Source organism: Saccopteryx leptura, chromosome 2 (genome assembly GCF_036850995.1).
Source record: "Saccopteryx leptura isolate mSacLep1 chromosome 2, mSacLep1_pri_phased_curated, whole genome shotgun sequence".
NCBI lineage: Eukaryota > Metazoa > Chordata > Mammalia > Chiroptera > Emballonuridae > Saccopteryx > Saccopteryx leptura.
In genome coordinates this window covers 276,974,292-277,077,685 of record NC_089504.1, presented here as the reverse complement: position 1 = coordinate 277,077,685, position 103,394 = coordinate 276,974,292, and the positions used below count along the sequence as shown (strand labels likewise).

The window sequence follows — 103,394 nt, the reverse complement described above, 5'->3', positions numbered from 1 at the left end:
TTCCGAAGTTGGAAACGGGGAGGCAGTCAGACAGACTCCCACATGCGCCCGACTGGGATCCACCTGGCATGCCCACCAGGGGGCGATGCTCTGCCCATCTGGGGCGTTGCTCTGTTATAACCAGAGCCATTCTAGCGCCTGAGACAGAGGCCACAGTGCCATCCTCAGCACCTGGGCCAACTTTGCTCCAATGGAGCCTTGGCTGCGGGAGGGGAAGAGAGAGACAGAGAAGAAGGAGAGGGGACGGGGTGGAGAAGCAGATGGGCACTTCTCCTGTGTGCCCTGGCCGGGAATTGAACCTGGGACTCCTGCACGCCAGGCCGACGCTCTACCACTGAGCCAACCGGCCAGGGCCAGCAAGAATTTTTAAACACATGCAATATTTGACTATTTAGTCAGGGTCACTGACCTCTTTTCCCTTAGATTGTCAAATGAAAAAGTGCCAACAGGTGGCGCAGTGGATAAAGTGTCCACCTAGAATGCTGAAGTGGCTGGTTCGAAACCCCAGGCTTGCTCAGTCAAGCTCCATAGGACGAGCAACTACCAGTTGATGATGCTTCCTATTTCTCTCCCACCCTGCTTCTGTCTCTCCTGTCTCTAAAATCAATAAATCTTCTTTTTTAAAGGTTATCTTTAAAAAAATGACAACAGTCAACCCAACAATGGCTATCTATATGGTGTGAATGAATCAAAATTATACCTATTTTTGTCAGACCGGCAAAAAATATCTTTTGGTGTGCCAATAATTTTTTAAAATTTATTAATTTTAATTTATTGTGTTAACATGAATTCAAGTGTCCCACTCAATATAATTCCCTCACCCCACCACCTTGTCCCCCATTGCCCGCCCCTACCCCCTTCCCTTTGGGATTTGCTGTCTTGTTATCTGTATCTCTGTGTTATGTATCTATAATTTCACTAATCCCTTTACCTTCTCTGATCCCATTTCCTCATCCCCCTTCCCTTTGACAGTTGTCCCTCTAGTTCCTGTGACCCTGCCTCTGCCTCTATTCCATTCCTCAGTTCACTTTTGTTCATTAGATTCCACATATAAGTTAGACCATATGATATTTGTCTTTTTCTGCCTGGCTTATTTCACTTAGCATAATAATCTCCAGGTCCATCCATGCCATCACAAAAGGTAAGATTTCCTTCTTTTTCACAGCCATGTAGTGTTCCATTGTGTAGATGTACCACAGCTTTTAAAACCACTCGTCCACTGACGGACACTTGGGCTATTTCCAGATCTTGGCTATTGCAAACAATGCTACCATAAACATGGGAATGAATATCTTCTTTTGAATCAGTGGTTTGGTATTCTTAGGATATATTCCTAGAAGTGGGATAGCTGGATCAAAGGCAGTTGTTCCATTTTTAATTTTTTGAGGAAACTCCATACTGTTTTCTACCATAGCTGCACAAGTCTGCATTCCCACCAGCAGTGCAGGAGGGTTCCCTTTTCTCCACATCTTCGCCAGCACTTATTCTGTGGTGATTTGTTAATGAGCGCCATTCAGACAGGTGTGAGGTGGTATCTCATTGTGGTTTTAATTTGCATTTCTCTGATGATTAATGACGTTGAACATTTTTTCATATGCCTATTAACCATCTGTATGTCCTCTTTGGAGAAGTGTTTTTTCAGTTCTTTTTCCCATTTTTAAATTGGATTGTTTACCTTCGTGGTGTTGAGTTTTAGAAGTTTTTTATAAATTTTGGTTATTAATCCCTTATCAGACATATTGGCAAATATATTCTCCCATTGTGTGGGTTGTCTTTTAATTTTGTTCATGGTGTCTTGCTGTGCAAAAGCTTTTTAGTTTGATATAGTTACATTTGTTCATCCTGTCCTTTATTTCACTTGCCTGTGAATATATATCAGCAAAGATACTGCTACGAGAGATATCAAGAGTTTACTGCCTATGTTTTCTTCCAAGATGTTTATTGTTTCAGACTTACATTTAAGTCTTTTATTCATTTTTTAATTTTTTGGTATAGTGTAAGTTGGTGGTCTAGTTTCATTTTCTTGCAAGCACCTGTCCAATTTTCCCAACACCATTTGTTGAAGAGACTGTCTTTACTCCATTGTATGCTCTTACCTCCTTTGTCAAATATCAATTGACCATAAAGGTGTAGGTTTATCAATATTTCTGGGTTCTCTGTTCTGTTCCATTGATCTATATGCCTGTTCTTATGCCAGTACCAAGCTGTTTTGATTACTATGGCCTTGTAGTATAACTTGATATCAGGAAGTGTGATACCTCCCACTTTGTTCTTCATTTTCAAGATTACTGAGGCTATTTGTGTTCTTTTTTGGTTGCATATACTACATATTTGGAATATTTGGTCTATATCTTTGAAGTATGCCATTGGTATTTGAATAGGAACTGCACTGAATATATAGATTGCTTTGGGTAATATAGACATTTTAATGATATTTATTCTTCCTAACCATGAGCACGGTATATGCTTTCACTTGTTTGTATCTTTCTTGATTTCTTTTTTTAATGTCTTATAATTTTCTGAGTATAAGTCTTTTACCTCCTTGCTTAAATGTACTCCTAGGTACTTTATTGTTTTTTGTTGCAATAGTGAAGGGGATTGTTTCCTTAATTTCTCTTTCAGACAGTTTATTGTTGGTGTATAAAAATGCTTCTGATTTCTGAATATTAATTTTATATCCAGCCATCTTGCCAAATTCATTTATCAGGTCTAGTAGTTTTTTGACTGAGACTTGAGGGTTTTCTATGTACAGTATCGTGTCATCAGCAAATAATGATAGTTTTACTTCTTCTTTTCCAACTTGGATACCTTTTATTTCTTCTTCTTGTCTGATTGCTGTGGCTAAGACTTCCAGAATTATGTTGAATAAGAGTGGTGAAAGGGGGCACCCCTGCCTTGTTCCTGATCTCAAGTAGATTGCTTTTAATTTTTGTCCATTGAGTATGATGCCAGCTGTCAGTTTGTCATAGATGGCCTTTATCATGTTGAGGTATGTTCCCTGTATTCCCACTATGCTGAGGGTTTTGATCATGAATGGGTGCTGGATTTTATCAAATGCTTTTTCTGCATCTATTGAAATTATCATGTGGTTTTTCTCCTTCCTTTTGTTTATGTGATGAATAACATTGATAGATTTGCGAACATTTTACCAGCCTTGCCTCCCCAGAATAAATCCCACTTGATCACAATGTATGACTTTTCATGTATTGCTGGATCCAGTTTGCTAATATTTTGTTGAAAATTTTAGCATCTATGTTCATCAGGGATATTGGTTTATAGTTTTCTTTCTTTGTAGTGTCTTTACCTGGTTTTGGAATGAGGATAATGCTTGCCTCATAAAAAGAGCTTGGAAGTCTTCCTTCCTCTTGAATTTTTTGTAATAGTGTGAGAAGGATAGGTGTTAGTTCTTTGAATGTTTGGTAAAATTCACCTGTGAAGCCATCTGGCTCAGGACTTTTGTTTGTTGGGAGTTTTTGATGACTGTTTCCATTTCATTTGTTGTAATCGGTCTGTTTAGGTTTTCTGATTCTTCTAGATTGAGTCTTGAAAGATTGTTTCTAGGAATTTATACATTTCACCTAGGTTGTCCAATTTTTTGGCATACAGATCTTCATAGTATTTTCTTACAATCTTTTGTATTTCTGCAGTGTCAGTTGTTACTTCTTTTTCATTTCTAATTTTATTTAGTTGAGTCCTTTCTCTTTTTTTCTTGATGAGTCTGATTAAAAGTTTGTCAATCTTGTTTACCTTTTCAAAGAACCAGCTGTTGATTTCATTGATCTTTTGTATTGTTTTATTGGCCTCTATGTTATTTATTTCCACTCTGATCTTTATTATTTCCTTTCTTCTACTTCAGTGGTAGTCAACCTGGTCCCTACCGCCCACTAGTGGGTGTTCCAGCTTTCATGGTGGTCAGTAGCAGAGCAACCAAAGTATAAATAAAAAGATAGATTTAACTATAGTAAGTTGTTTTATAAAGATTTATTCTGACAAACTTAGTGAAAATCCAACATAAAGTACTTGGTAAGTAATTATTATTATATGCTTTAACTTGCTGTAACTCTGCTTTATAAATTTTATAAAGTAAAGTTCCTTCCCTACTTTATAAATCACCATTACTGTGGAACCAGTGGGCGGTTAGAGAATTTTACTACTAACAGAGATACAAAATTGGGTTATAGGTATAAAAAGGTTGACTACTCCTGTTCTACTTCCTCTGGGCTTTATTTGTTGTTTTTTTTTCCAGTTCTGTTAGTTGGAGGGTTAAGTTGTTTATTTGAGCTTTTTCTTGCTTCTTAAGGTATGCCTGTAATGCTATGAACTTCCCTCTCAAAACTGCTTTTGCTGTGTCCCATAAATTTTGAGTTTTTGTATGTTCATTTTCATTTGTTTCAAGGAAATATTTTATTTCTTCCTTGATTGTGATGTTAACCCATTTGTTATTTAATAACATGCTATGTAGCCTCCAAGTGTTTGAATGTTTTTCAGTTTTTCTATTATAGTTGATTTCTAGTTTTATGTCATTGTGATCAAAGAAGATGCTTGATATGATTTCAATCTTCTTAAATTCATTGAGACTTGTTTTGTGTCCTAACATGTGGTCTATCCTAGAGAATGAACCATGAGCACTTGAAAAGAATGTATATTTTGCTGCTTTGGAGTGAAAGGTTCTGAAGATACCTATTAAACCCAGTTGATCTAGTGTGTCATTTAGGTGGCTGTTTCTTTGTAAATTTTCTGTCTGGAGAATCTATCTATTGATGTTAGTGGTGTATTAAAATCTCCTACTGTTATAGTATTGCTGTTGATCTCGTCCTTTATGTCCATCAAAATCTGCTTTATATATTTAGGTGCACCTATATTAGGTGCATAAATATTTACAATGGTTATATCTTTCTGTTGGATTGCTCCCTTTATCATTATATAGTGACCTTTTTTATCCCTTACTATAGCTTTTGTTTTAAAGTCTATTTTGTCAGATATAAGCATTGCTACCCCAGCTTTTTTTATTTTCATTTCCATTTGCATGAAATACTTTTTTCCATCCCTTCACTTTCAGTCTATATGTATCTTTTTTTCTGAGGTGGGTCTCTTGTTGACAGCATATGTACAGGTCCTGTTTTCTTATCCATGCAACTACCCTATGTCTTTTGATTGGAGCATTTAATCCATTTACACTTAAGGTTATTATTGACATATACTTATTTATTGCCATTTTATTCTTTAAATCTACAATCCTCTTTTTCTAGATTTTTTTCCCCTTTGCTCTTTTTACAGCAGGCCCCTTAACATTTCTTGCAGTACTGATTTGATTGTAATGAATTCCTTGAGGCTGTTTTTTTTTGTCTGGGAAGCTTTATTTCTCCTTTAATTTTAAATGATAGCCTTGCTGGATAAAGAAGACTTGGTTTTAGGTTCTTGTTTTGCATCACTTTGAATATTTCCTGACAATCCTTCTGGCATCAAGTGTTTCTGTTGAGAAATCAGATGTCATCCTTATGGGGGCTCCTCTGTAGGTAATTAACTGCTTTTCTCTTGCAGCTTTTAATATTCTTTCTTTGTCTCTTAACTTTGGCACTTTAATTATGATGTATCTTGATGTAGGCTTCCTTGGGTTCCTCTTTAATGGGACACTCTGTGCTTCTTGAACTTGTGTGACCTTTTTCTTCATCAATTTGTGGAAGTTTTCAGCTATAACTTCTTCAAACAGGTTCTCTATCCTTGTTCGGGTCTCTTCTTCAGGAACCCCTATGATGTGTATGTTGTTTCTCTTCATGTTATCACAGAGCTCTCTTAGAGTTTCCTCAGATTTTTTGAGCCTCTTTTCTTTTTGCTGCTCTGCTTCCATGTTTTTGTTTATCTTGTCCTCTAAATCACTGATTTGATCGATCCTCTGCTTCATCCAGCCTGCTAATGATTCCTTCTAGCTCAGTCTTCATTTCTGATATTGTATTTGTCATTTCTGTTTTTTTTTTTCTGAAGTTGGAAACGGGGAGGCAGTCAGACAGACTCCCGTATGCGCCTGTCACCCAGCACCTCCACCCGGGGGCAATGCTCTGCTCATCTGGGGCATCACTCTGTTGCAACCAGAGCCATTCTAGCGCCTGAGGCAGAGGCCACAGAGCCATCCTCAGAGCTCAGGCCAACTTTGCTCCAATGGAGCCTCAGCTGTGGGAGGGGAAGAGAGAGACAGAGAGGAAGGAGAAGGGGAGGGGTGGAGAAGCAGATGGGCACCTCTCCTTGCTATAGGCTACCTGTGTGCAGCTTCTATATTTTTCGCTGTTTGTGTCTGTGTTTTCTGTGCCTGGGTACTATGGGAGGGGCCAACCTTTGTATAAGGATCAGCTTCCTCCTGCTTAGAGGTGACAGTAGCACCGTATAAGCCCCAAGCTCCATAAGATTTGTCCACACTTTTCAGCTGCTTCTCCTCTTGCAGCTGCCTGGTCTTCCCACAGAGTCTTCTGTAGTAAGATTGTAGTGTGGGCTCAGACTGGCCTCACCCATTCAACCCCTCCACAGATTGCACACTTGGTGGGTTAGAGTGTGCCGATAATTTTTGTAATTCATAATGTGTGCCACGAGATGAAAAAGGTTGAAAGTTAATCATGAGATGGCAGAAGTTCGTTTTTTTTCCATGTTCCAGGAGTGTGCTTACTTCTCATCTTCTGTTTTGTGGTTGGAAAAATCCAGCCATAACCTGTGACATAAAGGTTCTGCTTCTGTCCCATAGGGGCTCTGCAAGAGGGGCATCTGGCCTGGGCCCTCTTTCCTGGGGGAAATGTGACTAGAATAGCCAACTTTATTCCTAGGTGTTTTAAGGGGGTTTGGGACAGACAGCTAGCCAATGTCATTATATTTTACTTTTCAGAACACTTAATCTGTTAATAATGGGGCTTATTGTGGGATCAAAAAGCAAGACAAAACAAAAGATTAAATAAAAATTTCACAGGGAAGCATTTGGGATCTGGAGTAGCTGGTCGTGTTGAAACACCTTCTGTTTTGCTTAATTCCTAACTGGGCCTAATGAAGTTAAATGCTAAATTTCAGGTAGCAGCTGATGAATGGTTCTAAGCTTTCCTGACTAACAGAATACTCCTACCACTTTAGTGAATCATGGAAAACTCTTTCTCGTTTATTTTTAATCATTTCTCTGTTGTCGATCATTTGATGTCATCAACACAGAAGTTGGAAAGGTGACAGTGATTGTTCCAGACTGCGCCTGAATGCCTCTTCTCCTTGGCGAGCTGAGGATAAGTACTTATCCTATGAACCCAGTGGAATTGCCAGAACACGTTTTCCCCAGCTTCCATCTCGCCAGAGGTGACCTGTCTGTAGAGTGCTAGAACAGAGCACTGCAGACAGCTGTCATGTGAACAATGCGGGTCTTCTGAATGAGGAGAGAGATAGGCCAGGGCATGACAAAACTTAACATTTTTCATATCCTCTTTTTAACTTGTGCCACTTTCATCTTCAACCTGTGCTTCCTAAAGCCTAAGATTTTACAGCCCTCTTTTTTTTTCTTTTGTATTTTTCTGAAGTTGGAAACAGGGAGGCAGTCAGACAGACTCCCGCATGTGCCCGACCGGGATCCACCCGGCATGCCCACCAGGGGGCGATGCTCTGCCCATCTGGGGCGTCGCTCTGCCGCAATCGGAGCCATTCTAGCGCCTGAGGCAGAGGCCACAGAGCCATCCTCAGCGCCCGGGCAAACTGCTCCAATGGAGCCTTGGCTGCGGGAGGGGAAGAGAGAGACAGAGAGGAAGGAGAGGGGGAGAGGTGGAGAAGCAGATGGGCGCTTCTCCTGTGTGCTCTGGCTGGGAATCGAACCCAGGACTTCCACACGCCAGGCCGACGCTCTACCACTGAGCTAAACAGCCAGGGCCCTAAAGCCTAAGCTTTTAAAACAATTTACTTCCGAACCTGACCTCAACCAAATTAGGGGTAATCCTTTCCAAGTGTCTGTCAAATTGTGCCTGCTAATTTCAGTGGGAACTTTTTAAGAGTCACAGTGAACTCATCCATGTAAGGACTGAAAACTCTCTGGTCCCTGAATCCATAACCCCTGAGATAAGCCAGAGCCACAAATATACTGTCTAGACTTTGAGGGAGAGGATATGATTCTTAATATAGCACACCAACCACTAAGTCAGGCCTAGATGCTCAATTATTCTATAACAGGAGAAGCCAGCCTGTTGACTAGAAAGAGTCTCACCTCTTCAGCTACCACACAAATAAACTAAAAGGGAAGGACTGCCCCAAATCAGGCCAGATGGTGACCTGTGGCTCTCTCAGCTCCGGATGTCAACCTAAAGCATCAGTTTTGAATCATCTTGGTATCATGGGATTCTCTCATTGTTCATTTGAATCTGCTGACATGCTTCCTCTGGAAAGTGCAGTTTGGCATGGATGAGTCAGTGTTTGTTTATTTTGGGGTGTTTGTTCTTTTATAAAAGTAAGGATGAAATGCTTTGAGCATCTTTCAGCATCTCATAATTGTTTCAAAACCGAAGCTGAGAACTTTCCCAGCTGGCCCTGAGCGCTATGCTCTGAAGTGTTCCCAACGTGGTGGCTGAGTAGCACTCAGCAGGCAGTGTTAGGGCTGTGCTACAGGTACGTCCTCCCTGAACTCGATGACAGTAAAGAAAATGTTTGAAAAAGAAAATGCGGGGACGGGAGGAGGAGCAGGATGAGAAACAGCCTTCCACAGACGCCATCTGTCATATCCTCTCTGTTCCAGCGTAGGTGTGAAAAGGGAGCTGGGAACACGTGTGGCACTCGGATGGCCACCCTCCCGGGACCCACGACTCTCAGCTCCCTCATCAGGAGCTTTACACATTTACTGGGGCACAAGGTTTGCTTCAGGATGAAGCCTTGCAAGCAGCATTAAGAAATAGAGCTAATTTGGAATTTGGGAAGTTGTGCTGCTTTTCTTGGGCCCAGGCAGAGGCGGATTTAACGGCAGGTGCGTACCCTGGCCCCGACTTCTGAAGGGCCCCGCAAAACCCCAACTTTACACTTTTTCTAATGATACCAAGTTTGGTTTCACATGTGCAATTTTAACATTAATAGTACATAATATCTTTTATTTACTTAAAAATATGGTTAACATGTATTTTTATTTTCCCTCTCTCTTTTTTTAAGGGGCCCAATATTTTCTTTTGCACCCGGGGCCTCAGTTGACCTTAATCTGCCTCTGGGCCCAGGCCTTGGCCCATGGGATAATTTAAAGTGGTCCTGGCCACACACCTTGGTTGGTTGAGCCTCGTTCTGACACGCAAAGGTTGCGGGTTTGATCTCCGGTCGGGGCACATACGGCAGTGAATAGATGTTTCTGTCTCTTCCTCTTTCTCGAAAATCAATAAATAAAAAAGGATTTTTTTTAAAAAAGCATATTATTTAAAAAAAAAGCCAGAGGGAACTGAGCAAATGAAGGAAAGTGAAACAATGTTCTTAGGGGCCCTTAGGCAACTTAGCTTCTGCCTACTTCTGATCTGGCCCTGAGCCATCACTGCCCTGGCAACAGGAGCTAAATGGGCAGTGAACTGAAGGACTGTGTCCTGTTTTGAACAGGCTTCTGTCTGATGGCTGCCTGGCTGCAAGCTAGAAAAGAGCCTTCCCATACTCCTGAAGCAGCTGTGTGTTAGAGACTAGCAGCTAGAGAAGCCACATAGGCTGGGTGGGATTTAAAGAGCATCAGCACAGTACACCCCAAACCAAGACACGCCCATGGCTATTGCACATTTAGGGGGGAAAAAAAACTACTGGAACTTAGGAAAGGCAGTGAAATGATGAAGAGGGCCATAGGTATGTGGTCTGGTGCTTTTTAAATCCAGGATATTAAAAGGAATTTCTGTCCAGAAGCAGAACTCTGAAAAGTGACTGCAGCTAGATCGCACTGATAAGATCTGATGTTGGCCTTTCTGTAGCATGAGCCTGGTCGTAAGTCAGTGTTGTTTTGCAGAGACTGCCCAGCCTGCCTTTGCCTCTGGCTGCCAACCAGCTCCTGATGAGGAGCAGACCCAGGATGCCCAGTCTGAACCAATGCGGAGGATTCTCTGTCATTCCTAGGGTGGAGCCCTGGACCAGCCACACTCACCTCTGTCCTTCTGACGCATGTCCACGCAGGCCTTTGTCGGGGCATTTATTCTTTCAACAGTGACACTGAGCAACTACTGTGTGAAAAAAATCACTCTGGTGGCATTTGTCAGGAATAGGGAGCATTGACAGCAGTCAGACCATATGCTCAGAATTTGACAAAAATGCAGGCAGTGGGCTTAGAGAAAACAAGTTATCTACACTCAGTTCAGTTTGGGTTTTAAAATTTAAACACACCTGCAAGTGAGTGGGGATGGAAGGGGAGGTAGTTTCAGGAGAGAATGTTCTGAGTCTCTGAGGTTCACGTTCTGAGCTGGAGGAGCAGGAGAAAGATGGCGGAGCTGAGAGCTGAGGCAGACGTGCTGGATTCTAGAGAACTTGGCTCTTGAGGCCCTCAGCCGGGCCTGGGAGATGAGATGGGACCCCCTGGCGTTTCTCTGACGTGATTTCAGGTTAGGGGGTTGACTTCTGGGGTTCCCTCCTCAAACATCAATTCTGTCCCAAATAAGCCATCCAGAGCAACTGCTGGGAGGAGGGAAGCGGGCACCAGGCTTCCCTACCTTTCTGCTCTCTCTCCCTTTCTTCCCTCAATAGAGCCGGCTTGCATTGCTGTTTCCTGGTGGATAAATCAACATTGTTTATTTCTGTCCCATCATCAAACCTAGTCTGAGCCCAAGACTGAGGCAATTACATGGATGGATTCAGGAACTTCATCCCTGAGATCTTTTCCTACCATTTTTGAGCAGCTGTCCCATGCTGTCCTGGTTCTGTCCTCTCCCGGTCAACCCTCTCCCTTCAAGGGTCCCTTTCCTCTCTTTGGAATCCAAAGTCACTAGTCACTATCTACTTCAAAATGCCCGAAAGCTATTCAGGTAAAGCAGGGGGGTGGGGGGAGTCAAGGGGAGGGGTTGACCACACAGGTGCTTCCCCATCCTGCTGAAGGAACCAGGCCTCTTCCTGCAGGGACAACTGTTTCCTAACTGCTGACACACACACACACACACACACACACACACACACACACACACACACACACACACACACACACACACCCCTGCCTAGCCCAACCTGGCCCCCTCAGGCAGCTGCAGTTCAAAGAGAGAGTAATCCCTCAGTTCTTTATTTGTTCCTGGCCTTAAATTCTAGACACCCAGAGGAGAAAGGTGCAGTTTAGCCGGGAAAGCCTGAGTGGGGCGGAGGCTGGAGGAGGAGGCAAGGCTGAGATTTCTCAGAGCAGAGAGTCACGGGGTGTAAAGTCAGCAACCCAGCAAGGCAGGGAACCTCTGCCAGAGCCTCCTGCACTGCACCCCCAACCCCAACTGCACATTCTGCAGGGCTCCCCCAGGGGGCAGTGCTCCAGGCAATCCAAAGATGAATAAGACATGTCCTTGCTCCAAAATGTAATGAGGTGAAACATTGAAATACAATAGGATACATATTATTATAGTAGACATGACTACATGCCCTAGGAGTCCAAAAACACCAAGATGAAAGGAGGGGGTGGAGGATAGCAAAGGATGTTTGTGGTGACTGTCCCTCTCCTTCACTAGCACGACCAGCTCCCCCCACCCCCCATTATGGACAATGCCTCCTGCCTCAGGGCTCTGGAAAGAATGGTGCCCAGGCTCTTCCCAACTGAGAAAGTGGGCGACGAAGACCCAACCTGGAGACAACAAACACCTTTGCCCCGTCAGTTAGTGGCAGAGCCAAGGTTTGCAGCCAAAAAAAAAAAAGTGCCCCAATTAATACCCCCCACCTAATGCAGGGGGGAGTTATTTTTACTTACAGGGTTGGGAAAGGGGCAAAGGCTGAGGCTGGGGCAATTCAGTGGCGCCAGCTGAGGCTTAAATACAATGAGAAAGCCCCGCCCTGGCAGCTCTGCCCGCAGAAAAGCAGTAGGAAATAAATAGCGCTGTGTGCCCTGCCTGGAGGGCTGGCCTGCATATATCTGCCTGGACAGAAGCCAGTCACATGAGCCCAGGATGGTTAAAAAGAGCGCTCTCGTAATCTCCCAGCTCAAGTGTCTCACCTGGCATGGGGAGCTGCATGGGCAAGGGCGCCAGCTCTTCTGTATGGGGCCTGGACGGAGAGGGAGGAGCTGTGGGAAGGGCAATCCGGGCCAGGGAGGGAGCCAGCCAGTCGGACTTTCCCCCAGGAAAAGCGATCAGTTACCAGGTCCTGGCACTGGGAAAGGGTGACTGGTGAGGCAGTGTGGCCAGAAAAGTTGAAGGAAGAAAGAGCTTGGCAAAAATTCCATGACCAAGTCTTAATTTGGCCAGAGCCATTGTTTCCAGTCCGCCCCCTTCCCCCTGCTCTTGGACGCGCACGCATGCATGCATGTGGGCGCGCAAAAACACACCACTGTATAGCTTTTCTGTCTCAGAGCTTTTCTTTCTTTCTTTTTTTTTTTTCATTTTTCCGAAGCTGGAAACGGGGAGGCAGTCAGACTCCCGCATGCGCCCGACCGGGATCCACCCAGCACGCCCACCAGGGGGCGATGCTTTGCCCCTCTGGGGCGTCCTGAGCCATTCCGGCGCCTGAGGCAGAGGCCACAGAGCCATCCCCAGCGCCCAGGCCAGCTTTGCTCCAATGGAGCCTCTCTGTGGGAGGGAAAGAGAGAGACAGAGAGGAAGGAGAGGGGGAGGGGTGGAGAAGCAAATGGGTGCCTCTCCTGTGTGCCCTGGCCGGAATCGAACCCAGGACTCCTGCACGCCAGGCCGACACTCTACCGCTGAGCCAACCAGCCAGGGCCTCTCAGAGCTTTTCTTTCTCAGGAGCTCTACCCCTCCACCCCTCCAAGCTCAGAACGTCAGTATCTGCCTCCCTCCTGCAATCGGCCTGACCCCTCTGTCTTCTCCTACCCAGCTGTTTCCTGTGATTCAGGGCAGTGGCTGCTGCTTCTCTCTAGGTCTCAGTTTCCCCTCAGGAAGCATATTCCAGATCTGACACGTGGAGTCCTCCAGGCAATCTAGGGCAGCAGACAGAAGCTCCTGGGAGGAGGGTTTTTACTCTGGAACTAATCTTCCTATTGAAGTTCCAGAACGAGGTGAAACGACTCGGCAAGCTGAAGATCTCTTTCAGATCTGAGTTCCCTGGTGTGTTGGGGAACTTTGGGCCAAGAAGCTCATTTGCTCAGATCCTCCTGGTGGGAAAACGTCAGGTGTTTTAGGGCTGGGAGCGTGCAATGCCGAGAGCACCTGTCCACTGCAGTGGGGTGGCTGGTAGCAGCTCTGAGGATCAGGAGGAGTCAGGGACTTGCTCTCTGCAGGATGACACGATGGTACGGAATGGGGGTGGGGGAGAGAACAGGCGCTGTTGTAGGCCCCCAAGGAGCCTGGACTCAAGGAACCTGAACTAAGGAGGTTACTGTGGGGTGGGAAGGCCAGGCACATTCAGCAGTGCTGGCCATTAATGGTGGTTGATGGTTTAAGGGAGGAATTGATGTCTCTCTAAAAAGAAACCCCAAGACAAAACCACTCCATATTTGTACATCTAAGTGGTCTAGGAAAACACTAAATATATTGAGGAGCAGGATCATTTGTGATCCCACGAGCTTTTGTGGAACTCCAAACTCTATGGAAATTACTTCTGAGGTCGACAATGAAGGCCCATTTTCTTCGATTGGAAAATTTAAGAAATTGGAGGGGACTGGGACACATGCCAAGCATCTGAATTCCTGAAATTCAACCATCAATGTTGAGCAGGCATTTGAGAACCCTGACAGATGCAGCACTGGACTTTGGGGTCAAAAAGGTTCCCATGGATACTGTGTTTGATCCAGAATGGAGTAACTGGGGAATATCTGATGAAACCATATACAAAACGTGGGCGGAGTTACAGGAAACCATTAAGGGACAGTGATGCCCACCGGAAGAGCCACATGGGGCAAGGGTAAGGAGTGGTTGGTGCAACGTTAGCGGGCATGGCTGTGGGTGAGCTGTAGGAGAGGCTGCCCCTTGGAAACTGTGGCCTTCAGTGGAGGAAGCAGGCACTGCCAACCCCTGGCCAGTGGAGGAACCCAGGAGATAAATATGCTGCTGTCTCCTTTACGCCTGCGCCTCCCATGGGCCGTACCTAGCCAAAAGCCAGAAGACAAAAGAGTCTGGCTGATACAGTCTGGAAGGCCAGCCTCCTGGGGCGCAGGGCACCGTAGAGAAGGGTGGGCTGTGGATCCAGGGTAGCAGAGTATGTACAACACAGTCTCTGTGATCCTAAGCAGGCAATTTATCAGCATCAGTAAAATTTTTTTTGAGTACAAAACATGCATCATCATTGTGTTATCCACCAAGGATAAAACTGCAAGGAGCTGACACTCTAGCTGAGAAGACAGGAGCAGGAGTGTTCAGGGAAGCCTTCCTGGAAGAAGTAGGAATGTGAGATGGAGCTGGGAGTACAGGTGAGAAAAGGACTGTGCTTTCATTCACTGGAGCAAAATGCCACTAGATCTAGCAACTAGATCTACCAGAAGGTCATGTTTCAGGTCAAGCCCAGAGATTTTGCATATAGCCATGGCCAAAAACACCCATCTGACTGTAGCCGACTCCGCACATTACTTTTTACCTCACCCGGGAGAATCAATTGCCAAACTGCCCATATCCTCTTTTGAGATCAGGTTTCTTCAAGCAATTCATCAATAAAAACTCACTGGACTTCCTGCTGGGGATTCAGACTATCTGAATGATTAAACAAATTCTATACTCTCAAGGACTCAGTATTTTACATAGAACAGACATGTTAAAAATTATAACAAGCTGTTTGGTAGGAGGTGTTCTGGAGGTATGATAAAAGTTCTAGGGCACGGCAGAAAGTGATTAATTCCTAGAAGTGTTATAAAGGAACCTCTAGGTTTTTTTAAACATTACCTTGGAGAGGTAATGTTTGCAGTGCAAATCCATGAATGAGTAGAATTTGCCAGGCAGAGGGGGGAATTCCTGGGGGAGGATGTGAAATGTGTGGAAGGGGACGTGAACAATTCCAAGTGTCTAGAGTACAGGATGGCAGGAGCTAAACCTGGTGAGAAAGGTTTGGGCCACTTTAAAGGGACACTATAGGCCCATTTAAGGAGTTTTTCAGTTGAGAAGAGAATGGAGCAAAGAATGTTTTAATAAAGGGTAGTAACAAAACTTTCCTTTTGAAAAGAAAGTAATTTTCTTGGGACAAAACAGTATTTCTTCAAATGCAAGTAATAGACTCTGAGATTGGGATCTGTCCCTCTGCTCCCATCCCTGTACTCTCCCCCCCCCCCCCCCATCTTTCTCCAGAGAACAGTTCTTATTTCCAAACTGGCTGCTCTGACTTTGCCGCAAGTAACAAGGTGGAATAAAGGAGTTTGTTTCTTCTTCTAGGATGATGTGGGTTGAGACCACCCAGGAGGATATTTCCCTTTCAGTTTTTACCCCATTCCCAAATCTGACAACCCGGAGAATGGGATAGAACCTTAAGTGGACCAGCCAGCCTATGGGACTGAGGACCTGTCAATCCTAGAATAACCAACCAACCCAGAGCTTCTCAGTCTCCCTGGGGTTCTTTCCAAACTTTGTGGCTATTCCTCCAGGTCTTCACTAAAAAACACCAAAAATAGGCCAGCGCCTTTCAGTTTAATTAGCCATTCCTCCAAGGACACCAGATGGAATGAAGCAAAGACAGGTGCATTGGGGGCAAGGGGGGTGGGAGTAGATTCTAAACGGGGTTGTCTCATGAGCCTCATCTCCACTAAGGGTACCTCTTAGAGCGAAGGGGTTCCAGTCTCGGAGCTCCCAGGCCATGGCTCTAACTGTTGCTCTCAGGCATGGTCTCTGAGGTGGCCAGAAGGATGGAAGCAGGTACCAGGACTTCTGGGCAGGAGGAGAAACCTCTTCTCCCTCCACAGGGCCTAATGCACAATCACCAGGGTGGGGTGGAGATGGGCTATCTGCCCTCACCTGGCTCCTGGCTCTGGGGCTGTGGGCAGCCAGCAGCCCACATTGACAGCCTTGTGACAGCAGCCAAGAGAGGTGCTAGAATCTATTTCTAGAGCTCTTTAAGAGTCAGGGAAACAGCCAGCTGCCTGGGACCCGATGATCCCTGCAGTGCCTTCCTTATCTACAGTGGAGTAACATTTGCTAAGTAAATGCAGGCAGCACTTGGGCAAGGCAGTACTAAAATGATTCTAATGGCCCTGGCTGGTTAGTTCAGTCTCTTAGAGTGTTGTCCCAAAATAACAAGGTTGTGGGTTCGATCACTGGTCAGGGCGAGCAACCAATGAATGCACAACTAAATGGAACAACAAATGAATGCTTCCCTCTCTCTCTTCCTTCCTCTTTTCCTCTATATCTCTCTATAATCAATCAATAAATACATTTTAAAAATAAATAAAATGACCCTTATGGCCTTAGGGGTCTCTTACCCTTAGCAAGTACCTTCTCAGGGCTGTAGAAAGACCACCGATGTGGAGCAACTGCCCCCTCTGGTGGTTAATATGGGGATAAAGTTACACGGGCAGCTGCTTCACCCCCTACCTTACTCAATGACAGCGTCTACCCCAAAGCTCCAAAAAAGAGATGACTGTGAGTCCTGGCTTCTGGCTTCCTTCCTTTTCTCCTGATTGCAGCTATGGTCCTCAGTCAGGAGCTTCTTTCAATTTATGGATTGACACGTTACAATGGAAAAAGCGCTGGAGCTATGCGGTGAATAGGAAGGACCCTGGTTTCAATGAGAACACCGAGTCATTTCTCCTTTTTTGTTCCATGGAGGAAAATAAACTACCTGCTTGAATATCTTCATTCAGGCCTAGCTGTTTCCATATATGTATCAAACATGGAGATGATAGAGTCCGCTGTCTGTCTCAGTGTTGTAGGTGGGCCGTCCCTGACTTGGAAGGGGAGTGTCTGTATGTGCGGGGGAGGGGGGGGAGTGGGGGCACTTCCTGGCCCTGGGCCCCAGTTACTCTCATTGGTCAGTTTGCCTTCACTGTCAGAAGTCGCATCACTGTCACTCAGGCCTGGACCTGAAACCCCTCTCCCCCCTCACCCCCACCCCCCAATGGCTCAGCCCCTCAGGACTGCCAGGCCCCTTCCATCTTGGTCAGAAAGGGAAGTCATCTTTTCCAGCTGCCCAGGCTGACTGCCAGGGAAGATCAGGGTAACCTAGTGCTTGTGGGGCTCAGGCTGGGACCCATTTTCTTGTTGTTGTTGTTGGCAATTAACCGTCTTTTTCATTTACATTTATTTTTAGACACCTTCCTGGCAATTCCTTTTATGTACACTCTGACTCTATCAGACACTGGATTCTGCCGGTGGAAAATGAGTCATGAGAATAAATTCTTGTTCTTCTTTGAGTAAACAATTCAAATATGATCTTTCCACAGGTGAATGGATCCTATCCTTCCTTCCTTTCTTATTTTTCTTCCTTCCTTCCTTTTCTCATTCCTTCCTTTCTTTTTTGTATTAATAGCCTAAAACTAGAATGAACTGAGTTGTAAAAATGGTCCAAATGGTCAATTCTTTGGATAGGTGTACATTTGGGAATAACGTTGTATGGAGTGTTGCAAAATTGTTTTCAAGAATTTATTCTGCTAAGTGTACCTTAAAACTTTTTTTTTTTATTGTGGTAGGATGTATATAATATGATATATACCATGTTAGCCATTTTAAAATGTATAATTTTGTGGCATTAAGGCATATTCACAAGTTATGCAACAATCGCCACCATCCATCTCCAGAACGTTTCACCATCCCCAACAACAAAAAAAGCCTTGTATTGGGCCTATGGTATTTTCAGGACCTCGAGAGAGACTGCTGGAGTCCATTTTGACCCTGGATTTCTTTCTGGCTCTCCCTTCTGATCTCCCTAACCTGGGCAGAAGGGAGCTGTGGCTGTCTTGGTTTTCTACAGTTGCTGAATTCTGTAGCCAGAAAGGACCTTTAGAGGTCCTTTGAATACCCCTCTACAAAGCAGTCACAGCTAATCCATAGCCTAGTTTTGTGCTTGATGTATAATAAGCATTCAGTTAAGATATGTTTAATGAATGGACGAATCTGGACAGATAGATCACTATTCTTTTTTGGGTTTTTAGAAAATTTTTTTAAGTATCCATTTGAAAAATTTTTTAGTTTATTCATTTTTAGAGAGAGAGGAGAGAGAGAGAAATAGTGAAAGAGGGAGGAGAAGCAGGAAGCATCAACTCCCACATGTGCCTCTATCAGACAAGTCCAGAGTTTTGAACCGGCGACCTCAGCTTTTGAGGTCGATGCTTTATCCACTGCACCACCACAGGTCAGGCTAGATCACTATTCTTGTGAAAAGGATAGTCATGGTCATAGAGAGGTGACAAGGTATATGCTCTGGGGTCAGAAAAATCTGAGTTCAAGTTCTGGCTCTGTCCCTTACTATAGATTTGGCAGGTTTTTCTTTGTTAGCCACAGAATGGAAACAACAATTCTCACCTTCTAGTGTAAAGCCTTGAATGAGGCAATGTGTGTGAGGTATACCTTCGAGTGGCAGAGATTCAGTTATGCTAGTTCTCGCTCGCTTCCACCTACAGGAGAATCTCACAGATGCATCTCTAGGAAGTATTTGCTCCTTTTTGACTCCAGTTTCCTTTTCCATTGGCTCCTTTTTTTTTTTTTTTTTTTTTTTTTTTTGGTCCAATCCTAAGAAAGAGAATCTTTCCCATTGTCTGAATTCTGACCTTGGCCTTTTAAAGTTGGGATTCTAATACAGAAAAAATGTGAAAGGGAAATGTTACTTTGCCTTTGTCTGAAATTGAGCCTTCCTAATTTTATTTATTGAATGTGGTTGTTGTGATTTGTTTATTAATATTCTATGTCCTCTTCCTCCTTTCCTTCCTCCATCCAATACACAATCACCCACACAGGCCAGTTCTCTCATTTTCTAAACTAAACTAAACTAAACTAAACTAAACTAAACTAACTAGACTAAACTAAACTAAACTAAACTCTCTTGTCTTTTACTATTTCAAAATCCAAGAATTTGGCTATATTCGCCTGGGCCAGAGGACACAGGACTTACTATGGACATTCAGGTTTTAATAGTAACCTGGTCCTATCAATCATTCTCCACAATGCCTCTTCCACCTACTTGTTTATTCCAATTACTGGGTACATTTAGTTTCAACAACAAATTCTAAGATACAGCCATGGAGTAAATAATTTGTAGAAATCTATGGGCTGTGGGCCCTGGCCGGTTGGCTCAGTGGTAGAGCGTTGGCCTGGCGTGCAGGAGTCCCGGGTTCGATTCCTGGCCAGGGCACACAGGAGAGGCGCCCGTCTGCTTCTCCACCCCTTCCCCTCTCCTTCCTCTCTGTCTCTCTCTCCCCCTCCCGCAGCCAAGGCTCCATTGGAGCAAAGATGGCCCCGGCACTGGGGATGGCTCCGTGGCCTCTGCCTCAGGCACTAGAGTGGCTCTGGTCGCCACAGAGCGACGCCCGGGATGGGCAGAGCATCGCCCCTTGGTGGGCGTGCAGGGTGGATCCAGGTCGGGCGCATGCGAGACTCTGTCTAACTGCCTCCCCGTTTCCAGCTTCAGAAAAATACAAAAAAAAAAAAAGAGAAAGAAATCTATGGGCTGAGATCTATGGGCTATATGACTCTGTCTATGATGTTAAATAGTTGGAAAAGTTAAAACCCAAAGAAAAATCATTTCAAATCAATGTGTATTTACTGGGCATGTGTATATTCAAGGATCTGGGGGCAACACAGACTTACCAAATCTAGAATCTGATAATAGCCTGACCTGTGGTGGCACAGTGGATAGAGCATTGACTCAGAACACTGAGGTCACTGGTTCAAAGCCTCAAGATTGCTAGTTCTGAGTGCAGGCTTGTCAGCATGGAGTCACTGGCTTGAGTAGGGGAATTGTCTACACGCTCCCTAAGCCCACCAGTTTGAGCCATAAGGTCGCTGGCATGAAAAGCCTAGGGTTGCTGGCTTGAGCCAGCATCAGCCAGGTCAAGGCATGGACAAGAAACAATCAATGCACAATTAAAATGAAAACAATTATGAGTTGATGCTTCTCTTTTTCCCTTCTTGTCTTTCTTTCTCTCTCAAAAGAAATAAATAAAATAAAACCCGATAATAAAACTTTTAAAGCAATATTTTAGAATACTCTCTTCATTAATTTCTCTGTCACCATTCATCCCCTCTTCTAGCTAACCTACTCAACACTTACAGATTAAACTTCTAAAAATAGTGCTCACTATTTTTAGGGACCAAGACGAGCCCCATGTGCTATACTAGGGCGTTTGGCCCATTTCTCTAGGCTCGGAAGCTATTAAAATTTTTTAAAGGTCTGGAATAATATAATGAGATTTGCATTAAAAAATTATTGGGGCAATATTGGGAGAATGGTTTGGGAAAAGGAAGACCAGAAACCAGTTAGGAGCCTGTGCCATAATTCAAATGAAATATGGTGGGTGCCTAAATCAGGGCAATGGCATGGGAATGGAGAGGAGGGAAACAGAGTGGGGGATGGGATGGGATGAACAGGAATCAGTCATTGATTATTGGCGATGAGAGACAGTGAGGAATCGAGGGTGACTGCTAACATCAGTCTTTGGCAACTTGACAGATAGTGAGTGGTACCTTCTCTGAGCAGTAGAATGAAGCAGTGTGTATGTGTGTGTGTATTGAAATCAGTTCTGTAGATGATGAATTTAAGGTGTCTGGGAATACTTAGTAATGGAAGTCCACTAAGGGTATGGATTCAAGAGAAATATTTGGGCTGGGCTTGTAGATTTGGAGGTCATAGGTGTAGATAACTCTCTTTTTTTTTTTTTTAAGTGAGAGGAGGGGAGTTAGAGAGACAGACTCCTGCATGTGCCCTGACCAGGATCCACCTGGCAACCCCATCTGGGACCGATGCTCGACTCAACTGAACTATCCTCAGCGTCTGGGGTTATGCTCAAACCAACCAAGCCACTGGCTGTGAGAGGAGAAATGAGAGAGAAAGGGGAAGAAAGAGAGGCAGATGGTTGCTTTTCATGTGTGCCCCGACCAGGGATTGAACCTGAGACATCCACATGCCAGGCCAACCTCTATCTACTGAGTCAACCGGTCAGGTCCAGGTGTAGATAATTCTTTAGCTGGTAGTTGAAACCTGGGAAGTAGAATGGTTAAAAATGACAATCAAAGAATGGGCCCTAAGAAGCCCTAACATTTTGGGGACAGGCAGATGGGAAGAACCATTGCGGGCAACTGAGAAGTAGGCAGGGATGTAGAAGTAGAATTCAGGCTGTGGTGCCCTGAGAACAAGGTAGTAAGGAGTTTTGAGGAAAAAGGAATGATTCAAAATGTCACACCCAGCAGAGAGATCTAACCGAGGGAGTGAGCTAAAGCAGGAAGGAATGGAGAACTGGACTATATTGCCCCCAGACTCCTCGAATAAACACATGTCCAATAAACGTGAATTGATTTGAAATTGAAGTGTATTACTTTTCTTTGGGTTTTAATTTTTTTCAACTACTTAACATGATAGACAGAGTCATACATTCAGTAAAGTTGGGGAGTGATGAGGAGGTGAAGTCGTGGAGGCCGACAGTGTGGTCTTATGGCTCTGGCGGATTTCCCAGGGAACGGGACAGGCAAGTGTCGAGAGAGGCAGGACCGAGGGCCAGGGGTACTGAAACATGCTATAAAATTGGGGAAGGAGTAAGTTGAGTGGGAGTGGGACATGGTGTCAGTTACCTACTCAAAAACCATTGGCTTCTTTTTTTTTCCCCACCCCAGGGGACAAATCCCGAGAAGTCCATTCCTTTGTCTCATGATTGGTTTTGGTTAGACCTATGACCCACTTATGGTCAATGAGGCATGAGAGGAAGTGTGCTGAGTGAGGTTCTCTGGGAACTATGTTTCCCTTGATAAATAAGATAGTCGCAAGAGAAAATAAGCCCTTAGAATTTCAAAATTTCCTTGTATTCTTTGGTTTTCTCTTGCCTTTTTCTTTGCTGTGTTGAACCACGTTGTCTGGGGGTGTGAAGCTTAGAGCTGTCAGTCTCCCTGTGACAGTGAAGGAAGGGATAAGCCAAACTGGACAGTGAGGTCCAGCCTGTTAAGGAGGCAAAGCATGAAGATGGCAAGACCTGGATCCTTGATGGTACCTGATAACTTTGTTGAGCTGCCAGACAACCTGAGATCACCTCCCTTCAGTCTTATAAAACTATTAGCTTCTTTATGGTCTAAGTCACTGCAAGTTCCCAGCTGAATGCATCCTCGCTGACACGGGCGGTTGTCATATTCTAGTCCCGAGGTAATTTAGGTTGGTCTTAAAATGAGATTAGAGTGCCACAAAGACTTTTAAAAATGACGAGGTCAAGCAGTTTTGATTGGGGCTTCTTTCCTAAAGTAGCAGTCAAGACCATCCCTCCGAAACAATCCTCAGCTGCTGGATACTTTGTGATGGGCACTGAAAATTATGGAAGCCAGGCCACTCTGCCTTTCCAGAGTCAGGCCACATAAGCCCACATCTTCAGTTCCGAGCAAGAAACAAGCAATCGGCCTTCTCCACAGCTTTTCCCTGTTACCGCTCCTTGTCCATCTGGGGGCAGACAGGTCCTCCTGTCTTTCCAATTGTCTGTATTTTGATTGTAACAGGAGACAGGACTTAAGATGTCATTCTTTCTTCTGAAATTTTGACAGAAGAGCGTGTTCTCCTCATCGAGACCCCCCGAAGCTGAGCTGTAATAGAGACTCCCCGAGGCTTGGCTGAAGGAGGAGGAGAGGTGTGCCATGGCAGCGTCCTAGGGGTACCCAGGAAGCAAGCCTGCTCTTCTCAGCTGCTGAGGGATGCCCAGGAGACAGGGAGTAGAGAACCCACCTGGAGAGATGCACAACCCAGGGGAGAGAAAGTCCTAAAAACGAACTGATAAAAACCTAACGGTATTAAGCGAAATGAAGGACAGATTGGAAACTGTGGGGGTTGGAAGCCAGGAATCTAGTTAGGCAGTTACTGGAATATTCTCGGTGAGAGAAAACTAGGGCAGTAGCGAGGGAGATGGAAAAGAGGGCAGGATACAGGAGGCCTCGCTGAGATAGAATCAGCACGAACTGCCAGCCAGGTAGATGTGGGATGGGAGGGCAGGGCTGAATGAAAGGGCAGGTCTCATAATACAGCGCTGGGAGAGATCTTAAAAACCATCTAGATCAACTCGGAAAAGCTAACTTTTCTTTAGCTGTGGAGCACATGCTTCACCCACGCCACGCACACATGCCCAATGTGTTTGGGGTGAGATGCGTTTTCTCCGTTCCCTTTCCTTGTCAAGGAGTTGGGCACCCACCAGGTAAACGAAGAGACCATAGTTCTGTGTGAGGATTTGGGAGGTTCCATGCAGGGCTAGCTCACGGACTTGTGACTGAAGTCACACAGAGACCTGAACGTACAGGACTCCGTGCTTGGTTCTATGCTCTGCTTGAAATTCTAGTAATTTCTGAACAAGGAGCTCTGCATTTTCATTTTGCAGTGGGTCCTGCAAATTATGGAGCGGGTCCCGGGGCAGTTGCTGCTGGGAAGAGAGGCGAGGTCAGTGGCTAAATAACCCAGTCCTTCTGTAGGCCTCGAAATGCTAAGACAGGGTCAAAATGAGTATGCATGATAATGTCGGAGGAGCAGGAGCCTATCTCACAGGGTTGCTGCGAGTATTAAATGAACAAATATATGTAAAGTGCTTAGAACAGTGTCTGGCACATACAGAATACCGTGTCAGCATTTGATATTATTTTATTCCCTCCTTGCACTGATTCAACACCTGACAGCCTGAGGTTGATTATTCACAGGATCGCAGTTAACTTCTCATGTTCACATTTTTAACCCGACGTTTACCATCCAGCCCCACGCTTATGCTTGTACTCCAGGGAAAAAAGATCCAACAACAATAAATAGCCCAAGAAATAAATGTGTGAGATCACATCCTCTCATCCTCGGTGTAGCTTCAGGGTGTGTCTCTGTAGTATGTGTGTATCTTTGTTTGTGTCTGAGAGGAAGGTTCTCTTTTTCTTTTTTAACTCAATTATTTAGGGTCTCTCCCCTGTGGTTTTAGTTTTTTCTTTACCTGACTTTTTTTGTTCGTATAGCCCTCCCTCCCCTCTTCTCCTCAGGTCCCCAAGGGAAGGGCAGGATCTAAAGGGAGACTGTCACTATTGTCATCAGGATAATGGCTCCCTCTGTCACTTCCCTTCTCTCCCCATCTAAGTGCCTAGAGCCTGTGAAGCGCTCACCTTTGTCCTTTGAGTACCGCTCTTCACTGGCGGTTTAAAGAATGAAAATACTGGCTTGACATCTCCATTCCATGAACCCTTGGTCCTGATCAAAGTCTGAAGGCTGCTCCTCCTACCCCTCTTCATCTCTCATGTTGCCAACACTTTCTCAGTAAGAGTGAACTCCGCATATTGTCCTAGGGTTTCAAGTCTGCAGGGACTGTATTTTTTTTTCTTAGCAGAAATAGTTGTGGTTTTTCCCAACAACTTCGCAAGTTCCCCATACAGCTGGAAAGTCCCTTCTTGGTTACAACTCTTAAAAGTGGCGGAAGAAGCCTAGCCTGGTCCTATCTTTCCTGCGAACCCGCTGTGTGACTCTAGGAAATTAGCTTAAACTCTCTGGGCCTCAGATCAAAAGGCCTTTCTTTGTTGGGGCAGATTGGAGGATGGAAAGGTCTTGGGGGTATTTATTTTTGGAGGACCTTGGGGGAAGAGATATATACAAACATCCCTACGGTGAGAATAGCCATTTGGGGGAAACTACCAACCCATTTAGATTCTTCCTCTTGGAAAAAAATAGGAGGTTAATAATTTCCATTGTTAATTCCTATCCCCCACCGTCACCTGCACGCCTGTCTCCTCCCCCAGCTGTTGACTGATAGAGAAGATAAACTGTATTCTCCCCCTCCCACTTACACACACTTACACACACACTTCTGGGAGGCCCTAGATAAATAGGAGGCAAAGGCAAGGATGTGGAATTATTATTATCATGATGATGATTACTATGCTTTCAACATGAGAAACAGGAAGTGAAACTGACTAAAATACCCAGTGATAAATGCCTGGCCCCATCTCCTCAGCCAGACCTAAAGGCAAAGAAGCCAGCCAAAGTAAATCCATGTGTGCATGTGTGTGTGTGTGTGTGTGTGTGTGTGGTGTGTTTTACAAGGAGTGTCTTTAAGTAAGTTGTTTCCAGGACTTGAGATCTTTCAACCTTATTCTAATGCCAGGCTTCCTCCTTCATGTGATATTCTCAGGTTCCTTTCTTACTACTTCCTTCCCCATTTCCTAGAGAGCTTCCCACCGCTGTCGGAAGATGTTAAAAGACTAGACTAGTCCAGTGATGAATTTGTTCTTCTATACACGCCTTATCGGCCGAGGCCGGCTCTGAGCCCTCCGCCTTCTCTGCAGTCCGTTTTGCCCCCACAGCGGAGACATTCCCTGGGGCAGAGGCCTTCTTCCTTCTCCCTTCTGGGGCGCCTGTGTTCTCTTCTGCCTGGCTGCCTGACGCTCCATCTGCTTGGCTGATTATTCGCATCCTTTGTCTTTTTCAGGAATCGATTATGGATAAGTGGTAGTCAGCAAACAGGGCAGCAGGGCCAAGGTAATTAACCCATGCTGACATTTCCATTTGCAGCACGGCCGCCTCTGAAAACTCTGAGAAGCAGTGAAGTGACCTGATTTTCATAGTACCTTGTTAGCTCAACTTCCCAGGAAGGAGAGAGCAGACAGCTGTGTGGGGAGAAAATGAACTAAGCTGGTGTTTCAGAAATACCTCTGCATTTGCACAATGTTCTAAAAACCCAAAACGGACAGAAGAGGCAAAGCCGTCAAGGAGAGATAGCAAAGAGAGACAGAGCGGGAGGTCTGGCTCTTGTTCTGGTCCCTGGGCCCATGCTTTTTTTTATGACTTTCATACTGGGATCTTGAGCCAAATTAATAGATTACTGGAATTTTGGTTTGGGCAAAGCATAAGCATCTTAGTCTCATTGTGATTTTTTTCTCAGCCTAGAATAGGGGTCTAGTGAAGCCCACCTGGAGGTTGGGGTAGGGAGGAGGTCACAGCAGTATGATTGATAGAAGAAGAAAGACTCTAAGAGAGAGGCTATCCTGAGCTGCAGCAGCTGCCTGTCTTTGGGTGGTCCTTCCCAGCTGGCCCTGCTCCCTGTTCAGGAGAGCATGGTGCCTGAGAAGACAGTGTTGGGTCCTAGCTTCCTGAATTCAAATCCCCACTCCAGTCCTTACTTTGTTTTTTTTTTTTTTGTATTTTCCGAAGCTGGAAACGGGGAGAGACAGTCAGACAGACTTCCGCATGCGCCCGAGACCGGGATCCACCCGGCACGCCCACCAGGGGACGACGCTCTGCCCACCAGGGGGCGATGCTCTGCCCCTCTGGGGCGTCGCTCTATTGCAACCAGAGCCACTCTAGCGCCTGGGGCAGAGGCCAAAGAGCCATCCCCAGCGCCCGGGCCATCTTTGCTCCAATGGAGCCTCGCTGCGGGAGGGAAGAGAGAGACAGAGAGGAAGGAGAGGGGGAGGGGTGGAGAAGCAAATGGGCGCCTCTCCTGTGTGCCCTGGCCGGGAATCGAACCTGGGACCCCTCGCACGCCAGGCCGATGCTCTACCACTGAGCCAACCAGCCAGGGTTCAGTCCTTACTTTGAATCACTTAAGTTCACACTGGGCCTCAGTTTCTTTATCTGGGCTGCTGGAAAGATATTAGTAACATCTACCATGTAGCGTTGTCATGAGGATTGACTGAGTTAACACATGGAAAGGACTTAGAACCATGTCAGAAACATAATAGGCACTCAATTAATGGGAGCTATTATTATGATTTTTATTTGTCTTTCTCTGTGTGCCATTCACCATCTTTCATTCCATCTATTCAACTACACTATGTGTCATGTGCTGTGCAGGCATTAGGTAAGTCACTGGACAAAGTTTGCAGAACGTAACCCAGAGGCTTCACTCCCTGCCCAGGTTTCTCTTATTTCTTAACACAGGGTAGAGCACATGAGAATCCAGTTCTTCCTGGTTCCTGGGGCTGTTCCTGGCCTGTTCTTCATTTGCTTTTCTGCTTTTCTCTTCTTTTTTTCCCCAGCTCTCTAGGAAGGTGGGCCCCAGGTATGCTGGGAGTCCCGCCAGGTCCTGACCCGACCCTACTGGTCCTGGCGAGGGAGCCTGGGGGGGGGGGCAGGGTCCCGGAAGCCTGCTGCTCTTCCCACTCAGCACCTCTCCCTTCCGAGGCGCTGGGCTCCTCTACACGCTCTCTGGGGAAGCTGGAGGAAGGCCACTAGGCTCCGTAATAACCACACTTCGTAGTAAACAAGAACCAGATTCCTGGGGAGTGACGTGGGCGAGAGCTCTGAGCTCCGAGGCCGACGCAGCTGTGATTACACCAGTACTTGAAGAAACAGCTCTGCTCAGCCCTGACCTGTCGAGGGAAAGCCAGGGGAAGGCTGCCCACGCGTCGCTCCGTGTTACCTTTCCAGCATTCTCTGCTGGGATTACAAAGGCCTGTGCACCAAACGGCTCTGCAGACACAAGCGAGCAGCTAGCTGGTCAGCCCCAGCTTCGGCTCCTGGTTCACACTCACAACCAGGGAGCATCTGCCCCCATCTCTCCCTTTTAGGGTTTATCCTACTGTCTTCCTACTCGTGGATCTAGTTCCCACCCCTGGCTGTCATCCCCCACTCCCCATCGCTCATGAGCAATTGCAGCTTCCTTCACCAGTGCCAGCAGAAGTGTCACACTCCTGGGAGGACACCTGGATCCCAGGCACCCAAGACGGAAGGCTGAACCGGAGGTCGGCACTGGCCCACGGGCTGTCCCAGCTCCGACTTGGCGTGGTGTGGCTGGTCCGGGGCTTTCCTCTTACCGGCATGACTCCAGAGTTTAGGATCTGCTATCCTGGGACTTAGGCCAAACCCAATCTCTGCGAGTTTCTAGGTGAAAGGTTGGACTGGCTGGGATACCTCTGGAAGGACACATGAGAAACTGGGCGGAGAGCTGGGTGGTTAGGGGTTAGGGTGGGAGGGAACAGTTCACTGTATCTCCTTTTGGACTATTGCATTTTGTACCATGTGAATGTATTAAAAGTTCAAAAAATAATAATTTTGTTACTTTGTGAATCTCCTATATAGTACCTTAAATATAGAGGAGTCCTTTGCCTCTCTCCTTACAGTAGAAGGGACAGTGAGACATCTGCATTAGGGAGACCTCATTTGGGCCCAGAATCCAGCTTAGAAGAGGCTGTCAGAGGCAGATGGCTACTCAGGACTGAGATGTGCCCAGTGTCTGAATGACTCAGAATCTTGCGCTAGAAAGGGATGCAATGGTGAGTGCGACGGCTCAGGAGGAGTAGGGCGGATCTGCTGCCCTCTGTGGTCCCTCGAACCTGGAGGCCAGGACTCTCCCATCAATGGACGAGAGCCCTGCCGCATCTCCCCCCCACCACACACACTGAGGAGGTCAACAGGGGCAGGCCACTTGGGCACTTGGGAGCCAACAGGAAGGAAATGAGCCAGGATCAGCACACTGGGGACCCAGTGCCTTCCCTGGAACGTGTCAGAAGCTGCCTTCACTCTTCAGGCATTGTGTTTAAGTCTTCAGTACCTTTGTTTCTTTACAAGCATTTCTCTCTTTTTTGTTCTAAATTCTTACATTTATAGACTATGTTTGCCAGGCACTTTCACATACATTACCAATAGCTCCCTATTGCCCAACATCCAAAGTCTTAGTGGAATTTCTAGTCCTTAAATCTGTCCCTTGTCTCACATCTCGACACTTTTTCTTACACAGTCTACGTTCCTGCACATGCTGACCACCTGCTGCTTCTAAACAGGCTGTGCAATTTCTCAGCTCTCACTATTCCATTGTTTTCTTTCTCCTGTGCGGTTTTCTTCTCCTGTCTGCATGCAGAGTTCTTACTTATCTTTAGATGCCTAGGCTGAATGTCACCTCTTTAGTGAGAACTGGACTCTGGATGAATCTCTCTTGTCTATGAGGCCTGGAGCACCATGCTTATACCTATCAGGGTTACACCCATAGGATGGCTACTACCAAAATCAACAAACCAAAAAACCTGGAAATAACAAGTGTTAGCTAAAATGTGGAGAAATTGGGACCTGGTGGGGATGTAGATGATGCAGCTGCTATGGAAAACAGCATGGTAGTTCTTTAAAAAATTAAGCATAGAATTACCACATGATCTCACTTATGGGTATATACCCCAAAGAATTGAAAGCAGGGACTCAACAGATATCTGTATGCCCATGTTCATAATAGTGTTATTTATAACTGCCAAAGGGTGGAAACAAATAAAATGTCTATCGAGGAAATAATGGGTAAACAAAAAGTGCACACACAGTGCAATATCCATACAATACACCCTTCAACAAAGAAGTAAAAATTTTTTTGATTTTAAGTGAGAGGAGAGGAGATAGAGAGACAGACTCCCACATGTACCCCCACCCGGATCCACCCAGCAACCACTGTCTGGGGCCGATGCTCCAATCAGCCAAGCCACTGGATAGAGAAGGGGGAGAGGAAGGGGAAGAGAAGCAGATGTCGCTTCTCATGTTTGCCCTGACCGGGAATCAAACCCAAGAAGTTCGCACTCCTGGCCGGTGCTCTATCCACGGAGCAAACCAGCCAGGCAGAAGTAAATTCTGACACCTGCTACAACATAGACAAACCTTGAAGACATTATAGTTTCCTAGGGGAGTCCAATTTATAAAGACAGGATATAGAATGGCGGTCGCCAGGGGCTGGAGGGGTGGTGGAGGTTGAGTGGGAGTTACTGTGTAATGGGGACAGAGTATCAGTTTAGCAAGATGAAAAAATTGGCTGGAGATAGATGGTGGCAATGACTGCTCAACAGTGTGACTGTGCTTAATGCCACTGAACTGTACATTTAAAAATGGTTAAAAAGACATGTGTTATGTTATCTCTATACATAACCATTTATATGTATAACTTTTCAAGGCACTCAAGCCCAGGGGGCCTCAGGTGTTTCCACCCCCCCGGCACAACACTTGGCACTACTGGTGCTGAAGTCCATGTTTGTTGATATAAAAGGGGACAGAGTTGATGGCGGGGGAGCCTGTGCCCGTCTCAGACTGGCCCACATGCCGACTTCTCTCTCTCAGCACATCCACTTTCCCCCATACTACTCCTCTGCTGGAGGGCTGGCTCTCCACGTCTACCCAGCACTGTGGATTGACTCCTCCCCAGCATCACTGAGTAAGCTTCCAGAATGGCAGGGACTTGCCTGCAACATGTGCTATATGGGTCACACCAAAGGGAGAACTTCCTCTTGTGGTATAGTGAGGCCCTGCAAGTTCTGAGAGTCTCGAGTTTTTAAGGTCACACACCTACCAGTCTATATGATGATGTAGGTGTGGTCTTTGAAGGAAGCAGAGAGACCAGGTGATTTGCATAGATCCTTTTCCTCTCTATAATATTACAGTTTGCATAAGCCAATGAGAGATGTGTGTGTGTGTGTGTGTGTGTGTGTGTGTGTGTGGGAGAGGACTATTAGCTCCTGCCTCTGTCATGGAATGAACAAACACAAAAAATGTAGTATATACCACATATATCTTCTATATTTAGGTCTTTCCCTCAAAAGCTTATGCATGCTAGGACTCCAAAGTTATTAATGCTAAAATAATTTCAGTTATTTCCTTTAACTCTCTTAGAGGGAGAGTCTTTGGAATCTGAGTAAGTTGCAGGTCACAGACTGTGCCTCCTTCTCCTGAGCCATGTACACAGGCTGGGCTGGCTTTGTACAAGAGCGTTTAGGAACATGGACTCTGTCTGACATGTGTGGGAAAAGCCAGAGTCTGAATTCTGGCTCGTCTCACGCTAGTGTGATGACTTTGGCCAGTCATGTAACCTTTCTGAGCCAGAGTGTTTCAATGATCCAAACAGCAGAAATAATAGTACTTGAGTATACTGAAGATGATTGGTATGAAAGTACCTACAGTATAATAACAGTTCACATTTATAGAGGCCAGTTACTATGTATCTTTAACAGTTCAAACTGTTGCATGTGTATGTAATCTAGGGAGAACCATCGCCCCCTTCATTATAGAAAGAGAACACTGAAGTGCAGTTAAACAATGGTAAGTGGTGGAGGTGGAATTTGAACTCAAGATTTGATTTCACCATGTTTTGCAGCTTCAAAATTATATTCTAATATGAAGCTATTTATCATTATATCTTTATGGAATCACTACCCATTCCACACAAGCACTCTACACACACACACACACACACACACACACACACACACACACACACACACACCTTTTTTCTACCTTTCCCACCGTCCCAGTTCTATTTGCTTATCTTAAGTGATGGAAGGAAAAAAGTCCAGGGGTCACCAGGTCATCAGGCAAAAACCAAATAGTTGACACATCATGGTTGTGTTCCTGGAGGCAAATCCCCTTTTTCTTTTTCCCTTCTCCAATTCACTCTCCAGGCTGAATATTCATCTGAGTTGCAATTGACATGGCAGAGATAAGCTACACTGGAGGGGCAAAGCTTTTAAGCAGGAACTACAGCCTTGGGCCAGCTTGAATATGGTGGGATATTGACTTCTTTTCCCTCTATTTCCCATAGTAAGCCACAGCATTTATAATTATGCATGTTATAGTTCTAATTAGTCCCATGTGTAGTCCCTTTGGACCACGTTAAGTCTGTTGATGAGCTGAAGCAAGATTTCTGTCCCCCTTCGGGTACTTCCTTCTTTCTCTTTCCATTCCCGTTCTTGCCCACTGCTCCAGCTGCTCCCCGCTGTGGCAGTGAACTGTCAGGTACAGAAAGGGCATTGAGGGTTGGGGAGCAGAGCACTTGTCTGTGCAGTGCATTGCTCAGAGCACCTGAGTTGGGTAGAATTTCTTCCTATGGATCAGACTTTAGAACTTTCAGAGATTTCAGAAATTTTTGTGACCAATGACTCTTATGTAGCTGTCATTCTTGTTTCAGAGAATTTCTCATTTTATGCAAGAATTATTAGTCTATGACATGAAGACTGCTTCTCTCTTCCTGGCCTGACGTCATCTTTCTTTCCAAAGGTGAATTTTCAGTGGCCAGAGCTTTCTTGTTCTCTTAGCATTATTTTGTCTGTTGCACATGCGTGCATGTCCAACAGTCTATGCATGAGCCTATCTCATCAAGGGGGGATCTTTTGAAAATTTCCAAGTAGTTCACACAGTAGATTTCTACCCTCTGTCATTCATTTATACTGTTGCTTCGTAGTAAAATAGAAAATTTTCACTTCCTGATGTGAAGTCAGAAAGGGGAAAACTTGGAGAAAAGAGATTGTTATGGATTCATGATTTCTCCTATCCTATAGTATAACCCAGATGTGCAAATTAACACGGGCTTATATTTGAATATTAAAAGAAACTGGGATGCGGGGGATTTAAACTTTTTCTAAAAATGAAAGTATTGCTCATAGAACTTTAAGCCATTCCTGCACAGAAATAGCACATATTATATTTCTGACATTAAGAAGAATATGTGAGTATATGTATGCTCTGGATTCAAAGTGGGGGGCATAACCATGGACTTTGGTTCACAAAAGACCTGGATTCTGACCTTTACCAGCTGTCTTACCCTAGGAAAATTATTTAATTTCTCTAGAAATCACTTTTATTATTTATAAAATAGAGAAACATGGATAACAGTGCATACTCCATGAGTCTGTGCAATAGTTAGGATAAAGTTTGGCTGTGAATGATAGAAAACAGAACATCAGTTACTACAATAAGAAGGATAATTATTTCTCTTTCGTAAAAGTCTGGGAAAGTGGTTTAGGGCAGAAAAGATGAATCCACCCTCCCTAGAAATAGGCTCCTTTCCTTCTTTAGCTCTGTCATCCTCAACTTGTGGCCTCCACTTCCTGAACCAAGATAGCTGCTCAAGCTCCAGCTATTAAATTTTCATTCCAGCCAGAAGGAAAGAGAAAAAAAAGTTGAAGAAAGACTTATCTCTTCCCTTCAACTACTTTCATTTACAAGTTATTAGCTCAAACTTAATCTCATGAGCACAGCCAGATGTAATGGAGGCTGGGAAGAATAATTTTTATGCCAGGTTGTCATATGCATAGCTAAATATTAGAGGTTCTTTACCATTAAAGAGGGGGAAATGGGTATTGGCCCAAACAACTAACAATCTGCCACAAATCTTCTGAGGCTTAAATGAGACAATGCAGATGGAGGGCTGAGCACAGTGTTGGCCACAGAGTAAGCACTCAGTGGTCATTGTCGTCATCATCATCATCATCATCATCATGACAAGATGGAGAACACTTTGAAACTATGACAAGCTCTTCCCCTATTTGAGCCTCATCTTGCTGATTAAGTCACATTTATCTATCTTCCTTTTTTTTTTTTCCCAGAGAGAGAGAGAGGGATAGACAGGGACAGACAGACAGGAATGGAGAGAGATGAGAAGCATCAATCATTAGTTTTTCATTGCGCGTTGCAACACCTTAGTTGTTCATTGATTGCTTTCTCATATGTGCCTTGACTGCGGGCCTTCAGCAGACTGAGTAACCCCTTGCTGGAGCTAGCAACCTTGGGTTCAAGCTGGTGAGCTTTTTGCTCAAACCAGATGAGTCCATGCTCAATGAGTCTAGTTAGATGTATGATATTGTTAAAGTCTAGTTTTAATTTTGGGCAGTGGATTTGTAGATGCTTCTTGTATTATTCAAAATAACTAGTAATCAAATAAAAGCAGAGATACATGGGCCAATGAATGATGAGGGTGTGTCATAAATCAAGGGTTATAATTAATCCAATATTATGTACTTGAGGTCTTTAAATTGTCTTTGTATGTACAATACTGTATGACATATGTGTTCACGTGTGAATAATAGACAAAAATAGGACTTTCTATTTTCATAGGCTTTTAACTTTTAAAGGGCTTCTGTATGTTCAGAACTATTTCATTACAGATGGTTGAATTTGATGTTGCAGAACTTTGGACTTCTGTGTCCTAAGGGAAAACATTTTATTTTATCCTTACAATAGCTCTCTATAAGGTAGGCAAGATAAATGTAATTATCACTGTTTTACAGATGAGAAAGAGGGAACTGAGAGGGCAGGGGCCTTTCGTGAGGTTATACAGCTAGTTAGTACTGGTGTGGAGGGATGAAACTTAAGACTCTGCATCTCTTGTCTAGTGTTTCTTCCTTTAGCCCATTTCACTCCCCAGTTATTCATCCATTAAGCATTTATTCTGTGTCTATTACATGTCAGTAACATTGTGCTTGGGTTTATATATGTGTATGTTTGCAGGGTGTTGTGTGCAGTTTATATAATCTCTATATACTGTGCACAAGCTCTTAAAAGTCCTTGTGTGACCCCAGGCCTAATCGGCCCATGTAACTTCAGGAGGAATCCCCAGTTGAGGTTTCAGCTGTCTTGTTATTCCTAAGTCACTGGGCTTCAGCGCTCTTCCAGAGCCCCAGTGAGGTAGGCAGGCAGCTTTGCTATCAGGGACAGATCCCCAGGCAGTGGGCACAGAGCAGAGGAGCGAGCCAGCAATGCCTCAATAATGATAACATTGAGTGTTTCATGATAATTTATGGTTTATGAAGAGTTCTTATAAACACCATCTCATTTAATCCTCACTCAGCCCTGAAAATAGATTTTATAATTTTTCTCATTTTCTTCAGGTACCAAGAGAGGATAAATGGCTTAAGGTGAGTCAATTTGAGGACAGACTTGAATTCAGGTCATTTGTCTCTAAATTCTGTTCTCTCTCCATGATGCCTGGCTACTTCTGAAAAGGCAAAAAGAGCTGATTGTCTTTCTAACCTTGGGAGAGAAGCAGGTGACAGCTCAGTGTCAAGCAGTAGGAAGCTGGCAGTGACCCTCTGCAGAGGAAAAAGGATCAAACTCAGAGGTCTGAGCAGTTCAGACCCTGGACCTCCTATCAGTTGAGGAAGACACTGAGCAGTTAGAGCTCTCCATGCCCCGCCCCCATCCCTGCATCCTTATCTCAGTCTGTGGGTATCTCCCCTGTGTGCCTGGGAGGTGACAACACTACTATAGCCCGGGAGAGGAAAGGTGTCTTTCAATCTCTGAGGCCTCTGGCAGTCTCTCTGCCTTTGAAGGGTCAACGGTTTGGGGAACTGCTAACCACATCCATCCTCTACCACAGGAGGAAGCTCTGGTTCCTGCTGCCAGAGGTGAGTCCCTCTGCCTTGTCTCCCAGACCTGTGTCTATGCCATCTCTACCCATCTGTCTTCTTCCCCACATATTAATGCCACTCACCACCATAAGGCTGAGCATGGCACTTCGTACTCAATCAGTGTGCACACTGAATTAACTCTGCTTGAATAAAGCAAGTATTTGTGTTCAGGTGTCGGGAACCTTTTTGGCTGAGAGAGCCATGAACGCCACTTATTTTAAAATGTAATTCTGTGAGAGCCATACAACGACCCGTGTATGTTACGCATTATCCAATAAAAATTTGATGTTGTCCCGGAGGACAGCTGTGATTGGCTCCAGCCACCTGCAACCATGAACATGAGCGGTAGGAAATGAATGGATTGTAATATATGAGAATGTTTTATATTTTTAACATTATGATTTTTTTTTTTTATTAAAGATTTGTCTGCGAGCCAGATGCAGCCATCAAAGGAGCCACATCTGGCTCGCGAGCATACGTTCCCAAGCCCTGTGTTAGAGGAATCATGTCTACCTTGGCCCATGGAGTGAGCCCTGCCCATCCTGGGAAGGGATGTGCTGGAAAAGTAACTTCCGACTTTCATTCCACCCTCACTCCTTACCTGCCCTGCCTCAGTCCCCAAGGGTCCCTAGCCTGGCGATATTCCCTTTTCTCCTTCCTAAACTGGGTCTCCTTGGACAAGTGGGCTCTGTAGTGTTGGGGGGATATATTAGGGGCCATGTGTGTCTGTAGGTCATGCCCCATTCTTCAGTTTGGTCTTATCAGTAATTAAGATGAGGTTTGTATTCACCTGTCTGGTTCCTTTGTCTTATTTCTCAACCGTTCTACTGGTCAGAGCGGGGACATAGGTCAGCAGGGATGTATTTAATGATCATCCTTAATCCCCCGTCAGAAATGTGTATAGACACCTTCTGGCAGCTTATATTTATGGCCACTCCAGTCTCTTCCTCTGATGTAGGTACAGCTAGATTCTTAGTATCTTCCTTGGAGACATAAGGCTAACCTGGACTGGAACTCTGCTTCTTCAAATATACCCACTTCTACTTATGGTTGTAGGTTCAGGGTCTAACTTTCCCACATGGGAAATCAGAACCTATTCACCAGACCTTCCCATTTGCTACACTGTCTACTTCTCTCCGCATCCCTATGAAAAGGTATCGCTCTTCTTCCACGGAAAGAGCGCAGTGGCTTGCTCAGGATCACACGGCCTTGGTAAAGGCTCCCCGAATTTAGGCTGTCTGAATGTCCTTTTCCCGCTCTGTATCCTTTTTTAAAGCGAATTTAGGTGGAAAAAAAAAATGTTCAAAGGTTTAATTACTAAATTGTTCAAAGTTATGCAAGTCTTTACGGAAAAACAAATTTATGGGAAAAGAAATGCCTAAGTCAGAGTTAATATTTGCTTCACATGTATTCCTACGATGAATGACCTCTAGATTCAGCCCAACACTGTGGTCCCATTCAACCCATATTTCTTACTCATTCTTCTCTCTTTCAAAATACATTCCTATCTCCCAATTGGCTGCTGCTTAAAGCCAGACAGTTGGAGAAAAGTGGATTTTCTATCTGAACTATGTAGCTACTTTCATACGCTTTTCCCTTCCCTTTTTTGTGGTCCTGATTAATTAAGGACTAGGATTTCTCGGTCCCCACTCCCTGTCCCTAAACCCCCAGCCTCCAGCCCCACTCGCCACGCTCTGGAGGCTTCGAGTCCTTCCCTTTAAGGCCAGCCAGCCCCTCCTCCACACCACGCCTCCCCCGCCCCGCCCTCCTCCCAAGCCCTGCCCCCTCCGACCCTCCCCTTTAAGGACCGGCCCCGGACGCAGACGAGGCTGTGACGCGGCCGCCGGCCCCCGGGCTGAGTAGTTTGTCGCGCGGCCGCTTCCCCCCCGGCTGGGCCCCCGCGGTCCCGCGTTCCACCGAGCGCCAGGCCCCCGGGGGGAGGGTGGGAGGGAGGGAGCAGGGCCGGTGGGCGCCAGCGGCGCACGGCGGGACCCACGGAGCCTCGCGACCCGCTGAGCCTGGAGCCGGGCCCTGCCGGGGAAGCCGGCTCCAGCCCGGAGCAAACTTCGTCGCCGGGCGGGGGGTGGCGGGGACCCCGTCCGGAGCCGGAGGAGGGGGCGGCCGGGGGCCCTCCCGCCTCTGCTCCCGCATCTCCCGGCACCATGCTGTCCAACTCCCAGGGCCAGACCCCGCCGGTGCTGTTCCCCAATCCGCCGCCGCCGCCGCCGCCGCCGCAGCCCCCTGCCCCGTCCCAGCCGCCGCCGCAGCCCCCGCAGCAGTTTCCCCAGTTCCATGTCAAGTCGAGCCTGCAGATCAAGAAGAACGCCATCATCGACGACTACAAGGTCACCACCCAGGTCCTGGGGCTGGGCATCAACGGGAAAGTTTTGCAGATCTTCAACAAGAGGACCCAGGAAAAATTCGCCCTAAAAGTAGGTTTGGGGGCCTTGGGAGGGGAGGTCGGACAGAGGGGAGCTCCCAGGGAGGACGCCCGGCGCCCTGGAGCGCCCGGAGCGCACAATCGCTCGGCGTGACCGCGCCGATTCTTCCTGGGACGGAGTCCCGGCCGCGGCTGGGCGGTGGGTCCGGGTGCGGAGGGTGCCAAGTGCGCAGCAGGGGCGGGGGCAGCGGGAAGGTCAGGTCTGAGCTGACCACGCCGCCTAGACCGCGTTTCCGGTCACCTCGGGTGTGAGTGGCCGGGACTCGAGAGGACTCGTGAGGACTCTGCCATTTTGGGGTTTGAGCGGGATCCAGCCAAGTCTGAACGGTTGGCTTCGGGACCACTTCTGCTAATTTCACCGCGTCTCGAGGAAGTGATTTTCCGAGGTTGTGGTTCCCCATCCTCTCCTCCCTCCTTCCTTTCTTTCTGCGGGCACAAAAGGCCCATTACTCATTGAGCTGGTTGGTCCGTTGGTTTGGAGAAGTCGGATCTCAGAGGTTTATTTAGGCTCACTCCTTATTTGGGAGCCGGAATGTGTGATTTCACTTCCCTGGGCCTCGCGAGTGCGGCGGGGCCGCCTAGGCGCGCGCGGGCCGGGGAGGTAGGTGCAAAGCTGGGGATTCCGCGGGGCCACCGCCCCCACCCTTCACCCCGGGGTAGGAGGTATTGTTTTGATCTGAGAGCTGGCGCCCTCCTACTTTCCGTGCCTGTGAGGCTCCATATGGGAGGCCAGGAGGCTCCGGCGCGGCGTCTGCTGTTTCCATAGCGTCATTGATCTTTGTAAACCGGGTCTGGAAACCACGCTTGGCCCCGTACTGATTCCTTATATCCGAAGTGGCCACCTGCGTCCTGGGTATAGACAGTGGGAGGGAGCATAATCTTTGAATTGGGGAAACCCAGCCTTCTATTTGTTTATTTTTATTTTTGGGGTGTGTGTGTAGTAGGGGGAGAATAGAAATTTCAGTGAGACTATCTACTTCAGAAGTTAAACAGAATGGACTTGGAGGCCTGATGAGATGGATGAGTCCCCAGTGCAGTGGACTCCAGTATTCCCAGTCACTAAAAAGGTTTTCCCCTCAGAGGATTTTCAGATCAAACCGCATCTCTAAAAGGTGACACATCACGCCTATTTCCCTTGGGGTGTCTTAATGATTGGAGGAGGAAATTACTTCCTGTGTTATATTTCTCTCTTCCTCCTCAACCCCCACTGCTTGCTGTATTTTAGCTGTTAATACAAAACTCAGATAGATAGACTGTTGGAATATATAATTAGATAAACATATACTCTCTTATGTACTTCAGGGTTGTAGAGGACACAAACGTGCAATTTCCAGATTTTAGGCCTCTATAAATAATTTTTTCTTGCTGCTTTCATTATCCCTCTTGGGGGAGATCTTTCATCTAGCCCCAAAACTGTCAAATTTCTTTGGTTTCCACTCTAAAGTATTGCTGTGGGCTTTTGATTGTTGTTTAGGTTTAGTGTTGGACTGTTGGAGAAGGAATATTTCAGTATCTTGAACACTTGAATCCTTTTTTGTTCCTTAGACCACTCTTTCCACACTCATAACTGGGGACTGAGAGAGGGAAGTGGTCAGACCATGGCTCTGACCTTGGGGAGTAGAATTGAGTGAATACTGTTTGACCACAGTTAACCTGTATTATTGAGGAAGTGACAGACATTTCTTTCCAGGAGATTTTTCTCTTGCCTCTGAGATGCCATCTGCCTTCACGCATCTGCAGTTTGGGGACACTGGTTGCTCATTTTCTTGGAAAGTTGGAACATGGTATAAAGACTTTAGAACAAAAGCTCTCAATTTCTGCTCCTTATTCTATCTAATAGGTACACAAAACCACCCTCTAAAATGCTTTTGGATGGCAATTAAGATTTCTGTTGTAATTACTAGGAAAGAGATTTGGCTGTTTCCCCCTTTGAATAGTTCTGAAAGGGAAAATTCGGCAGTATTTCAAATAACACTCAGAGTTTATCCATGTCAGGTTAGAAGTGGATGACAATTGAAGTCAGAGTCTGTTTTGACAGGCAGTCTGCTCCCAGATCTTGTAAGTTGACTCAACTCTTAAATTGTAGATTTCCCACACATCTTTGTGTAAAAACTTAATAATAGAGGGAGAAAGAAGGGATGAGGCATTCAGAGGCTGACAGCAGTGTCAACAGCACTTCCATATCCAAATATTGGCTAACACATAATTACAGCTGGGGGGGGAATCTGGTTCAAAGAATCCTGTTCCAAACATACACCAAAGAGCTAGATCTTGCATCTTGATTAACTGAACCTTAAGTGCTGAGTAGTGAAGTGATTTTCAAAACCAGAGGTGTTTTGATTATAAAGCAAGGGAGGCAGGTGGGGTGGGGCAGGAAGGATCTCCCGATGGAGAAGGTGTGAAAAGGAAAAGGGGAAGCCCTCCACCCTCCACCATGTGTCATGCCGTTCCTGGGGCTTTGGGGCAGAGAGGGAAGCCGCGAGTGGAGTTCTGATGCCTGCTGTTCCACAGCTCTGATGCTGTTCCACAGCTCTGACAGTTGATGGGAGGTGGTGACTGCCTAGATGCCCTACTCCCTGTTTGTGGCCTGTGACCTCTTAGCCTTGTTAAGTGAAATCAGTGCTTAAAGTAATGGTCTCAACTTGCCCGCCCTGCTGCTTTTCTACCTTCATCTGAGAGATCTAACATGTAATGCTTTTGGTGGGTGCTATGACGTCACTTCACCATCTCTCCTGGCTCCTTCTCCTGAGTTCTGAGTCATCCTCATACTTCAGAGTTAGAAGGGACTGTAGAGGTCATCTCATCTAACCTCCTCATTTTGCAGATGAGAAAAGTAAGGCCTAGAGCAAAGACTTGCTTAAGGCCACATAACCACACACTTGGCAGAGGCAGGATTAAAACCCAGTACACCTGACTCCCTGGGTCTCAGGCCTCTTCACACTTGGTAACTGCAGTGTCATCAGCAGGCTGGTACCTGGGATGGACTGCTCCTGTAGAATCCCTCAAGCCCCACAAGGAGCTGCACTGTCACCACAGGCCCTCCTTGGCTGTGGCAAGGGGGTGCTGGGTGGACGTTTATCACCTCCTCAGCAGTTGGAGGGGCAGCATATAAACCAGCTCAGCAGCTCCGTGAGTTTTGAATCTATGGTATCAAGTGTTTTTTTCCTCCCCCTTTTAGGGGATGTTTGATAGAAATCTTATTTGTTATTATTATTTTTTGTATAGGAATATAGGAAGTCTATTAACTATTTCTTTGATACGGATGCCCAGTCTCAACCCACTTGAGTAGTAATTGGCTGTATCCCCCGTGGGGTGCTTCAGCTGCTCTTGCTTCACGGTGTCCTGGTGACTCGTAGGTATTAGCTGAACAAATTTAATTAAAGCTGGCATCGCTGCCCCTCTCTGCTGTGTGACTCTGATTAGGTGAAATGTTACTGCTTTAAAAAAATATAGAATGTTGTCATAACTTATCTCTGTTTATCTTTCCATTGTGTGGATTAGAGAAAGGTCCTGTGGTTTCTCCTTTTCTTTCTCCAGTGGTCCTTCCTACCCAGATCATGCAGCACCCTGCACTGTGGCTTCCTTTGATATTGTGCAGGGGAGCAGATTGGAACCGCTCCTGGCTGGTCTGGATACTGGTAGAGCGAGCACTAGAGCTCCTCCCTACATGCATTCTATTTAAATTAAAATCAATTAAATTAAGCCAAATTAAAATTTAAAAATCCGTTGCTAGCCACATTTGAAGTGTTCAGTAGCTAGATATGGCTAGTGGCTACTGAACTGAAAAGTGCAGAAGAACATTGTCATCCTTGTAGGAAGTTCCACTGGACTTTGCTGTTCTAAGGACTAGATCGTGTGTTTGGGAACAGAGGAGCTTTGAAGCAGGGAAATCTGTGAGGATCGATGGAGCTGAGAGCAGCTCATTGCTGGGCGTCTGAGGAATGAACAGATCTTCAGGAGGTGAAGGAGATGTTGGCCCCGAGAGCAGGAGATCGGGTTGGTGGGGAGCCGGTGGGGCTGGTGGCTCAGAATTGAACCAGAGCCATCTTTGTATTAAAATAAAAGCAGGTTTTAAAGTGTTTGGGGGTCATGAAGTAAGTGAACAGGATGTAATAAAGAAAGGTTGTAAATTGCTGAGGTTGGCTTATGGTTTTTTGAGGGAAGGTGTCAGAGACCCTGTCTCTCCTGGGCCTCTGGCCCCTGCAGACCACAGCAGGCCTTTGGCATCCACTGAGGCAGGATCAAAGCCAGTTGGCTCATGTTCCTTTTTCACTTGTGAATTCTGGGCTTTGATAGAGCTTGAAAATAATCTCTAGCTAAGATCTGGGATCAGTGGCTTACTGAGGTGGGGGGTGGAGGAGAGCAGCCCCAGGCTCGGGACCAGATGCCGGTGGGTATCTGGGAAGTGAAGGGGTTCCTCTTCAGGAGGATGAAGGTATTGGTGTCCATGATCAGTATGTTTTGACTGCTTGGGATCCTAGAAGTTGGGCCATCCTCAGTGATGACTTTACTAAAGCAGGTGCAGGGGATTCAGGGTGAGGCCTGGAGGAGCCAAGCTTCGGGACTGCTGTAGGCAAACTTAATTCCTGGCCAGGTCCTGGGGTTGGGGGAGGGAGCCAAACCTCCTGTCACTCACTTGCTGTGGCTTCTGTGCCAGGAGGAATGTCAGCCACAGTGGGGAAGGACAGGGCACGGGCATCTGCTTCTAAGCCCTTTTCCATTTCCCAGGTGGCCCTCTCCCGCTCTGATCCAGGATTCTCCCCTGTGGTTTGATGTCTGTGGCACAGCATTCATACTTTCCTGTTCTCTCTCCTCTACTTCAGGCCCTTCCAAGGATCATGTGGGCTCTGTTTTCCTCCTTCCTATATTGCATCTTTCCAGGTGTCCCAGAGGGAGGTGGATGGGCAGGGCAGAATTTTCTGTGTTTATTTGAAGGGGCTGTACCTGCTCTTGGTAATGATTTAAGGCCCTGTGGTAAAGGGGCCCATATCTCACAGCAACTTGGAGCTGACCATACTCTCCTGTCATCTTTCGTGACTCCTTCCATCTCACTGAGGAAAAAGCTGGGTCAGTCCAGGAGGGTTGAGTGGTGTGTCCGGGGTCTTACCTTGGGTCAGCATAAGAGCCATGCCTTGGGACTCGCTTCCCCTGGCACCTCCTCTTGATCTGGATTTCTTTGATTTTTTTAATTGCTAAAGGTAGTATTACTGGGATTGTTGAAGACAGTGCTAAACTGAGCTCCACTAACTGGTCACAAGGATCTCTCTACATAGGTCACCTTATAAATGGGGACACTGGTAAAAAGAAGGGACCACACCACTGTGGCAGCTTGATGTATATCAGGTATGTAATCCAAATCAGATTTTCTAGTCTTTAGGGGAATACTGATGTTTTGCATTTTAACATACGTATGTATAGGGATATCTAGAGATGAGCCCAGTGCGATGGGTTTTATGTTAGACTAGAAAGAAAGAAAAAAGGTCTAGTCTTTGTGCCTTGCTAGTTAATTGTGTGACCTTGAACAGGTCAGTTAAACTCTCCAGGCCTCAGTGCACACACCAGAGTGTCAGGCCATTGTGGCTCCTTGAGCAGTGGCAGTGTGGGGCAGTGACAGACTACCCCGGAAGCGAGAGGCACGGGCGAGCAGGCTAGCTGGCTGACTTGCTTCATGTGTCCTTCAGCAGTCCCGGGCGGGCATGGATGCCTTTTTCTTAGACTTAATGCTGGGCTCCAGGGCAGTCTGTGTCCAGTTGATTATCATCACTGACCAGCTGGCAAAGGGACCCATCCCTTGCAGTGTGAACACATGGAAAGTGTTTCAGTTAGCAGAGAGCATGTAGCCAGACAGTGAGCATGGCTGACTCTATGGGGTGTGAGTCTACTATCCTTGAAATCAGAAGTCTCTCAGTGCAGTTGTGGCTCAAGGCGGAGATGGGGAATTCCTTAACTTCCCATCTGAAACTTTTTTCCCCATCTGAAGTGATGGGACCAAACACGGCTCCTGGTGTTGGTGATGCAGGCTGTACCCTGCACCTGGGCACCTGGGTGAGCAAGTGAGTGAGGGTTGCAATCTACGGTCCAGTTGTCAACTGTCCACTGTCCAGTTGTCAGGCTTTGTCATGGTGTGTGGCTGTGTCCATCCACATGGGTGTCTCTTCTGTTTCACTCAAAAGTACAGCATGGGCTAGTGCCTGTTCTCAAGTGGGAATTGGAGACTGATTCCCAGAGCTGATGGGGAAATTAGGATTTATGTTTTGGTACTGCTTCTTTCCTGTAGGACTGGGTACGAGGGATATCAGGAGTCTGAAGAAGAAAGAGGAGAGGGGGATGCCCCATGATGTGTTCTCTTCTCTTCTTACCCCTCCAAGGCTAATGCAGTAGTTTCAGCCCTGGAGCTTTGGACTGTTGGGTCCCGTGTGCCAGGCCATCAGGTTTGGCTGTTGGAAGAAGAGACACAGTGGAAAGGGGGTAAGGTTTTGCTCAGCCACTGGGGGGGGGTCTTTATTCTCTGATCCAGGAAACACCTTCGTGTATCATCATGCCATCCAGCGGGTGGTAGAGGCTGAGACACAGCCTTAAGGTCAGTGCCTGTCTTCTGTAGCTGACATTCCCTCCAAGCCCAGCCAGGCTATGTGTTTATTCCTGAGCTGTCCCAGGGTCAGAAGAAAGGGCATCTTACTCTTATGGGACGTTTCCAGGCATCTCCGTGGCTAGTGTCCCACTGGGGCTTGTCTGGAGGTAAAGAGCCATGACAGAGGCGTGAACTTCATGGACACCATTGGAAGCCTCCGAGAAGATGAGGGGAGCGAAGGGAACTGTTCTGACTGCTTGGCTTTTCTGTATGAAGATTTTTCTTTTGAACCTGAAGCAAAGGAGAAATCTTACCAATCCCTGGCAAGGGAGGGGCCTAAGAAGAGACCTGCCCACAATACACCTGCCAGCTCTTCCACGCTCCTGCTCGTACAGACTCCATACCTCTACGCCCCCTGCCCCTCACCAGGCAGATGACTGAGTTGGTCACTTTGCTGCCATTTTGATTATCCATATTGTTCTGAGGCTGTCAGCCCACACTGGGCATTTGAAACCTGGTCTCCTGCCCAGGGTCCAGGACTGTTACTCAGCCCCTCTATCCCAACAGCTAAAAATAAACCTGCCACTGAAGCAGCCTCCCCTCACTGCCAGGCCTGGTGTCTGTCCCAGGTCTCCCTGCCACATTGCTGAGCTCTTTCACTCGTGCCCTCCCCACTTGCCCCGTGGCTTCCAGCCTCAGCTTGGTAAGGAGGTTGGGGACCAGTTCGCTTTCTGGGTGCTGGGAGCGAGCCGTGGCTGGTGTTTGTCCAGGTAGCAAGCTGTCTGTGCACAAAGGCCCTGGGGCGCTGCCTTGCTTATTCCCGACTAGGGGAAGGGGGAGAGGAGGGGAGGGGAGCAGGTTCATTGTAGTTCATTAGACTTTCGTCTGTGCTTGCCTGCAGCTCTGGCTTCCTCCAGGCTCCACCTGAAAGCAGGCCTCCCTGCCAGAAGGGGTGCAGGGTGGGGAGGAGCGCTGCCTGTGGCTGTCCCAGACCCTCACCCCGGCTGCCCTGAGCCTGAACGTGCTACCTTCCCTAGGACTCCTGCCTGTCGCTAAGCAATACTCTCCCCCTCGGCAGCATGGGCTTTGGGTTACCACATTCACAAGTGTGACCTCATCTCCTCTGGCTTCCAAGAATAACTGGGCCCTGGCTTCCTGAGTTAGGCCATGGCCCCTTGGGCCCTCCCAGCTCAGCCACCTGCAGGGGTCACAGGGTGTCTCACTTGCCTCCTGATGGGGGGGGGGCACGGTAGGGAGATTGGTGATCTGTGTCCATTGAAGTCCATCAAGGTGACCCCTTCTCTGTGGACCTGGAGAAGGAAGTGAGGAAAGGGGCTCAGGTAGCTGGGACACCTGCTCAACTGATGGATTCTGGACAGAGTATTTTTTTTCGTTTGACTTTGGCATTCTCTCCTTTCTGATTTTTCTAGTACTTGGACAAGTGTTGGTACTAACCATAGCACGGATAGGAAGGGTCCTGTGACGAAGGTTAGGATGGGAGACGGGGAGTGTAGGAAGAGTAATAGAAGCCATGGTAGGACTTAGGAGGCCCTTCGCCTTCAGCTGAAGTTACATACCTAGATCGTGTCTTTTTTTTTCCTTTTTGTTGAATTTATTGGAGTGACACTGGTTAATGAAACCCTACAGGTTTCAGGTGCACAGTTCTGTAGCACATCATCTGTACACTGCACTGTGTTCACCACCTCAAGTCAAGTCTCTGTCCATCACCATTTACCCCCTCCATCCCCTGCTCCACACCCCCTTCCTTCCCTTGGGCAGTCACCACACTGCTGGCATGCCCATGGCCGGACCACGGCTCCCGGTCTGCCTTCTCCTGTCTGTCCTTTCCTCCGCAGGGAGAGGTTTCATCTGTCAAGGCCCATTGGCCTCTGGAGGGGAGGAGTTGGGTGTAAATTGCTAAGAGTTTATTTTTAACTCTGACAGAAGGAGCCCCTGTCCTTGGGTAGCCGAGCTCTGCCCTTCTCTCCCTCCCACAGGCCTCCTTCCCTGGCCTCTGCCATTCTTAGAGAAAGGCTGGGAGGAGTCTAAAGGCCAGGCTTCACAGGAGCTGCTGGGGAGGGAAGCCTCTCTTGGTGCAGAATCCGCAGGTTGCTCTGCATGCCTGACTTCTGCAGAGCTCGGGGTCATGGGGGCTGGGAAGTGAGAGGGTCCCTTGTGCATTTGAGGCCATGTGTGGAACTTAGAGCATTCTAGGAATGCAGGTGGACTGGTGAAGAGACTGTGTCTTGGAGCTTGGAGCTCTCCGCTCTACTGTGTTGATGAGGGCAGCAAGGGGTCATCTTGTATCTTTCATCCAGCCTCTCTCCCTACAGGCACCCAGATCTCCTAAAGACAAAAGGCCACAGGGACTAAATGAGCATGCGTAGTAATACGCTTTATAAATGCTTATGTGTATAGAAATGCCAGAGTTTTATTATTCCCTCTGGCTGCCAGGCTCACAAGCATCATAATCTTTCTACAGAGCTTGTGGGATTCCCAGGGACTTCATATCCTCATGTTCCCTACCCCTGGCTTCCTCTTAGGGAGGAAGAAGAGGGCATGGATGCCCTTTTGCATGTTGTCCTGATTTCGTGCAATTAATTGTTTTGATTACCTTGCCTTAGATATTTTCAAAAGAGCGTAAAATTGGCTTTGAAGAGTAATTTGAGAAAGAAGAATAGAGAATGGGGGGCAGTAGAAACACACAGCAGGCTCTGAGAGCCTCAGCCATGGAGGGAAGGTTTGGGCCCTCAGTTCATTGGAGTGCATGGAGGATTAGTTTGCTGAAAGCCCAGCACTGACCATGGAGCTTCTCAGTTTGAACCCTTCGGTGGATCCCTTTGCTTGCAGAATACAGGAGATTTCCAGGTCCTTCCCTGAGCTGACCTTGGTCTTTTTTTTTTTTTTTTAAATGCATGCTATGTTTCAGTTAAGTGGCTTTTCTATCCTGTTTTCTAACAGGACTCTGCTTTCCTAGCCCCCCACCGTTGCATGGTATGCATCCCATCTGTCTCTCTGTAGCTTCTTTACCTCTGTGCCCCACCGCTGTCTGCACCTGCCTATTCTGCCCTGTACAAATGCTGCTGCTTTCATGAAGCCTTCCACGCCAGAAGCTGGTCCCATCTCTCCCTGTCCAACTTGTCAAGGCACTGGTACCTTTTAATCAACATTTTATTTATTTATTTATTATTTATTTATTTTTAAAGGATTTTTTTTGTTTGTTTGTTCATTTTTAGAGAGGAGAGAGAGGGGGAGACAGAGAGACAGAGAAGAGAGAAGGGGGGAGGAGCTGGAAGCATCAACTCCCATATGTGCCTTGACCAGGGAAGCCCAGGGTTTCGAACCTGCGACCTCAGCATTTCCAGGTCGATGCTTTATCCACTGCGCCACCACAGGTCAGGCCTATTATTTATTTTTTAAAAAAGATTTTATTTATTGATTTTAGAGAGAGGAGAGAGAGAGAAAGGGGTAGGAAGGAGCAGGAAGCATCAACTCGTTGTTTTCCGTATGTGCCTTGACCAGGCAAGCCCAGAGTTTCAGACCAGAGCAGCATTCCAGGTTGATGTGTTATCCTCTGTGCCACCACAGGTCAGGCTTATTCCACATTGTTTTTTTTTTTTGTTTTTTTTTTTTAAGTGAGAAGAGGGGAGATAGAGAGATAGGCTCCCGCATGTGCCCTAACTGGGATCCACCTGGCAACTCCTGTCTGGGCCCATCAACCTATCCTCAGTGCCTGAGGCCAACGGTCAGACCAATCAAGCCTCTGGCTGCAGGAGGGGAAGAAGAAGGGGAGGAAAGCAGATGGTTGCTTCTCCTGTGTGCCTTGACCGGGGATTGAACCTGGAATGTTTGCATTCTGGGCCGCAGCTCTATCCACTGAGCCAACAAGCCAGGGCTTATTCCACATTTTTTTTTTGTTTTTAACAGAGACAGAGATCCAGAGAAAGGGATAGATAGGGACATACAGATAGGAACGAAGAGAGATGAGAAGCATCAATCATTAGTTTTTTGTTGCGACACCTTAGTTGTTCATTGATTGCTTTCTCATTTGTGCCTTGACCACTGGCCTTCAGCAGACCGAGTAACCCCTTGCTCGAGCCAGCGACCTTGGGTTCAAGCTGGTGAGCTTTGTTCAAACCAGATGAGCCTGTGCTCAAGCTGGCGACCTCGGGGTCTTGAACCTGGGTCCTCCACATCCCAGTTCGACGCTCTATCCACTGCACCACCGCCTGGTCAGGCTTATTCCACATTTTAAATGTCTTCTGCATGTGCTAGGTGACATTATTTAGATATTTAGGATTCTAGGTTCTTTGAATATCTGCATCTTCATCACTTTTGTATCCTCTTATTTCCATATAGTTACTATATGCCTTATTAAATTCATAGAGTACTTTGCATGTTTATATACAAAGTGTATAAATGGCATTGTATATTTATACCTAGCTGCCTAGTATAGGTGTGATAACTGACCAATAGTGGATTCTCCCTACATAATTGACGATCCTCGGGGTTGAGGGGGAGGTTCTGGAAGAAGGACAATATTGGGCTGGTCTCTGCGATTGGCTCAGGTGTATATGAAGATTCCCCCTAAGTGTCTATCCCTGTATTCCTCCTGTCTGCTAAAAAGCCATTCTCAGAAGAGTCTTCTGGACATTTCTTCCCTCCACCCACTTGGATCTGCTGACTCAAGCTGGCACCTGTTTCTGCTAACGGAGTTCTCGTTCTCGTAAGGGCTTGACCACAGTTTCCCATTGATGCCTCTTCTCCTTCTCCTCCCTGTTCCAGAGCCCCTCCTTTTCCTGTTCTTCTATGGAGACGACCCTTCTGCCTCTCTGAAAACTGACTGAGGGAGGGCCAGATGCGGAACTTGCTCACTTTCCTACAGCTCTTGGCATCTTCTAGTGTTAGCTCCAACACAGCAGAAACATGGATGCAGTCCAAGGTGCTCTATCTGCTGGTCTTTCTCCTGTGTGTTGCAAGAGGACCAGCATTGCACACCAAGTTGCCGGGATTGATGTCAGAGGTTTGAACCTCATGGGGCCACTTAACTCCGTGCTATAGATTTCCAGGGGAAACAAAACTGAGAAACCTGGCTGGCTGCATGGTTCTCAGCAAGTCCTAGAACCTGTCTGGGCCTCACTCAGTTTCCTCATTTGTAAATGAAAGGGTTTCAACTTGATCTGGAAGGACTCCAAATCGAAGGGCTTTCTTCATTTATTGTTGCAACCCAGTACTTGGAAAACAACCAGATGTTGGGAAAGAGGTGGTCAGTCTGCCCAGGTTCCAGGGAGCCTGGGGATGGGGTGCCATCCTCTCTGTCCTCACTGTCTGCAGGCCACTGTGCTTTCACCCGCCTCCTGGTTGTAGTATTTTTATTCATTCATCCATTCAAGCAATGTTTACAAACATTTATTCTCCTCCTTGCCTGCCCTTTTTCTTTCCTGCTGACTGACCAGCGGTTGGTTGGGAGGCTCAAACAGCGGGCGAATGCTCCCTACATAATTAAGGATCCTCAGGGTTGAGGGGGAGGTTCTGGGAGAAGGGCAAGATTGGGCTGGTCTCTGCGACTGGCCTAGGTGTATATGAAGGTCCCCCTAAGTGTCTGTCCCTGTATTCCTCCTGTCTGCTAAAAAGCCATTTTCAGAAGTTGCTGAGAGGGTGACTAGTCAGGTCTATCTGCTTGGGCCCCTTTAATGCCTCTACTATATTAGATGAGAGGAATTTTGAATAATGAGGGTTTATCTCAAGCAGCTTAGACTAGACCCCTGCATTTCTAAGCAGGATTTGCCTTAAGATGCTTTCTATCTCTTTAAGATCCAAAGCAATTTATTACTTAAGAAATCAATTAGTAGAGCCAAGACTGACTCCTACAGCCTCCCTAAGGATAGACCAGATCAGCAGGTTGACTTTGATACTTATAACTATTTCCTGTCTTCTACCTCATTCAGATCACTGTTGAAAGTTTAGCAACACTGTGAAGATTTCCTAGGTTAATAACAAGTCTTTTTATAAGATTTTATTTATTGATTTTACAGAGAGAGGAGAGAGGGGTTGGATGAGAAGCATCAACTCATAGCTGATTCACTTTAGTTGTTCATTGCTTGCTTGTTGTATGTGCCTTGACTGAGGGGCAAGCCCAGGTTTTGAGCCTGCAACCTTAGTATTCCAGGTCAATGCTCTATCCACTGTTCCACCGCAGGCCAAGCTAATAACAAGTCTTTATTGAGCAGATACTATGTATCAGACATTGTGTTAGGTGTTTTAGTTACACTCTTGCTAATCCTTACAAAAATACTGCAAAGGAAAAATCCTCATTTTACAGAAGAGGAAACATGTTCAAACACGTTCAGAATAATTCCTCATTAGCAATTATATACTGAGTGCCTACTAAGTGCTAAGTATTATTTTAGGCTCTGGGGATACATTGTATAAACCAGATCAGAAGAACAAAACAAAACAGAACCTTGCCTGCATGGAGCTTATGTTCTAGCAGAGGGAGACAGACAGAACATAGTCAATGATGTGATACAGCTTATTGGATGGTGATAGGTATAAAGAAGATAAAGCAGAGATGAAGGCCCTGGAATACTGGGAGTGTGTGTGAGTGTGTGTGTGTGTGTGTGTGCGCGCGCGCACGTGCCCACGCTGTTGACATTTTATTTATTTTTATTTTTTTGTATTTTTCTGAAGCTGGAAACGGGGAGAGACAGTCAGACAGACTCCCGCATGCGCCCGACTGGGATCCACCCGGCACGCCCACCAGGGGGCGACGCTCTGCCCCTCCAGGGCGTCGCTCCATTGCGACCAGAGCCACTCCAGCGCCTGGGGCAGAGGCCAAGGAGCCATCCCCAGCGCCCGGCCATCCTTGCTCCTGTGGAGCCTTAGCTGTGGGAGGGGAAGAGAGAAACAGAGAGGAAGGAGAGGGGGAGGGATGGAGAAGCAGATGGGCTCTTCTCCTGTGTGCCCTGGCTGGGAATCGAACCTGGGACTTCTGCACGCCAGGCCGACGCTCTGCCACCGAGCCAACCGGCCAGGGCCATCTGTTGACATTTTAAGTAGGGGCTCAGGGAGGGCTTTGCTACAAAAGTGACATTTGAGTGAGCCTTGGAACTATTTGGAGGGGGAGGGGCAGCAAGCAGACAGAAGAGCAAGTATAGAGCCCTGAGGCTATTACTGTGGGCCTGTCTAATTCTAAAACCCGGGCTCCTTACAGCTTGCATTACTGCCTCTCTAATAGTTCTGTGACGGTGCTATAAGTCAGTGTTTAGTTGACCTAGCAATTTATGTTTTATTATCAAATATTTATGGCATGCTTATTATGTGCAAATTGCTACAATGATAAGATGTAGGCCCTGCCTTTGGGAACTTACCATTTAGAGGAGGAGTGCACACCTCTATGTGTATAAAGAATGAAAGAAATGAAAAATGCCTCCTCAGTCTGGCTTATGCCTTCACATATATTTCCACTTGGCATGCTGACAGGAAGTACAGCAGGACCTCGAATAATAATGTCATTTTATTATAACATTGATGAGATACTGCTGTAGGAACTTAACCCTTGTTTCTATCACTTAGCCTATGGTAAAATTGGTTTCATTATCCATTGTTTTACTTAAAAGTCACAGATCTTACCTAGAACATTAAGTGAGGACTTACTGTACCTCTCTGACAGGCAGGCCAGGTGGTCTGATTCTGGTTTTACACACGAAGAGAGAAATGATGGAGTCAGAAGCAGAGTGGCCACAAAGGAGTCTGGGGCATGAGATGGGCTCCCTAAGGCTAGGACCACTTTTGTGACACTTCATGGCCTCACCCCTATGACACACCCAGGACACTGTGCAGACAAAAGTCTGGCTGACAGAGGATGTCATGCAGTGTACATTCTGTGTGGCTTCTGTGTGGCTGAGAGGGAAAGAGACAATGTCTCCCCGTGGATCTTTCCTGTAATAGGAAATGCTGGGGTGGGGTGTTGCCTGACCATCGTATAGAGTGGGGGCGGGTAATGAAAAGGAAATGGCCAGGCGGACGCGTGGCAGAATGATGTTTATCCTCGTCTGGGCCCTCCCAGGGCTCCTCTCTGGCTCTGAGGAATCACTCCTTCGTGTGCTCAGCCTCCCAGGTGGAAGAGTGGCAGGCGGCAGGCAGGGTGGGGGCTCTGCCTCTCAGAGCTGGGCGAGCAGAAGTGGGGGCTCAGGATGGAGCTGACTGCCCGTTAGTACAGAGGGGAAAGTGAAGCAATGGGTTGGTTGGGTCTGTTTTTTCCTGAGCGTGTGCTGTGACAAAGGAAGTTGCAACATGTTTTTTTGTTCTTTCTTCTTTTTATAGAGCAAGAAGGGGGGAAATCATCTTCCAGTAAACTTCAGAAAAAGAATCTAGTGTTTGATGGACGGCATCGCTCCTCTCCACCACAGTGCTTTTTGTCTGTAGTTTTTGTTTCGTCCTTCCTCCTTCATGCATACCTGGTGTCCTTCTTCTCTGCGGGACTAAGCTACCTCTCCAGAGAGAAGGTGTCCATAACCTGGGCTGAGGGAGCCTCGAGAAAGTCTGTTGTCCTCCAGGCTAGAGACAGGCTGTACCAGCGCCTGCCTGGGAGGTGGCAGGTGGCCGCTCCTTACAGCGAAACGGTAAAAGCTGTTTGAATAGACAGGTGGCTCCAGACACCCACCTGGCCTCACTGGCTGCTGTGTTGGTCTGTGTTCATTTGGCAACCCAGACACTTTCTGGTAGACACTTCAGAGCACGTGTCTTGGCAGATGCTGGGAAAAGGGGCCTGATCTGTGGGAGGCAGAAATCCAGGCTGGAGACCACACATGCTCATCTGGAGTCCTTGGTCAGGTTTGAATTTGGCCTTTGTGCTCTACCTGGGCAGGGATCCAGTTGTGTTTGGAAGTGTTTGGATGATATATTTTCCTGATGAAAACTTTTGAGGTCTGGAAAAGTAGTGAAACTGATTTATTTATTTATTTATTTATTGGTGAGATTCATTTCCTCTCTTGGGTTTCTGTTCCCCAGTACGGCCAAACACTCCAGTACAGACCTGCTTTGAGCCCTTAGCTTTAGGCCATAGAGGACGAGCTCACCCGAGAGTGAGGTTGGCTTGCTCTGAAGAAGCTGCCAGGTGGCTGACGGCTGCCTCTGTCCTGGTGGTAACTGCTGTGCTGGGCAGAGCAGGGCAAAGTCCTCGGAGAGGAGAGGTCTTTCTCAGGCTCCTTGTTCTCAGGACCTGTTTTCTCTGGTACAGCCGAAACAGAGCACCTCCTTTCTGGCTGTTTTCTCTAAATTTCATCTCCCTGTCGTTGGCCGGCAGGTCCAGGCTGGAGATGAGCTTCAGGCGGCACTGGTGGTGGGAATGGAGTCTGAATTTGCTCATTTGACTGGATTCCACAGTGATACGAAGTCTCTTTCACAGGAAGCTGTGCTGGTCAATATGCTAGTGGCTAGTTACATGTGGCTACATAAATTTAAATAAAGAAAATAGAAACTTAGTTCTTCTGGAGCACTAGCCACTTTTCAAATGCCCAGTCGTCACCATTTTGGGCCACGCAGACAGAGAACAAGCCGCCATCATAGAAGGTTCTTCAGATAGGGCCGAACTGAGAAGTAATCATTCTACACACTGGTGAAGGTTTAGCTGAGCTGGAAGGGGTTTGGTGGAAGAGCCAGGGGGTGGGGGCAGTTGAGGTCTAGGCCAGATGGTAAAGAGAAGGAAATCATGTAGACGGGACCTTCAGTAGTATTTATTTTGTCTTGTTTAGGGCTACATCCTAGCAAATGCTCATCTAGCCCAGTGACTTCCAAACCAAGTTGATTATAGGAATCACCTTGGGAAACATTTGAAAGTATAGATTCCTGGGCCCCACTCTTTGTATGTTATTGAGTTCAAGACTCTACAGGAATGGTATTCAGGAATGTATGTTTTTATCTGATTAATTACCTGGGGTTGGCCACCACTGATCTATGGAACTGATGCTTAAATTCTTCCAGTGATGGAGAGCTTAGTCCTTTTCAGAACTTACTATTAAAAAAAAATGTCTCTTGTCAAAGTTCTGTGTTTACCAAAATCCAAATTTGGTTTATTGCATTTGTTATAGCGCTTAATGCTAGTTGAGTGTTCCAGACCCTCACAGAACACACCTGTTCTCTCTTCTGCAGGTGCTTGAGCACAGCTGTGGTATGCTCCCCTGCCTCCCAATGTCATGGCACATTTTCAGAGTATATGGCCTGCCAAGGGATGCAGGGCTGTGACACCATTCCCAGGTGCTTCTGGTCGTCAGGTTTGCCGAGACATCTCGGTGGCCCCTGACAGTGGGGTCCCAAGGTTGTCGATCTGGTACCTTCCACTTTTCCGTGTGCTGCTTCCTGAGCAAGAGTTTCTGGTGCTCTTCATGATTAACACTGGTTTTTCGAGGATGCTGGTCTGGTTTTCTTCAGAGGCATTGAGAGGCTTAGCTATCGTTCTTGGTCAGATAGGACCACAAACACCACTTCTGTTTAGAGAACTTAGTAGTCTCCCCTCGCCTCCAGCGTAAGGCGCAAACTAAGCCTGGTATTTAAATAAGCTGGCTTTGACCTTCCATTGCACCTCTGCCCCCATCACCCACGAACACTCAGCCTGCCAGGAGCTGGCTTCTTCCCACTCAGCAGTGCGTGCTTAGGCTTCCCCAGCTTCTTGGGGGGCTTCCACTTGTCCATCCTTTTGTATGCTGGTAAATTGCACATGCCCTTCAAGGCTTAGATTTCACCCACCCCCACCCCCAATTCTAGTCAGAAGAACTACCTTTTTTACACAGGTGGTAGTTAATACTAGCTCTGTGACAGCCACGAATTTGAATTATTGTCATCCCCATGTTTTCCTCTGCTAGACTCTGAGCTCCTTGAGGACAAGGACTGTGCCTTGTTGGTAGCTCCCAGTGCAAGCACAGTACTGGCTGCTTAGCTGAGGTGCATTGCAGTACATACCCACAGAAGTGCGTAGTGTCTTGCTTGTCTTGGTTTGGATTCTTATTTTATTTTAATTATTTTTAATTTATTAAATGAAAGGCAGGGAAGGACACAGACTCCCACATGTGCCCTGACCATGATCTACCCTGCAAGCCCTCTACAAATCATTGCTCTGCCCATCTGGAGCCACTGTTCTGTTGCTTGGCAACCAAGCTATTTTAGTGCCTGAGGCAAGACCATGGAGCCATCCTTAGTGCCCAGGTGGCCAACTGGCTTGAGCCATGGCTGTAGGAGGGAAAGAGAGAGAGGGAGAAAAGGGGAAGGGATGGAGAAGCAGATGGTCACTTCTCCTGTGTGCCCTGATTGGGAATTGAACCCAGATATCCACAATGCTGGGCTGACACTCTAGGAAGGGCCTTGGATCCCCTTCTTAGCACCAGCATTGTATCCACAGTGGCCTCAGCCTCATCAGCTCTGATGAGAAAGTGAGGAGAAAAGTGCCATTTAGCAGCTGATAATTAACAAACAGAGCCTGGAGCCTTGGCTGCCTTGGAGGCAAACTGGTATTTAAACAATGAAGTTTTTAAAATCAAGAATTAAATTGTCAGCTTTGGAAGGAGCTACATGCAAACAAACCCCCCCTCCTTTTAAAGGAGAAACGTAGGATAATGAGTGAAGCCCAAGAATTCTCTCTGGCCCTTGGTTTGGGGGGGGGGAGGCGCGAGGAGGAAGAGGCCTGGGTAGATGGGGAGCTGGCTGGAGCCTTGAAAGGGACTTTTATGTTTCTCTCTCTGGAGTAGGGCCTGGATGCTTGGGGAGTGGGGAGCGGGCTTCAGTAGAAAGTGCTGTCAATTTTCCCTTTCATTCCCAGTTTCTATAGGTCTGTGACTATTTTTGCCAGGTAGACAAGAAGAGAAATTTAGCAAAATAGGGTAGGAATAAACTCTGGGCTTTTTCCTATGGTGATAAAGCGCACATATTTGTGTTTGGTGATAAATAGAGATGATTCAGTACTGCTTAGTGGTATGTCATCTTTTTTTCTGGTGTTGCAGGTGGGGGGGTGTTGGAGGGGAGAGCTGACATTAGGGCCTCTTCCCTTCCTAGGTCAGAAGTGGAGCATGAGGAGTTCCCCAGCCTCTTGATGGTGCCCAGATACTAACCACAATCTCCATCTCTGCTGAAGGTGTTCTAAGAAATCTGTATGCATGCCAGGAACAGTCTGGGGCTTCAGAGCAGGGCAGCTGCTCAGTAGGCAAGGGCTTCCTGTGTGAGGGCTGGGGGACATGAGAGTGCCCTGCCACCTCTCACGGGGGCGCGGGGGCACCTGCCTCTGTGCTCACAGAGGTCAGTGGGAGACACTTTCTCAGAGTCTGCTTTATTCTGAATGAAGCAGAAAGCCCAGGTAGGAAAAGAGGCTGCTGCAGGGGTTTTCCCCACGTGCCCCGGGGTACACAGCCTCTGTTTTTCTAACCCGAAGTAAAGGTGTGTCTGAGAAAGTTGTTTTTTTGTGTTTTGTTTGTTTGTTTGTTTTTTTCAGTGGGAGAGGACTCCTATCAGATCTAAGAGTCGATCTGAGATAGTTTAAATATGAAAACGCTGGACTTTCTGGGAAATGTTGATGATTAATACCATGTCTGAGTGTCATTGTTATCTGTCCCTTGGCATCTGGCACTGATGGGAGGTGGGTTGGGTGAGAACCCTTGCTGGTCAACCTTGGTCAGCCTGCTATTTCTTTTAGGTTTCTCTGTTGGAATTAGTGGTATTGGTCCTGAGCTCACCCCGACCTTATGTGACTCTTATGGTGGTGACCTCTCACTGACCACAGCTATGTACAATACATTGGCTGTGGTCGCCCAGTTACCCTTATAGCCAAATGCAAAACAGTTGGGGAAGTCTAGGGGGAGACTTGATGAGGGAATAAAACCAGCTGGCTCCTCTGGGGCTGAACCCTTGTCCCTGGTGACATAGCACAGGTGATTCACAGCCAAGGCTGGCTTGAATGTGTGCAGAGGTTCAGTCTCTTTGGTGAAGTTCCTGGTCCTTGAGGAAGCTTCATCATCATTTGAATTAAATGGTGAGGATACCGCAAGTGTGTGTGTGCGCTCATTCATCTGTTCATTCATCTGTTCACTGGAAGCTGAATGAGGGGGGAATGGTATTTCTTAAATGCTCCAAATGATGGAAGAGCTCTGTACTGGGACTGGGTAAACATAGAGGAAAGAGCCACTCATTTCTTGACTCTACAGTCTTGGAATGTATTGGTAGAATGCCAGTTCTGAGATGCTCTGTGATCAGATGAATCTGGAAAATATTCTGCAGTGCACATTAACATTTTAAAGGCTCTGAGAAGTTCTGTAGTAAGAGAATCTATTTTACTTTCTAAACCTAGTGTTTCTGGCATTTATAGGACTCCTTTTTTACTTATCACTTATTAACATCCTACAGAATATATCTGAGAAATTGTACTATAGTCTCCCTGCTCTGGAAGAACTTTCCAGTGGTTCAGAGAAGAATTCACCTGACTCTAGGTCAACACAGGTTTGAGAGGCTTAAAAGAGAGGGGTGTGTGTGTGTGTGTGTGTGTGTGTGTGTGTGTGTGTGTGTGAGTGAATGAATGCTGGGGGTGTGGCAAAGAAGGGCCCCTGGCAGGTGGCTTCTATTGAAGTTGGCCCTGTCTGTATCCCTGCTGGCTTTGTGCTTCTACAGAAGGCTTTTGTCCTGGCTTGAACATACTGAATAGCAGCTACATCTGTCATGCTTGGGAAGCTGCAGTTTGAAGCGTAGGGGGTGAACAAGCAGTGAGCAGGCTCCCCTGCTTGAGGCCCTAGCTACTGAGAGCTCCCCAGTGTCAGAGAAGCGAGGGACTGGTGATCCCAGGGCAGCTGCTTGCTAATCCTGGAAGTGGACAGGAGCAAGATTTAGCTCTTTCATCTCTCTGCATTCTCCTGTCCGATAGGAGGAGGTTGTGTTGAACCTGGAGGTGGCAGCTAGGAAAAAACAGGTGGGCTGGGTGTTTTCTCCCCTCTCCGCCAACCAAAGGGCATCTGGTGGACTAGGGTGGAAAGGCACGTGGCTTTTCCTCACTCACAGAGTGGAGATGAAGTAATTTTGGATTAAATTTAAGGAAGAGTTCAGAATTGTGATGTGGGTTTACTAAAGTTTGTGCAGTTTTAAAATTCGAGAGTTCTGGGTAGAATTGTTTCCAGGCCATTGGTGATGGGAGGTGGGTATGAATGAATGATTGGTCTCCCAGATGGCCAGCTCCCTGAGAAAGTCAAGGTTCCACTGTGTTCTTCATTTGTAGAAAACCCAGGCTCAGGCCCAGGGAATCCCCGAGCCTGTTGCTGGCCTCAGTACCCTCCCAGTACAGCTTTGTCAGGAAGCCATGGTGACTAATTTTATTTTTTAGGTGGGAGGAGGGGAGATAATGAAGCAGATTCCTGCATGTGCCCCGACTGGGATCCACCTGGGATCCACTTCCATCTGGGGCCAATGCTTGAGTACTGAACTATTTCTAGCACCTGAGACTGATGTGCTCCAATGGAGCTATCCTCAGTGCCCATGGCCACACTCAGACCAATTGAGCCACTGGCTGTGGGAGGTTAAGAGGGAGAGAAAGACAAGGGGAGGAGAAACAGATGGTTGCTTCTGCTGTGTTCCCTGACTGGTAATCAAACCCAGGATGTCCGTAGGCCCGGCTGACGCTCTACCCACTGAGCAACCGGCCTGGGCTGCCATGATGATTTCTAAGGAAATTGGCAACTGGGGAACAAATGAGAATGTGGGTGGGAATCAGCCACTCTTGCTGGGGATCAGACACTTCCAGTGTGTGTAGACCTCAGTGTCATTAAGACAGGCCCAGGATTTCCTACCTTTGTATGTGTATAGGTATGTATATTTTTTAATGCTGCTTTTCCTCTTTTTACCTTTCCAATGGGAGGGGAGTTAGCCTGTCGCTCAGGACCTAGGGTGAGGTGTCTGTCACCTCCTAGCTCCTCTGGCCTTCTCCTACCTTTCCTCAGCCACACGCACAGCCACAGCAGCTCTTGTCACTCAGATGGAGAGGAGCACACCCAAACCCTCTGCTTGTTGCCCAGGTTAGTAGAAAGGGCCGATGCTGTCCTTCAGTTCTGCCTGAGCAGGAAGTCTGGGTGGACCAGGCTTTGGGAAGCAGAAATATTAGCTGCTGCTGCCAACTGGAGCTGTGATTGCAGACTCCCGGGCTCCAGCGGCTCTGACCCCTGAGGACTTGCTGTGGCCCCAGGGGGGCAGGAGTCCTTGCCAGGAAGCTCTGAGTTCACTGAGATGGGTGTTGGGTAAGGGTGGAGGAGGACTGGGGAGTACAGGAGGAGTAGGGATGACTCCCTCCTTTCCCCATCAGCGGGATGCATCACCACTGCTGGGAATGCACTCAGGCCACTTGTAGACAAGTTGGTCATTATGATGGAAATTCTTCCTTCCTCCAGGGTGGGGCTCTACCTAGTCAAAAGAACCTTTACATGTACTCTTTCCAGGTCCTGGCAGTGCGACGAGGCCATTCACCTGCCGCCCCCCTCAAGGCTAGAAGGCAGTGTCTGAAACCCTGTCCTGTGGCCTCTCCCTGGTGCTTTCTTCACTTCTCAGTGGTGCGCGGTGGGCATGGAGTGGGGAGGGCTGGCACTGCGCACCTCACCTTCCTCCCCCCACACATCCTAGCCTTGTTGGGTCTCCATTTCCTGTCGTGGCTGCACTTGCAGTTGTGGCACATCTGGACCTAGATAGGGGGTCCTGTTGTCCTGCCTTATGAGGATCCCAGATTTCCTCTAGGTGACTGGCCATGGTTATTCCAGGGGAGGGATGGGATTTCCCCTCCCCAGGAACTCCAGAGTTCCTCCACGCTCCTGAGCTCCCATTTCTGAGTCTTGACCTCTAAGCATCTGGTCTAACCCCCACCCCCGCCCCTACCTCCCAGGAGAATAGTGGGAAGGAAGTTCTGCCAGAGGTTGTGTTTGGTTTGTGAAGTAACAGTCTTTGTTTTAGAGACACACACCTATTCCTTTCCCCTTTACGATCAGAGGACAGGAGCACTAGACTCTTGAGTGGGTAAGGCAGAGAAAGAAGGGACGGTTATAGTTACTGATCTAGGAGGGGTCCCCAGAACTTTTCTGAGGAATCTGTTGGTCTACTCAGTACCCTGGGTTTTAGACCTTACTTTGTCACTAAGTAGCTGTGGAACCTTGGCAAACATCTTACACTCTCTGTACCTTAGTTTCCATGTGCCTAAAATGAGAATCATGTTGGATCCACCTAGCCTGTAACTTTAAAGGTCATCTTATACACAGTATGGCTATAGGATATATAGAAACTAAATGTCTATTTTTTTAGAAAGAAAGGGAAAGAGAGACAGGAAGAGAGAGAGGAGGAGGAGAGAGAGAAGCATCAACTTATCATTGCTTCACTTTAGTTGTGCATTGATTGCTTCTTGTATGCGCTTTGACTAGGGATCAGATTGGTGACTGCTCAAGCTTAGCCAGTGACCCCTTGTTCAAGCCAATGACCTTGGGCTCAAGCCAGTGACCTTAGCTTCAGGCCAGCGACCTTGGGATTGTGCCAATGATCCTATGCTCAAGCTGGTGATCCTGCACTCAATCAGGGAGTCCATACTCAAGTTGGCAACTTTGGGTTTTAAAACAGTGATCTCACTGTTCTGGGTTGATGCTCTATCCACTGCAGCACCACTGGTCAGGCTAAACAAATTTTTAAATCAAACTGAGGTAGCATTGGTTAATAACATAATTTTCACTCTCCCTTAGTCCATTCCTCCCTGGTTACCACCATTGTGTTGTCTGGATCTATGAATGTGTTTTTGAAAACTAAACAAATCTCAAGGTTATATTACGTACCCAAGGAGAGAGAATGATGTCAAAGAATTTCAAGCTGGAAGAAACCTTAGACCTCAGGTAGGCTTAGACATATGCTAGATTTTCCAGAGGAGAAGACAGTGAAAGTGACTTGTCTACAGGTGCTCAGCAAGTTAACTGTAGAATGGGGACTGAAACCGGGTTGGCCAGCTTTCTGGCACATCCTTCTTTCACTTGGTAAACTCCACGATGTGTGTCTCTAGAGAGCTAGAGAGTAGATAGGTCAGACCACAGAAATTCCGACCGTCTTGTGTGCAGTTCAGTTTAAATTATCCATGCCATTGGATGTGGGGAAAGGAGAGATAGTAGAGTAGGTAATCTAGAAAGTATTGAAATTGGACTTTTCAGAATATCAGAGCATCTTTTTTTTCTCTCTAGCAAATGTATCTCCTTAATTCTCTTGGGCTTTCATAATGTTCTGTGTCCCAGAAACCTGCTGTGTGTTGAGGGGGGAGGTGCTCCTGCTCATTGATTCAGTGTTTGCTGCACTGATCTGCAAAGTGGGTAATCCATGTGCAGACAGTTGAGAGCTAGCTGTACCCAGTCCCTTTCTTTGAAGACATATTGACATAACAGCAAGCTCTGTGCCTTTTGTGTGGAGGAAATTAGAGCTTGCTGAAGCTGTAATTGCATCTTGCATCCTTTGGCTCTTGTCTAGAAACATGGTTTGCACAGATGCAGTGAGTAGTAGACTGTCAGAGCTGGAAAGCACTTTAAGCTGGTCCCTTTAGTCCAGGGGAAGGTATGGAGGCCAGAGAGGGGCAGAGACTTGTCCTGGATGCAGAGTAGGATAGTGATGGAGCTGGTCTTGTGAGAACAAGAACTACCACAGCAAAGGTCTAAGCACCAGCCTCATGTAGGCTCCATCCTGGCGAAGACCACCTGTCCCGAGTTTAGCCAGGCCTTATGCAGTTCTGCCCTGGAGAGGTGGTGTATTGGCTGAAACAGTCCCTCTTCTTCCTCTTGCTCTCCTCCCCCATGACTTCCCAGCCACCTCTTTTCCTGTGCTCCCTACTGGCTGTTACTTCTCCCCTCCTCCCCCTTTTTATGATGAAACACATCAGATGTGCAGCAAACTTGAAAGGATTGTTCAGTGAACGCCCATCTACCCAACCACCGAGATTCTACCATTAGCCCTTTCCTCTCCTTGCTTTGGCATGTCTTTCTCTGTCTTTCCGTCTCTACCCATTCATCAGCATATCTTATTGTGGGTGTGCATTTCATAGTAAGTTGCAGGCATCAGTACACTTCACTGCTAAACATTTTGGTGTGCATAGGTATTAATTAGAGTTTAATATTTGTTTTTTTTTTTCTCTTTTGGAGGCTGCAAATTTATAGTTTTAATAAAAGCAAATGAAATCTTTGGCCAGCAGGTTACAGAGTAGCAAGTACAGTCAATCTTTTTTATGTAATATACATATATTTCTGGGCATATAGGCAAAGAAAAGAGTTTAATATTTGTTCATACATTTACTTATTCTTTTGTAAAATTTAGATAAAGTGAAGTGCTCATATTAAAGTGCATCATTTTATGAGTTTTGATAAATGCTTCCATCTGTGCAACACGAACCTCTGTCAAGACGTAGAACAAACATTTTTATTACTCTTATAAGTTTCCCTTTTGCTCCTCCCTAGACAGTCACAGTTCTGGTGCTTTTTTCACCACAGATTAGTTTGACCTGTTCTGGAATGTCATAAATTGAATAATCAGTATGAACTCTCTATAAAAGGGTCATCCACATGGTTCCCTGTATTGGTAGTGTGTTTCTTTTTATACTGAGTAGTATTATCTTATATGAATGTGATATAATTTTCTTGTTTATTTTCCTGTTGATGGACATTTGGAGTATTTCCAATGTTTTGCCTATCATGAATAAAGCTGCTATGGACATTCTTGCACAAGTCTCTGTGTACATCATGTTTTCATTTCTCTTGGGTCAGTACCTAGGAGTGGGATTGCTGGGGCAAAGGAGATTGTGATTTCTTGTTCCTGACTCTCTGCCCTGCTACCCTCTCATATTCTGCGCCCAGGATTGTATAAGAGGGTGACTTATTGCTCATCTAGATTACTCTCTAACTCAGCGTAGGAGTCCCTGGGGAACTGACCTGACCGTCTCTGCTGGGCTGTTTCCAGTAATAGGGAACTTGCTACCTTGCAGGCCCCTACTCTTGTGGGACAGCTCCTTGTAATTTCTACCTTGGAGAACCACATAGGACAAGTCTAAGTTAGCTCTCTTCTTCGTGACAGCCCTGTAGAATGTCAGGACTGTTATTACATCTTGTTCCTGAATTACTTCTGCAGGGTTTTTCTTCTTTGGGTTCATTGTCTTAGTTGATTGAACCCTTTCTCCTGTGACATGTTTCTCAGCCCTTCTACATCCTGGTCATCATCCTTTGGAATTTTTCAAATGTGTTGCCCAGAAGTAAGCACTGGATTCTAGATGTGGTCTGAGAGGAGAGTGTGGTTGGGTCTGGATCCTGTCTTGATCTAGGAACTTGATCTGCCAGTGAGCTGAAGGTGATGTGAACGTTTGGCAGCCACATCATGACATTAGTGAGCTAATGTTTGTAAAAAAAAAAAAAAAAAAAAGAAAATGCCACAAATCTAAGCTGGTATTAGGATACTCATTCATCTTGAAGTTATCTAGAGCCTCTGATATTAACAGCATTTATTGCATTAATTAATAAATAATGGCGATATTATTTATTTCTACTTGCCATGCTCTCACTTAATCTTTGCCATTACCTTATGAGGAAGGCAGTATTAAAAAATAAGTTAATAAGCCCTGGCCAGTTGGCTCAGTGGTAGAGTGTTGGCCTGGCATGTGGATGTCCTAGGTTTGATTCCATCTGCTTCTCCATCCCTCCCCCAGCCTCCCCTTCTATCTCTATCTCTCTCTCTTCCCCTCCCACAGCCATGGCCCAATTGGTTTGAATGCATTGGCCAGGCACTGAGGATGGCTCAGTTGCTGAGGATGCTAAGTTGTGAGCATGGCCCCAAGTGGGCAGAGCATTGACCCCAGATAGGATCCTGCCAGGTGGATCCTGGTTGAGGCACATGCCTCCTCTTACTTGGAAGAGAAGAAGAAAAAGAACTTAATAAGTCCAACCTATGGTGGCACAGTGGATAAAGTGTCAATCTGGAATGGTGAGGTCACCGGTTCGAAACCTGGGCTTGCTCTGCCAAGGCACATGTGAGAAGCAGCTACTATGAGTTGATGCTTCCCACTCCAACCCCCCTTTCTCTCTCTCTCCATCTCTCTCTGAAAGGAATCAATAAATAAAACTTTAAAATAACTTAATAAAAACTATTTGGTTTAAAACAGGGTTTATGAACTTTAGCACTATTGACATTTTGGACAAGAGAATTCTTTGCTGTGGGGGGTTGTCTTGTACCTCTTACGAATTAGCAGCACCCTACCCAACAGATCCTAGTTAAACCCTCTCTAGGCTCCCCAAGTTACGACAGTCAAAAATATCTCCAGACATTTTCCAGTGTTCCCTTTGGGAAAAGTCATTCCAGGCCGAGAACATTCCTACGGTGTAGAACTTAGTCATTGAAGAAACTTTAAATAACATAGCTCTTCCCAAAAGTTAGCTACTGTTACTTGTTAGTGTATATACTTGTGTATTGTGTCCTTTGTACAGACAGTCCTTGCTCTCCATGGTTCCAATATGCATGAATTTCAATCACCATGGTTTAGTTGAATAACACCAGGCCCCCAACATCATGGCTCAAATTCCAGTTGCTGTGGTGTATTAACTCTGATTGATTTCATGGAGTACAAACTTTTCCACTAACTCTTTAGTCCACAAATCACCATGTATATAACACAGGCTCATTATGACCAGTGACCATTCATGTTCCTTCTTTCAGAGTCTGTCTGTGGGTCACTGCCCACCTGTTGTTGGGTTCACATATAGAGAGGAAAGGGTGTTGCCTCCTTGTCTCCTAAAGATAAACTCATGTGACGTTTTATAAAAATAGATAATCAAAAGAGGGAATGGGCTAACAAAGATGAAATTTTGGACAAAGAAATGAAAAGTGGTAATACTGGAAGTGAAATCTGAGCTGAGCACAAACGGCATGATAGAATAAATAACTGATTGTAGGAATGTTGACACTGCCGCCATTCAAGACTACGTACACAGCCAGAGGACCTCAGCGAGGGTGAACTCATTGACAGAAGTGGTTGTGACGAAAATGATGAAGTACTTTCAGAGGAAGTGACACGGGGGAAAACTTCACATTGAGGGCACTTTGAAGGTTGTTTTGCAACATTGAAAGTGCAAAGGATGAAATGTTGGAAACTGATTCAAACTTAGAAAGGAGTCTGACAGTTTTTAGAAGCATGGAAAAGATGCTTGATCTACCTCATCTGTGACAAGGCAGGCCCTGTTCAAACTGCTTTGGATAACATTTTTACAAAGAAAGCACTCATTCTCAGTGTCTGATTTTTTTTTTATTACAGTGTACCAAGTAAATACTAGTTTTACTATTTTTTTTTTATTTCTTTCTATTTACAACTGACAGAGTTTTTATGTTTTGGCAAAAATTTCTCAAGATCATGGAATAATCTTACGTTTGGTCATTGATGATTAAGATTGCTTTGCATAGTCATTTCTGTTTCCATGTTCCTGTGCAAAGCAAAGACTTTTTAAAATTTTTTTAATTTTTATTTATTCATTTTTTAGAGAAGAGAGAGAGAGAGAAGGGGGGGAGGAGCAGGAAGCATCAACTCTCATATGTGCCTTGACCAGGCAAGCCCAGGGTTTTGAACTGGCGACCTCAGCATTCCAGGTCGATGCTTTATCCACTGTGCCACCACAAATCAGGCCAGCAAAGACTTTTTATATTCACAAAAGTTGGGGTAAATATACACACATGGCCCTGGCCGGTTGGCTCAGTGGTAGAGCGTCGGCCTGGCGTGTGGAAGTCCCAAGTTCGATTCCCGGCCAGGGCACACAGGAGAGGCGCCCATCTGCTTCTCCACCCCTCCCCTCTCCTTCCTCTCTGTCTCTCTCTTCCCCTCCCGCAGCCGAGGCTCCACTGGAGCAAAAGATGGCCCGGGCGCTGGGGATGGCTCTGTGGCCTCTGCCTCAGGCGCTAGAGTGGCTCTGGTCACGACAGAGTGACGCCCCAGATAGGCAGAGCATCGCCCCCTGGTGGGCATGCCGGGTAGATCCCGGTCGGGCGCATGCGGGAGTCTGTCTGACTGCCTCCCTGTTTCCAGCTTCAGAAAAATACAAAAAAAAAAAAAAATAAATATACACACACACACACACACACACACACACACACACACACACACACACTTCTTTTGCTTTTTCAAAACGTACAAAAATGCAATCAGACTACATGTATCAATCTGCATCTTGCTTTTTTCATGGAAGAATATCTTTTTTGGATAAATTTTCATCTCAGTATATAGCTAGATCTATGTCATTCTCTTTTTCTTTTTCTCTTTTTAGAGAGAGAGAACAAGAGAGAAGGACAGACAGACAGGAAGGGAGAGAGATGAGAAGCATCAACCCATATAGTTGCAGCACCTTAGTTATTCATTGATTGCTTTCTCACATGTGCCTTGACTGGGGGCTCCAGCCAAACCAGTGACACCTTGCTCAAGCCAGTGACCTTGGGCTCAAGCCAATGACCTTGGGTTTCAAGCCATTGACCTTTGGGCTCAAGCCAGCGACCATGGGGTCATGTCTATGATCCTGCATTTAAACCAGCGATCCTGTGCTCAAGCTCGTGACCTTAGGGTCTCGAACTTGGGTCCTCAGCATCCTAGGCTGATGCTCTGTCTACTGTGTCACTGCCTGGTCAGGCTTTCTTATTCTTCTTGATGATTACTTACTATTTTATGTATCATTATGGATGTGCCATAATTAATTTGGCCAGTTTTCTAGTAGTGGACATTTGGTTTATCTTTTCCTTTCCCATTTGAAAGAATGCGGAAGTGAGTATCTCTGACAGGTACTATCATTAGCCCTATTTAATGCATGAAGACAATGATGAGAGAGTAAAATTACTGCCTAAAGTCAGGCAGTTATTAAGCTTAGAGCTGGCATTTGAACTTGAGATAGTCTGATTCCAAGGCCCTTGCTTTTAACCACCATGCTTTACAGCTTCTCTTTTCTTTTCACAACAAAACAGCAGCTAAAAATAATAGTAGAGTTTATTGAGCTAGACACAATTCTACTTGCAAGTATGTATATTATCATTATTATATTAACTAAAAAATAACCCTAGGAGTAGATACTGTTATCTCTATATTATACTGAAAGGAACTGGAGGTCTAAGAAGGTTAGGAAACTTGAGGGTCCCACAATGAGTTAAATGGAGGGCCTGCGACTCACCTGGGCAGCCTGGCTTCAGAACCTTTGTTCCCACTCATTGTGTGATATGGGTCTGACTGGAGAAAGGTCTCTTTCATCACCAGCTATTGTGGATGATCTTTTTGAACCCTAACACATGACTTTGTTTTGGGTTAGTTTTAGCCCATGATTTCACTTAATGTAGTCTTTTAAAAATCTTAGCACACTTCCAGTGTTTTAGTCACTTGAAAAGTTGATTAGCTTGCTGTCCACTCTGTCTTCAGCCAACTTTTTGGTAAGATACTAGGCAAAGCCAAAGGTGGCATTGTCACTGGAGATGTTCTCTGGGTTTACCCAACAAACAAATATTGAGTACATCCAAAATGGCATGGATTGGGTTTAGGATTTAAAATCAAATGGTGAACAAGACATGGTCCTGCCTCCAAGAGGCACAGTCTATACAGTATGGGGAGGAACCATTTTATAAATAAACTAGTGAGTGCTGAAGTAAGAGTTCAACAGAGTCTTGAGGGAATAGAGAGGACAGATAGGCTGATTCTGTCTGGAAGTCATCAGGGAGGCTTCACAGAGAAGGTGTCATTGTACTGGTTCTTGAAGGATGCAGAGACATTGCTCATTTGAAGACACTGAAATTCAGTGTGCCTTAAGTAGAGCAGATGTATTGAAAGGTGAGGGTAGAGATTTTATGGGTAGGCGCTAAGAAAGACCAAGGTAAGGCATTTGGATCAGACACTAGACATGTTTTAGAAAGAAAATGTCCTGCTCAGGTTTGCCTTTTGGTGGTTGGCTCAGGATATATTGGAAGAGATTGAGTATCGTCTACGAACCAGTTAGAAAGCACACAGAGCAAAGGGAACCAAGCAAGTGGCTCAGTCTGGGAAAAGGAAGGTGGATCTGTGAGACCTGTCCAAGACAAAATCAGATTGCCTCGGTGGCTGAGGGAGGGAGAGAGGCTGAGGATGAGTAATCAAGATTTATATGAGAAGCCTGGCTGGATGGTGATGTCATTGTCATTAACTGAGACTGGGAGCAAGTGAGAGGGAGCAGTGAGTGCAGTTTGGTGCCTGTTCAGCCTGTCCTAGATCTATTAAATAACACTTAATTATAGGTCATTTATAGCAATTGCAGGTATTATCGAAATGCTTCGTCATTGTACCCCCTCTTTCTTTGTCATCCCAAAGGTCTAGCAGGAGATTTTGTATACTTTTTATAGAAGTCAAAGCCCCATGTATCTGAGTGTTTATAATTTAGTAACCTTGCTACAAAAATGGTAATCAGACAAGTTTCGGGGCTTCTCAGGGAATGTAGGCTGGGTTGTGATGGTCCAATTTGTGATCTGTCCTAGAACTTTGCCAGAGACGACAGATATGAAGTTGAGCTGTCCTTATTAACAATTCTGTTTACATATTGTTTCCCTTTCGTTGACTAAACTGTGATGTCCTAGAATGCCCAAGTGTTTAGTCTGGTGCCCGGAGCACAGTGGGTGCTGACAGAATGTGTACTGCCAAAAAGCAAGGCGTTGCCCATCTCAGAACCAACGGTGGTTCTGGAATTGCCTTTGATTCTTCTAAGATTCACCTCTTTTAACTCAGTCATCCTCGGGTGATTATACACTGGCTCTTGGTCTCACTTGGACTTCAGGTTTCCCTTGAGTGTACGTGTACGTGGAAGCTTGTTCCAGTCTGAAGAGCATTCTCCTTCATAGTTACGATGGAACATATTGGCGATGAGCATTCCCCCACGTCTGTTAGTTTTGTAGATCACAGCCTCTGTCGCCATGAGGAGCCCACTTCCTCCCTGGTTCTTCTTACAGCTTTGCATTTAGGTCTAAGACCCGCTTCTGGTAGTTCTTGCATTTTTACAAGCTCTGCTCATTTTGTTTCATGAGCCACTGTCTCTGGCTCTGTCCTGGTTATGGGCAGTTGCTTGTGTCTTTGGACACATCCTTGAATATCTGAGCTCATCAGAGCTGTGTGTACTGTGGCCTTACCATTTGTGACTGTCTGCTCTGGTTTCTTTTTTGGGGTTATTGTGTTTTAAGATGATCGCAATCCACTTGTTAAAGATTTAGGCATATTCTTAAAAAATGCATTCCCTTTTGAGATTCTGCTCATACTCATCCTTTGGATCAACATCTAAATATTGGTTTTCTGGAAGTCTAGGCTGAACAATTGTTTATGTTCCCTGGTGTTTTTCTTTCCTTCTTTGAACTCTCAAATGACAAGGTTATTTTCTCGTGTGTTATTCTTGTTATTGGCTTTGCTAACCAATGTTTTGTGTGTGTGTTTGAAACATAATTTACTAGACTTTGCTCCCTGGTTGGAATTGTGTTTTGGGTTGTAGTTCCCCTTGCATCTTCGGCTGTGTGCAAGACAAGAATTTATCAGGTGCCCTGCTCTAAGCAAAAGCCTGACATCTGGTCCCTCAGATGTCCTCATGTTCACGTGGGGTGACTTGAGCTGTCTCGTGTTAGGGCCATTTTTGCTCACTGTGTAGGGAAGAGTGGTTTATATCTTCTGCCTAACCAAGTATTCTCCCGCATGTTACTGCATATGGTTCTTTATCCCTCTTTCCTCACTCGGCTGCCCTCCACTCTCAGGCGAGTGCAGTTGTTGTCGGGGCGGTGTGTATGTGTGGTGTTCGTGTGTATACACTTGACTTATACAACCCTTCTTATGCTTTCTCTCTCACCTCCTACTAGATCTGTTGATGAAGGAATACTTGCCAAGAATTTTATTCCTTAAATAGGGGTGGTGGAAATGAGATAGCATTTGTCATTTCCAATTAAAAATTTTGAATTTGCTTTGTCGGTTGTACGGGGTCAAATTGATGGAGGGTGTCTAGGCCGGAAGCAGTGTTCCTGACCCCCTCTGTCTTCTTTTCTCTTGGTAATTTCTCCATCTCTGTGGATTTTCAAAAGGTATACCTAGATACTACAAAGAACATGACATTTTTCTTCCTACCACTCAGATTTTAGCTTAAAGGCAGCTTGGAGAGTCTATATGTTTCCTGCCTAACCCATCTACCTCGTGTCCTAGGGGAAGATGCCTTGTATTCTGTTGTAGGCCACGGTCTGCAGTGTTGTTTGTTCGACAGTCTGCCCTTTTAATCTTCTGCACTAAGCTCTGTGCTGGGCTGACGGATGCAGAGATAACTGGGGTAGAGACCTGTGAACAGAGCGGGGAGGGGAGATACTTAGGAGCAACAAGACAGGGCGATGCAAACCAATGTTAGCAGCTCAGGCTTTTGCAAAGCCTCCTTTGTAGTGGAAAACAAACAAACAAAAAATGATCTTGCAGTTTGGAGTCTGAACTGGGTCTGAGTCTTGGCGCTATTGCTTTCCAGCATGTGGCCTTGGGCAGGTTATTTCCCTGGGCCTTGGTGGTCACACCTGTGAATGGTGTCAGCGGTTGACGCTATTTCAGAGAGCTCTGAGAGGCTTACATGCAGCTCGTGTCTATATATAAAGTGCACCTGACACATGTTGGTACAGTATATGTGAAGATTCCTCTTTCTCTTTCGAAGTCGTGATCAGTTGCTAGAACAGAAATAGCTGTGTCCCGCAGTCTTTCGGTTTCCTCTCCCAGGCTCTGGAGTGCCTGGCGCCCACTGTGTGCGGTGGTCACGGCCATAGAAGTAGAAACGGCCAGTAGTGGTGCTTTCAGGCCTCGGCCTGCTTTTTCTCATATTTGGTCACACTGTCCAGGAAGATGGCAGGCCTTCGCATCCGCTGAGCTGCCCTCGTACTGCGATGTGCACCAGGCCCTTCTTCCTGTGGCCAGTGCGGGATTTCCCATCAGCTCGTTGCCTTCTCTTGCAGGAAGGTTGGCTTGCTTTGGGGCACACCTGTCACTGTCCACCAGGGGCCCAATCAAGACCCGAGGCAAACTGCACTGTAGAATGTAAACTCCTTGACTTAATTACAAAGAAATATATGTAGATGGGAAATAATTTAAACAGTAGAAAGATGTAAAATAAAGGGAAAAGGGGAAAAAAATACAGTCTTCTCTCTGGTACCTACAGTACCCTACTGGTTAATACTTGTTAACATTTTTGGGGGCAATTCCTCTAGAAAACTTTTAAGTATCCACAAGTCCATTATAGCTTCTCCCCTGTGCCCTAAAAATACGAACAAAACAACGACAACAAAAGCACCCAAATGGGGTTACGTTTTACATTCTGTTCGATATTTAATTTTTGGAAATTTAAAACACCAAAAAGGAAATTGTCAGCTATCTTAGCACTATTTATAATTAATCACTAGTTAACCTTTTGGCGTGGTTGCCTGTTTTTCTGACTGTACTTTTAAAAGTATGTAATGTGAATGCAGTTCCATCTAAAACGATCAGAATGTTAGTGTGAAGCTGAAGTGTCATCCTGCTCTTCGCCTGTCCTGGTACTGCCACCCGCTCTCCCCACGGCGGGGGTGTGGCCGCCTCGCTCTTAGGAGGCTCTGCAGGGTCTGGTGTGCGCCCTTGCTGCCATTTGTCCACCTGCTCCTCGGGGGCAGGTGTTTAGGTTGTTACCAGGTTCTTGTTTGTTTGTTTTTGCCATTACAATGATTTAGGAATGCACTTGAAAGGTGATTTTCTAGTTGCTGGGTCCAAGTTTGCACATTTATAATTTTGATAGCTATGACCAAATTCCTCTAGAAAATATACCAGTTTATATCCCTGCTGATTATGTGAGAGAGTGCTTCTTCCTCCTCAATTCTTTGCATAAACCCAAGAATTTTATTTTGTTATGTTTTTGGTCAAACATTGAAAAAATTTTGCCATTCTGATAAAGTTGTCATCATTGTTTTTATAAACATTTCTCTTTTAATGAGTTGCATCAAATATCTACCATTTGGCCATTTGTTTGTCTTCATCTGTGAACTGCTTGTTCTTATTCTTCGCTCATTTTTATATTGTATTGTTAATATTTTGCAGTTGATTTGCCAGAGTTAAGTTAGTCTTTCATCCATCATGTGTTGCAAATGTTTAAAAAATATTATCATTTTACAGTGTAACTTTTAAGGCCCTTACTTTCCGTTGGGCCTTGGTCCTCTGTGACTGTCCCCCGCAGGTCCTGAAGATGAAGGGTGGGGACCACAGGAAAGGTTGTTCTCATCTTCTGGGCTATGTGGCATGGTTGTTGTATGGCTTTGGAACTGGACTTCTTGTAAGCTTTAGCTTCGTTTTGGCTGGGGATTCTTTCCTCATTGCGTGAATGGAAGTCGGTAACAAGTAGAGGCTCTTACCTCCCAACACAATGTTGGGGACGTGTGCGCCAACACGAGGGACCCCGATGATGAGCTTCTGTGTATTCATTACAGTGACCTTCTAAGATTAAAAAAATCTGCACGTGAGATTTCTGTTTAGGTCAGTTTGTAGGGGAGGACCATCTATTGCTCTTCACTGAGCTTTGTGGAGCTTCTGGAGTGGGGGTATACTCCCCCCACCATAGATGTGGAAGAAAATCATCATTTCAACCAAGGCTGATCTGTCATCTCTATGTCCCTGAGCTGGGCTAAATGAAGAGAGGCGTGTGACATGTCTCCCCACCTCTCAGCAGGCAGCTCTCTGTGTCTGGGGAGGAGAGTCCCCTCACCACCAGTGCTGATTGTGTGGCGGCTCCCTAGTTACTTCCTCTGCAGCACAAATCACAACGCAGTTAACAATGAAGAAGAAAACTTGTTTATTGTGTACCTCGTGCATTAGAATGTAAGTCCCATGGGTGTGCAGGCCTTACTTGTCACGTTCTCTGGAATATAACCCAGCACCTTCCAAACCGGCATGTGGCACGTGCTGGATGCTCCAGGTTTTTGCTGAGTGATGTCATTCTGGGGACGTGAGATGAAGTTCTGCCCTTGCTGTACATCTTCTCCCCGCGGCCCTCCCTGGCTCCAGACTCAGGGATGGAGGCTTGGATGGACCCTGCAGAGATAATCAGTGATGTAAGGATGTTCTGTCTGGTCCTGCAGCCTCATGACCTCCTCACACACCCCCTTTTCACTAGTACAGGGCTCTGGGAGGGCCCAGTTCTTCACGTTGCAGCCTGAAAAGTGAGGGTCAAAGGTCAGACATGGATGCCTCAGTCCTAGCTGGGGATCTCGGGCCAAGAACGATTGAACAGCTGCACTATGGTTCTCCTTATCTTCCCCCCAGGCATGACCTGCTTTCTTGCTTGAGACTCCAAGACTCTAGGTCCATGGGGTGGCTGAGTCGCCTGGCAGAGCTGCCTGGAGTCCCGAGCTGCTGCTCCCTGGCCATACTGGGTATGGATGGCAGCCTCCGGTTAAAATTTGAAGAGCTAAGCTTCTTTGCCTTTTTAAAAAGTACATATGCTAATTATAAATCACCTAGAAAATAAAGATAGAATAATAGAATATAGATATAATAGAATAATAGATATCATTACTATTAACATTTTACTGAGTCTGAATGCCCTCCCTGTTACAGATATATACATTATGTGTGTATATATCTGTGTGTATAGCTATATACACACAGATATAAATAAATATACATGTAGAACTGTACAGTATATAAGACTCTGTAACTTGCTTTTCCACTCACTATTAGATACTTTCTGAAAAATGAATTTAAGGAAACTACATATTGGGGTTTGTGTTGCAAAAGAAAGAATAGACAGTGACATGATGGTGACTGATCCATTTCCAATCAATATTTTACTGAAACATCATTTTAAAGACAGTAAATTGTTTAGATCAGGGATAGTCAACCTTTTTATACCTACCGCCCACTTTTGTATCTCTGTTAGTAGTAAAATTTTCTAACTGCCCACCGGTTCCACAGTCATGGTGATTTATAAAGTAGGGAAGTAACTTTACTTTATAAAATTTATAAAGCAGAGTTACAGCAAGTTAAAGCATGTAATAATAATTACTTACCAAGTACTTTATGCCAGATTTTTGCTAAGTTTGTCAGAATAAATCTTTATAAAACAACTTACTATAGTTAAATCTTTTTATTTATACTTTGGTTGCTCCGCTACCGCCCACCATGAAAGCTGGAACGCCCACTAGTGGGCGGTAGGGACCAGGTGGACTACCACTGGTTTAGATGAATCTTTTGCTGTTCCTGGGCACTCAACTTGTTAGCCATTTCTGGTTAAAGTAATCAACTGTTGGCTCCATCTATGATTAGTAGTACCTTAGGGTAAAATTCTAAAGGAATTTCAGAGCGTTTGCACTTTAAGGCATATGTACATTATCAGCCCCCACTGTGGCTGTTGGTACCACCATCCTGGGCTGATTTTGTGCCCTTTGCCTTGCTGTGGGTGGTGGAGAAGAGGCTTTAGGAGCAGTGAGAATGGGCTGATATTCCAGCCCTGTCTCGGACAACTGGCTGAAAGGCCTTGAACTAATTGTGTGATTTCTCTGAGCCTGAGTTTTGTTATTTATAAAGTAGGATGCTTCCTCCTGGTGTGAGTGTGAGGATGGGTATGAGGGTCCCGCATTCCAACTACTTAGCGCCCAGGGCAGCCCCAGCCCTGGGTGTGGTGCAGGTTGGAGTGCGGAGGTAACCTTCTGCGGAAAGGGCAGAGCCTGTCTTGTTTAACAAGGAGCACTGCACACCAGACAACACAGCGCCTGATTCAGACTTGCATCACTCTTGGCACTAGGTCAGTCTTGAGAAGGGATGACTTCCTCTCTCATACTTTGCAGCCCGCCTCCAGCTGTCTAGGTTAGGTGGTGTAGGGAGGGAGCTGAAGAGAGAAATCAGGGCGGGGATGCCAAAGCCTGCCTCCATCCCAGTGTTCTGGGTCCTCCCTGCGCCCAGTGCCAACACCTTAAATGAGATGGGCAGGAGTGGGGGTCTAGCTTCCCCCCAATGAGACTCTTAACACTGAATGGGGGGTGGTTGGGAGGCAGAACAATCCTAGCAAACACTAATGCTGTGCTTACTATGTGCCAAGTACCACTCTTAGCAATTTACATAATGTGCACGTGTTAATTTAATATAGATAGGTACTATTATTATCCTATTTAACAGATAGAGAACTGAGGCAGAAAGGGATTAAAAACTTCCTGGCATGTGGTGGTGGAGCTTGTGAAGGGGATCTCCCTGGGGGCCTGGCTTGTTCCTTCCTGTCTTTCTATCTGCTTTGCTAGGCTGTGGTTCTACCCTTTTGTCTGGCTGGGCTAGGCTTGGGATGCTGACTACTCTCCAGTCTTTCCATGTGAGCCCATGATGGAAGATTGGTGGGGGAGATGAATGGGACCATGCCCCCTGCCTCCAGGTTCCAACAGAGATGGAGGGGCAAGGATCAGTATTTTGCAAGAGCTCCCACATCTCCATTATAGCCACCCTCACCCGAGAGGCCCCCGCAGGCCGTGGACTCTGCGGCCTGGTCCCTGGCCGCCGGCACGCTGGTCGGTGTGCTTGCCTGTGTGTTGCATTGCAGTCTAACACAGCCAGCACAAGCAGCCGTCTTTGCTACAGTGCAGGAGAATTTCAGATACAAACTTGGAGGGAGGAGGGAAGTCACAGTATCCGTTCCAGGCTTAGTTTGGGCTTAAAATATTTTACAGTCCCTTCCAGGCATTCCTTGCCTAAGAGCCGGTGTTGCTTTTTAGTGGGAAGATGCTTCCTTCCTTCAGATTCAAGCCCTCAGAGCTGTAGTCCTGAGCCTTTTTGTTCCTCTGCCCTCTTCTGTCCTCTTCTGTCCCTGTCCATGCCAAAGAGATGGAACCCTTCCTAGGTGTGACTCTTGGCTTCTGAAGGAACCTGCTACCACAACCATGCTGGTTGCCCCCGGCAACACCTTGGGAATCCTGTTTTCTCTCCCAGTCTCCTCTGGCGTGGAGCTCAGGCACCTCCCCCTGCTGTTCTTTACTTAGCCCTGTACTCCAGATTAGCACATTCTTCATTTCCCCTCTCCCAGCTCTGCACGCCACAGCTGTCTACAAAGCCTCTTTGGCTCTTCCTGGCTCTGCCCCATGACGTCAGCCAGCCTGCCCTCCTGACTGATTTGAAGGTCTTGCTTTTATTGCTTGCGTCAGTTTTCATATCCATTCAGGGACTTCTGATAAACATGTGCCTGGATGTCTATTACCAGTCTTCCTGGGAAATGTTTATTACATTTCTCTTACAGTTGAAACATACCACTCTTTCCAAATGACTTATTTGTTAAATTAAATCCAGTTTTACAGATGAGGAAACCCTTTTCAGGAATGTAGATTCCCTGAGACAGGCTGGGAAGCACAGAACTGGGATGCAGACTGTGTGATTCCCACGTCCAGGTGCAACATGCTCGGCCCATCTGGCTCTAGCAGTGTGATGGGCCCTGTGAGCCTGGCGGTGGAATGTGAGCCCAGGCTTTGACTGCAATTCTCTTTTGCCCGGTGCCACACACTCTGACGTGTCTAAGGCAGAAAGAACAGAACTCTTGAGTGTGTGCTTGGATTTCAGGAGGGGCGAAGAGTTGTGCACTTGTGTTTGGGCCTTGGTGCTTCTTCCTTAGCGCAGCTCTGGTGGGTTAGAGCTTGGAGCTGGTTCGCAGGCAGTGGTCACCAGGATACTGACAGAAACCCAGCCTACAGTCCTGATGCTGGCTTGCGCTTGGTGTATCACATACTCCAGCCGCAACACAGAACGATGGAGAGGCCCCATACTGTGGCAGTTCTTCTGGTTTGGTGAAGAGCACCTGTCTGATAACAAGGCACTCTTAGAAGTCTTATTTCCATTAGATGCTCACAATGACTCTAGGAGGGAAGGCCCAGGAAGGCAGTGGTGGGATTCAAATAAATTAACCCTTTGAGTAGTATGAATGTTCATGTAAGTCCTCGTGCCTCCTGACCATCCTGATTACAAAAATTTTTATTGTAAAAATGTGTAAGGCAACATTAAAAAATGGCAAATGTATGTTCTTCTTGTTTTCCTAAATTGGTTATCAAACAAACATGATTTTAAGTTAATAAAATTGTAACTGGAACTAATTTCATTTTTTGGAAAAAAACTCCTGGGGGTCAGCAAGCATGAAAAAAACTCACTACTCAAAGGGTTAACAACCAACCGGTTCTCTGCACTAATGTCCACTTTAAGTATAAAAGAATGATATACCTAAAGGTAGTTTATTATTTCATGCACTTAATGCTTAAATAAGAACAATAAAAGAAGTACACAAAAGTAGATTATAAGGAAGAATTTTAAAATAATGAAAAAATATTAAGTAATACCTGACAAAAACAATAAAACTGTTATGTAAGATATTTCCATATTGCTTCTTGATTGGTGTCCTCACTTGCAATTTTTTTCACCTGTGGACGGAATGAACATTACTACGGGCACTTATAATATGCTGTTGTGCAGATGAATGTTAAAAAGGAGTGAGGAATGTAAATTTGTGATTTCCACATTGGGCAGCTGCCGAGGCGCCCACCTTAGAGAGAGCTCTGATTGCAAGTGCCACTTTAACAATCGGTCTGCTGAACTCAACAAAAAATTAGGTATCGGTTCTGCCAAATCGGTGCAAACCGGCTGAATCCCACCGCTGCAGGTTGGTAATATCCTCCTAAGGTATAGATGCAAAACAGACATAGAAAGGTGAAGACCTCATCAAGGTCATGTAACCAGAAATTGATCCATGACCTCATGTTGCCGCTGAGTAAATTTGACAACTGTTTCTTATTCTCCAGGCCTCAGTTTCTATGTGCCTGTAGGGGGCGATAGAGGTCTTTCTTGTTTGCTCTTGAACTTAACCAGTCTTACAGCACACTATCTTAGTGGGTCATAATTATGTTCTATGTCTACCTTCCTAGTGCGCCCTCCACCCCCAGCCTGAGTTCATTCAGACCAAGGCTTTTCTATCTGGTCTTCATATCCAGCGCAATATGCGGCCCATAGGAGGAGCTCAATACAAGCTGGTGGAATTAAATTACACACGTATGAAATCAACCAATGACTCCTCCTACTTACTTCTCATAGAGTTTACGGAAGGAAAATAAACGTTTTTTCTGGTCCATCCAAATGAATGAAGTTGAGAGTGGCAGGACCCAGGACCTGTGCAGTGTCTGCACTCGGCCAGTAGGTGGCAGTGTTACCCCACAGAGACCTTGCCTTTTGCCTGCTTGGTTAGGAGACTGAATTAACTGGGCAACTGTTTGGGGGATGCCTCTGTAAAGTTGGTATGAGAGTGACAAGTCTTGGCCTCATCCCTTCTCTAAAAACTGCCTGGCGTGTAGTGAAAAAGTCCAACAGTCCTGGGTTCCAACCCTGACTCTGCCTTTCCCCGAATCTGGGCCTGGGACACACTAGCTCTCTAAGCCTGTTTCCTCATCCTGTAAAATAGCAATTGCTGTAAAATTTAAAAAGGTTGAGCATGTCACAGACCATAACATAAATGAGTGCTAGTTTTATTGTTGGGAATTCCTGTGTTTACTTTTTATTGCCCTTTGTAATCGGTGCCATCTTGGCCATCTGATCTTACTTACCAAGCTTCACACGCTTCCCAGCAGTTCTCTTAGTAAACACCCACTCACACCAGCTCCGCTCCCCTTAGTCAACCCCGAGTCCGAGTTCGCTGTTTCCCCACCTGTCAGCCTTCCCTTCTGCCTGCCCACTTCCGTCTCAGCCCACTGCACCCCTCACACCTAAGCCCTCTGAATGCCCAAAGCATTTGGGCTATAAACTCCACAGCACCAGTAATGACTTCCCACAGAGTTGGTAAGTCTGTGAGGGTCCTTTTCTTAATTAACTTGGCATCTGTGTTGTGCACTTAGCAGACATTCTGTAATGAACACACACCAGGCACTCTGCTAGGCATTTTGCAAAATTCTTTCATTTAATTATGGTAACAGTTTTCCTCCCTTTTACAAAGGGATGTATCAGAATGCTTTTTGGCTGTTACCAAAAAGAGGTCACGAGGTACCTGTGCTGATGTCAGTAAGGAGCTAGGCAGTTGCCACCTCCTGCTTGCCTTCTTCAGTCCGTTGGTTCGTCCTCTTAGGCACACCTTTTCTTATAAAGTTTTGGATCTCCACTCTCCTTAGACACCTCTCCATTATTGAATTGGTTTTCCTCAGTCTGTCTTTCTCCTCCTGCTTCCTTCACTCCTCTCTTTCTTTGCTCAGCTGCTGCCTGCCTTCTAGAATAGACTTTGTCTTTAGCTCGATAGACTGTCGAGGGCCCAAGGGGTCGTACTGAGGTTTTTATTTGAGCAGGTAATGGAGGTATAAAAGTGCCAAGTCAGGATTTAGGAGAAGGAGCTGCCAGGGAAAATGCTTGGTATAGGGCCAGTGATCGTGGGGAGTGTCTGGTGCATCGGTGAGGGTGTCCTTAGGCACGTGGGCCAGGCCTTGGAAGAGGCCCTGTGGGGCAGCAGCCGGCCGCCCCCCTCCAGAGACAGCACAGCCATTCAGGAGCCTGCCTGTCGCGCAGATGCTGCAGGACTGCCCCAAGGCCCGGCGCGAGGTGGAGCTGCACTGGCGGGCCTCGCAGTGCCCACACATCGTGCGCATCGTGGACGTCTACGAGAACCTGTACGCGGGGCGGAAGTGCCTGCTCATCGTCATGGAGTGGTGAGCACCTTGCTGGTTCTGTTCCTGCTCCAGCCTCCCTCTCCCTGCCCAGGCCCCTCATGTCTTTCCTGAGGGTGGCCCAGATGTGCCCTGAAGTTTAAAATGTGAATGTTTGATTTTGGGGGGTGGGGGATAGTGGAGAGTGAGGGTGGGGTGTTGTGTTCCCCAGATCTAACTGTGGCTTTGTTTCAGTTTGGATGGTGGAGAGCTCTTTAGCCGAATCCAGGACCGAGGAGACCAAGCGTTCACGGAAAGAGGTAGAAAGGGTCTGTTGTGGCACAGGCCTTGGGCAGGCAGGGACGTGGCGTTTCTGAAGGGACCCTCTGCAGCACCTCCCTCTGTGGAAGGTGCCGAGGCTGGCTGCCTCCTCCAGCTCGCTGCCAGCACTGTCATTCTCAGCTGAGCCGTGGTGACTCTCTGAGTCTTGGTTTCTGCGGTGGGTGGTGGAGGGTGGGAGCCTTAGGCAGCATTGGGGTGGGGGCTGATGTATTGATACAGCTTGTGACTTTCTTTCCCTGTCCTTTGCAGAAGCTTCAGAAATCATGAAGAGCATTGGTGAGGCCATTCAGTATTTGCACTCAATCAACATTGCTCATCGGGATGTCAAGGTACCAGCTCTTCATCATGCACGCCATGCTCCCCCCAACTCAGGTGCTGCAGAGGGCTCTGAGATCATAGTGACCCTCGGAAAGGTTGCCAGAGTCATGCTGCCTCCTTGCTGCCTGGTTCTTGAGGGCAAAGTGGGGCAGGGTGCCATCTCGTGCTCTGTGGGGCCTGCCCTCTCTGGGCAAACCCCAAACCCAGTGGGGAAGCCTCTGTGGCCACACTCAGCCCTGTGGTCCTCCACTCGGCACTGCACAGTCACACCTTTGCTTTCTCTGCCTTGTGGTGTACATCGTTGGCTCTCCACATGAGTCTCTTCTCTCCAAGCACACTGTGCGCTCCCTCGAAAGGCAGGGGGCTGGTCGTACACAGCTGGTGGCATGCAGATCATGGGGTGAGACAAACGGCCTTTGATGGAGAAAGGAAGGAAGTCCTCTTTACCCTTGGGTTCCTGATAGCCCCTCACAGCAGGGGCTATTTCTCTGTCTCTTTTTCCATAGCCTGAGAATCTTTTATACACCTCCAAGAGGCCTAATGCCATTTTGAAACTCACTGATTTTGGCTTTGCCAAGGAAACCACCAGCCACAACTCGTTGACCACTCCTTGTTATACGCCGTACTATGTGGGTAAGTCGGGCGGAGGCCCGGGGCCCACCCCTCCCCAGGGCTTTTCTCAGTCCCTCCTCTTCTGGTCTTGGAGCCACAGGCGCGAGGAGAGTCGTGTCCCCCGGCCCTTCCTGGTGCCGGTCCAGGCGTGACCCGACCTGAAGTAGGGCTCGTCAGAGTTAAGCTGGGATGGAGGCATCATCGGGGACTAGCGGCCTGAGATGGCGGGCTGGGCTTTGTGCCCCTTTCCCAGGGGAGTTGTTGTCTCTGTCGGGTTCCAGTGGTACCTGGCACACAGCCCCAGCTGACTGGCGCAGGACAGGCTCGCAAATGTGTCTTGTCAAAATTAAATGGACATCATGAGTCTGAAAGACTTGCCAAGAATTATTTTATTTTAAGATTCTAGTCCTAGGCTCTACGCGGAGGAAGGCCTTTGCTCTCCGTCATCCAACGCCAGGGCTGGGTTATGGCTGTTCCCCTCCTGCCCCAGCTGTGGTCCCACCATGCTGGGCTGAGGGACTGGGGTGGGAGCGTCATCCACAGAAAGACTCGGGTGGGTCACAGTGTCTGAGGGCCAGGCCCACCCACACTGACCTTGGTTTGCAGCTCCAGAAGTGCTGGGCCCAGAGAAGTATGACAAGTCCTGTGATATGTGGTCCTTGGGTGTCATCATGTACATCCTGTGAGTGTGTCAGGGAGGGCCTCGGAGGGGCTGGGGAGGGAGGGGCCGGGCCGGGCTGGGCCAGAGGTGGGAGGAGTCCTGTACCTCCCTGGGGAAGAGGAAGGGGCAAAGGTTAGCATTTCCCTTCTGGATGGGGGGCTTCCCTGGAATCTCTTACATGTCCCCTTCTCTCAATGCTTAGTGGCTTCTGATAGCTAAGTGATGGGTACAAACTAGCTAATGGACAGTGTGGTTTAGGTACTTGGTATGTAGGAATCCTGGGCCCTGTCCTTACTTTTGATAATGTGCCCGAATCAATGTGTCCCAGTTTCTGTGACCTTTACAAGAAGTCTGTTTCTCGCCTTATTCCTGGTGCAGGGCCCCTAAATAATGCCAGCTCTGTCCCTTTCTTCCTGCTTCCCCTTGGCTCAGGCTGTGTGGGTATCCACCCTTCTATTCCAACCATGGCCTTGCCATCTCTCCGGGCATGAAGAGTCGCATCCGAATGGGCCAGTATGAATTTCCCAACCCAGAATGGTCAGAAGTTTCAGAGGAAGGTAAGGAGCCCAGGTGTGCATGTGCGTGCGTGCACACACACGTATGTGTGGGCATCCGTGTCATGTGGGTGGCGTAGCTGGGGGTCTGCCCACACGAGCTGGGTATGTCCTGACTGTGTGGGGGGCCTGGCGTGGGGCCGTGCAGGGTCCATCAGGCGGGTCACCTGCAGTGACCCTCAGGGCAGATCCTTGAGCAGCCTGCCCCATGCGACACCCCTGGTTCCTCCCTGAAAACTGTGGGAAGGCATAAGAGAGGGATAGTGGTCCCTGAGCTGTCTTTGTCCCCTGCGTCACCCCCCAGTGAAGATGCTCATCCGGAACCTGCTGAAAACGGAGCCCACTCAGAGAATGACCATCACGGAGTTTATGAACCACCCCTGGATCATGGTGAGAGAGACCTGGGGCCTTGGGGACTGTCCCTTGGGACGAGGGCTTAGCCAGGACTCTGCCCTGCTCAGACTTTCACTTGTACCTTCCCCTCCCCCCAGCAATCAACAAAGGTCCCTCAGACCCCTCTGCACACCAGCCGGGTCCTGAAGGAGGACAAGGAGCGGTGGGAGGATGTCAAGGTGAGGACGCGCTGGCTGAGAGGGGCCGGCCGTGCGGGAGGACTTGGGTTTGCATTCTCCCACCCTGGTGATGTGCGATACGGTGAGAACAGGGACTCTGAACCACTTCTTTTCTTTTTCTTTTTTCTTTTTTTTTTTTTACAGAGACAGAGCAAGAGTCAGAGAGAGGGAGAGGGATAGACAGGGACAGACAGACAGGAATGGAGAGAGATGAGAAGCATCAATCATTAGTTTTTCGCTGCAACAGCTTAGTTGTTCATTGATTGCTTTCTCATATGTGCCTTGACCATGGGGCTACAGCAGAGCGAGTAACCCCTTGCTCGAGCCAGGGATCTTGGGTCCAAGCTGGTGAGCTTTGCTCAAACCAGTTGAGCCCGCACTCAAGCTGGCGACCTCGGGGTCTCGTACCTGGGTCCTCCACATCTCAGTCTGACGCTCTGTCCACTGTGCCACTGCCAGGTCAGGCCTGACCCACTTCTTATTCCAGTCTAAACTCGGTTTGGCTGTTCCCTACAAGCTCTTATTCCCTGGGTCTCTAAAAGGACCCAAGAGGCCATCTGGTACTATCTTCTGATTTTGCAGATGAGGAAACTGAGGCCCAGAGAGGGGAATGACCTGTTCAAGGTCATGTAGCTCAAGACTGGCTGGGGCAGACCAGAACCCAGGTCTCCTGACTCCTCGGCCAGTGTTCTTCCTGCCTTCCTGCGGGGTCATTGGAGGGTTTTTGGAGAGCGGCGGCAGCAGTGGTGACTCAGTGGGCCCAGTGCAGGGGTGAGGCGGCTGTCGGTCCTGGACGCACTGACCAGCCCGCTCCTTCTATTCGCTCGCCCTCATCCTGCCTTTACTTATGCCTGTCGCCTCCCCTCCCCCAGGAGGAGATGACCAGTGCCTTGGCCACAATGCGTGTTGACTACGAGCAGATCAAGATAAAAAAGATTGAAGACGCCTCCAACCCTCTGCTTCTGAAGAGGCGGAAGAAAGCTCGGGCTCTGGAGGCTGCGACCCTCGCCCACTGAGCCGCTTGGCCCTTCTCCAGTGGGGGTCAAGCAATAACTCTCAACCTGAATATATTTTTTAAATGAAGAGACAGAACTGTCCACTGCTGCCTCCCCTCCTCCTCGGCTGCACAGAGCCTGGAGCCTTGTGAGGGGCTGAATTCTGCCTTTGGTTCTGGCCACCCCAGAGAGGGAGGGGCTGGGAGGTCTAAGGGCATGCAGAGAAGGGAGCAAGATGCTCTTGAACCTGTGCTCATTTTGCAGTTTTATCAGTAATTTGACTTAGAATTTTTATGAAACTTCTTTTATTGTTCTTCCCCCCTCCTCTTTCCCCCTAGCCCCTTCCTCTTGTTAAAGGGTATTTGTGGAAACTGGTATGGGGAATGTCCCTGTGTCGCCCCATGCTCCCTCCCCATCTCCCCACTACAGTCTGAGCTCCCACTGGCTGCTGTGTTCAGGGCTCAGGCCATGGAGGGCTTTGGCCAGGATGCCACCCACCTCTCTGCTGGATCCCTCAGACATCACCAGTGTGCCAGACGGATAGGAGTGAGTGTGATCGTGTGTGTGCCTGTGCATGTGTGCCTGGGACTGCGCATTTGTGGGCCGCGGGAGGCAGGGCTGCATAGGGAGGGCCCTGCTGTCACTCAAGAGCCTCCTCCCTCCTTAGGCCCGCCCTGCCTTTGTTGGGCCCGCCCTCCCTGTGTTGGGCCCGCCTCTGAGCCGGTCCCTCCTCGGCCTGTCTCTGATAGCTGGTTCCCCGAGGTGGACAGGAGCAACTTAGGCACTGGCATGAAATCAGGAAGACTGGACCGTCCACCCTAGGACCATTGCTCCCATCTAGTGCTGGTCCTGGTCCTCAGAGGTGCTGATCCAGGGAGGAACCTCTGCTTCCCCTTCCTGCCATTAATCCATTCTTGTTCATTTTTCTTACATTTTTAGCCATTTCTCAGCAGGCCTCTCAGCTCACGTGGGTGAGCCTGGGCAGTTTATAAGTGACACAAGCTGCCTTTTGCCTTGGGCCCCGGGGTGTTGGCCAGTTCCCCTGTACAGGGCAAAGGCAGCACCACTTTTGTGGTCCTCCCACATGTTGCCGTTGTGTGGCCTAGTGGGTAAGTGGGGGGTCTTCACACCAAAGATGTCCCGACTGCCCCTTCCCCATTAGCCACGTCACTCCCACCCAAACAACTTGGCTTCATGTGTCCAGACCGGTTAGGGGTGGGTGGGGAAGGCCCTCCCCCAGTATTACTGAGGAGCCGCATGGGGTCCTCGGTGCCACAGTCCCTTTGGAGCAGGGGTAGGTGGGTGGGGGTGGCAGGAATACTTCAGTTTTCATCTCCCTCAGGACAGGGTGGTTGGGGGGCACCCAGGGTCTCCTCTATCATGGGGGAAGGGCTTGGAGTGCCTGCAGCGCCTCCCCTGTCCAACGGTGTGTCTAGCACTCAGATTGTTGTAAACTTGTTTTGTATGAGCGAAATTGTCTTTACTAAACAGATTTAATAGTTGAAAGGATTTCTTTCTCTTCTTTCATGGGGCTCAGCCCTTCTCTCTCACCTCTCCTCTTCCCAGATGTGGAGGGTGGTTCTGTGTGTCAGGAGGGCAGAGGCTGGGTGTGCTTGGAGGGGAGAGAGGGGGAGGGGACAGGAGGAGAGGAGAGGGGAGGGCACTGGCGGGAAGGAAGAGGGGACAGGAGGGGACAAGAGGAGAAAAGGGCCTCCTGGGCGAGCAGCAGGCAGCGCCTGCCCTGCTGAGGGCCCGGCCAGGTGTGTCTGGTGTCGGGGTACTAATGCGGCTCTCTTTTGCGGCAGGGTGGAGGAGGTGTCAGCGAGGGCTGGGGAACCCATGCTTTTGCCAAATATTGAATCAGGAGCCGGGTTGCTTCTTGGCATATGATTATTTCACCTGCTTAGCCACAGCCAGAGACTGGCACCCTCAGCCTGGCTGGGCACCTGGTGTGCAGGTCTAGGGAGAACTGGGTGGTGGTGATTTGGTTCAAATCCTGGGGAAGAAACCAGGGGAGCAGGTTGGTGTAGTTTCTGAACATTCCAGGAGGGGGCAGTTGGGGTCAGACAGAAACCAAAAATACATCAGAGCTAGAAGAGGCCTCAGTGTTCATGTGACCCATTCTTCAATCCACAGATAAAAAGACTGAGGCCCAGAGTGGGATGTTTGAGATCACACAATGACTTGGTTTGTGGTAGGGCCAATAGTAGAAATTGGTCTTCTGGCCCCACTCCTCGCCCTCCATTCAGACAGTAAAATAGTGCACCCTAGATAAGCTCACATCTTCTCCCGTGATCCTCAGAGCTGTCCGTGGAGAAAGGTGAGGCAGCCTGGTTAGCGGAATGTGCTGGAGGTCACACATACACAGCTAACTGGTTTGGATTACAACTCAGGGTCTTAAAGCCTGAGGAACCTCCGTCCTCAGACTGTGTCTCCTGCCTGGAGGCGAGGTCTCGTTAGGCCCTCAGTCATCGGCCGGGTCACGCCCCCTCCATTGAGGCTCGTGGGCACCGGCAGCGTGGTCCCTGCATAACTCCTGAAAGGATAGCTGTGGTTTTGAGTCCTATCTCGAAATCTACTCCTCACTCTAGAAACCACTGCTAAAATGAACCAGTATAAGGTTTTGCCTTTAGAGAAACCGTTACGTTGTCCGAGCTTATGAAGGTGTCAGCAGTGCTAAGAACCTGGCGGAGAGGGACTCAGGTGGTAGGAAGGGGCTTGGTGAAAGGGGACAAAGCGGTTGTCAGCACTTTGCTCTCTGGGGAGGCTGTGCTAGTTTTCTATTGCTGTCATAATAAAGTTCATGACTTAAAACAGCACAATTAAAAAAAAATTATTGATTGATTTTAGTGAGAGAGAGACAGGAACATTGACTTGTTCCTGTATGTGCCCTGACCAGGGATCGAACTGGCAACTCTATGCTTCAGGACGATGCTCCTACCATCTGAGCTATCCAGCTAGGGTAAAACAGAATAAATTTAGTATCCGACAGCTCTGTAGGCCAGAGATCTGACAGGGTCTAATGGGGCTAAAATCCAGGTCCCAGCAGAGCTGCATTCCTCCTGCAGGCTCCAGGAGAGTCTGTTCCTTTCCCAGCTTTCCCATCATTCCTTGTCTGATGGCCCTCTTCCTCCGTCCTCAGAGCCAGCAACAGCACATCTCTCTGCCCCTTCTGTTACCACCTCTCTGGCCTAACCAGGAAGGAGTCTCCACTCCCAAGGACTCATGTGCGTAGGTTGGGCCTACCCAGCTAATCCAGGGGGGTCTTAACCTTGATCTCATCGGCAGACTCCCTTTTGCTATGTGAGGTAGCATGTTCACAGGTCCAGAGGCTGGGATGTGGGTATGCAAGGACCACTGCTCTGCTGCAGAGGCCTGATTACAGCCTTCTCACCCTCTTGCCCCCTACACTGATGCCATGTTTTGTTTCCTCCTCTGGGTGAGCCCAGCTCAGGACACTGTTGTAGCCAGTGAGCATGGGCCTGGAGTTGGCATTCAGGGAAGATGGCCGGGGTGAAGGACCAAGAGGGGCCCATCTGGGTGAATGGGGTCTTACCATGCCTTCCCCCTCCCCATGCCCTGACCTTGCACGCTGGCCTGGCCCAGTGATACCCTCCCTGTCTCGAGGGGAACTTAACCTCCTGCTGCTCACCTCCCAGATGGATTGATCACGGAACTTTTGAGCCTAAAGACAGATGCTGACTTGTGTGGGTGCAGGGGCTACAGGATATGATTCTTGAACACCCTTAAGTGGTGTGAAATGTAAAGAGAGCTTAAGGACTCTCATGGGTGCTTCCAGCTAACCTGGGAGGAGACAGCCTCAGAGAAGATGGCGGCTTTCTCAAGACCTCCCCATTAAGCAGAGGTGAATCTGACTTGGATCTGCTTCCAAGTTTAGAGCTCCTTGAAGAAACACCCTGAAGTCCTCTTGATGAGGAAGGGTGGGGGAAGGGCAGAGACAGACTGGATTCTTCTCCAAGTCCAGTTTCCTTTTCTATGAAATGGGGGTGACATTCTTATACCTTGTGAAGAATTCAAGGAGGGGATTTAAATTCTTTGTAAGGTACCAGGTGTCAGGTGGCCTTGATCACTATTAAGAGTCCCACCCTCAGGTGGGCTGGCCTGCCCAGAGGGCGCAGGGAGCCCCAGGTGTGGAATGGGGCCAGCTGTCTAGGCTGGGTCTGTGCTCCTGCCCTCATATTGAGGGCCTGTCTCTGAGCCTTGGGGTGAGTTGGCAGTTGGGTTGGTAAACAATAACAGTAAATTTGGAGTTTTCCTTTGACTAGGTTAGCGACAGGAAATGCGGAGGGCTGTGAATGAGGAGGTCTGTCTACTCAGGGTGTGAAGGAAATTCAGTTATTCAAGGGAGGCTGGTGGGGCCGGGGAAAGTTTTGTGAACAAACCTGCTGGGCACTCACCAGATGGGCCAGAGTAGGCATGCAGGAGGCCTGGGGTGGGGGGAACCTCTGAGCCAGCAGCCTTGGAAATACAGCCCCTCCCTGGCTCATTCTCCTGAAATGTAGGGTCTCTGCCACCCCACAGGGAGTATGGCCAAAGGTGGGAGCAGCCACTCATTTGGAAGGGACACCAGGCTCCAGCTCTGGGTGGCCTTTTGGTGAATTCATCTACTTCTCTTCCTGCATTCAACCAGTCAGAGCAGTGTGAGGAGACCACCCAACAAATGCATCTCTGTGCCTTGGAAGAGACAGTCAAGTGTGGACCTGGTTCCTGTCAGGCCCGGCGCCTGCTGGGTTCTTCCTCAGCAACATACAAAACACGTGTGCAGCCATGAGAGGCCTTGTCTTGGCCTTTCTCTGTACCCACAGGGTGGAGACACTTTGTGGTCTGAATTGACCCTTGAAACTGCTCCAGACAGTGAGAGGGTGCCATCCGAGCCCAGGGGGCCCCCGGCAGCCTCTCAGGACCTAGAGGTTTTGGCACTGGAGAGACGAGTGAGGTCAAAAGAAGTGCGCCCTGGGTTCTCGTTTGATGGACAAAGCCCTCATGTCCATGCTTTGCTGGGGATGATATCTGTCCTCCCCACACCCAGGTGCATGAGGATTCAACTCAGTCACATCAGGTTTTTGAGAGGCTCAGAGGTGGGAAGCACTATTGGTGGATGTGCAATGACGGGCAGATGCCCCGAGGCCACCCTTCCAGCAGGGTCAGTGCTGTGGCCCCGGCCGAGCGGCTCTCTCAGACTTTCCTCACTCCAAGGGAAAAGATGCCAGGGTCTCATTCAGCTCATCTTGTCCACCTACTATGGGCAACACCCAGCGCCCAGGACATTGGGGTGGTGACATAGCATGACAGAAGGCAGGGAGAAGACCCTTTCATAACCAGACAGAGCCAGCGTTGGTGGTGCAGAAGGCAGAGACCCAGGAGTGCCTCCTGAGGACCCTCGCACTGGCACCAGGACAGTTCTGATGGTGGAAAATGAGGGAACAATGTGGTGGAGATTTTCTCACCAGGGCTGGCATCTTCCTCTCAGTCTTGTCACCCCAGCTGTCTTCTGGTCTGAACCTCTGTCTGCCCTCTCTTCAGCTTGACCTCTGAGTCCAACAGCTGTCTGCAGGAAGTCTGATTTACCCCCTGTGGCTGTCCTCCATTTTGTCTGCTCATTTTTCTCTTTCTAACCTCGCCAACTGGATTCCCCTCGTTCACCATGTTTGCTTCCCCCAAACCAGAGAATTTGGGAACTCAGGGATTTCCTCACTTACTGTTCAGTTCATAATTTTTTCAAGAAGCCTTATGAAGTTCTACCTTAAGTTTCAATCATGTTTAGTTATACCTTTTACAAATCATTGTAGAAAAGGACATTATGTGAAATTGGAAGGGCGTCCTTCTAGAAAACTGGGATGAATGGTTGTCAAGGGCTTCTTGGCTCCCCTCCTCCCTGAGTGTTGCTAAAAAGCCGGAGCGCTCAGCCCTGTCCACGGTCCTCACACCAGTTTCTTAAACACAAAGCCCTTGGGAACTTCTCTGTTACAAATACACATTTTTTTTGTTGTTGTATTTTTTCTGAAGTGAGATGCGGGGAGGCAGAGAGACTCCCACCTGTGCCCAGCTGGGATCCACCCAGCAAGCCCACCAGGGGGTGGTGCTCTGCCCATCTGGGGTGCTGCTCCATTGCAACTGGAGCCATTCTAGTGCCTGAAGTGGAGGCCAAGCAGCCACCCTCAGTGCCCGGGGCCAGCTCTGCTCCAGTGGATCCTTGGCTGCAGGAGGGGAAGAGAGAGACATAGAGAAAGGAGAGGGGGAAAGGTGGAGAAGCAGATGGGCGCTTCTCCTGTGTGCCATGGCCGGGAATTGGACTCGGGACTTCCACACGCCGGACCGACGCTCTTCTGCTGAGCCAACTGGCCAGGGCCTAAATACATATTTTAATGTACTCAAGTTTCCACCATTTTTATTTTTTGTACACCAACATCTCAAACCTGGGGTGACCTTGGAAGGTACATCCATCCACTTGACAGAACAGTTATCTCCAAAGGAAGTCTCTGCCCAAAGTCTCTGGCCAAGGAGTCGGGCCTTTGGGATTCCAGGTGGGTCTGCAGGGGGTCTGGTGCTGCTGAGAGGCCCTGGAACCTGTGAGCTGCAGAACTGCCATGCAAATGCACTTGTTTGTATAATTTTCTTCCTCTAAGTGACACTGAAGTTTCCTACCCCATCCAACACCCCTGCCAGGATTTGCAAGTGAAATACTGGGACTGGCTTTCCCCCTCTGCCACCTCCCTCCCTTCTCAGGTCCTCTTCTTCTCCCAGGTTTGTTTCTGTCCCTCAGACTGTGTGACCAAATTTTGGTCTTAACCTCTCTGATCCTAGGGGAGCAGTATTCCTGGGACCCCATGATGCAAAGTGTTTGCAATGGCTATGCAAATGAGCCCCTAGTCTGGGTGGATCTGGCCTGAGCCCAGGCCTCTCACTAACCCACGCCATTGTGTGGTCTGAGACCGAGTGAAACGTGATCTTGGTCCTTCCTCAATTCTGGTAGCTTCTTGGTGCTTCCTCCCTCAGGCTAGGGGGCCTCAAGTTTCAGAATGAGCTGAGTTCTCCAGCCCATTTTTTCTGATTTAGAGACCTATGGTTCACCATTTGGAGGTTTGCTTTTCAAAGAAATCTCATCCGAGTGATCCAGACCTTGGTTAGCTGTGGCTGGAGCCTGCGGTGCATGGAGAACTGGTGTTTATAGTAAGATCTCGAGGGGACTATGGGTTTCGGGCACACGGCGGTCTCCTTTCCTGGGCAGAAACCTGTTCTAAGGAAAAGGCCCTCATAGTGAGACTCTGGTCTTATCTCTCACCCCAGGCCCTCATAGTGAGACTCTGGTCTTATCTCTCACCCCATCACTCACTCACAAGGGGATCAGAACAGGCCATTGTCTGAGCTGGTCTGCAAAAAAGAGGAAGAGAAAAGAGAGAAACCCAGTCTGGTCTGATCTGATTGCAGGTTCTGAAAACCTGCTCACTGCCTGCTGGGTGGTAAATGCGTCTGAAGAACAATTGCCACAAGTGATTTCATTAACTCAAACATCAAAGCAATCACATACACATGATTATATATGCACACAGGTGAAATGTGAAAATTCTTCGTAACATCGCCCAACTATACCAGCTCCCAGAGTGACTTCTTTTAACAGCTTGATTTGATTTTATCCAGATGTACAAAATTTTTCTATTAATTTATCTACATGCATATATGCTTGTAAATAGGTGGAAAATATCTTTGAAGATTATAACAACTATAAGTGGAATCATTAGGCCTGTCATTCTGCAACTAGCTTTTTAAAAAAGTTGTGAAATACACATAAAACTAACCATCTTAATAATCATTTTTTAAATTTATTTATTTATTTATTTATTTATTTATTTTTTGTATTTTTCTGAAGCTGGAAACAGGGAGAGACAGTCAGACAGACTCCTGCATGTGCAACCGGGATCCACCCGGCACGCCCACCAGGGGGCGTCGCTCTGTCGTGACCAGAGCCACTCTAGCGCCTGGGGCAGAGGCCAAGGAGCCATCCCCAGCGCCCGGGCCATCTTTGCTCCAATGGAGCCTTGGCTGTGGGAGGGGAAGAGAGAGACAGAGAGGAAGGAGGGGGGGAGGGGTGGAGAAGCAGATGGGCGCCTCTCCTGTGTGCCCTGGCCGGAAATCGAACCCGGGACTTCTGTATGCCAGACTGACGCTCTGCCACTGAGTCAACCGGCCAGGGCCAATAATCATTTTTAAATGTAGAGTTCAGTAATGTCATGTATATTCATATTGTTGAACAATCAATCTCCAGAATTTTTTCTTACTTGGTAATCAACATGCAACTTGCTTTTTAGACAGAGCATATCTTAGTGAGTGTTCATGACAGGACCCAGAACCATCATATCTTTTTTTATTTAATAGCATATCTTTTTTTTTATTTAACAGCTGCGGAGTATTCCACAGTATGGATGCACCATGATTTATTTAATTATCTGCTATGGATAGATGTTTCATTTATTTCTTATATTTTTACAGTTAGACTTAATGTTGTAAGCACCTTGTACACTCTCTTTGTGCGCACGTGTAAGGATTTCTGTAGAAAAGGTTCCTAGAGGTGGAATAGTTAGATCAAAGAGTAATACAGTTTAGATTTTGGTAGGCAGGCACTGCCCAAAAGACAGTTTCCATTTATGAATGAATGCACGTTGCATATTGTTTTCTGAATGAGGTTCGTGAAAGGACTGCTGTCAGCAGTGGGGCAATCTGGGGATAGAATAAGAGGACATTTGAAGCACTTCCCCAAACTGATAAATACACCCTTGGTAGCATCGTGGGCGACTGGAAAAAATCAGATCTGGAGGGGGAAAGGGGATTCCTTCAACCTCTCCCCGTGTCAGCAGCTCTGCTCACCAAATTATGGTTATTTGCATCTATTTTGGGTGTGTAGGCAGAATGGTTGAAGGACAAATAGACTGAGCCTTCCTTGTTCAGCCTCCTCCTGGTTTCTGATCCTGAGCAGGTTACCTGACCCACTTCTCGCCCTGGGAAGTGAGAACCCTGGTGGGAGCCCCAAGAAGGTGACAGTGTGCCAGTGACTTAGGCGTGAGGCACACGTGGGTGCTGGAAGAGGTCCCGAGTGAGTGGGAGGTCGCTGGGGAGGCACCCCCTCTGATTAGGGAGATTGGGGAAAGAAAGGCACACGGCGGAAGAGGTGGCTCTGACTCAGGGTCCTAGGTGTTGTGGGACATGTAGGTTTTTTTCTTACCACACAAACGCTCAACCACATCCCCCTCCAAAACCCTTTATGGGATGCGATGCTGTGCCCAGCCCTCTGCGGATCACTGAGTCTCAGGAATCAGGCTTGTAATGTAGCGCTCAATAGCTCAGGTGCGCACTGCACAGGAGAAAGCTTTGAGTTGTATTAAACTTGGGTTCAAACTATGGGCAGGTGACTTGACCTCTCTGAGCCTGAGTTTATCAGCCAGTGCAATAGGCATAATAATTGTGGAACCCCCAAGTCCTTAATTATAACTCAATTATTTAGTATAATAAATCATTATAATGTAAATATAACTAGTTCTAATAAATATATGTAATTATATTATAATTTTATTATATGATTTGTTATTCAATTGATGAATATTAATGATATTTAGGATGTTAGTTATTAATTATGAGAAGGTGCCTTGCAGACCTCCAATCCCAGCATATTGTCCCAGGGCTCCAGCTGCCATGCTCTGAAGTCCATTGCTGCATCTGCATGAGGCCACTTCTCTCTTCTAGTGAGGGGCACAGCTGGACGCTAAGGCATGTGGGCTCCTGGGGAAACCAGGACTCTAGTGACGGCCAACTTTGGAGGGAGGATTCCCTGCCAATTCTGTTAACCTTCCTGAGGCTGCACAGTAGTCTAGCAAACTTGCACTCCCATCCTCTTTCCTCTCGGTGGGGGTTGGGCACGGTCTAGCGGCTCCCCCACCCAGCCCCCACCCGACCTGACTTCCTCCCTGTATTCTTTCGTAAAGGCATTTCTCCTAATAAGACCCTTGCATGTCATTTTGGCATATGCTCCTCAGAGGACCCAGACTAGCATAACATCTTCTACCTCTTAGAGTTGTGAAGAACAAACAAAAAAATCATATGAAAGCTTGTACTTAATGCCTGGCCTCTAGTGAGCTCTTATGATTGTATGTCCGGGAAGCTATTGGTTACTGTACCAGTGTGTGCAGGTTGAGTTAACTACAAAGGAGAGTTTGGATTTGGAAATTAAGAATTGTATCTTTCTGCTCTGGCCAGTTGGCTCAGTGGTAGAGCATTGGCCGTGCATGTGGAAGTCCCTGGTTCGATTCCCGGTCAAGGCACATAGGAGAGGCGACCATCTACCTTTCCACCACTCCCCCTTCTCTCTCTCTCTCTTTTTTCTTCCCGCAGCCATGGCTCAACTGATTCAAGCAAGTTGGCCCCAATGCTGAGGATGGCTCCATTACCTCGCTTCAGGTGCTAGAATAGCTCGGTTGCAAAGCAATGGGGACACTGCCCCAGATGGGCAGAACATCCCCCCAGTAGGGGCCTTGCTGGATGGATTCCAGTTGGGTCATATGTGGGAGTCTCTCTCTCTGCCTCCCTGCCTCTCACTGAATAAAAAAAAAAAAAAAGAATTGTATCTTCTTGCTCCTTCCCTGCTCCATTTTTTCCTGAGTTCTTGATCCACCACCCCACCACCCTGCTGCCTCCCCTTCTGCACACCTCACACATGTCTTTTTATAACGGTGGCCACTGTCCTGGCTGCGCCCTGCCCGGGTAAGGTTGATTAACGCCCTGTAACTTTGGTTGGGAAAGGAGCCACTAAGAGTCTGCTGCAGGAATATTTAAGCCCACTTTGGAGGACCCCCACCCATGCTGGGATGTGGACTTGCTGGGAGGCAGTGTGAATAGCTGGGTGGGTCCCTGGGTGGGTGTTAGCAGCCAGGCAGAGTTGGGGGCCAGCGGAAGATGGTGGGAAGACAGTGTGCCTTTGAGTAAAACAGGGGTCATGAGAAATGAGGATGAGTCACAGGGTTTCTCTCAGAACCCCCGTGCCCCCGGTATCTAGAATGAGCTGAGGGAGCCTGCCAGCCCCAGCCTCGGCCCCAGTTCTAAGAATGTGTCCCCTTTCCTCCCCTCCCACAGTTGCCAAAATTAATCAGGCCCCTGATTTCGGGGGTATTGTTCTCTTCTCTTAGAGGAATTTGGCAAAGAAAACCACTGAGTTATATCCCAGCACAGGAGGCCACAGAGATTAGGGCTGATTGGGAGGAAATGTGAGAGCAGCTGTGTCTAGTTTGGGTTTTAGCTAATCAGTGTAAACTGTCAGCCTAGTTCCAGGCACGTGTGAATGAAAGCCCAGTGCCTCCCAGCCCTGGCTCCCTTTGTGACTTTCTTCTATTTTGGATTTTGACCTTCAACAACCCTATGAGATAGTGGTATTACTATCCCCACTTTACAGATTTATACACTGAGACCCCTTGGTTAAGTGTGCCTATTAAACAATCCTTTGTAGTGCAGGACCCTGATGTTCAGCAGAAGTTTATAGCCTATTGGAACACCTCCCAAAGACAACGGAGGCAGCCAGAGCCTTTGAGTTCCAGAGAGCAGAGAGCCTCAAGACCCCTCATCAGTGGCCGAGCCACAGTTTAGGGGCCTATAGCACTTATGAACCTAAAGGGCTGGAAAGGCGCATCATTGTCCATCTTGTGTCCCCACACCCGCAAGATGGAACACTTCTTGAGATATCTGCACAACTCATTTCCTTCAAGTTTTGTTCCTGGGCACTTTTAAAATATTTTTTATTTTTAACAGTGCCTACCCTATTGCTCTATTTAAAACTGCAACCTTCCTCCCACCCCTGACTCCCCACTCTGGGTACTCTCTCCTCCTCCATGGATTTATTTTTAAAAATTGTTTTTATTGAAATATAATGTCTGGCCTGACCTGTGGTGGCTCAGTGGATAAAGCATCGACCTGGAAATGCTGAGGTCGCCGGTTTGAAACCCTGGGCTTGCCTGGTCAAGGCACATATGGGAGTTGATGCTTCCAGCTCCTCCCCCCTCCTCTCTCTCTCCCTCTCTCTTTCTCTCCCTCTCTCTCTCCTCTCTAAAAATGAATAAATAAAATAAAATATTAGGAAAAAAAAGAAATATAATGTCCCATATAAAAGTTACCCTACTTAATTTCCCCTTCATAGAGCTGATTGAGCTGATCACCTTCTAAAAACCTGTGTAATTTACTTATTTATAATGACTGGAATGGATAGTTCACAAGGGCAGGAATTTATGTCTGCTTTATTTACTGCTGTATCTCCAGAGTCTGGCACATAGTAGGCCCTCCAATATTTGTGAATACTGACAGAAACTCGGTAGCGTCCGGTAATCTTCATAGACACCAACAATGCACCTGGCAGTTTCGTGGAGAGCAACGCTGGGCACTGTCTGAGTAAGTGTCAAAGGGTGCGGCAGAGACAGCCCACAGCCCTGTGACACCCAGGGAGGCCTCCTGGAGGAGGTTAGCTGGCACCTTGGTACTCTGAACTCTCCTGTCACCTGAGAAAGCACCTCCTTCCCTCTGTCAGCCCCCAGTACTTCCGCTGCTGTTTCAACCCATTTCCTCTTGTCCTGCCATCAGTGGGTCCTGTGGCAGTGACTGCACACACATTCCCCCCCATCCCGTTCCTCAACCCCATGTCCCAGCCGGGAGGCTGCCCAAGACGAATTGCCCACCCACTTGCACGACCCGGGAGGGGCGAGCAGGGAACTCCTGGAGCGGTTGGACTGGTGCAGGCTCTCTCTGAGGGAAGCTGACAGGTGAGGGCGCTCAGTGGGTACTGGGCGAATGGCTGGGTGAAGCTGAGGAGTAACAGATGCTTCGAGAAGTCCTAATTACCTAGCTTTTGTCTCGACTCAGTGGTGACATCATTTTGGTTATTTCACTTTCCTATTTATTTGTGTTTTAGTATTATTTTTATGCTCCCCCCCCCCATGGAAAGTTCCAAATTATATGCAGTGTGGTACAATATAGCTGGATACAAATAAATAAGAGAATCGGGGGGTGGGGTGGAAATGGGATGGTAGGAGAGGACTGTGAGCTTTAAAAGCTCTTACTAAGGAGCTGAAACTTAGACATTTAAAGTCCTGCTGGTGTCTAGGCACGTGTCTGTCTGCTCCCGTAATGAGCCATCTGAGGGCAATGCTGGGCCACAGCCTTGTCATGGGAATGGGGGCATGTCCCGCATCCCAATCCTCATGGGGTCCTAGCTCCTCTCTGGCTTGTATCACATGCCCTCCCAGGCACGGGGCTGCACATCTGGGGGCCTCCCTGAACCGCAGAATCTCAGGGCTGGAAGTCTGCACAGGGATACTGATGCTCCCAACCTTTCTAGAATCACAGAACACCAAATAATATTTTACAAGCTTCACCCCTATCAACCTTCTACTTAGAGAGTATCCCTGCCCACACCACCGAATAGCTACGTGTGCAGCAAGACCCAAGGGATGTAATTCCTTTAGCTGTTGTGGTCACGAGAGTAGCATTTTATCCCTTTTTTACTTACAGAAAATATGTAACAACATTATTTTTCCCAGTAGCACATTTGCTGTTGTTTTTATAGGATCTAGACAAGAATTCCGTGAACTGTACAGCGTACTTCAATCCCAGAGCTCACTCCCTCCCTGGAAGGATTCTGTAGCCATGCCAGAACACACACCTTTTCCTCTTGGTTTGTGCCTGGTGACGGGAGGATGGTGAGTGGTGGCCTCTGCGGAATCGCCCTGGGCCTTCACAGCGAGTTAACGAAGCTTCAGCCGCAGAACCCTGACATCTTCTGATTTAAAATCTATAACTTACTTTTTTTTTCTCAGAAACAGCCTCCAAATTATTTAAGTCTCATAAAGCTAGATCGATCGCTGCCTGCTTCCCACTGTGACAGCAACGGGGACTGTTCACTAAAGACTCATACCCTCTCCCTAGTTGTTGCTGGAAGTGGCTGTAGCCAGGGCCGTTGTCCAGCCTCCTGGTGACTTGGTTCAAATCAATGGAATGTGGGCAGAGGATAAGCCCACTGTTCCCAAGCCTGACTTATTAAAATCTCCCGCATAATCCTCCATTTTCCTTTTTGCCTTATCTTCAGGCTGCTTTCAGACCTCCAGGCCAACCACGCAGGCCATTTGTCCATGACTGCAAGTGTAATTAAAAGTTTGACTCAAGTTTTTAAATTTTTTTTTAAATTTTATTTATTCATTTTAGAGAGGAGAGAGAAAGGGAGAGAGAGAGAGAGAGGGAGAGAGAGAGGAGAGAGAGACACAGAGAGAAGATGGGGAGGAGCTGGAAGCATCAACTCCCATATGTGCCTTGACCAGGCAAGCCCAGGGTTTCGAACCGGCAACCTCAGCATTTCCAGGTCGACGCTTTATCCACTGCGCCACCACAGGTCAGGCTGACTCAAGTTTTGATGTTTGACTACTGACAGCCTTCAAGTCCACTGTTCCCCTTTCCCCTTCTGCCCCACAAAACTGCTAAGGAAGCTTGAATGCGCCTTCCCGCCTTTGGGAATGGCAGGAAGTTCAACCCAAGTAAGTCAGTCTGTGCGTGGGCATCCAAACCCAAGCCCCATCTCCTACAGGAAGTCCCCAAGCCAGTCACCCCTCCCTGCCCTTTCTCAAGCCACTTTTCCACCTGCTTGGGAACCTACCTTGCTCCACCAGGTGCCTCATTATGTAATAAACCTTTCCAAATCCTCTTGGGCTGTGTGTGCGCGCGCACGCGTGATCATCAGCCTTGACGTCCAGACCACACTGTGGGTGTTGGGGCCTCCATCCTGTGTCTGCACCTCCGTTGGCCTGAATGGCTGGCTGTGCAGAACCGAGTTCTCGCCTGTGTCTCACTGCTGCCCCTCCACACACGTTCTGTTTTTATATAGGAAAAACACCACAAAATAAAATTTACTCTAATTCCCATCTAGAATTAAAAATAGCTAGAAATAGCCACTTTTTTTTTTTCTTTTTTACATTTTGGTGTACTTATTAACACACATGCTTTCCACGAGTGAGGCGTAAACTTTTGTTGTGTTAAGTTATTGAGATTTCAAGGTTTATCTTCGACGACAGCAAGTATATTCTTAAGTAACATGCCCCGTGTTAAAGCTGACTCTCTAGTTTCAATCATTTTTTTTGTTTGTTTGTTTTTGGTATTTTTCTGAAGCTAGAAACGGGGAGAGACAATCAGACAGACTCCCGCATGCGCCCGACCGGGATCCACCCGGCACGCCCACCAGGGGCGAAGCTCTGCCCACCAGGGGGCGATGCTCTGCCCCTCCGGGTCATCGATCTGCCGCGACCAGAGCCACTCTAGCGCCTGGGGCAGAGGCCAAGGAGCCATCCCCAGCGCCCGGGCCATCTTTGCTCCAATGGAGCCTTGGCTGCGGGAGGGGAAGAGAGACAGAGAGGAAGGAGGGGGTGGGGGGTGGAGAAGCAAATGGGCGCTTCTCCTATGTGCCCTGGCCGGGAATCGAACCCAGATCCCCCACACGCCAGGCCGACGCTCTACCGCTGAGCCAACCAGCCAGGGCCTAGTTTCAATCATTTTTGTTTAATGAATCCTAGTACCTGAGTAGCTTTGGGAAATGTCAAAAGAAGTTATGGGATGTTTTCCTTTCTGGCTCTAGAGAAGGTGCTAACTGTCTCTAGCAAAGGGATCGTGAACAGCAAAGCCATTCGATTCAGGATATAAGAGCAAAGACACTGTGATTCTAAAATGATAGATTATTGATTTGTTTTGCAGTATTAATATAATCTCATTCATTTATAGTGTTTTCTAATGGGAAATAAAAGGGGAAGGGGGAGAGAGTTACCATGTCTGTCTTACGAAACAATGGGAGAAGGGAGAGAAAGGAAGAACTTAGTATCGAAAAATCAACTGTCAAATAAACATGCCCCAGTCATGGGGCCACTGAGACCCGAGGGAACTGTAGCTCAGGAACTACCTCCCCCCCTCCTTTCTCTATGAATTCAAGATTTCACACAAAGCTCTGCTTTCTGGCAATGAACATGGGGTTATATCCGGTCCATCTCCTACTCAGCAAACTTCAGTTTCTGACATATGTTATTCCTGGTATGGGTGCATTTTTCCTTCCTCAGCCTTCTCCCAATTTCTTTCTTCTTCTCTTTTATTGTTAAATGTTTATTTTATTGACTTTAGAGAGAAGAAGGCAGAGATCAGGAGAGAGATAGGAACATCTGTTCCTGTGTATGCCCTGACTGGGGATTGAACCGGCCATGTCTCTGCAATTTTGGGACAATGCTAATCAACTGAGTTATCCGGCCAGAGCCCTCCCTCCCAGTTTCTATGTGATAGGCTCCTCGCTGCTTCTCTCTACCTCAGAGTGAGGTGCGGTGACAGATTGTTAACCCAGAGGTGTGTGAGTGAGTAAAAGAGAAGGCAACAGTCCAGGATCCAGTGAAGCTTCACTGTTTAGGTCCCCCTTTCACCTGTGAAAGCCACTTGTCAGGACTGCGCTTGGAGAGATATCCGAGTCAGGAAGAATCTGTAGGTATGAGTGCTGAGTCAGATTTTAGAGGACACTCGAGGTCACGCCTGGGAGACCAAGTACCTCAAATCTGAAGGCTGATCCAAGAACAGAATAAATGGCCCTGGCCGGTTGGCTCAGTGGTAGAGCGTCGGCCTGGTGTGCAAGAGTCCTGGGTTCGATTCCTGGCCAGGGCACACAGGAGAAGTGCCCATCTGCTTCTCCACCCCTCCCCCTCTCCTTCCTCTCTGTCTCTCTCTTCCCCTCCTGCAGCCAAGGCTCCATTGGAGCAAAGTTGGCCCGGGTGCTGAGGATGGCTCTATGGCCTCTGCCTCAGGCGCTAGAATGGCTCTGGTTGCAACAGAGCGATGCCCCAGATGGGCAGAGCATTGCCCCCTGGTGGGCATGCCAGGTGGATCCTGGACGGGCGCATGCGGGAGTCTGTCTGACTGCCTCCTCGTTTCCACCTTCAGAAAAATAGAAATAAATAAATAAATAAATAAATAGAAGGAAATCTTACCTTTTAAATTTTTTAAAAAAGAAATAAAATAAAAGATTAAAAAAAAAAAGAACAGAATAAGCAGCAGAGTCAGTGGAACTGCCTGGGGTAGAGAAATTCAGATTCACTCAACAAAATGAAAAGATGCTTTTGCATGGTCCTGTCTTGAGCGGAGAGGGCAGATTCAAGGTTGCTCGATGTGACCCTTTGGACATTCAGTAGACTTGGCATATATGGATTTCATTAAGACATTTGAGAAAGTCTTATATGATCAATTTGTGGATAACATATAGCTGCCTATTATTTCTAGCTGGGAGAAGGACCTTGACTGACATCTGGTATGCTATGGCCTTGACCCACCATATTTAATATTCTATCAGTCTAGGCAAATTATAGAAGCCAAATTTATCAAAAGTTAGATCAATTGCTCCAAACAGCCAGGAATAAAATAGACATGGATGAGTATGTCATAAGTTTCATTTTAAAAACCATTGTACAACACAGCTTGAGAATGAGGTAACTTAGTCATAGTTCAAACATAAAAGACTTGGGATTTTAGCTGACGTTACGGTATCAGTTTCCTAGGGATACTGCTAAACCACAAAATGGGTGGCATAATGCAGTTGAAATGTATTCTCTTGCAGTCTGGAGTTTAGAGGTCCAAAATCAAGGTGTCAGCAGGGTCTTGCATATTTTAAAGGCTGTAGGAGAGAGTCCTCCTTGCCTTTTCTAGTTCCCCAATCTTGGTGTTCTTTGATTTGTGGCTACGTAGCTTCATTTCTGCCTCCGTCTTCACACAGCCTTCTTCCCTGTGTGTCTATGTCTCTGTAGTCACGTTTTCTTTTCCTTATAAGGAAACCAGTCACTGGATTCAGGCCCACCCTACCCCAGGATAGCCTATCTTAACTTGATTACATTTGCAAAGACTATTTCCTAAGTTGCCAACGCCTGTGAACTCATAACCCAGGTTGAGAAACATTTGTGATAATTGGTTACAGCAGCCATGGGAAACTAATGTGTGCCCAGAGCTTTGACCACATCTTTGGGGCGGACACTATTCAGTCTGCCACACCAGTATGGCCAACAACGTGGTGTGGCCACTGCTGAAGGATCTGCATGATAGTGGTGAGGCTGCCTCACGACAGATAATCCCGGGGAAGGAGAGTGGCAGCCCAAACCTGCCTGGCCAGCCACACCTGGTGGACTCTGACAGTCCTGGGCTCCTCCGGCTTCCCTTGGTTTCCATGCATCTCACTCCACTTTCCTTTTATCTTTCTGGCTGTTTCTCCTTGGTCTCCATTGATACCTCTTTATCAACTCACCATTCAATGATTGTGCCTTAAACCTTCTCATCTCAACCTGCATATTTATTTTTTTTGAGTTGACATCCTTTACCATGACGTCAGCTACCATGTACATACTGATGACTCCAGAATCTTGTGGAGATGTCTCTTGAGATCCCATTAGATGTCTCAACTTAGATATCTGTAAGAATCTCAGCTGAAAATATCCAACATTGGGATAACCCTTCATCTTCCTCATTTCTTTAAACCGGGGCCTCCTCCAGGGTTTCCAGTCTCAGCCGATGGCACCACCATTTGCCCATTTGTCTCAGCTACCCTGGACTTCTCCCCTTTCTGCACTCTCCACATCCAGACAGCCATCATCTCTACTTGACCCAATACCTGAACTATTACACAATTATGTCTATTCTTTTTCATTTCTACTGCTGCTGCTTCGGTTCAGGTTACTGTTGAATTTATTATTTTTTTTGGGGGGGGGGTTGGACTACTGTACAGATTTTGAATTGGTCTCCCAATCTCTGGTCTTACTCTCTTTTAATTCACTTTCTGCGTGGCAGCCAGAATGCAAATACGATCATGTTACTTCCCTGCTTAAAGCCCTTCAATGGCTTTTCATCCTCCTTAGGAAATGAGTCAACCTCTTTAACATGGCCTAATAGAAACTGCAGAGCTTACTTCTCAAGCCTCATTTCTCTTTATTCCTTCTCCTTACTCTCATACCCTTCCTCCTTCTCCTCTATAGCTCTATACTTGCTGTTCCCTCTGCTCAGCACGTTGTTCCTTTCTCTCTTTGTCCAATGCACTGATACTCATATGACAAATCTCAGTTTAAATGTTTTTATCTTCTAAGGAGGCCTTTCTTAATCTAAAGTTTGCTTGTTCCTATAGTGACTGGTTTACCACATTGCTCAACTCCAGGGGGTAAAATTTCTATTGTATTATATGTGAACGGTATCTCTGAAGTTGTGCAATGTTGTCACCAGGCACACTCTGTTCCTCACTCTCATTGTTCAATTGCATTTCCTCCAGGACTGCAAGTTCAACGTCTGATTCTCTCGCTGTATGCCTGGTGCATAGCACGGACT

General features: G+C 47.2%; 1 protein-coding gene and 1 long non-coding RNA gene across 2 annotated transcripts; one reads left to right on the top strand and one right to left on the bottom strand.

Annotated features, from left to right (window-relative positions):
• The first annotated feature begins 37,214 nt into the window (after nt 1-37,214).
• MAPKAPK2 (MAPK activated protein kinase 2) lies at nt 37,215-85,490 on the top strand. The gene is made up of 10 exons (XM_066361890.1): nt 37,215-37,705; nt 79,851-79,990; nt 80,183-80,247; nt 80,519-80,598; nt 81,094-81,220; nt 81,806-81,881; nt 82,293-82,417; nt 82,719-82,804; nt 82,906-82,986; nt 83,859-85,490. Exons 1-10 carry the CDS (start codon nt 37,436-37,438, stop codon nt 84,000-84,002), a joined length of 1,194 nt encoding a protein of 397 aa, XP_066217987.1. The 5' UTR covers nt 37,215-37,435; the 3' UTR covers nt 84,003-85,490.
• LOC136390852 (uncharacterized) lies at nt 84,279-91,814 on the bottom strand. Its single transcript, XR_010748776.1, has 2 exons — nt 91,332-91,814; nt 84,279-91,292 (listed from the first exon to the last, which is right to left on the bottom strand). It is a non-coding gene; the product is annotated as an uncharacterized lncRNA (long non-coding RNA).
• Between the last annotated feature and the right edge of the window lie 11,580 nt (nt 91,815-103,394).

Bases quoted from the DNA above. Each gene is read 5' to 3' on its own strand.
- MAPKAPK2 (XM_066361890.1), top strand. From the start codon at position 37,436: ATGCTGTCCAACTCCCAGGGCCAGACCCCGCCGGTGCTGTTCCCCAAT. The intron at 37,706-79,850 runs GTAGGTTTGGGG...CCTGTCGCGCAG, and splicing joins AGGAAAAATTCGCCCTAAAA to ATGCTGCAGGACTGCCCCAA. The intron at 80,599-81,093 runs GTACCAGCTCTT...CTTTTTCCATAG, and splicing joins TTGCTCATCGGGATGTCAAG to CCTGAGAATCTTTTATACAC.